The following is a 143,730-nucleotide window of genomic DNA, read 5'->3' as shown; positions in this document are numbered from 1 at the left end:
GGTCAGGAAAAATCCTGCCCAGGAACCAAAATGTTTTTTGAAGCCAAATTTTTTTTTTGAAACCAAATACAAAAACGGACACCAGGATGAGTTTCAGGATGAAATTCCATGTCTAAAAATGGTGTTGCTTCAACTTTTTAAAAATCAAGCCTTTTTGGTGCCAGGAGAAGAAAAGGCTTTACTCCACGGTCAGGAAAAATCCTGCCCAGGAACCAAAATGTTTTTTGAAGCCAAATTTTTTTTTTGAAACCAAATACAAAAACGGACACCAGGATGAGTTTCCTGATGAAATTACATGTCTAAAAATGGTGTTGCTTCAACTTTTTAAAAATCAAGCCTTTTTGGTGCCAGGAGAAGAAAAGGCTTTACTCCACGGTCAGGAAAAATCCTGCCCAGGAACCAAAATGTTTTTTGAAGCCAAATTTCTTTTTTGAAACCAAATACAAAAACGGACACCAGGATGAGTTTCAGGATGAAATTCCATGTCTAAAAATGGTGTTGCTTCAACTTTTTAAAAATCAAGCCTTTTTGGTGCCAGGAGAAGAAAAGGCTTTACTCCATGGTCAGGAAAAATCCTGCCCAGGAACCAAAATGTTTTTTGAAGCCAAATTTTTTTTTTGAAACCAAATGCAAAAACGGACACCAGGATGAGTTTCAGGATGAAATTCCATGTCTAAAAATGGTGTTGCTTCAACTTTTTAAAAATCAAGCCTTTTTGGTGCCAGGAGAAGAAAAGGCTTTACTCCACGGTCAGGAAAAATCCTGCCCAGGAACCAAAATGTTTTTTGTTGAAACCAAATACAAAAACGGACACCAGGATGAGTTTCCTGATGAAATTCCATGTCTAAAAATGGTGTTGCTTCAACTTTTTAAAAATCAAGCCTTTTTGGTGCCAGGAGAAAAAAAGGCTTTACTCCACGGTCAGGAAAAATCCTGCCCAGGAACCAAAATGTTTTTTGAAGCCAAATTTTTTTTTTGAAACCAAATGCAAAAACGGACACCAGGATGAGTTTCAGGATGAAATTCCATGTCTAAAAATGGTGTTGCTTCAACTTTTTAAAAACCAAGCCTTTTTGGTGCCAGGAGAAGAAAAGGCTTTACTCCACGGTCAGGAAAAATCCTGCCCAGGAACCAAAATGTTTTTTGAAGCCAAATTTTTTTTTGAAACCAAATGCAAAAACGGACACCAGGATGAGTTTCCTGATGAAATTCCATGTCTAAAAATGGTGTTGCTTCAACTTTTTAAAAATCAAGCCTTTTTGGTGCCAGGAGAAGAAAAGGCTTTACTCCACGGTCAGGAAAAATCCTGCCCAGGAACCAAAATGTTTTTTGAAGCCAAATTTTTTTTTTGAAACCAAATGCAAAAACGAATACCAGGATGAGTTTCAGGATGAAATTCCATGTCTAAAAATCGTGTTGCTTCAACTTTTTAAAAATCAAGCCTTTTTGGTGCCAGGAGAAGAATAGGCTTTACTCCATGGTCAGGAAAAATCCTGCCCAGGAACCAAAATGTTTTTTGAAGCCAATTTTTTTTTTTGAAACCAAATGCAAAAACGGACACCAGGATGAGTTTAAGGATGAAATTCCATGTCTAAAAATGGTGTTGCTTCAACTTTTTAAAAATCAAGCCTTTTTGGTGCCAGGAGAAGAAAAGGCTTTACTCCACGGTCAGGAAAAATGCTGCCCAGGAACCAAAATGTTTTTTGAAGCCAAATTTTTTTTTTGAAACCAAATGCAAAAACGGACACCAGGATGAGTTTCAGGATGAAATTCCATGTCTAAAAATGGTGTTGCTTCAACTTTTTAAAAATCAAGCCTTTTTGGTGCCAGGAGAAGAAAAGGCTTTACTCCACGGTCAGGAAAAATCCTGCCCAGGAACCAAAATGTTTTTTGAAGCCAAATTTTTTTTTTGAAACCAAATGCAAAAACGGACACCAGGATGAGATTCAGGATGAAATTCCATGTCTAAAAATGGTGTTGCTTCAACTTTTTAAAAATCAAGCCTTTTTGGTGCCAGGAGAAGAAAAGGCTTTACTCCGCGGTCAGGAAAAATGCTGCCCAGGAACCAAAATGTTTTTTGAAGCCAAATTTTTTTTTTGAAACCAAATGCAAAAACGGACACCAGGATGAGTTTCCTGATGAAATTCCATGTCTAAAAATGGTGTTGCTTCAACTTTTTAAAAATCAAGCCTTTTTGGTGCCAGGAGAAGGCTTTACTCCACGGTCAGGAAAAATCCTGCCCAGGAACCAAAATGTTTTTTGAAGCCAAATTTTTTTTTGAAACCAAATGCAAAAACGGACACCAGGATGAGTTTCCTGATGAAATTCCATGTCTAAAAATGGTGTTGCTTCAACTTTTTAAAAATCAAGCCTTTTTGGTGCCAGGAGAAGAAAAGGCTTTACTCCACGGTCAGGAAAAATCCTGCCCAGGAACCAAAATGTTTTTTGAAGCCAAATTTTTTTTTTGAAACCAAATGCAAAAACGGACACCAGGATGAGATTCAGGATGAAATTCCATGTCTAAAAATGGTGTTGCTTCAACTTTTTAAAAATCAAGCCTTTTTGGTGCCAGGAGAAGAAAAGGCTTTACTCCGCGGTCAGGAAAAATGCTGCCCAGGAACCAAAATGTTTTTTGAAGCCAAATTTTTTTTTTGAAACCAAATGCAAAAACGGACACCAGGATGAGTTTCCTGATGAAATTCCATGTCTAAAAATGGTGTTGCTTCAACTTTTTAAAAATCAAGCCTTTTTGGTGCCAGGAGAAGGCTTTACTCCACGGTCAGGAAAAATCCTGCCCAGGAACCAAAATGTTTTTTGAAGCCAAATTTTTTTTTTGAAACCAAATACAAAAACGGACACCAGGATGAGTTTCCTGATGAAATTCCATGTCTAAAAATGGTGTTGCTTCAACTTTTTAAAAATCAAGCCTTTTTGGTGCCAGGAGAAGAAAAGGCTTTACTCCACGGTCAGGAAAAATCCTGCCCAGGAACCAAAATGTTTTTTGAAGCCAAATTTTTTTTTTGAAACCAAATGCAAAAACGGACACCAGGATGAGTTTCCTGATGAAACTCCATGTCTAAAAATGGTGTTGCTTCAACTTTTTAAAAATCAAGCCTTTTTGGTGCCAGGAGAAGAAAAGGCTTTACTCCGCGGTCAGGAAAAATGCTGCCCAGGAACCAAAATGTTTTTTGAAGCCAAATTTTTTTTTTGAAACCAAATGCAAAAACGGACACCAGGATGAGTTTCCTGATGAAATTCCATGTCTAAAAATGGTGTTGCTTCAACTTTTTAAAAATCAAGCCTTTTTGGTGCCAGGAGAAGGCTTTACTCCACGGTCAGGAAAAATCCTGCCCAGGAACCAAAATGTTTTTTGAAGCCAAATTTTTTTTTTGAAACCAAATACAAAAACGGACACCAGGATGAGTTTCCTGATGAAATTCCATGTCTAAAAATGGTGTTGCTTCAACTTTTTAAAAATCAAGCCTTTTTGGTGCCAGGAGAAGAAAAGGCTTTACTCCACGGTCAGGAAAAATCCTGCCCAGGAACCAAAATGTTTTTTGAAGCCAAATTTTTTTTTTGAAACCAAATGCAAAAACGGACACCAGGATGAGTTTCCTGATGAAACTCCATGTCTAAAAATGGTGTTGCTTCAACTTTTTAAAAATCAAGCCTTTTTGGTGCCAGGAGAAGAAAAGGCTTTACTCCACGGTCAGGAAAAATCCTGCCCAGGAACCAAAATGTTTTTTGAAGCCAAATTTTTTTTTTGAAACCAAATGCAAAAACGGACACCAGGATGAGTTTCCTGATGAAATTCCATGTCTAAAAATGGTGTTGCTTCAACTTTTTAAAAATCAAGCCTTTTTGGTGCCAGGAGAAGAAAAGGCTTTACTCCACGGTCAGGAAAAATCCTGCCCAGGAACCAAAATGTTTTTTGAAGCCAAATTTTTTTTTTGAAACCAAATGCAAAAACGAATACCAGGATGAGTTTCAGGATGAAATTCCATGTCTAAAAATCGTGTTGCTTCAACTTTTTAAAAATCAAGCCTTTTTGGTGCCAGGAGAAGAATAGGCTTTACTCCATGGTCAGGAAAAATCCTGCCCAGGAACCAAAATGTTTTTTGAAGCCAATTTTTTTTTTTGAAACCAAATGCAAAAACGGACACCAGGATGAGTTTAAGGATGAAATTCCATGTCTAAAAATGGTGTTGCTTCAACTTTTTAAAAATCAAGCCTTTTTGGTGCCAGGAGAAGAAAAGGCTTTACTCCACGGTCAGGAAAAATGCTGCCCAGGAACCAAAATGTTTTTTGAAGCCAAATTTTTTTTTTGAAACCAAATGCAAAAACGGACACCAGGATGAGTTTCCTGATGAAATTCCATGTCTAAAAATGGTGTTGCTTCAACTTTTTAAAAATCAAGCCTTTTTGGTGCCAGGAGAAGGCTTTACTCCACGGTCAGGAAAAATCCTGCCCAGGAACCAAAATGTTTTTTGAAGCCAAATTTTTTTTTTGAAACCAAATACAAAAACGGACACCAGGATGAGTTTCCTGATGAAATTCCATGTCTAAAAATGGTGTTGCTTCAACTTTTTAAAAATCAAGCCTTTTTGGTGCCAGGAGAAGAAAAGGCTTTACTCCACGGTCAGGAAAAATCCTGCCCAGGAACCAAAATGTTTTTTGAAGCCAAATTTTTTTTTTGAAACCAAATGCAAAAACGGACACCAGGATGAGTTTCCTGATGAAACTCCATGTCTAAAAATGGTGTTGCTTCAACTTTTTAAAAATCAAGCCTTTTTGGTGCCAGGAGAAGAAAAGGCTTTACTCCACGGTCAGGAAAAATCCTGCCCAGGAACCAAAATGTTTTTTGAAGCCAAATTTTTTTTTTGAAACCAAATGCAAAAACGGACACCAGGATGAGTTTCAGGATGAAATTCCATGTCTAAAAATGGTGTTGCTTCAACTTTTTAAAAATCAAGCCTTTTTGGTGCCAGGAGAAGAAAAGGCTTTACTCCGCGGTCAGGAAAAATGCTGCCCAGGAACCAAAATGTTTTTTGAAGCCAAATTTTTTTTTTGAAACCAAATGCAAAAACGGACACCAGGATGAGTTTCAGGATGAAATTCCATGTCTAAAAATGGTGTTGCTTCAACTTTTTAAAAATCAAGCCTTTTTGGTGCCAGGAGAAGAAAAGGCTTTAATCCACGGTCAGGAAAAATGCTGCCCAGGAACCAAAATGTTTTTTGAAGCCAAATTTTTTTTTTGAAACCAAATGCAAAAACGGACACCAGGATGAGTTTCAGGATGAAATTCCATGTCTAAAAATGGTGTTGCTTCAACTTTTTAAAAATCAAGCCTTTTTGGTGCCAGGAGAAGAAAAGGCTTTACTCCACGGTCAGGAAAAATCCTTCCCAGGAACCAAAAGGTTTTTTGAAGCCAAATTTTTTTTTTGAAACCAAATGCAAAAACGGACACCAGGATGAGTTTCCTGATGAAATTCCATGTCTAAAAATGGTGTTGCTTCAACTTTTTAAAAATCAAGCCTTTTTGGTGCCAGGAGAAGAAAAGGCTTTACTCCACGGTCAGGAAAAATCCTGCCCAGGAACCAAAATGTTTTTTGAAGCCAAATTTTTTTTTTGAAACCAAATGCAAAAACGGACACCAGGATGAGTTTCAGGATGAAATTCCATGTCTAAAAATGGTGTTGCTTCAACTTTTTAAAAATCAAGCCTTTTTGGTGCCAGGAGAAGAAAAGGCTTTACTCCACGGTCAGGAAAAATCCTTCCCAGGAACTAAAATGTTTTTTGTAGCCAAATTTTTTTTTTTGAAACCAAATGCAAAAACGGACACCAGGATGAGTTTCCTGATGAAATTCCATGTCTAAAAATGGTGTTGCTTCAACATATTAAAAATCAAGCCTTTTTGGTGCCAGGAGAAGAAAAGGCTTTACTCCACGGTCAGGAAAAATCCTGCCCAGGAACCAAAATGTTTTTTGAAGCCAAATTTTTTTTTTTGAAACCAAATGCAAAAACGGACACCAGGATGAGTTTCAGGATGAAATTCCATGTCTAAAAATGGTGTTGCTTCAACTTTTTAAAAATCAAGCCTTTTTGGTGCCAGGAGAAGAAAAGGCTTTACTCCACGGTCAGGAAAAATGCTGCCCAGGAACCAAAATGTTTTTTGAAGCCAAATTTTTTTTTTGAAACCAAATGCAAAAACGGACACCAGGATGAGTTTCAGGATGAAATTCCATGTCTAAAAATGGTGTTGCTTCAACTTTTTAAAAATCAAGCCTTTTTGGTGCCAGGAGAAGAAAAGGCTTTACTCCACGGTCAGGAAAAATCCTGCCCAGGAACCAAAATGTTTTTTGAAGCCAAATTTTTTTTTGAAACCAAATACAAAAACGGACACCAGGATGAGTTTCCTGATGAAATTCCATGTCTAAAAATGGTGTTGCTTCAACTTTTTAAAAATCAAGCCTTTTTGGTGCCAGGAGAAGAAAAGGCTTTACTCCACGGTAAGGAAAAATCCTGCCCAGGAACCAAAATGTTTTTTGAAGCCAAATTTTTTTTTTGAAACCAAATGCAAAAACGGACACCAGGATGAGTTTCAGGATGAAATTCCATGTCTAAAAATGGTGTTGCTTCAACTTTTTAAAAATCAAGCCTTTTTGGTGCCAGGAGAAGAAAAGGCTTTACTCCACGGTCAGGAAAAATCCTGCCCAGGAACCAAAATGTTTTTTGAAGCCAAATTTTTTTTTTGAAACCAAATGCAAAAACGGACACCAGGATGAGTTTCCTGATGAAACTCCATGTCTAAAAATGGTGTTGCTTCAACTTTTTAAAAATCAAGCCTTTTTGGTGCCAGGAGAAGAAAAGGCTTTACTCCACGGTCAGGAAAAATCCTGCCCAGGAACCAAAATGTTTTTTGAAGCCAAATTTTTTTTTTGAAACCAAATGCAAAAACGGACACCAGGATGAGTTTCAGGATGAAATTCCATGTCTAAAAATGGTGTTGCTTCACTTTTTAAAAATCAAGCCTTTTTGGTGCCAGGAGAAGAAAAGGCTTTACTCCGCGGTCAGGAAAAATGCTGCCCAGGAACCAAAATGTTTTTTGAAGCCAAATTTTTTTTTTGAAACCAAATGCAAAAACGGACACCAGGATGAGTTTCCTGATGAAATTCCATGTCTAAAAATGGTGTTGCTTCAACTTTTTAAAAACCAAGCCTTTTTGGTGCCAGGAGAAGAAAAGGCTTTACTCCACGGTCAGGAAAAATCCTGCCCAGGAACCAAAATGTTTTTTGAAGCCAAATTTTTTTTTTGAAACCAAATGCAAAAACGGACACCAGGATGAGTTTCAGGATGAAATTCCATGTCTAAAAATGGTGTTGCTTCAATTTTTTCAAAATCAAGCCTTTTTGGTGCCAGGAGAAGAAAAGGCTTTACTCCACGGTCAGGAAAAATCCTTCCCAGGAACCAAAATGTTTTTTGAAGCCAAATTTTTTTTTTGAAACCAAATGCAAAAACGGACACCAGGATGAGTTTCCTGATGAAATTCCATGTCTAAAAATGGTGTTGCTTCAACATATTAAAAATCAAGCCTTTTTGGTGCCAGGAGAAGAAAAGGCTTTACTCCACGGTCAGGAAAAATCCTGCCCAGGAACCAAAATGTTTTTTGAAGCCAAATTTTTTTTTTTGAAACCAAATGCAAAAACGGACACCAGGATGAGTTTCAGGATGAAATTCCATGTCTAAAAATGGTGTTGCTTCAACTTTTTAAAAATCAAGCCTTTTTGGTGCCAGGAGAAGAAAAGGCTTTACTCCACGGTCAGGAAAAATCCTGCCCAGGAACCAAAATGTTTTTTGAAGCCAAATTTTTTTTTTGAAACCAAATGCAAAAACGGACACCAGGATGAGTTTCAGGATGAAATTCCATGTCTAAAAATGGTGTTGCTTCAACTTTTTAAAAATCAAGCCTTTTTGGTGCCAGGAGAAGAAAAGGCTTTACTCCACGGTCAGGAAAAATCCTGCCCAGGAACCAAAATGTTTTTTGAAGCCAAATTTTTTTTTGAAACCAAATACAAAAACGGACACCAGGATGAGTTTCCTGATGAAATTCCATGTCTAAAAATGGTGTTGCTTCAACTTTTTAAAAATCAAGCCTTTTTGGTGCCAGGAGAAGAAAAGGCTTTACTCCACGGTCAGGAAAAATGCTGCCCAGGAACCAAAATGTTTTTTGAAGCCAAATTTTTTTTTTGAAACCAAATGCAAAAACGGACACCAGGATGAGTTTCAGGATGAAATTCCATGTCTAAAAATGGTGTTGCTTCAACTTTTTAAAAATCAAGCCTTTTTGGTGCCAGGAGAAGAAAAGGCTTTACTCCACGGTCAGGAAAAATCCTGCCCAGGAACCAAAATGTTTTTTGAAGCCAAATTTTTTTTTGAAACCAAATGCAAAAACGGACACCAGGATGAGTTTCCTGATGAAATTCCATGTCTAAAAATGGTGTTGCTTCAACTTTTTAAAAATCAAGCCTTTTTGGTGCCAGGAGAAGAAAAGGCTTTACTCCACGGTCAGGAAAAATCCTGCCCAGGAACCAAAATGTTTTTTGAAGCCAAATTTTTTTTTTGAAACCAAATACAAAAACGGACACCAGGATGAGTTTCCTGATGAAATTCCATGTCTAAAAATGGTGTTGCTTCAACTTTTTAAAAATCAAGCCTTTTTGGTGCCAGGAGAAGAAAAGGCTTTACTCCACGGTCAGGAAAAATCCTGCCCAGGAACCAAAATGTTTTTTGAAGCCAAATTTTTTTTTTGAAACCAAATGCAAAAACGGACACCAGGATGAGTTTCAGGATGAAATTCCATGTCTAAAAATGGTGTTGCTTCAACTTTTTAAAAATCAAGCCTTTTTGGTGCCAGGAGAAGAAAAGGCTTTACTCCACGGTCAGGAAAAATCCTGCCCAGGAACCAAAATGTTTTTTGAAGGCAAAATTTGTTTCTTTAAACCAAATGTAAAAACAGACACCAGGATGAGTTTCACGATGAAATTCCATGTGTAAAAATGGTGTTGCTTCTACTTTTTAAAAATCAAGCCTTTTTGGTGCCAGGAGAAGAAAAGGCTTAACTCCGCGGTCAGGAAAAATGCTGCCCAGGAACCAAAATGTTTTTTGAAGCCAAAATTTGTTTCTTTAAACCAAATGCAAAAACGGACACCAGGATGAGTTTCAGGATGAAATTCCATGTCTAAAAATGGTGTTGCTTCAACTTTTTAAAAATCAAGCCTTTTTGGTGCCAGGAGAAGAAAAGGCTTTACTCCACGGTCAGGAAAAATCCTGCCCAGGAACCAAAATGTTTTTTGAAGCCAAATTTTTTTTTTGAAACCAAATGCAAAAACGGACACCAGGATGAGTTTCAGGATGAAATTCCATGTCTAAAAATGGTGTTGCTTCAACTTTTTAAAAATCAAGCCTTTTTGGTGCCAGGAGAAGAAAAGGCTTTACTCCACGGTCAGGAAAAATCCTTCCCAGGAACCAAAAGGTTTTTTGAAGCCAAATTTTTTTTTTGAAACCAAATGCAAAAACGGACACCAGGATGAGTTTCCTGATGAAATTCCATGTCTAAAAATGGTGTTGCTTCAACTTTTTAAAAATCAAGCCTTTTTGGTGCCAGGAGAAGAAAAGGCTTTACTCCACGGTCAGGAAAAATCCTGCCCAGGAACCAAAATGTTTTTTGTAGCCAAATTTTTTTTTTTGAAACCAAATGCAAAAACGGACACCAGGATGAGTTTCCTGATGAAATTCCATGTCTAAAAATGGTGTTGCTTCAACATATTAAAAATCAAGCCTTTTTGGTGCCAGGAGAAGAAAAGGCTTTACTCCACGGTCAGGAAAAATCCTGCCCAGGAACCAAAATGTTTTTTGAAGCCAAATTTTTTTTTTTGAAACCAAATGCAAAAACGGACACCAGGATGAGTTTCAGGATGAAATTCCATGTCTAAAAATGGTGTTGCTTCAACTTTTTAAAAATCAAGCCTTTTTGGTGCCAGGAGAAGAAAAGGCTTTACTCCACGGTCAGGAAAAATGCTGCCCAGGAACCAAAATGTTTTTTGAAGCCAAATTTTTTTTTTGAAACCAAATGCAAAAACGGACACCAGGATGAGTTTCAGGATGAAATTCCATGTCTAAAAATGGTGTTGCTTCAACTTTTTAAAAATCAAGCCTTTTTGGTGCCAGGAGAAGAAAAGGCTTTACTCCACGGTCAGGAAAAATCCTGCCCAGGAACCAAAATGTTTTTTGAAGCCAAATTTTTTTTTGAAACCAAATACAAAAACGGACACCAGGATGAGTTTCCTGATGAAATTCCATGTCTAAAAATGGTGTTGCTTCAACTTTTTAAAAATCAAGCCTTTTTGGTGCCAGGAGAAGAAAAGGCTTTACTCCACGGTAAGGAAAAATCCTGCCCAGGAACCAAAATGTTTTTTGAAGCCAAATTTTTTTTTTGAAACCAAATGCAAAAACGGACACCAGGATGAGTTTCAGGATGAAATTCCATGTCTAAAAATGGTGTTGCTTCAACTTTTTAAAAATCAAGCCTTTTTGGTGCCAGGAGAAGAAAAGGCTTTACTCCACGGTCAGGAAAAATCCTGCCCAGGAACCAAAATGTTTTTTGAAGCCAAATTTTTTTTTTGAAACCAAATGCAAAAACGGACACCAGGATGAGTTTCCTGATGAAACTCCATGTCTAAAAATGGTGTTGCTTCAACTTTTTAAAAATCAAGCCTTTTTGGTGCCAGGAGAAGAAAAGGCTTTACTCCACGGTCAGGAAAAATCCTGCCCAGGAACCAAAATGTTTTTTGAAGCCAAATTTTTTTTTTGAAACCAAATGCAAAAACGGACACCAGGATGAGTTTCAGGATGAAATTCCATGTCTAAAAATGGTGTTGCTTCACTTTTTAAAAATCAAGCCTTTTTGGTGCCAGGAGAAGAAAAGGCTTTACTCCGCGGTCAGGAAAAATGCTGCCCAGGAACCAAAATGTTTTTTGAAGCCAAATTTTTTTTTTGAAACCAAATGCAAAAACGGACACCAGGATGAGTTTCCTGATGAAATTCCATGTCTAAAAATGGTGTTGCTTCAACTTTTTAAAAACCAAGCCTTTTTGGTGCCAGGAGAAGAAAAGGCTTTACTCCACGGTCAGGAAAAATCCTGCCCAGGAACCAAAATGTTTTTTGAAGCCAAATTTTTTTTTTGAAACCAAATGCAAAAACGGACACCAGGATGAGTTTCAGGATGAAATTCCATGTCTAAAAATGGTGTTGCTTCAATTTTTTCAAAATCAAGCCTTTTTGGTGCCAGGAGAAGAAAAGGCTTTACTCCACGGTCAGGAAAAATCCTTCCCAGGAACCAAAATGTTTTTTGAAGCCAAATTTTTTTTTTGAAACCAAATGCAAAAACGGACACCAGGATGAGTTTCCTGATGAAATTCCATGTCTAAAAATGGTGTTGCTTCAACATATTAAAAATCAAGCCTTTTTGGTGCCAGGAGAAGAAAAGGCTTTACTCCACGGTCAGGAAAAATCCTGCCCAGGAACCAAAATGTTTTTTGAAGCCAAATTTTTTTTTTTGAAACCAAATGCAAAAACGGACACCAGGATGAGTTTCAGGATGAAATTCCATGTCTAAAAATGGTGTTGCTTCAACTTTTTAAAAATCAAGCCTTTTTGGTGCCAGGAGAAGAAAAGGCTTTACTCCACGGTCAGGAAAAATCCTGCCCAGGAACCAAAATGTTTTTTGAAGCCAAATTTTTTTTTTGAAACCAAATGCAAAAACGGACACCAGGATGAGTTTCAGGATGAAATTCCATGTCTAAAAATGGTGTTGCTTCAACTTTTTAAAAATCAAGCCTTTTTGGTGCCAGGAGAAGAAAAGGCTTTACTCCACGGTCAGGAAAAATCCTGCCCAGGAACCAAAATGTTTTTTGAAGCCAAATTTTTTTTTGAAACCAAATACAAAAACGGACACCAGGATGAGTTTCCTGATGAAATTCCATGTCTAAAAATGGTGTTGCTTCAACTTTTTAAAAATCAAGCCTTTTTGGTGCCAGGAGAAGAAAAGGCTTTACTCCACGGTCAGGAAAAATGCTGCCCAGGAACCAAAATGTTTTTTGAAGCCAAATTTTTTTTTTGAAACCAAATGCAAAAACGGACACCAGGATGAGTTTCAGGATGAAATTCCATGTCTAAAAATGGTGTTGCTTCAACTTTTTAAAAATCAAGCCTTTTTGGTGCCAGGAGAAGAAAAGGCTTTACTCCACGGTCAGGAAAAATCCTGCCCAGGAACCAAAATGTTTTTTGAAGCCAAATTTTTTTTTGAAACCAAATGCAAAAACGGACACCAGGATGAGTTTCCTGATGAAATTCCATGTCTAAAAATGGTGTTGCTTCAACTTTTTAAAAATCAAGCCTTTTTGGTGCCAGGAGAAGAAAAGGCTTTACTCCACGGTCAGGAAAAATCCTGCCCAGGAACCAAAATGTTTTTTGAAGCCAAATTTTTTTTTTGAAACCAAATACAAAAACGGACACCAGGATGAGTTTCCTGATGAAATTCCATGTCTAAAAATGGTGTTGCTTCAACTTTTTAAAAATCAAGCCTTTTTGGTGCCAGGAGAAGAAAAGGCTTTACTCCACGGTCAGGAAAAATCCTGCCCAGGAACCAAAATGTTTTTTGAAGCCAAATTTTTTTTTTGAAACCAAATGCAAAAACGGACACCAGGATGAGTTTCAGGATGAAATTCCATGTCTAAAAATGGTGTTGCTTCAACTTTTTAAAAATCAAGCCTTTTTGGTGCCAGGAGAAGAAAAGGCTTTACTCCACGGTCAGGAAAAATCCTGCCCAGGAACCAAAATGTTTTTTGAAGGCAAAATTTGTTTCTTTAAACCAAATGTAAAAACAGACACCAGGATGAGTTTCACGATGAAATTCCATGTGTAAAAATGGTGTTGCTTCTACTTTTTAAAAATCAAGCCTTTTTGGTGCCAGGAGAAGAAAAGGCTTAACTCCGCGGTCAGGAAAAATGCTGCCCAGGAACCAAAATGTTTTTTGAAGCCAAAATTTGTTTCTTTAAACCAAATGCAAAAACGGACACCAGGATGAGTTTCAGGATGAAATTCCATGTCTAAAAATGGTGTTGCTTCAACTTTTTAAAAATCAAGCCTTTTTGGTGCCAGGAGAAGAAAAGGCTTTACTCCACGGTCAGGAAAAATCCTGCCCAGGAACCAAAATGTTTTTTGAAGCCAAATTTTTTTTTTGAAACCAAATGCAAAAACGGACACCAGGATGAGTTTCAGGATGAAATTCCATGTCTAAAAATGGTGTTGCTTCAACTTTTTAAAAATCAAGCCTTTTTGGTGCCAGGAGAAGAAAAGGCTTTACTCCACGGTCAGGAAAAATCCTTCCCAGGAACCAAAATGTTTTTTGAAGCCAAAATTTGTTTCTTTAAACCAAATGCAAAAACGGACACCAGGATGAGTTTCAGGATGAAATTCCATGTCTAAAAATGGTGTTGCTTCAACTTTTTAAAAATCAAGCCTTTTTGGTGCCAGGAGAAGAAAAGGCTTAACTCCGCGGTCAGGAAAAATGCTGCCCAGGAACCAAAATGTTTTTTGAAGCCAAAATTTGTTTCTTTAAACCAAATGCAAAAACGGACACCAGGATGAGTTTCAGGATGAAATTCCATGTCTAAAAATGGTGTTGCTTCAACTTTTTAAAAATCAAGCCTTTTTGGTGCCAGGAGAAGAAAAGGCTTTACTCCACGGTCAGGAAAAATCCTGCCCAGGAACCAAAATGTTTTTTGAAGCCAAATTTTTTTTTTGAAACCAAATGCAAAAACGGACACCAGGATGAGTTTCAGGATGAAATTCCATGTCTAAAAATGGTGTTGCTTCAACTTTTTAAAAATCAAGCCTTTTTGGTGCCAGGAGAAGAAAAGGCTTTACTCCACGGTCAGGAAAAATCCTTCCCAGGAACCAAAATGTTTTTTGAAGCCAAATTTTTTTTTTGAAACCAAATGCAAAAACGGACACCAGGATGAGTTTCCTGATGAAATTCCATGTCTAAAAATGGTGTTGCTTCAACTTTTTAAAAATCAAGCCTTTTTGGTGCCAGGAGAAGAAAAGGCTTTACTCCGCGGTCAGGAAAAATGCTGCCCAGGAACCAAAATGTTTTTTGAAGCCAAATTTTTTTTTTGAAACCAAATGCAAAAACGGACACCAGGATGAGTTTCCTGATGAAATTCCATGTCTAAAAATGGTGTTGCTTCAACTTTTTAAAAATCAAGCCTTTTTGGTGCCAGGAGAAGAAAAGGCTTTACTCCACGGTCAGGAAAAATCCTGCCCAGGAACCAAAATGTTTTTTGAAGCCAAATTTCTTTTTTGAAACCAAATACAAAAACGGACACCAGGATGAGTTTCCTGATGAAATTCCATGTCTAAAAATGGTGTTGCTTCAACTTTTTAAAAATCAAGCCTTTTTGGTGCCAGGAGAAGAAAAGGCTTTACTCCACGGTCAGGAAAAATCATGCCCAGGAACCAAAATATTTTTTGAAGCCAAATTTTTTTTTTGAAACCAAATGCAAAAACGGACACCAGGATGAGTTTCAGGATGAAATTCCATGTCTAAAAATGGTGTTGCTTCAACTTTTTAAAAATCAAGCCTTTTTGGTGCCAGGAGAAGAAAAGGCTTTACTCCACGGTCAGGAAAAATGCTGCCCAGGAACCAAAATGTTTTTTGAAGCCAAATTTTTTTTTTGAAACCAAATGCAAAAACGGACACCAGGATGAGTTTCAGGATGAAATTCCATGTCTAAAAATGGTGTTGCTTCAACTTTTTAAAAATCAAGCCTTTTTGGTGCCAGGAGAAGAAAAGGCTTTACTCCACGGTCAGGAAAAATCCTGCCCAGGAACCAAAATGTTTTTTGAAGCCAAATTTTTTTTTGAAACCAAATACAAAAACGGACACCAGGATGAGTTTCCTGATGAAATTCCATGTCTAAAAATGGTGTTGCTTCAACTTTTTAAAAATCAAGCCTTTTTGGTGCCAGGAGAAGAAAAGGCTTTACTCCACGGTCAGGAAAAATGCTGCCCAGGAACCAAAATGTTTTTGAAGCCAAATTTTTTTTTTGAAACCAAATGCAAAAACGGACACCAGGATGAGTTTCAGGATGAAATTCCATGTCTAAAAATGGTGTTGCTTCAACTTTTTAAAAATCAAGCCTTTTTGGTGCCAGGAGAAGAAAAGGCTTTACTCCACGGTCAGGAAAAATCCTGCCCAGGAACCAAAATGTTTTTTGAAGCCAAATTTTTTTTTTGAAACCAAATACAAAAACGGACACCAGGATGAGTTTCCTGATGAAATTCCATGTCTAAAAATGGTGTTGCTTCAACTTTTTAAAAATCAAGCCTTTTTGGTGCCAGGAGAAGAAAAGGCTTTACTCCACGGTCAGGAAAAATCCTGCCCAGGAACCAAAATGTTTTTTGAAGCCAAATTTTTTTTTTGAAACCAAATGCAAAAACGGACACCAGGATGAGTTTCAGGATGAAATTCCATGTCTAAAAATGGTGTTGCTTCAACTTTTTTAAAATCAAGCCTTTTTGGTGCCAGGAGAAGAAAAGGCTTTACTCCACGGTCAGGAAAAATCCTGCCCAGGAACCAAAATGTTTTTTGAAGCCAAATTTTTTTTTTGAAACCAAATGCAAAAACGGACACCAGGATGAGTTTCCTGATGAAACTCCATGTCTAAAAATGGTGTTGCTTCAACTTTTTAAAAATCAAGCCTTTTTGGTGCCAGGAGAAGAAAAGGCTTTACTCCACGGTCAGGAAAAATCCTGCCCAGGAACCAAAATGTTTTTTGAAGCCAAATTTTTTTTTTGAAACCAAATGCAAAAACGGACACCAGGATGAGTTTCAGGATGAAATTCCATGTCTAAAAATGGTGTTGCTTCAATTTTTTAAAAATCAAGCCTTTTTGGTGCCAGGAGAAGAAAAGGCTTTACTCCGCGGTCAGGAAAAATGCTGCCCAGGAACCAAAATGTTTTTTGAAGCCAAATTTTTTTTTTGAAACCAAATGCAAAAACGGACACCAGGATGAGTTTCCTGATGAAATTCCATGTCTAAAAATGGTGTTGCTTCAACTTTTTAAAAATCAAGCCTTTTTGGTGCCAGGAGAAGAAAAGGCTTTACTCCACGGTCAGGAAAAATCCTGCCCAGGAACCAAAAGGTTTTTTGAAGCCAATTTTTTTTTTTGAAACCAAATACAAAAACGGACACCAGGATTAGTTTCCTGATGAAATTCCATGTCTAAAAATGGTGTTGCTTCAACTTTTTAAAAATCAAGCCTTTTTGGTGCAAGGAGAAGAAAAGGCTTTACTACACGGTCAGGAAAAATCCTGCCCAGGAACCAAAATATTTTTTGAAGCCAAATTTTTTTTTTGAAACCAAATGCAAAAACGGACACCAGGATGAGTTTCAGGATGAAATTCCATGTCTAAAAATGGTGTTGCTTCAACTTTTTAAAAATCAAGCCTTTTTGGTGCCAGGAGAAGAAAAGGCTTTACTCCACGGTCAGGAAAAATCCTGCCCAGGAACCAAAATGTTTTTTGAAGCCAAATTTTTTTTTTGAAACCAAATGCAAAAACGGACACCAGGATGAGTTTCAGGATGAAATTCCATGTCTAAAAATGGTGTTGCTTCAACTTTTTAAAAATCAAGCCTTTTTGGTGCCAGGAGAAGAAAAGGCTTTACTCCACGGTCAGGAAAAATCCTGCCCAGGAACCAAAATGTTTTTTGAAGGCAAAATTTGTTTCTTTAAACCAAATGTAAAAACAGACACCAGGATGAGTTTCACGATGAAATTCCATGTGTAAAAATGGTGTTGCTTCTACTTTTTAAAAATCAAGCCTTTTTGGTGCCAGGAGAAGAAAAGGCTTAACTCCGCGGTCAGGAAAAATGCTGCCCAGGAACCAAAATGTTTTTTGAAGCCAAAATTTGTTTCTTTAAACCAAATGCAAAAACGGACACCAGGATGAGTTTCAGGATGAAATTCCATGTCTAAAAATGGTGTTGCTTCAACTTTTTAAAAATCAAGCCTTTTTGGTGCCAGGAGAAGAAAAGGCTTTACTCCACGGTCAGGAAAAATCCTGCCCAGGAACCAAAATGTTTTTTGAAGCCAAATTTTTTTTTTGAAACCAAATGCAAAAACGGACACCAGGATGAGTTTCAGGATGAAATTCCATGTCTAAAAATGGTGTTGCTTCAACTTTTTAAAAATCAAGCCTTTTTGGTGCCAGGAGAAGAAAAGGCTTTACTCCACGGTCAGGAAAAATCCTTCCCAGGAACCAAAATGTTTTTTGAAGCCAAATTTTTTTTTTGAAACCAAATGCAAAAACGGACACCAGGATGAGTTTCAGGATGAAATTCCATGTCTAAAAATGGTGTTGCTTCAACTTTTTAAAAATCAAGCCTTTTTGGTGCCAGGAGAAGAAAAGGCTTTACTCCGCGGTCAGGAAAAATGCTGCCCAGGAACCAAAATGTTTTTTGAAGCCAAATTTTTTTTTTGAAACCAAATGCAAAAACGGACACCAGGATGAGTTTCCTGATGAAATTCCATGTCTAAAAATGGTGTTGCTTCAACTTTTTAAAAATCAAGCCTTTTTGGTGCCAGGAGAAGAAAAGGCTTTACTCCACGGTCAGGAAAAATCCTGCCCAGGAACCAAAATGTTTTTTGAAGCCAAATTTTTTTTTTGAAACCAAATGCAAAAACGGACACCAGGATGAGTTTCAGGATGAAATTCCATGTCTAAAAATGGTGTTGCTTCAACTTTTTAAAAATCAAGCCTTTTTGGTGCCAGGAGAAGAAAAGGCTTTACTCCACGGTCAGGAAAAATCCTGCCCAGGAACCAAAATGTTTTTTGAAGCCAAATTTCTTTTTTGAAACCAAATACAAAAACGGACACCAGGATGAGTTTCCTGATGAAATTCCATGTCTAAAAATGGTGTTGCTTCAACTTTTTAAAAATCAAGCCTTTTTGGTGCCAGGAGAAGAAAAGGCTTTACTCCACGGTCAGGAAAAATCATGCCCAGGAACCAAAATATTTTTTGAAGCCAAATTTTTTTTTTGAAACCAAATGCAAAAACGGACACCAGGATGAGTTTCAGGATGAAATTCCATGTCTAAAAATGGTGTTGCTTCAACTTTTTAAAAATCAAGCCTTTTTGGTGCCAGGAGAAGAAAAGGCTTTACTCCACGGTCAGGAAAAATGCTGCCCAGGAACCAAAATGTTTTTTGAAGCCAAATTTTTTTTTTGAAACCAAATGCAAAAACGGACACCAGGATGAGTTTCCTGATGAAATTCCATGTCTAAAAATGGTGTTGCTTCAACTTTTTAAAAATCAAGCCTTTTTGGTGCCAGGAGAAGAAAAGGCTTTACTCCACGGTCAGGAAAAATCCTGCCCAGGAACCAAAATGTTTTTTGAAGCCAAATTTTTTTTTGAAACCAAATACAAAAACGGACACCAGGATGAGTTTCCTGATGAAATTCCATGTCTAAAAATGGTGTTGCTTCAACTTTTTAAAAATCAAGCCTTTTTGGTGCCAGGAGAAGAAAAGGCTTTACTCCACGGTCAGGAAAAATGCTGCCCAGGAACCAAAATGTTTTTGAAGCCAAATTTTTTTTTTGAAACCAAATGCAAAAACGGACACCAGGATGAGTTTCAGGATGAAATTCCATGTCTAAAAATGGTGTTGCTTCAACTTTTTAAAAATCAAGCCTTTTTGGTGCCAGGAGAAGAAAAGGCTTTACTCCACGGTCAGGAAAAATCCTGCCCAGGAACCAAAATGTTTTTTGAAGCCAAATTTTTTTTTTGAAACCAAATACAAAAACGGACACCAGGATGAGTTTCCTGATGAAATTCCATGTCTAAAAATGGTGTTGCTTCAACTTTTTAAAAATCAAGCCTTTTTGGTGCCAGGAGAAGAAAAGGCTTTACTCCACGGTCAGGAAAAATCCTGCCCAGGAACCAAAATGTTTTTTGAAGCCAAATTTTTTTTTTGAAACCAAATGCAAAAACGGACACCAGGATGAGTTTCAGGATGAAATTCCATGTCTAAAAATGGTGTTGCTTCAACTTTTTTAAAATCAAGCCTTTTTGGTGCCAGGAGAAGAAAAGGCTTTACTCCACGGTCAGGAAAAATCCTGCCCAGGAACCAAAATGTTTTTTGAAGCCAAATTTTTTTTTTGAAACCAAATGCAAAAACGGACACCAGGATGAGTTTCCTGATGAAACTCCATGTCTAAAAATGGTGTTGCTTCAACTTTTTAAAAATCAAGCCTTTTTGGTGCCAGGAGAAGAAAAGGCTTTACTCCACGGTCAGGAAAAATCCTGCCCAGGAACCAAAATGTTTTTTGAAGCCAAATTTTTTTTTTGAAACCAAATGCAAAAACGGACACCAGGATGAGTTTCAGGATGAAATTCCATGTCTAAAAATGGTGTTGCTTCAACTTTTTAAAAATCAAGCCTTTTTGGTGCCAGGAGAAGAAAAGGCTTTACTCCGCGGTCAGGAAAAATGCTGCCCAGGAACCAAAATGTTTTTTGAAGCCAAATTTTTTTTTTGAAACCAAATGCAAAAACGGACACCAGGATGAGTTTCAGGATGAAATTCCATGTCTAAAAATGGTGTTGCTTCAACTTTTTAAAAATCAAGCCTTTTTGGTGCCAGGAGAAGAAAAGGCTTTACTCCACGGTCAGGAAAAATCCTGCCCAGGAACCAAAATGTTTTTTGAAGCCAAATTTTTTTTTGAAACCAAATACAAAAACGGACACCAGGATGAGTTTCCTGATGAAATTCCATGTCTAAAAATGGTGTTGCTTCAACTTTTTAAAAATCAAGCCTTTTTGGTGCCAGGAGAAGAAAAGGCTTAACTCCACGGTCAGGAAAAATCCTGCCCAGGAACCAAAATGTTTTTTGAAGCCAAAATTTGTTTCTTTAAACCAAATGCAAAAACGGACACCAGGATGAGTTTCAGGATGAAATTCCATGTCTAAAAATGGTGTTGCTTCAACTTTTTAAAAATCAAGCCTTTTTGGTGCCAGGAGAAGAAAAGGCTTTACTCCACGGTCAGGAAAAATCCTGCCCAGGAACCAAAATGTTTTTTGAAGCCAAATTTTTTTTTTGAAACCAAATGCAAAAACGGACACCAGGATGAGTTTCAGGATGAAATTCCATGTCTAAAAATGGTGTTGCTTCAACTTTTTAAAAATCAAGCCTTTTTGGTGCCAGGAGAAGAAAAGGCTTTACTCCACGGTCAGGAAAAATCCTTCCCAGGAACCAAAATGTTTTTTGAAGCCAAATTTTTTTTTTGAAACCAAATGCAAAAACGGACACCAGGATGAGTTTCCTGATGAAATTCCATGTCTAAAAATGGTGTTGCTTCAACTTTTTAAAAATCAAGCCTTTTTGGTGCCAGGAGAAGAAAAGGCTTTACTCCGCGGTCAGGAAAAATGCTGCCCAGGAACCAAAATGTTTTTTGAAGCCAAATTTTTTTTTTGAAACCAAATGCAAAAACGGACACCAGGATGAGTTTCCTGATGAAATTCCATGTCTAAAAATGGTGTTGCTTCAACTTTTTAAAAATCAAGCCTTTTTGGTGCCAGGAGAAGAAAAGGCTTTACTCCACGGTCAGGAAAAATCCTGCCCAGGAACCAAAATGTTTTTTGAAGCCAAATTTTTTTTTTGAAACCAAATACAAAAAGGGACACCAGGATGAGTTTCCTGATGAAATTCCATGTCTAAAAATGGTGTTGCTTCAACTTTTTAAAAATCAAGCCTTTTTGGTGCCAGGAGAAGAAAAGGCTTTACTCCACGGTCAGGAAAAATCCTGCCCAGGAACCAAAATGTTTTTTGAAGCCAAATTTCTTTTTTGAAACCAAATACAAAAACGGACACCAGGATGAGTTTCCTGATGAAATTCCATGTCTAAAAATGGTGTTGCTTCAACTTTTTAAAAATCAAGCCTTTTTGGTGCCAGGAGAAGAAAAGGCTTTATTCCACGGTCAGGAAAAATCATGCCCAGGAACCAAAATATTTTTTGAAGCCAAATTTTTTTTTTGAAACCAAATGCAAAAACGGACACCAGGATGAGTTTCAGGATGAAATTCCATGTCTAAAAATGGTGTTGCTTCAACTTTTTAAAAATCAAGCCTTTTTGGTGCCAGGAGAAGAAAAGGCTTTACTCCACGGTCAGGAAAAATGCTGCCCAGGAACCAAAATGTTTTTTGAAGCCAAATTTTTTTTTTGAAACCAAATGCAAAAACGGACACCAGGATGAGTTTCAGGATGAAATTCCATGTCTAAAAATGGTGTTGCTTCAACTTTTTAAAAATCAAGCCTTTTTGGTGCCAGGAGAAGAAAAGGCTTTACTCCACGGTCAGGAAAAATGCTGCCCAGGAACCAAAATGTTTTTTGAAGCCAAATTTTTTTTTTGAAACCAAATGCAAAAACGGACACCAGGATGAGTTTCAGGATGAAATTCCATGTCTAAAAATGGTGTTGCTTCAACTTTTTAAAAATCAAGCCTTTTTGGTGCCAGGAGAAGAAAAGGCTTTACTCCACGGTCAGGAAAAATCCTGCCCAGGAACCAAAATGTTTTTTGAAGCCAAATTTTTTTTTGAAACCAAATGCAAAAACGAACACCAGGATGAGTTTCCTGATGAAATTCCATGTCTAAAAATGGTGTTGCTTCAACTTTTTAAAAATCAAGCCTTTTTGGTGCCAGGAGAAGAAAAGGCTTTACTCCACGGTCAGGAAAAATGCTGCCCAGGAACTAAAATATTTTTTGAAGCCAAATTTTTTTTTTGAAACCAAATGCAAAAACGGACACCAGGATGAGTTTCAGGATGAAATTCCATGTCTAAAAATGGTGTTGCTTCAACTTTTTAAAAATCAAGCCTTTTTGGTGCCAGGAGAAGAAAAGGCTTTACTCCACGGTCAGGAAAAATCCTGCCCAGGAACCAAAATGTTTTTTGAAGCCAAATTTTTTTTTTGAAACCAAATACAAAAACGGACACCAGGATGAGTTTCCTGATGAAATTCCATGTCTAAAAATGGTGTTGCTTCAACTTTTTAAAAATCAAGCTTTTTTGGTGCCAGGAGAAGAAAAGGCTTTACTCCACGGTCAGGAAAAATCCTGCCCAGGAACCAAAATGTTTTTTGAAGCCAAATTTTTTTTTTGAAACCAAATGCAAAAACGGACACCAGGATGAGTTTCAGGATGAAATTCCATGTCTAAAAATGGTGTTGCTTCAACTTTTTAAAAATCAAGCCTTTTTGGTGCCAGGAGAAGAAAAGGCTTTACTCCACGGTCAGGAAAAATCCTGCCCAGGAACCAAAATGTTTTTTGAAGCCAAATTTTTTTTTTGAAACCAAATGCAAAAACGGACACCAGGATGAGTTTCCTGATGAAACTCCATGTCTAAAAATGGTGTTGCTTCAACTTTTTAAAAATCAAGCCTTTTTGGTGCCAGGAGAAGAAAATGCTTTACTCCACGGTCAGGAAAAATCCTGCCCAGGAACCAAAAGGTTTTTTGAAGCCAAATTTTTTTTTTGAAACCAAATGCAAAAACGGACACCAGGATGAGTTTCCTGATGAAATTCCATGTCTAAAAATGGTGTTGCTTCAACTTTTTAAAAATCAAGCCTTTTTGGTGCCAGGAGAAGAAAAGGCTTTACTCCACGGTCAGGAAAAATCCTGCCCAGGAACCAAAAGGTTTTTTGAAGCCAAATTTTTTTTTTGAAACCAAATACAAAAACGGACACCAGGATTAGTTTCCTGATGAAATTCCATGTCTAAAAATGGTGTTGCTTCAACTTTTTAAAAATCAAGCCTTTTTGGTGCCAGGAGAAGAAAAGGCTTTACTACACGGTCAGGAAAAATCCTGCCCAGGAACCAAAATATTTTTTGAAGCCAAATTTTTTTTTTGAAACCAAATGCAAAAACGGACACCAGGATGAGTTTCAGGATGAAATTCCATGTCTAAAAATGGTGTTGCTTCAACTTTTTAAAAATCAAGCCTTTTTGGTGCCAGGAGAAGAAAAGGCTTTACTCCACGGTCAGGAAAAATGCTGCCCAGGAACCAAAATGTTTTTTGAAGCCAATTTTTTTTTTTTAAACCAAATGCAAAAACGGACACCAGGATGAGTTTCCTGATGAAATTCCATGTCTAAAAATGGTGTTGCTTCAACTTTTTAAAAACCAAGCCTTTTTGGTGCCAGGAGAAGAAAAGGCTTTACTCCACGGTCAGGAAAAATCCTGCCCAGGAACCAAAATGTTTTTTGAAGCCAAATTTTTTTTTTGAAACCAAATGCAAAAACGGACACCAGGATGAGTTTCAGGATGAAATTCCATGTCTAAAAATGGTGTTGCTTCAACTTTTTAAAAATCAAGCCTTTTTGGTGCCAGGAGAAGAAAAGGCTTTACTCCACGGTCAGGAAAAATCCTTCCCAGGAACCAAAATGTTTTTTGAAGCCAAATTTTTTTTTTGAAACCAAATGCAAAAACGGACACCAGGATGAGTTTCCTGATGAAATTCCATGTCTAAAAATGGTGTTGGTTCAACATATTAAAAATAAAGCCTTTTTGGTGCCAGGAGAAGAAAAGGCTTTACTCCACGGTCAGGAAAAATCCTGCCCAGGAACCAAAATGTTTTTTGAAGCCAAATTTTTTTTTTTGAAACCAAATGCAAAAACGGACACCAGGATGAGTTTCAGGATGAAATTCCATGTCTAAAAATGGTGTTGCTTCAACTTTTTAAAAATCAAGCCTTTTTGGTGCCAGGAGAAGAAAAGGCTTTACTCCACGGTCAGGAAAAATCCTGCCCAGGAACCAAAATGTTTTTTGAAGCCAAATTTTTTTTTTGAAACCAAATGCAAAAACGGACACCAGGATGAGTTTCAGGATGAAATTCCATGTCTAAAAATGGTGTTGCTTCAACTTTTTAAAAATCAAGCCTTTTTGGTGCCAGGAGAAGAAAAGGCTTTACTCCACGGTCAGGAAAAATCCTGCCCAGGAACCAAAATGTTTTTTGAAGCCAAATTTTTTTTTGAAACCAAATACAAAAACGGACACCAGGATGAGTTTCCTGATGAAATTCCATGTCTAAAAATGGTGTTGCTTCAACTTTTTAAAAATCAAGCCTTTTTGGTGCCAGGAGAAGAAAAGGCTTTACTCCACGGTCAGGAAAAATGCTGCCCAGGAACCAAAATGTTTTTTGAAGCCAAATTTTTTTTTTGAAACCAAATGCAAAAACGGACACCAGGATGAGTTTCAGGATGAAATTCCATGTCTAAAAATGGTGTTGCTTCAACTTTTTAAAAATCAAGCCTTTTTGGTGCCAGGAGAAGAAAAGGCTTTACTCCACGGTCAGGAAAAATCCTGCCCAGGAACCAAAATGTTTTTTGAAGCCAAATTTTTTTTTGAAACCAAATGCAAAAACGGACACCAGGATGAGTTTCAGGATGAAATTCCATGTCTAAAAATGGTGTTGCTTCAACTTTTTAAAAATCAAGCCTTTTTGGTGCCAGGAGAAGAAAAGGCTTTACTCCACGGTCAGGAAAAATCATGCCCAGGAACCAAAATATTTTTTGAAGCCAAATTTTTTTTTTGAAACCAAATGCAAAAACGGACACCAGGATGAGTTTCAGGATGAAATTCCATGTCTAAAAATGGTGTTGCTTCAACTTTTTAAAAATCAAGCCTTTTTGGTGCCAGGAGAAGAAAAGGCTTTACTCCACGGTCAGGAAAAATGCTGCCCAGGAACCAAAATGTTTTTTGAAGCCAAATTTTTTTTTTGAAACCAAATACAAAAACGGACACCAGGATGAGTTTCCTGATGAAATTCCATGTCTAAAAATGGTGTTGCTTCAACTTTTTAAAAATCAAGCTTTTTTGGTGCCAGGAGAAGAAAAGGCTTTACTCCACGGTCAGGAAAAATCCTGCCCAGGAACCAAAATGTTTTTTGAAGCCAAATTTTTTTTTTGAAACCAAATGCAAAAACGGACACCAGGATGAGTTTCAGGATGAAATTCCATGTCTAAAAATGGTGTTGCTTCAACTTTTTAAAAATCAAGCCTTTTTGGTGCCAGGAGAAGAAAAGGCTTTACTCCACGGTCAGGAAAAATCCTGCCCAGGAACCAAAATGTTTTTTGAAGCCAAATTTTTTTTTTGAAACCAAATGCAAAAACGGACACCAGGATGAGTTTCCTGATGAAACTCCATGTCTAAAAATGGTGTTGCTTCAACTTTTTAAAAATCAAGCCTTTTTGGTGCCAGGAGAAGAAAAGGCTTTACTCCACGGTCAGGAAAAATCCTGCCCAGGAACCAAAAGGTTTTTTGAAGCCAAATTTTTTTTTTGAAACCAAATGCAAAAACGGACACCAGGATGAGTTTCCTGATGAAATTCCATGTCTAAAAATGGTGTTGCTTCAACTTTTTAAAAATCAAGCCTTTTTGGTGCCAGGAGAAGAAAAGGCTTTACTCCACGGTCAGGAAAAATCCTGCCCAGGAACCAAAAGGTTTTTTGAAGCCAAATTTTTTTTTTGAAACCAAATACAAAAACGGACACCAGGATTAGTTTCCTGATGAAATTCCATGTCTAAAAATGGTGTTGCTTCAACTTTTTAAAAATCAAGCCTTTTTGGTGCCAGGAGAAGAAAAGGCTTTACTACACGGTCAGGAAAAATCCTGCCCAGGAACCAAAATATTTTTTGAAGCCAAATTTTTTTTTTGAAACCAAATGCAAAAACGGACACCAGGATGAGTTTCAGGATGAAATTCCATGTCTAAAAATGGTGTTGCTTCAACTTTTTAAAAATCAAGCCTTTTTGGTGCCAGGAGAAGAAAAGGCTTTACTCCACGGTCAGGAAAAATGCTGCCCAGGAACCAAAATGTTTTTTGAAGCCAATTTTTTTTTTTTTAAACCAAATGCAAAAACGGACACCAGGATGAGTTTCCTGATGAAATTCCATGTCTAAAAATGGTGTTGCTTCAACTTTTTAAAAACCAAGCCTTTTTGGTGCCAGGAGAAGAAAAGGCTTTACTCCACGGTCAGGAAAAATCCTGCCCAGGAACCAAAATGTTTTTTGAAGCCAAATTTTTTTTTTGAAACCAAATGCAAAAACGGACACCAGGATGAGTTTCAGGATGAAATTCCATGTCTAAAAATGGTGTTGCTTCAACTTTTTAAAAATCAAGCCTTTTTGGTGCCAGGAGAAGAAAAGGCTTTACTCCACGGTCAGGAAAAATCCTTCCCAGGAACCAAAATGTTTTTTGAAGCCAAATTTTTTTTTTGAAACCAAATGCAAAAACGGACACCAGGATGAGTTTCCTGATGAAATTCCATGTCTAAAAATGGTGTTGGTTCAACATATTAAAAATAAAGCCTTTTTGGTGCCAGGAGAAGAAAAGGCTTTACTCCACGGTCAGGAAAAATCCTGCCCAGGAACCAAAATGTTTTTTGAAGCCAAATTTTTTTTTTTGAAACCAAATGCAAAAACGGACACCAGGATGAGTTTCAGGATGAAATTCCATGTCTAAAAATGGTGTTGCTTCAACTTTTTAAAAATCAAGCCTTTTTGGTGCCAGGAGAAGAAAAGGCTTTACTCCACGGTCAGGAAAAATCCTGCCCAGGAACCAAAATGTTTTTTGAAGCCAAATTTTTTTTTTGAAACCAAATGCAAAAACGGACACCAGGATGAGTTTCAGGATGAAATTCCATGTCTAAAAATGGTGTTGCTTCAACTTTTTAAAAATCAAGCCTTTTTGGTGCCAGGAGAAGAAAAGGCTTTACTCCACGGTCAGGAAAAATCCTGCCCAGGAACCAAAATGTTTTTTGAAGCCAAATTTTTTTTTGAAACCAAATACAAAAACGGACACCAGGATGAGTTTCCTGATGAAATTCCATGTCTAAAAATGGTGTTGCTTCAACTTTTTAAAAATCAAGCCTTTTTGGTGCCAGGAGAAGAAAAGGCTTTACTCCACGGTCAGGAAAAATGCTGCCCAGGAACCAAAATGTTTTTTGAAGCCAAATTTTTTTTTTGAAACCAAATGCAAAAACGGACACCAGGATGAGTTTCAGGATGAAATTCCATGTCTAAAAATGGTGTTGCTTCAACTTTTTAAAAATCAAGCCTTTTTGGTGCCAGGAGAAGAAAAGGCTTTACTCCACGGTCAGGAAAAATCCTGCCCAGGAACCAAAATGTTTTTTGAAGCCAAATTTTTTTTTGAAACCAAATGCAAAAACGGACACCAGGATGAGTTTCAGGATGAAATTCCATGTCTAAAAATGGTGTTGCTTCAACTTTTTAAAAATCAAGCCTTTTTGGTGCCAGGAGAAGAAAAGGCTTTACTCCACGGTCAGGAAAAATCATGCCCAGGAACCAAAATATTTTTTGAAGCCAAATTTTTTTTTTGAAACCAAATGCAAAAACGGACACCAGGATGAGTTTCAGGATGAAATTCCATGTCTAAAAATGGTGTTGCTTCAACTTTTTAAAAATCAAGCCTTTTTGGTGCCAGGAGAAGAAAAGGCTTTACTCCACGGTCAGGAAAAATGCTGCCCACGAACCAAAATGTTTTTTGAAGCCAAATTTTTTTTTTGAAACCAAATGCAAAAACGGACACCAGGATGAGTTTCAGGATGAAATTCCATGTCTAAAAATGGTGTTGCTTCAACTTTTTAAAAATCAAGCCTTTTTGGTGCCAGGAGAAGAAAAGGCTTTACTCCACGGTCAGGAAAAATCCTGCCCAGGAACCAAAATGTTTTTTGAAGCCAAATTTTTTTTTGAAACCAAATGCAAAAACGGACACCAGGATGAGTTTCCTGATGAAATTCCATGTCTAAAAATGGTGTTGCTTCAACTTTTTAAAAATCAAGCCTTTTTGGTGCCAGGAGAAGAAAAGGCTTTACTCCACGGTCAGGAAAAATGCTGCCCAGGAACTGAAATATTTTTTGAAGCCAAATTTTTTTTTTGAAACCAAATGCAAAAACGGACACCAGGATGAGTTTCAGGATGAAATTCCATGTCTAAAAATGGTGTTGCTTCAACTTTTTAAAAATCAAGCCTTTTTGGTGCCAGGAGAAGAAAAGGCTTTACTCCACGGTCAGGAAAAATCCTGCCCAGGAACCAAAATGTTTTTTGAAGCCAAATTTTTTTTTTGAAACCAAATACAAAAACGGACACCAGGATGAGTTTCCTGATGAAATTCCATGTCTAAAAATGGTGTTGCTTCAACTTTTTAAAAATCAAGCCTTTTTGGTGCCAGGAGAAGAAAAGGCTTTACTCCACGGTCAGGAAAAATCCTGCCCAGGAACCAAAATGTTTTTTGAAGCCAAATTTTTTTTTTGAAACCAAATGCAAAAACGGACACCAGGATGAGTTTCAGGATGAAATTCCATGTCTAAAAATGGTGTTGCTTCAACTTTTTAAAAATCAAGCCTTTTTGGTGCCAGGAGAAGAAAAGGCTTTACTCCACGGTCAGGAAAAATCCTGCCCAGGAACCAAAATGTTTTTTGAAGCCAAATTTTTTTTTTGAAACCAAATGCAAAAACGGACACCAGGATGAGTTTCCTGATGAAACTCCATGTCTAAAAATGGTGTTGCTTCAACTTTTTAAAAATCAAGCCTTTTTGGTGCCAGGAGAAGAAAAGGCTTTACTCCACGGTCAGGAAAAATCCTGCCCAGGAACCAAAATGTTTTTTGAAGCCAAATTTTTTTTTTGAAACCAAATGCAAAAACGGACACCAGGATGAGTTTCAGGATGAAATTCCATGTCTAAAAATGGTGTTGCTTCAACTTTTTAAAAATCAAGCCTTTTTGGTGCCAGGAGAAGAAAAGGCTTTACTCCGCGGTCAGGAAAAATGCTGCCCAGGAACCAAAATGTTTTTTGAAGCCAAATTTTTTTTTTGAAACCAAATGCAAAAACGGACACCAGGATGAGTTTCCTGATGAAATTCCATGTCTAAAAATGGTGTTGCTTCAACTTTTTAAAAATCAAGCCTTTTTGGTGCCAGGAGAAGAAAAGGCTTTACTCCACGGTCAGGAAAAATCCTGCCCAGGAACCAAAAGGTTTTTTGAAGCCAAATTTTTTTTTTGAAACCAAATACAAAAACGGACACCAGGATTAGTTTCCTGATGAAATTCCATGTCTAAAAATGGTGTTGCTTCAACTTTTTAAAAATCAAGCCTTTTTGGTGCAAGGAGAAGAAAAGGCTTTACTACACGGTCAGGAAAAATCCTGCCCAGGAACCAAAATATTTTTTGAAGCCAAATTTTTTTTTTGAAACCAAATGCAAAAACGGACACCAGGATGAGTTTCAGGATGAAATTCCATGTCTAAAAATGGTGTTGCTTCAACTTTTTAAAAATCAAGCCTTTTTGGTGCCAGGAGAAGAAAAGGCTTTACTCCACGGTCAGGAAAAATGCTGCCCAGGATCCAAAATGTTTTTTGAAGCCAATTTTTTTTTTTTAAACCAAATGCAAAAACGGACACCAGGATGAGTTTCCTGATGAAATTCCATGTCTAAAAATGGTGTTGCTTCAACTTTTTAAAAACCAAGCCTTTTTGGTGCCAGGAGAAGAAAAGGCTTTACTCCACGGTCAGGAAAAATCCTGCCCAGGAACCAAAATGTTTTTTGAAGCCAAATTTTTTTTTTGAAACCAAATGCAAAAACGGACACCAGGATGAGTTTCAGGATGAAATTCCATGTCTAAAAATGGTGTTGCTTCAACTTTTTCAAAATCAAGCCTTTTTGGTGCCAGGAGAAGAAAAGGCTTTACTCCACGGTCAGGAAAAATCCTTCCCAGGAACCAAAATGTTTTTTGAAGCCAAATTTTTTTTTTGAAACCAAATGCAAAAACGGACACCAGGATGAGTTTCAGGATGAAATTCCATGTCTAAAAATGGTGTTGCTTCAACTTTTTAAAAATCAAGCCTTTTTGGTGCCAGGAGAAGAAAAGGCTTTACTCCACGGTCAGGAAAAATCCTGCCCAGGAACCAAAATGTTTTTTGAAGCCAAATTTTTTTTTGAAACCAAATACAAAAACGGACACCAGGATGAGTTTCCTGATGAAATTCCATGTCTAAAAATGGTGTTGCTTCAACTTTTTAAAAATCAAGCCTTTTTGGTGCCAGGAGAAGAAAAGGCTTTACTCCACGGTCAGGAAAAATGCTGCCCAGGAACCAAAATGTTTTTTGAAGCCAAATTTTTTTTTTGAAACCAAATGCAAAAACGGACACCAGGATGAGTTTCAGGATGAAATTCCATGTCTAAAAATGGTGTTGCTTCAACTTTTTAAAAATCAAGCCTTTTTGGTGCCAGGAGAAGAAAAGGCTTTACTCCACGGTCAGGAAAAATCCTGCCCAGGAACCAAAATGTTTTTTGAAGCCAAATTTTTTTTTGAAACCAAATGCAAAAACGGACACCAGGATGAGTTTCCTGATGAAATTCCATGTCTAAAAATTGTGTTGCTTCAACTTTTTAAAAATCAAGCCTTTTTGGCGCCAGGAGAAGAAAAGGCTTTACTCCACGGTCAGGAAAAATCCTGCCCAGGAACCAAAATGTTTTTTGAAGCCAAATTTTTTTTTTTGAAACCAAATACAAAAACGGACACCAGGATGAGTTTCCTGATGAAATTCCATGTCTAAAAATGGTGTTGCTTCAACTTTTTAAAAATCAAGCCTTTTTGGTGCCAGGAGAAGAAAAGGCTTTACTCCACGGTCAGGAAAAATCCTGCCCAGGAACCAAAATGTTTTTTGAAGCCAAATTTTTTTTTTGAAACCAAATGCAAAAACGGACACCAGGATGAGTTTCAGGATGAAATTCCATGTCTAAAAATGGTGTTGCTTCAACTTTTTAAAAATCAAGCCTTTTTGGTGCCAGGAGAAGAAAAGGCTTTACTCCACGGTCAGGAAAAATCCTGCCCAGGAACCAAAATGTTTTTTGAAGGCAAAATTTGTTTCTTTAAACCAAATGTAAAAACAGACACCAGGATGAGTTTCACGATGAAATTCCATGTGTAAAAATGGTGTTGCTTCTACTTTTTAAAAATCAAGCCTTTTTGGTGCCAGGAGAAGAAAAGGCTTAACTCCACGGTCAGGAAAAATCCTGCCCAGGAACCAAAATGTTTTTTGAAGCCAAAATTTGTTTCTTTAAACCAAATGCAAAAACGGACACCAGGATGAGTTTCAGGATGAAATTCCATGTCTAAAAATGGTGTTGCTTCAACTTTTTAAAAATCAAGCCTTTTTGGTGCCAGGAGAAGAAAAGGCTTTACTCCACGGTCAGGAAAAATCCTGCCCAGGAACCAAAATGTTTTTTGAAGCCAAATTTTTTTTTTGAAACCAAATGCAAAAACGGACACCAGGATGAGTTTCAGGATGAAATTCCATGTCTAAAAATGGTGTTGCTTCAACTTTTTAAAAATCAAGCCTTTTTGGTGCCAGGAGAAGAAAAGGCTTTACTCCACGGTCAGGAAAAATCCTTCCCAGGAACCAAAATGTTTTTTGAAGCCAAATTTTTTTTTTGAAACCAAATGCAAAAACGGACACCAGGATGAGTTTCCTGATGAAATTCCATGTCTAAAACTGGTGTTGCTTCAACTTTTTAAAAATCAAGCCTTTTTGGTGCCAGGAGAAGAAAAGGCTTTACTCCGCGGTCAGGAAAAATGCTGCCCAGGAACCAAAATGTTTTTTGAAGCCAAATTTTTTTTTTGAAACCAAATGCAAAAACGGACACCAGGATGAGTTTCCTGATGAAATTCCATGTCTAAAAATGGTGTTGCTTCAACTTTTTAAAAATCAAGCCTTTTTGGTGCCAGGAGAAGAAAAGGCTTTACTCCACGGTCAGGAAAAATCCTGCCCAGGAACCAAAATGTTTTTTGAAGCCAAATTTTTTTTTTGAAACCAAATACAAAAACAGACACCAGGATGAGTTTCCTGATGAAATTCCATGTCTAAAAATGGTGTTGCTTCAACTTTTTAAAAATCAAGCCTTTTTGGTGCCAGGAGAAGAAAAGGCTTTACTCCACGGTCAGGAAAAATCCTGCCCAGGAACCAAAATGTTTTTTGAAGCCAAATTTTTTTTGAAACCAAATGCAAAAAGGGACACCAGGATGAGTTTCCTGATGAAATTCCATGTCTAAAAATGGTGTTGCTTCAACTTTTTAAAAATCAAGCCTTTTTGGTGCCAGGAGAAGAAAAGGCTTTACTCCACGGTCAGGAAAAATCCTGCCCAGGAACCAAAATGTTTTTTGAAGCCAAATTTCTTTTTTGAAACCAAATACAAAAACGGACACCAGGATGAGTTTCCTGATGGAATTCCATGTCTAAAAATGGTGTTGCTTCAACTTTTTAAAAATCAAGCCTTTTTGGTGCCAGGAGAAGAAAAGGCTTTACTCCACGGTCAGGAAAAATCATGCCCAGGAACCAAAATATTTTTTGAAGCCAAATTTTTTTTGTGAAACCAAATGCAAAAACGGACACCAGGATGAGTTTCAGGATGAAATTCCATGTCTAAAAATGGTGTTGCTTCAACTTTTTAAAAATCAAGCCTTTTTGGTGCCAGGAGAAGAAAAGGCTTTACTCCACGGTCAGGAAAAATGCTGCCCAGGAACCAAAATGTTTTTTGAAGCCAAATTTTTTTTTTGAAACCAAATGCAAAAACGGACACCAGGATGAGTTTCAGGATGAAATTCCATGTCTAAAAATGGTGTTGCTTCAACTTTTTAAAAATCAAGCCTTTTTGGTGCCAGGAGAAGAAAAGGCTTTACTCCACGGTCAGGAAAAATCCTGCCCAGGAACCAAAATGTTTTTTGAAGCCAAATTTTTTTTTGAAACCAAATACAAAAACGGACACCAGGATGAGTTTCCTGATGAAATTCCATGTCTAAAAATGGTGTTGCTTCAACTTTTTAAAAATCAAGCCTTTTTGGTGCCAGGAGAAGAAAAGGCTTTACTCCACGGTCAGGAAAAATGCTGCCCAGGAACCAAAATGTTTTTTGAAGCCAAATTTTTTTTTTGAAACCAAATGCAAAAACGGACACCAGGATGAGTTTCAGGATGAAATTCCATGTCTAAAAATGGTGTTGCTTCAACTTTTTAAAAATCAAGCCTTTTTGGTGCCAGGAGAAGAAAAGGCTTTACTCCACGGTCAGGAAAAATCCTGCCCAGGAACCAAAATGTTTTTTGAAGCCAAATTTTTTTTTGAAACCAAATGCAAAAACGGACACCAGGATGAGTTTCCTGATGAAATTCCATGTCTAAAAATGGTGTTGCTTCAACTTTTTAAAAATCAAGCCTTTTTGGTGCCAGGAGAAGAAAAGGCTTTACTCCACGGTCAGGAAAAATGCTGCCCAGGAACTAAAATATTTTTTGAAGCCAAATTTTTTTTTTGAAACCAAATGCAAAAACGGACACCAGGATGAGTTTCAGGATGAAATTCCATGTCTAAAAATGGTGTTGCTTCAACTTTTTAAAAATCAAGCCTTTTTGGTGCCAGGAGAAGAAAAGGCTTTACTCCACGGTCAGGAAAAATCCTGCCCAGGAACCAAAATGTTTTTTGAAGCCAAATTTTTTTTTTGAAACCAAATGCAAAAACGGACACCAGGATGAGTTTCCTGATGAAACTCCATGTCTAAAAATGGTGTTGCTTCAACTTTTTAAAAATCAAGCCTTTTTGGTGCCAGGAGAAGAAAAGGCTTTACTCCACGGTCAGGAAAAATCCTGCCCAGGAACCAAAATGTTTTTTGAAGCCAAATTTTTTTTTTGAAACCAAATGCAAAAACGGACACCAGGATGAGTTTCAGGATGAAATTCCATGTCTAAAAATGGTGTTGCTTCAACTTTTTAAAAATCAAGCCTTTTTGGTGCCAGGAGAAGAAAAGGCTTTACTCCGCGGTCAGGAAAAATCCTGCCCAGGAACCAAAAGGTTTTTTGAAGCCAAATTTTTTTTTTGAAACCAAATGCAAAAACGGACACCAGGATGAGTTTCAGGATGAAATTCCATGTCTAAAAATGGTGTTGCTTCAACTTTTTAAAAATCAAGCCTTTTTGGTGCCAGGAGAAGAAAAGGCTTTACTCCACGGTCAGGAAAAATGCTGCCCAGGAACCAAAATGTTTTTTGAAGCCAATTTTTTTTTTTAAACCAAATGCAAAAACGGACACCAGGATGAGTTTCCTGATGAAATTCCATGTCTAAAAATGGTGTTGCTTCAACTTTTTAAAAACCAAGCCTTTTTGGTGCCAGGAGAAGAAAAGGCTTTACTCCACGGTCAGGAAAAATCCTGCCCAGGAACCAAAATGTTTTTTGAAGCCAAATTTTTTTTTTGAAACCAAATGCAAAAACGGACACCAGGATGAGTTTCACGATGAAATTCCATGTCTAAAAATGGTGTTGCTTCAACTTTTTAAAAATCAAGCCTTTTTGGTGCCAGGAGAAGAAAAGGCTTTACTCCACGGTCAGGAAAAATCCTTCCCAGGAACCAAAATGTTTTTTGAAGCCAAATTTTTTTTTTGAAACCAAATGCAAAAACGGACACCAGGATGAGTTTCAGGATGAAATTCCATGTCTAAAAATGGTGTTGCTTCAACTTTTTAAAAATCAAGCCTTTTTGGTGCCAGGAGAAGAAAAGGCTTTACTCCACGGTCAGGAAAAATCCTGCCCAGGAACCAAAATGTTTTTTGAAGCCAAATTTTTTTTTTGAAACCAAATGCAAAAACGGACACCAGGATGAGTTTCAGGATGAAATTCCATGTCTAAAAATGGTGTTGCTTCAACTTTTTAAAAATCAAGCCTTTTTGGTGCCAGGAGAAGAAAAGGCTTTACTCCACGGTCAGGAAAAATCCTGCCCAGGAACCAAAATGTTTTTTGAAGCCAAATTTTTTTTTGAAACCAAATACAAAAACGGACACCAGGATGAGTTTCCTGATGAAATTCCATGTCTAAAAATGGTGTTGCTTCAACTTTTTAAAAATCAAGCCTTTTTGGTGCCAGGAGAAGAAAAGGCTTTACTCCACGGTCAGGAAAAATGCTGCCCAGGAACCAAAATGTTTTTTGAAGCCAAATTTTTTTTTGAAACCAAATGCAAAAACGGACACCAGGATGAGTTTCAGGATGAAATTCCATGTCTAAAAATGGTGTTGCTTCAACTTTTTAAAAATCAAGCCTTTTTGGTGCCAGGAGAAGAAAAGGCTTTACTCCACGGTCAGGAAAAATCCTGCCCAGGAACCAAAATGTTTTTTGAAGCCAAATTTTTTTTTGAAACCAAATGCAAAAACGGACACCAGGATGAGTTTCCTGATGAAATTCCATGTCTAAAAATGGTGTTGCTTCAACTTTTTAAAAATCAAGCCTTTTTGGTGCCAGGAGAAGAAAAGGCTTTACTCCACGGTCAGGAAAAATCCTGCCCAGGAACCAAAATGTTTTTTGAAGCCAAATTTTTTTTTTGAAACCAAATACAAAAACGGACACCAGGATGAGTTTCCTGATGAAATTCCATGTCTAAAAATGGTGTTGCTTCAACTTTTTAAAAATCAAGCCTTTTTGGTGCCAGGAGAAGAAAAGGCTTTACTCCACGGTCAGGAAAAATCCTGCCCAGGAACCAAAAGGTTTTTTGAAGCCAAATTTTTTTTTTGAAACCAAATGCAAAAACGGACACCAGGATGAGTTTCAGGATGAAATTCCATGTCTAAAAATGGTGTTGCTTCAACTTTTTAAAAATCAAGCCTTTTTGGTGCCAGGAGAAGAAAAGGCTTTACTCGACGGTCAGGAAAAATCCTGCCCAGGAACCAAAATGTTTTTTGAAGGCAAAATTTGTTTCTTTAAACCAAATGTAAAAACAGACACCAGGATGAGTTTCACGATGAAATTCCATGTGTAAAAATGGTGTTGCTTCTACTTTTTAAAAATCAAGCCTTTTTGGTGCCAGGAGAAGAAAAGGCTTAACTCCGCGGTCAGGAAAAATGCTGCCCAGGAACCAAAATGTTTTTTGAAGCCAAAATTTGTTTCTTTAAACCAAATGCAAAAACGGACACCAGGATGAGTTTCAGGATGAAATTCCATGTCTAAAAATGGTGTTGCTTCAACTTTTTAAAAATCAAGCCTTTTTGGTGCCAGGAGAAGAAAAGGCTTTACTCCACGGTCAGGAAAAATCCTGCCCAGGAACCAAAATGTTTTTTGAAGCCAAATTTTTTTTTTGAAACCAAATGCAAAAACGGACACCAGGATGAGTTTCAGGATGAAATTCCATGTCTAAAAATGGTGTTGCTTCAACTTTTTAAAAATCAAGCCTTTTTGGTGCCAGGAGAAGAAAAGGCTTTACTCCACGGTCAGGAAAAATCCTTCCCAGGAACCAAAATGTTTTTTGAAGCCAAATTTTTTTTTTGAAACCAAATGCAAAAACGGACACCAGGATGAATTTCCTGATGAAATTCCATGTCTAAAAATGGTGTTGCTTCAACTTTTTAAAAATCAAGCCTTTTTGGTGCCAGGAGAAGAAAAGGCTTTACTCCGCGGTCAGGAAAAATGCTGCCCAGGAACCAAAATGTTTTTTGAAGCCAAATTTTTTTTTTGAAACCAAATGCAAAAACGGACACCAGGATGAGTTTCCTGATGAAATTCCATGTCTAAAAATGGTGTTGCTTCAACTTTTTAAAAATCAAGCCTTTTTGGTGCCAGGAGAAGAAAAGGCTTTACTCCACGGTCAGGAAAAATCCTGCCCAGGAACCAAAATGTTTTTTGAAGCCAAATTTTTTTTTTGAAACGAAATACAAAAACGGACACCAGGATGAGTTTCCTGATGAAATTCCATGTCTAAAAATGGTGTTGCTTCAACTTTTTAAAAATCAAGCCTTTTTGGTGCCAGGAGAAGAAAAGGCTTTACTCCACGGTCAGGAAAAATCCTTCCCAGGAACCAAAATGTTTTTTGAAGCCAAATTTTTTTTTTGAAACCAAATGCAAAAACAGACACCAGGATGAGTTTCCTGATGAAATTCCATGTCTAAAAATGGTGTTGCTTCAACATATTAAAAATCAAGCCTTTTTGGTGCCAGGAGAAGAAAAGGCTTTACTCCACGGTCAGGAAAAATCCTGCCCAGGAACCAAAATGTTTTTTGAAGCCAAATTTTTTTTTTTTGAAACCAAATGCAAAAACGGACACCAGGATGAGTTTCCTGATGAAATTCCATGTCTAAAAATGGTGTTGCTTCAACTTTTTAAAAATCAAGCCTTTTTGGTGCCAGGAGAAGAAAAGGCTTTACTCCACGGTCAGGAAAAATCCTGCCCAGGAACCAAAATGTTTTTTGAAGCCAAATTTTTTTTTTGAAACCAAATGCAAAAACGGACACCAGGATGAGTTTCAGGATGAAATTCCATGTCTAAAAATGGTGTTGCTTCAACTTTTTAAAAATCAAGCCTTTTTGGTGCCAGGAGAAGAAAAGGCTTTACTCCACGGTCAGGAAAAATCCTTCCCAGGAACCAAAATGTTTTTTGAAGGCAAAATTTGTTTCTTTAAACCAAATGTAAAAACAGACACCAGGATGAGTTTCACGATGAAATTCCATGTGTAAAAATGGTGTTGCTTCTACTTTTTAAAAATCAAGCCTTTTTGGTGCCAGGAGAAGAAAAGGCTTAACTCCGCGGTCAGGAAAAATGCTGCCCAGGAACCAAAATGTTTTTTGAAGCCAAAATTTGTTTCTTTAAACCAAATGCAAAAACGGACACCAGGATGAGTTTCAGGATGAAATTCCATGTCTAAAAATGGTGTTGCTTCAACTTTTTAAAAATCAAGCCTCTTTGGTGCCAGGAGAAGAAAACGCCTGACTCCGCGGTCAGGAAAAATGCCGCCCATGAACCAAAAATGTTTTTTAAAGAGATTTTTTTTTTTGAAACCAAATGCAAAAACGGACACCAGGATGAGTTTCAGGATGAAATTCCATGTCTAAAAATGGTGTTGCTTCCACTTTTTAAAAATCGAGCCTTTTTGGTGCCAGGAGAAGAAAACGCTGTACTCCGCGGTCAGGAAAAATCCTGCCCAGGAACCAAAATATTTTTTGAAGGCAAAATTTGTTTCTTTAAACCAAATGTAAAAACAGACACCAGGATGAGTTTCACGATGAAATTCCATGTGTAAAAATGGTGTTGCTTCTACTTTTTAAAAATCAAGCCTTTTTGGTGCCAGGAGAAGAAAACTCTTTACTCCGCGGTCAGGAAAACTGCTGCCCAGGAACCAAAATGTTTTTTGAAGCCAAAATTTGTTTCTTTAAACCAAATGTAAAAACAGACACCAGGATGAGTTTCACGATGAAATTCCATGTGTAAAAATGGTGTTGCTTCTACTTTTTAAAAATCAAGCCTTTTTGGTGCCAGGAGAAGAAAACGCCTTACTCCGCGGTCAGGAAAAATGCCGCCCAGGAACCAAAAATGTTTTTTAAAGAGATCTTTTTTTTTTTAAACCAAATGCAAAAACGGACACCAGGATGAGTTTCAGGATGAAATTCCATGTCTAAAAATGGTGTTGCTTCAACTTTTTAAAAATCAAGCCTTTTTGGTGCCAGGAGAAGAAAAGGCTTTACTCCACGGTCAGGAAAAATCCTTCCCAGGAACCAAAATGTTTTTTGAAGCCAAATTTTTTTTTTGAAACCAAATGCAAAAACGGACACCAGGATGAATTTCCTGATGAAATTCCATGTCTAAAAATGGTGTTGCTTCAACTTTTTAAAAATCAAGCCTTTTTGGTGCCAGGAGAAGAAAAGGCTTTACTCCGCGGTCAGGAAAAATGCTGCCCAGGAACCAAAATGTTTTTTGAAGCCAAATTTTTTTTTTGAAACCAAATGCAAAAACGGACACCAGGATGAGTTTCCTGATGAAATTCCATGTCTAAAAATGGTGTTGCTTCAACTTTTTAAAAATCAAGCCTTTTTGGTGCCAGGAGAAGAAAAGGCTTTACTCCACGGTCAGGAAAAATCCTGCCCAGGAACCAAAATGTTTTTTGAAGCCAAATTTTTTTTTTGAAACGAAATACAAAAACGGACACCAGGATGAGTTTCCTGATGAAATTCCATGTCTAAAAATGGTGTTGCTTCAACTTTTTAAAAATCAAGCCTTTTTGGTGCCAGGAGAAGAAAAGGCTTTACTCCACGGTCAGGAAAAATCCTTCCCAGGAACCAAAATGTTTTTTGAAGCCAAATTTTTTTTTTGAAACCAAATGCAAAAACAGACACCAGGATGAGTTTCCTGATGAAATTCCATGTCTAAAAATGGTGTTGCTTCAACATATTAAAAATCAAGCCTTTTTGGTGCCAGGAGAAGAAAAGGCTTTACTCCACGGTCAGGAAAAATCCTGCCCAGGAACCAAAATGTTTTTTGAAGCCAAATTTTTTTTTTTTGAAACCAAATGCAAAAACGGACACCAGGATGAGTTTCCTGATGAAATTCCATGTCTAAAAATGGTGTTGCTTCAACTTTTTAAAAATCAAGCCTTTTTGGTGCCAGGAGAAGAAAAGGCTTTACTCCACGGTCAGGAAAAATCCTGCCCAGGAACCAAAATGTTTTTTGAAGCCAAATTTTTTTTTTGAAACCAAATGCAAAAACGGACACCAGGATGAGTTTCAGGATGAAATTCCATGTCTAAAAATGGTGTTGCTTCAACTTTTTAAAAATCAAGCCTTTTTGGTGCCAGGAGAAGAAAAGGCTTTACTCCACGGTCAGGAAAAATCCTTCCCAGGAACCAAAATGTTTTTTGAAGGCAAAATTTGTTTCTTTAAACCAAATGTAAAAACAGACACCAGGATGAGTTTCACGATGAAATTCCATGTGTAAAAATGGTGTTGCTTCTACTTTTTAAAAATCAAGCCTTTTTGGTGCCAGGAGAAGAAAAGGCTTAACTCCGCGGTCAGGAAAAATGCTGCCCAGGAACCAAAATGTTTTTTGAAGCCAAAATTTGTTTCTTTAAACCAAATGCAAAAACGGACACCAGGATGAGTTTCAGGATGAAATTCCATGTCTAAAAATGGTGTTGCTTCAACTTTTTAAAAATCAAGCCTCTTTGGTGCCAGGAGAAGAAAACGCCTGACTCCGCGGTCAGGAAAAATGCCGCCCATGAACCAAAAATGTTTTTTAAAGAGATTTTTTTTTTTGAAACCAAATGCAAAAACGGACACCAGGATGAGTTTCAGGATGAAATTCCATGTCTAAAAATGGTGTTGCTTCCACTTTTTAAAAATCGAGCCTTTTTGGTGCCAGGAGAAGAAAACGCTGTACTCCGCGGTCAGGAAAAATCCTGCCCAGGAACCAAAATATTTTTTGAAGGCAAAATTTGTTTCTTTAAACCAAATGTAAAAACAGACACCAGGATGAGTTTCACGATGAAATTCCATGTGTAAAAATGGTGTTGCTTCTACTTTTTAAAAATCAAGCCTTTTTGGTGCCAGGAGAAGAAAACTCTTTACTCCGCGGTCAGGAAAACTGCTGCCCAGGAACCAAAATGTTTTTTGAAGCCAAAATTTGTTTCTTTAAACCAAATGTAAAAACAGACACCAGGATGAGTTTCACGATGAAATTCCATGTGTAAAAATGGTGTTGCTTCTACTTTTTAAAAATCAAGCCTTTTTGGTGCCAGGAGAAGAAAACGCCTTACTCCGCGGTCAGGAAAAATGCCGCCCAGGAACCAAAAATGTTTTTTAAAGAGATCTTTTTTTTTTTAAACCAAATGCAAAAACGGACACCAGGATGAGTTTCAGGATGAAATTCCATGTCTAAAAATGGTGTTGCTTCAACTTTTTAAAAATCAAGCCTTTTTGGTGCCAGGAGAAGAAAACGCCTTACTCCGCGGTCAGGAAAAATGCCGCCCAGGAACCAAAAATGTTTTTTAAAGAGATTTTTTTTTTTGAAACCAAATGCAAAAACGGACACCAGGATGAGTTTCAGGATGAAATTCCATGTCTAAAAATGGTGTTGCTTCAACTTTTTAAAAATCAAGCCTTTTTGGTTCCAGGAGAAGAAAAGGCTTAACTCCACGGTCAGGAAAAATCCTGCCCAGGAACCAAAATGTTTTTTGAAGCCAAATTTTTTTTTTGAAACCAAATGCAAAAACGGACACAAGGATGAGTTTCAGGATGAAATTCCATGTCTAAAAATGGTGTTGCTTCAACTTTTTAAAAATCAAGCCTTTTTGGTGCCAGGAGAAGAAAAGGCTTTACTCCACGGTCAGGAAAAATCCTGCCCAGGAACCAAAATGTTTTTTGAAGCGAAAATTTTTTTTTGAAACCAAATGCAAAAACGGACACCAGGATGAGTTTCAGGATGAAATTCCATGTCTAAAAATGGTGTTGCTTCAACTTTTTAAAAATCAAGCCTTTTTGGTGCCAGGAGAAGAAAAGGCTTTACTCCACGGTCAGGAAAAATCCTGCCCAGGAACCAAAATGTTTTTTGAAGGCAAAATTTGTTTCTTTAAACCAAATGTAAAAACAGACACCAGGATGAGTTTCACGATGAAATTCCATGTGTAAAAATGGTGTTGCTTCTACTTTTTAAAAATCAAGCCTTTTTGGTGCCAGGAGAAGAAAAGGCTTAACTCCGCGGTCAGGAAAAATGCTGCCCAGGAACCAAAATGTTTTTTGAAGCCAAAATTTGTTTCTTTAAACCAAATGCAAAAACGGACACCAGGATGAGTTTCAGGATGAAATTCCATGTCTAAAAATGGTGTTGCTTCAACTTTTTAAAAATCAAGCCTTTTTGGTGCCAGGAGAAGAAAAGGCTTTACTCCACGGTCAGGAAAAATCCTGCCCAGGAACCAAAATGTTTTTTGAAGCCAAATTTTTTTTTTGAAACCAAATGCAAAAACGGACACCAGGATGAGTTTCAGGATGAAATTCCATGTCTAAAAATGGTGTTGCTTCAACTTTTTAAAAATCAAGCCTTTTTGGTGCCAGGAGAAGAAAAGGCTTTACTCCACGGTCAGGAAAAATCCTTCCCAGGAACCAAAATGTTTTTTGAAGCCAAATTTTTTTTTTGAAACCAAATGCAAAAACGGACACCAGGATGAGTTTCCTGATGAAATTCCATGTCTAAAAATGGTGTTGCTTCAACTTTTTAAAAATCAAGCCTTTTTGGTGCCAGGAGAAGAAAAGGCTTTACTCCACGGTCAGGAAAAATGCTGCCCAGGAACCAAAATGTTTTTTGAAGCCAAATTTTTTTTTTGAAACCAAATGCAAAAACGGACACCAGGATGAGTTTCCTGATGAAATTCCATGTCTAAAAATGGTGTTGCTTCAACTTTTTAAAAATCAAGCCTTTTTGGTGCCAGGAGAAGAAAAGGCTTTACTCCACGGTCAGGAAAAATCCTGCCCAGGAACCAAAATGTTTTTTGAAGCCAAATTTTTTTTTTGAAACCAAATACAAAAACGGACACCAGGATGAGTTTCCTGATGAAATTCCATGTCTAAAAATGGTGTTGCTTCAACTTTTTAAAAATCAAGCCTTTTTGGTGCCAGGAGAAGAAAAGGCTTTACTCCACGGTCAGGAAAAATCCTTCCCAGGAACCAAAATGTTTTTTGAAGCCAAATTTTTTTTTTGAAACCAAATGCAAAAACAGACACCAGGATGAGTTTCCTGATGAAATTCCATGTCTAAAAATGGTGTTGCTTCAACATATTAAAAATCAAGCCTTTTTGGTGCCAGGAGAAGAAAAGGCTTTACTCCACGGTCAGGAAAAATCCTGCCCAGGAACCAAAATGTTTTTTGAAGCCAAATTTTTTTTTTGAAACCAAATGCAAAAACGGACACCAGGATGAGTTTCAGGATGAAATTCCATGTCTAAAAATGGTGTTGCTTCAACTTTTTAAAAATCAAGCCTTTTTGGTGCCAGGAGAAGAAAAGGCTTAACTCCGCGGTCAGGAAAAATGCTGCCCAGGAACCAAAATGTTTTTTGAAGCCAAAATTTGTTTCTTTAAACCAAATGCAAAAACGGACACCAGGATGAGTTTCAGGATGAAATTCCATGTCTAAAAATGGTGTTGCTTCCACTTTTTAAAAATCGAGCCTTTTTGGTGCCAGGAGAAGAAAACGCTGTACTCCGCGGTCAGGAAAAATCCTGCCCAGGAACCAAAATATTTTTTGAAGGCAAAATTTGTTTCTTTAAACCAAATGTAAAAACAGACACCAGGATGAGTTTCACGATGAAATTCCATGTGTAAAAATGGTGTTGCTTCTACTTTTTAAAAATCAAGCCTTTTTGGTGCCAGGAGAAGAAAACGCCTTACTCCGCGGTCAGGAAAAATGCCGCCCAGGAACCAAAAATGTTTTTTAAAGAGATCTTTTTTTTTTTAAACCAAATGCAAAAACGGACACCAGGATGAGTTTCAGGATGAAATTCCATGTCTAAAAATGGTGTTGCTTCAACTTTTTAAAAATCAAGCCTTTTTGGTGCCAGGAGAAGAAAACGCCTTACTCCGCGGTCAGGAAAAATGCCGCCCAGGAACCAAAAATGTTTTTTAAAGAGATTTTTTTTTTTGAAACCAAATGCAAAAACGGACACCAGGATGAGTTTCAGGATGAAATTCCATGTCTAAAAATGGTGTTGCTTCAACTTTTTAAAAATCAAGCCTTTTTGGTGCCAGGAGAAGAAAAGGCTTTACTCCACGGTCAGGAAAAATCCTGCCCAGGAACCAAAATGTTTTTTGAAGCCAAATTTTTTTTTTGAAACCAAATACAAAAACGGACACCAGGATGAGTTTCCTGATGAAATTCCATGTCTAAAAATGGTGTTGCTTCAACTTTTTAAAAATCAAGCCTTTTTGGTGCCAGGAGAAGAAAAGGCTTTACTCCACGGTCAGGAAAAATCCTTCCCAGGAACCAAAATGTTTTTTGAAGCCAAATTTTTTTTTTGAAACCAAATGCAAAAACAGACACCAGGATGAGTTTCCTGATGAAATTCCATGTCTAAAAATGGTGTTGCTTCAACATATTAAAAATCAAGCCTTTTTGGTGCCAGGAGAAGAAAAGGCTTTACTCCACGGTCAGGAAAAATCCTGCCCAGGAACCAAAATGTTTTTTGAAGCCAAATTTTTTTTTTGAAACCAAATGCAAAAACGGACACCAGGATGAGTTTCAGGATGAAATTCCATGTCTAAAAATGGTGTTGCTTCAACTTTTTAAAAATCAAGCCTTTTTGGTGCCAGGAGAAGAAAAGGCTTAACTCCGCGGTCAGGAAAAATGCTGCCCAGGAACCAAAATGTTTTTTGAAGCCAAAATTTGTTTCTTTAAACCAAATGCAAAAACGGACACCAGGATGAGTTTCAGGATGAAATTCCATGTCTAAAAATGGTGTTGCTTCCACTTTTTAAAAATCGAGCCTTTTTGGTGCCAGGAGAAGAAAACGCTGTACTCCGCGGTCAGGAAAAATCCTGCCCAGGAACCAAAATATTTTTTGAAGGCAAAATTTGTTTCTTTAAACCAAATGTAAAAACAGACACCAGGATGAGTTTCACGATGAAATTCCATGTGTAAAAATGGTGTTGCTTCTACTTTTTAAAAATCAAGCCTTTTTGGTGCCAGGAGAAGAAAACGCCTTACTCCGCGGTCAGGAAAAATGCCGCCCAGGAACCAAAAATGTTTTTTAAAGAGATCTTTTTTTTTTTAAACCAAATGCAAAAACGGACACCAGGATGAGTTTCAGGATGAAATTCCATGTCTAAAAATGGTGTTGCTTCAACTTTTTAAAAATCAAGCCTTTTTGGTGCCAGGAGAAGAAAACGCCTTACTCCGCGGTCAGGAAAAATGCCGCCCAGGAACCAAAAATGTTTTTTAAAGAGATTTTTTTTTTTGAAACCAAATGCAAAAACGGACACCAGGATGAGTTTCAGGATGAAATTCCATGTCTAAAAATGGTGTTGCTTCAACTTTTTAAAAATCAAGCCTTTTTGGTTCCAGGAGAAGAAAAGGCTTAACTCCACGGTCAGGAAAAATCCTGCCCAGGAACCAAAATGTTTTTTGAAGCCAAATTTTTTTTTTTAAACCAAATGCAAAAACGGACACAAGGATGAGTTTCAGGATGAAATTCCATGTCTAAAAATGGTGTTGCTTCAACTTTTTAAAAATCAAGCCTTTTTGGTGCCAGGAGAAGAAAAGGCTTTACTCCACGGTCAGGAAAAATCCTGCCCAGGAACCAAAATGTTTTTTGAAGCGAAATTTTTTTTTTGAAACCAAATGCAAAAACGGACACCAGGATGAGTTTCAGGATGAAATTCCATGTCTAAAAATGGTGTTGCTTCAACTTTTTAAAAATCAAGCCTTTTTGGTGCCAGGAGAAGAAAAGGCTTTACTCCACGGTCAGGAAAAATCCTGCCCAGGAACCAAAAATGTTTTTTGAAGCCAAATTTTTTTTTTGAAACCAAATGCAAAAACGGACACCAGGATGAGTTTCAGGATGAAATTCCATGTCTAAAAATGGTGTTGCTTCCACTTTTTAAAAATCGAGCCTTTTTGGTGCCAGGAGAAGAAAACGCTGTACTCCGCGGTCAGGAAAAATGCTGCCCAGGAACCAAAATATTTTTTGAAGGCAAAATTTGTTTCTTTAAACCAAATGTAAAAACAGACACCAGGATGAGTTTCACGATGAAATTCCATGTGTAAAAATGGTGTTGCTTCTACTTTTTAAAAATCAAGCCTTTTTGGTGCCAGGAGAAGAAAAGGCTTAACTCCGCGGTCAGGAAAAATGCTGCCCAGGAACCAAAATGTTTTTTGAAGCCAAAATTTGTTTCTTTAAACCAAATGCAAAAACGGACACCAGGATGAGTTTCAGGATGAAATTCCATGTCTAAAAATGGTGTTGCTTAAACTTTTTAAAAATCAAGCCTTTTTGGTGCCAGGAGAAGAAAACGCCTTACTCCGCGGTCAGGAAAAATGCCGCCCAGGAACCAAAAATGTTTTTTAAAGAGATTTTTTTTTTTGAAACCAAATGCAAAAACGGACACCAGGATGAGTTTCAGGATGAAATTCCATGTCTAAAAATGGTGTTGCTTCAACTTTTTAAAAATCAAGCCTTTTTGGTTCCAGGAGAAGAAAAGGCTTAACTCCACGGTCAGGAAAAATCCTGCCCAGGAACCAAAATGTTTTTTGAAGCCAAATTTTTTTTTTGAAACCAAATGCAAAAACGGACACAAGGATGAGTTTCAGGATGAAATTCCATGTCTAAAAATGGTGTTGCTTCAACTTTTTAAAAATCAAGCCTTTTTGGTGCCAGGAGAAGAAAAGGCTTTACTCCACGGTCAGGAAAAATCCTGCCCAGGAACCAAAATGTTTTTTGAAGCGAAATTTTTTTTTTGAAACCAAATGCAAAAACGGACACCAGGATGAGTTTCAGGATGAAATTCCATGTCTAAAAATGGTGTTGCTTCAACTTTTTAAAAATCAAGCCTTTTTGGTGCCAGGAGAAGAAAAGGCTTTACTCCACGGTCAGGAAAAATCCTGCCCAGGAACCAAAAATGTTTTTTGAAGCCAAATTTTTTTTTTGAAACCAAATGCAAAAACGGACACCAGGATGAGTTTCAGGATGAAATTCCATGTCTAAAAATGGTGTTGCTTCCACTTTTTAAAAATCGAGCCTTTTTGGTGCCAGGAGAAGAAAACGCTGTACTCCGCGGTCAGGAAAAATGCTGCCCAGGAACCAAAATATTTTTTGAAGGCAAAATTTGTTTCTTTAAACCAAATGTAAAAACAGACACCAGGATGAGTTTCACGATGAAATTCCATGTGTAAAAATGGTGTTGCTTCTACTTTTTAAAAATCAAGCCTTTTTTGTGCCAGGAGAAGAAAAGGCTTAACTCCGCGGTCAGGAAAAATGCTGCCCAGGAACCAAAATGTTTTTTGAAGCCAAAATTTGTTTCTTTAAACCAAATGCAAAAACGGACACCAGGATGAGTTTCAGGATGAAATTCCATGTCTAAAAATGGTGTTGCTTAAACTTTTTAAAAATCAAGCCTCTTTGGTGCCAGGAGAAGAAAACGCCTGACTCCGCGGTTAGGAAAAATGCCGCCCATGAACCAAAAATGTTTTTTAAAGAGATTTTTTTTTTTGAAACCAAATGCAAAAACGGACACCAGGATGAGTTTCAGGATGAAATTCCATGTCTAAAAATGGTGTTGCTTCCACTTTTTAAAAATCGAGCCTTTTTGGTGCCAGGAGAAGAAAACGCTGTACTCCGCGGTCAGGAAAAATGCTGCCCAGGAACCAAAATATTTTTTGAAGGCAAAATTTGTTTCTTTAAACCAAATGTAAAAACAGACACCAGGATGAGTTTCACGATGAAATTCCATGTGTAAAAATGGTGTTGCTTCTACTTTTTAAAAATCAAGCCTTTTTGGTGCCAGGAGAAGAAAACTCTTTACTCCGCGGTCAGGAAAACTGCTGCCCAGGAACCAAAATGTTTTTTGAAGCCAAAATTTGTTTCTTTAAACCAAATGTAAAAACAGACACCAGGATGAGTTTCACGATGAAATTCCATGTGTAAAAATGGTGTTGCTTCTACTTTTTAAAAATCAAGCCTTTTTGGTGCCAGGAGAAGAAAACGCCTTACTCCGCGGTCAGGAAAAATGCCGCCCAGGAACCAAAAATGTTTTTTAAAGAGATCTTTTTTTTTTAAAACCAAATGCAAAAACGGACACCAGGATGAGTTTCAGGATGAAATTCCATGTCTAAAAATGGTGTTGCTTCAACTTTTTAAAAATCAAGCCTTTTTGGTGCCAGGAGAAGAAAACGCCTTACTCCGCGGTCAGGAAAAATGCCGCCCAGGAACCAAAAATGTTTTTTAAAGAGATTTTTTTTTTGAAACCAAATGCAAAAACGGACACCAGGATGAGTTTCAGGATGAAATTCCATGTCTAAAAATGGTGTTGCTTCAACTTTTTAAAAATCAAGCCTTTTTGGTGCCAGGAGAAGAAAAGGCTTTACTCCACGGTCAGGAAAAATCCTGCCCAGGAACCAAAATGTTTTTTGAAGCGAAATTTTTTTTTTGAAACCAAATGCAAAAACGGACACAAGGATGAGTTTCAGGATGAAATTCCATGTCTAAAAATGGTGTTGCTTCAACTTTTTAAAAATCAAGCCTTTTTGGTGCCAGGAGAAGAAAAGGCTTTACTCCACGGTCAGGAAAAATCCTGCCCAGGAACCAAAAATGTTTTTTGAAGCCAAATTTTTTTTTGAAACCAAATGCAAAAACGGACACCAGGATGAGTTTCAGGATGAAATTCCATGTCTAAAAATGGTGTTGCTTCCACTTTTTAAAAATCGAGCCTTTTTGGTGCCAGGAGAAGAAAACGCTGTACTCCGCGGTCAGGAAAAATGCTGCCCAGGAACCAAAATATTTTTTGAAGGCAAAATTTGTTTCTTTAAACCAAATGTAAAAACAGACACCAGGATGAGTTTCACGATGAAATTCCATGTGTAAAAATGGTGTTGCTTCTACTTTTTAAAAATCAAGCCTTTTTGGTGCCTGGAGAAGAAAACTCTTTACTCCGCGGTCAGGAAAACTGCTGCCCAGGAACCAAAAGGTTTTTTGAAGCCAAAATTTGTTTCTTTAAACCAAATGCAAAAACGGACACCAGGATGAGTTTCAGGATGAAATTCCATGTCTAAAAATGGTGTTGCTTCAACTTTTTAAAAATCAAGCCTCTTTGGTGCCAGGAGAAGAAAAGGCCTGACTCCGCGGTCAGGAAAAATGCCGCCCAGGAACCAAAAATGTTTTTTAAAGAGATTTTTTTTTTTTGAAACCAAATGCAAAAACGGACACCAGGATGAGTTTCAGGATAAAATTCCATGTCTAAAAATGGTGTTGCTTCAACTTTTTAAAAATCAAGCCTTTTTGGTGCCAGGAGAAGAAAACTCCTGACTCCGCGGTCAGGAAAAATGCCGCCCAGGAACCAAAAATGTTTTTTAAACAGTTTTTTTTTTTGAAACCAAATGCAAAAACGGACACCAGGATGAGTTTCAGGATGAAATTCCATGTCTAAAAATGGTGTTGCTTCAACTTTTTAAAAATCAAGCCTCTTTGGTGCCAGGAGAAGAAAACGCCTGACTCCGCGGTCAGGAAAAATGCCGCCCATGAACCAAAAATGTTTTTTAAAGAGATTTTTTTTTTTGAAACCAAATGCAAAAACGGACACCAGGATGAGTTTCAGGATGAAATTCCATGTCTAAAAATGGTGTTGCTTCCACTTTTTAAAAATCGAGCCTTTTTGGTGCCAGGAGAAGAAAACGCTGTACTCCGCGGTCAGGAAAAATGCTGCCCAGGAACCAAAATATTTTTTGAAGGCAAAATTTGTTTCTTTAAACCAAATGTAAAAACAGACACCAGGATGAGTTTCACGATGAAATTCCATGTGTAAAAATGGTGTTGCTTCTACTTTTTAAAAATCAAGCCTTTTTGGTGCCAGGAGAAGAAAACTCTTTACTCCGCGGTCAGGAAAACTGCTGCCCAGGAACCAAAATGTTTTTTGAAGCCAAAATTTGTTTCTTTAAACCAAATGCAAAAACGGACACCAGGATGAGTTTCAGGATGAAATTCCATGTCTAAAAATGGTGTTGCTTCAACTTTTTAAAAATCAAGCCTTTTTGGTGCCAGGAGAAGAAAAGGCTTTACTCCGCGGTCAGGAAAAATGCTGCCCAGGAACCAAAATGTTTTTTAAAGAGTTTTTTTTTTTGAAACCAAATGCAAAAACGGACACCAGGATGAGTTTCAGGATGAAATTCCATGTCTAAAAATGGTGTTGCTTCAACTTTTTAAAAATCAAGCCTTTTTGGTGCCAGGAGAAGAAAAGGCTTTACTCCACGGTCAGGAAAAATCCTGCCCAGGAACCAAAATGTTTTTTGAAGCGAAATTTTTTTTTTGAAACCAAATGCAAAAACGGACACCAGGATGAGTTTCAGGATGAAATTCCATGTCTAAAAATGGTGTTGCTTCAACTTTTTAAAAATCAAGCCTTTTTGGTGCCAGGAGAAGAAAAGGCTTTACTCCACGGTCAGGAAAAATCCTGCCCAGGAACCAAAAATGTTTTTTGAAGCCAAATTTTTTTTTGAAACCAAATGCAAAAACGGACACCAGGATGAGTTTCAGGATGAAATTCCATGTCTAAAAATGGTGTGGCTTCCACTTTTTAAAAATCGAGCCTTTTTGGTGCCAGGAGAAGAAAACGCTGTACTCCGCGGTCAGGAAAAATGCTGCCCAGGAACCAAAATATTTTTTGAAGGCAAAATTTGTTTCTTTAAACCAAATGTAAAAACAGACACCAGGATGAGTTTCACGATGAAATTCCATGTGTAAAAATGGTGTTGCTTCTACTTTTTAAAAATCAAGCCTTTTTGGTGCCAGGAGAAGAAAACTCTTTACTCCGCGGTCAGGAAAACTGCTGCCCAGGAACCAAAATGTTTTTTGAAGCCAAAATTTGTTTCTTTAAACCAAATGTAAAAACAGACACCAGGATGAGTTTCACGATGAAATTCCATGTGTAAAAATGGTGTTGCTTCTACTTTTTAAAAATCAAGCCTTTTTGGTGCCAGGAGAAGAAAACGCCTTACTCCGCGGTCAGGAAAAATGCCGCCCAGGAACCAAAAATGTTTTTTAAAGAGATTTTTTTTTTTTGAAACCAAATGCAAAAACGGACACCAGGATGAGTTTCAGGATAAAATTCCATGTCTAAAAATGGTGTTGCTTCAACTTTTTAAAAATCAAGCCTTTTTGGTGCCAGGAGAAGAAAACGCCTGACTCCGCGGTCAGGAAAAATGCCGCCCAGGAACCAAAAATGTTTTTTAAACAGTTTTTTTTTTTGAAACCAAATGCAAAAACGGACACCAGGATGAGTTTCAGGATGAAATTCCATGTCTAAAAATGGTGTTGCTTCAACTTTTTAAAAATCAAGCCTCTTTGGTGCCAGGAGAAGAAAACGCCTGACTCCGCGGTCAGGAAAAATGCCGCCCATGAACCAAAAATGTTTTTTAAAGAGATTTTTTTTTTTGAAACCAAATGCAAAAACGGACACCAGGATGAGTTTCAGGATGAAATTCCATGTCTAAAAATGGTGTTGCTTCCACTTTTTAAAAATCGAGCCTTTTTGGTGCCAGGAGAAGAAAACGCTGTACTCCGCGGTCAGGAAAAATGCTGCCCAGGAACCAAAATATTTTTTGAAGGCAAAATTTGTTTCTTTAAACCAAATGTAAAAACAGACACCAGGATGAGTTTCACGATGAAATTCCATGTCTAAAAATGGTGTTGCTTCTACTTTTTAAAAATCAAGCCTTTTTGGTGCCAGGAGAAGAAAACGCCTTACTCCGCGGTCAGGAAAAATGCCGCCCAGGAACCAAAAATGTTTTTTAAAGAGATTTTTTTTTTTTGAAACCAAATGCAAAAACGGACACCAGGATGAGTTTCAGGATAAAATTCCATGTCTAAAAATGGTGTTGCTTCAACTTTTTAAAAATCAAGCCTTTTTGGTGCCAGGAGAAGAAAACGCCTGACTCCGCGGTCAGGAAAAATGCCGCCCATGAACCAAAAATGTTTTTTAAAGAGATTTTTTTTTTTGAAACCAAATGCAAAAACGGACACCAGGATGAGTTTCAGGATGAAATTCCATGTCTAAAAATGGTGTTGCTTCCACTTTTTAAAAATCGAGCCTTTTTGGTGCCAGGAGAAGAAAACGCTGTACTCCGCGGTCAGGAAACATGCTGCCCAGGAACCAAAATATTTTTTGAAGGCAAAATTTGTTTCTTTAAACCAAATGTAAAAACAGACACCAGGATGAGTTTCACGATGAAATTCCATGTGTAAAAATGGTGTTGCTTCTACTTTTTAAAAATCAAGCCTTTTTGGTGCCAGGAGAAGAAAACTCTTTACTCCGCGGTCAGGAAAACTGCTGCCCAGGAACCAAAATGTTTTTTGAAGCCAAAATTTGTTTCTTTAAACCAAATGCAAAAACGGACACCAGGATGAGTTTCAGGATGAAATTCCATGTCTAAAAATGGTGTTGCTTCAACTTTTTAAAAATCAAGCCTTTTTGGTGCCAGGAGAAGAAAAGGCTTTACTCCGCGGTCAGGAAAAATGCTGCCCAGGAACCAAAATGTTTTTTAAAGAGTTTTTTTTTTTGAAACCAAATGCAAAAACGGACACCAGGATGAGTTTCAGGATGAAATTCCATGTCTAAAAATGGTGTTGCTTCTACTTTTTAAAAATCAAGCCTTTTTGGTGCCAGGAGAAGAAAACGCCTTACTCCGCGGTCAGGAAAAATGCCGCCCAGGAACCAAAAATGTTTTTTAAGGAGATTTTTTTTTTAAACCAAATGCAGAAACGGACACCAGGATGAGTTTCATGATGAAATTCCATGTCTAAAAATGGTGTTGCTTCCACTTTTTAAAAATCGAGCCTTTTTGGTGCCAGGAGAAGAAAACGCTTTACTCCGCGGTCAGGAAAAATGCTGTCGAGGAATCAAAATGTTTTTTGAAGCCAAATTTTTTTTTTGAAACCAAATGCAAAAACGGACACCAGGATGAGTTTCAGGATGAAATTCCATGTCTAAAAATGGTGTGGCTTCCACTTTTTAAAAATCGAGCCTTTTTGGTGCCAGGAGAAGAAAAGGCAAGGAAATTTCTTCACTGGAACATTAGCTGACGTATGTCACGCTTGCAATAATGCATTGGCCAAAAGCTCATTTTCTTCACTTCCAGGGGCCGAAAAAATAAAATAAAAGTCTTCAAATAATTTTCCCCTTTCTCCAAAACTGTTCTGACATAAAAGGTAAAGGTTTCCCTCGCACATACGTGCTAGTCGTTCCCGACTCTAGGGGGCGCTGCTCATCTCCGTTTCAAAGCCAAAGAGCCAGCGCTGTCCGAAGACGTCTCCGTGGTCATGTGGCTGGCTTGACTCAACACCAAAAGGCGCACGGAACGCTGTTCCCTTCCCACCAAAGGGGGTCCCTATTTTTCTACTTGCATTTTTTTTACGCGCTTTCGAACTGCTAGGTTGGCAGAAGCTGGGACAAGTCACGGGAGCTCACCCCGTTACACGGCACTAGGGATTCGAACCGCTGAACTGCCGATCTTTTGATCGAAAAGCTCAGCGTCTTAGCCACTGCGTCCATTATTCTGACGTAGGCCTCCCCAAAAAGCACAAAGCAGAATCCTGGTCCCGACAAAACCTTTTTTATTAAATGAATGTGAATTCCTCTCATTTACCTTCAGCAAAGGCCTGGCAAACAGTCTTTCAAAGGTGAACTTATGACCACCGACCTTATCTAGTTTGGAAAGCTGCCATGTAAATATTTTCCAAACATAGGAAAGACTTGGCACAGAGTCTCTGAGATTCATGGACAGATCTTCGCACTCCTGAACGACCAAATTATTTCCTGCAAACTCCACTCCCCTTTCGCTCCTCTTTTTTCCCTCTGGGAGGGGCCATTCACCATCCACCTGTGGTCTTACTCCCAAGTCGACCCTTGTTCTTTAGCTCTTCCCTTCGTCTGGCAACTCTGCACATGCGCAAACTGGGAACAGGCTCCAGCTGTTCGTCTGCCTCACTGATGTTTGACTCCAAAGGCAGCTGATAACTGTCAGACGGCCCTGGCCCCCTCTCTGCCTCCGACGCAGAGCCCTCCTCAGAGCCTTCCACAGACTCCAGGACTGGCTCATGTTCCTCCCCAACCTCCTCACTGTCTGAATCTGCTGCCAGCTCCAATGGCCACTGGCGGGCCACAACAAAAACAACTGTTCTGGCGATACCCACTCAGTCCAAGTTTTCTCCTTGCGGGGATTGTAGACGTGATGTGTTAACTGTCATTTAAAGCTGCGGCTGTGTTCTTGTGGGTTATTTTCGCTCGTATGTTAACAGGAGGGGTTCAGCCGTGGATTTTTTGATACACTGACTGCGTGTGTTATTTCAGTTTTAGGAATATCCGGGGCTAAATTTCTGGGCGGAGCTGGGAGCCTCACACACACACACACACACACACACACACACACACAGAGAGAGAGAGAGAGAGAGAGAGAGAGAGAGAGAGAGAGAGAGAGAGAGAGAGAGAGAGAGTGGTGAGTGCACCCAGGTCCTTTTGCGCTGCTGGCCTCCACCCGTCTCTAAATCACGCTGCATGTTTAAATAATAGATAAGGTTAGAAACTCGCACCCTTAATATTCTTCCTACGTCTTCTCTTATTAAACTAATATTTCAAGAAGCATAACAGACATGGGCATGGCTGTGTTTCTGTGTGGATTTGGTGGCCAGGTCACTTTTAATGGAGGTGGGGAGATTATGGGTTGCAGGGATGGGGGGGTGGGGAAATGATGCATCCTAAAGACATTGTTGGAAGCAACGATTGGAGAAAATCGATAGTTTATCCACTAAGAAAGAGAATATGATATGTATGTATGTATGTATGTATGTATGTATGTATGTATGTATATGTTTTTCTTTTAGCCAGGTTTTTCCTACGTAGCCAAGATTTTTCTACAGCCCTAGCTCAGTGGAGTCACATCCACTCGATTCTGGGCTTTTTTCTTCTGACAGCCAGCAGGCCCTATGCTGCCCTATGCTGCTTGGTGAGAGACTTATATAGATCTATTTCTGGCTTGTTAGCCATCATCAGTAAGCCACACCCACATCTCATGTATCCTCCCTGTATGTGTGTGTGTGTGTGTGTGTGTGTGTGTGTGTATAATATTCTCTTTCTTAGTGGATATATATAGGCAGGGAAAGGTGATATACAGGGATTCCTCGGGTTGCGACCACCGTGGAGCCCAACACTGATGTTGCTAAGTGAAACAATTGTTAAGGGACTTTGTTCCGTGCCGCATGCGCCCAGCAACAAAAATACGGCAGTTATATGGGATGCAATAGTGCCGGGGCAAGTGAGTGGGCCCAGCTGCTGCTTGGAACTACCGGTTCGTGCAAACCGGTCCAAACCAGCAGCAACCCACCACTGGGTCATGTGATCCCCTTTTGCGACTTTAAAAACCTTCGGTCATAACAAAGAACTACCTTTCCCTGGGCTTTCCTAAAAAAGTTCGAGATAGTTGGATAAAATCGGAGGATGGAGGCTTCCATTAGTTAGTGGGGTTCTAGATTGGAAAGTGAGACCGTGGCATAACCATCCCGTGTTCAGGGGCACTCGTTCAGCAGCTCGTCAGACTCCTCTGAAATGTCTACAAGCAAGTACGGCGAGGAAGGAAGCTGGGGATAATTATGCTAGTCCAAAGTAGGGATAAATATGATACATCAAAATTTACGGTGAATTAAAAAATCCCTAACATCTGCGAGACCAAGCACAGAGCTGGCGGCCTGATTTGATTGGCAAGGGAGTCCCCAGAATATTAAATCTTGGCTTGGAGTTTTATTAGCTTACCGTGACTTATATATCCTTTTTTTTTTTTTTTTAGAACACAACCGTTGGAGGAAGGCAGAAGAAGCTGGATATTGGGAGTGAGACGTTAGGGGTAGCCTCGAACGAGCATTTTAGTATCCCTGTGCAAATGGTGGCGCAGTTGGCAGAATGCAGGATTGCAGGATGACTTGCTGCCCACTGCCAGCAGTTCGATCCTGATGGGCTCAAGGTTGACTCAGCCTTCCGTCCTTTCCAAGGTTGGTCAAATGAGGACCCAGATTGTTGGGGGTGATATGCTGAGTCTGTAAAGCGCTTAGAGAGGGCCATAAAGCACTGTGAAGCAGTATATAAGTCTAAGGGCTATTGCTATCCCTCCTCCTTCTCTTTCTCTTTCTCTTCCTCCTCCTCCTCTTTCTCTTCCTCTCTGCAATCCCCACTTCCATCTAGCACTGAGGATGTTACCTAGTTGGGCAATGAAACATCTGCAAGAAAACATCTAAGCTCCTCCTCCTCCTCCTCCTCCTCCTCCTCCTCCTCCTCCTCCATCTCCTTCTCCTTCTCCTTCTTCTTCTCCTCTTCCTTTTCCATTTCCTTCTCCTCCTCGTCCTAATTCTCCATCATCATCATCATCATCATCATCATCATCATCATCATCATCCATAATGGAGCAGTGGTTAGAATGCAGCATTGCAGGCTAACTCTGCCCATAGCCTGGAGTTTGATCCTGGATGGGCTCAAGGTTGACTCCACCTTCTGTCCTTCCGAGGTGGGTCAAATGAGAACCCAGATTGTTGGGGGCAAGAGGCTGACTCTGTAAACCGCTTAGAGAGGGCTGTAAAGCACCGTGAAGTGGTATATAAGTCTAAGGGTATGGCTATTGCTATCTCCTTCTTCTCAGTCATGTGGGCAGCGATCACTTCCAAACTGTACATTGTCCTCAGTTGGATTGTAGTTTCATTGTTGGTGATGTCAACAGTTAGAAAAAGTTCGACCTGTCCCCTCCGCTGTTCTTCCCTTCTTTTAATGAACTTAGCTCCCTCATGGCTTTTGAATGAACCAAGCCTTTCCTCTTAAGTAGTTAAGAGGAGATTGTGCCCGTTGACACAATTTGAGATCCTGTTGGGCGCGGGGCTTAGGGTGCTGAACGAGAAGCTGAAGACCGTGAATTCCAGTCTTCCCTTTGGTTTGACATTTGTTGGGTACCTATCTGGGTTTAAAATGGAGATCCTCAACCCAACGAGCAGTCACAGCGTGCAAAGAACGTTCTGTCATAATAGAGTCTAACATCCGAGCCAGAAATGGGTCCATTAAAAGTGGTTTAGAGATGTATCCTTTTCCCGTTACTGATTAGCTGGATAAATAGACACTAATATTCAGATTTCTCTGAATAATTCAAGTAGGACGCTTTCACAAACAGGAAGGTAATTGTCAGCACCTGGTAGTTAAGCTCTGTCGGAGCAAGATAAGGGTGTAAAATATACTAAGGAGGTCAATTATTCGATAATCTTAATTTTCTTGAGCGTCCTGGTGGTTAGGGAGAGTCAACCCCAATTAAAACTCTTCATCCATTAGGGAGCAGAAATTTCCTCCCATTACTAAATTTATATGAGTTCTATTTACTTTCCCCACCTTTCCTTTCCTTCCTTCCTTCCTTCCTTCCTTCCTTCCTTCCTTCCTTCCTTCCTTCCTTCCTTCCTTCCTTCCTTCATTTTTCTCCTCAATTGTAATTGGATTAAATTAACCATTTCAGAATCTATCTGCTGTTTGTGGCCTAGGTGAAATGGAAGGGATGCAGTGAAGGATTTAATTAGTTCAAAATTAATAAGACAATAGAAGAGACTATTTAAGACCTTAGCAAAAAAAAAGACGACAAACCAAGAAAACAGAGAAGAGGACAGTTGGAGGAGAGTGCTACTCTCCATCTCCTTCTCCCCTTCTCCTCTTCCATTTCACCTTCTCTTTCTTCTTCTCCCTCTCCCTCTCTCCTTTTTCTTCTCCTTCGCTTCCTTTTCCTCCTCCTCCTGCATTCCACAAACCCTTTTCCCTCCTAGCACTGATGAGGTTACCTAGTTGGGTCATGAAACGTCTGCAAGAAAACAGCCAAGCTCAGAGAGCTCCAAGGACCCCACAGTCCTCATCCTCATCCTCCTCATCCTCCTTGTCCTCCTCCTCATCCTCGTCCTCATCCTCCTGCACTCCACAAACCCTATTCCCTCGTAGCACTGATGATGTTCCCTAGTTGGGTCATGAAACTTCTGCAAGAAAACAGCCAAGCTCAAAGAGCTCCAAGGACCCCACAGCTCTCTTCCTCCTCCTCCTCCTCCTCCTCCTCCTCCTCCTCCTCCTCCTCCTCCTCCTCCTCCTCCTCCTCCTCCTCCTCCTCCTCCTCCTCCATGGCCTACCACAGTCTTCTACCTTTTAATCTTTTTTTTTCCTTCTTCCTTTGCTCGATCCTCGCGGTATTTGCTGTCTGTGGCCACGACAAGGGAACCATCCTTTATGTAAATACCTTGTAAGAGGAGTCCCTCGTTATTAACGCAGACAGTTTCGAAGAGGAAGGCAAACAGCATTTGGCAGCCAAGCTTTTTAATGAGCGTGTTGTTAAGCCTCTGAACCCACCCTGTGATTCTCTCAAGCCCTCCCTCCAACCCCCCTCCTCTCTTCTTGTCCGCCAAACATAAAAAACACGGCTTGTGTTTTTTTTTTCTACTTCAAAAAAGCTGGACAGTCGCCTTCTTTCCTTCCCACTTCTTGTGTGTGTGTGTGTGTGTGTGTGTGTGTGTGTGTGTGTATTTTTTTTAATTAACCAATTTATTAGCAGGACACGTGTGCAGACGTCGGCTGCTCTGGAGTGCTGACTTTTGACCCTCGGTGACGGATATATATATATATATATATATATATATATATATATATATATATATGTAGGTCTTTGGTTATTCGGGTCTTCTCCCACGTAAAATTGGAAGTGTCTTGGCGACGTTTCGACGAAGTCTCATTCGTCATCTTCAGGCTGGTGTTCTCGGCTTCGTGCTTCCAGGAGCAATGTGAGATCGCAGCTGTCTCTTCCTTTTAACTGCTAGTGGGGGTGTGAGCTGATTGGGTGGGAACTTGGCTGTGTTCTGATTGGGTGGAGGTGTGTTCTGATTGGTTAGGGGCTTGGCTGTGCTCTGATTGGCTGGGGTTGTGTTCTGTTTGGGGCTTGGTTGTGCTCAGCTTAGTCTGAGTTGCAGGGGGATTTGAGCTGGTGAGCTGCGTTGTTGTTGTTTGGCTTCGTGTTTGTGGCCGTGCGAGCTCTTCATGGTGGGTGTCAGTCTGCTTCATGTATGGATTGGAGGGGTTTAAAGTGGCTAATGATGCAGCTGCGGTCTGGCTTCTGGTCCTTGGTCGTGGCTCATTATCAGTGTGGGTTTGAGTCTGCTTTCTGCGTGGATGTGTGGTGGTGACATCAGGTGTGGCACTCGTGAGTGTGGGTCTGGTGTCATTCGTCGTGTTAGGGACTCGTTTGTCAATAAGGGCGGGTTTCCAAATGGCTGGTAGGCGGGAGGTATCGTCTCGTTTGTTCATGCTGTGTGGGCGTTTTTCTATCTCAATGGCTTCTCTGATTATTCTGTTGTTAAAGTGTTCAGTTTTGGCGATAGTTCTGGTCTTTTTAAAGTCAATATCATGTCCTGTGGCTTTAAGGTGTTGGACCAGGGAAGAAGTTGGTTCCTCTTTTCTGACTGAGTTCTTGTGTTCTTCTATGCGTGCACTTATTCGTCTGTTGGTTTGTCCGATGTATGTGGTGGGGCAGGCGGTGCATGGGATTTCATATACTCCTTGATTTTCTAACTCAATTTTGTCTTTGGGGTTCCTTAGGATGGTGGATATTTTTCGGTTTGTGCAGAATGCTGTCTTGATGTTATGTTTGTGGAGGATTTTGCTTATTCTGTCTGTGGTGCCTTTTATGTATGGGAGGAGGGCCTTGCCGTTTTCTTGTTCTCTGTCTTGGATTTTAGTGGGGGTTTCTTTTTGGATTAGGTTGGTGATCTTATTTCTTTGGAATCCATTGGATGTGAGTACGTTAGTGAGGGTGTGTAGTTCGGTTTTTAGGTGTTGTTCGTCAGCTAAGCGTTTTGTTCTGGAAATGAGTGTCTTGGCTACAGAGTTGATCTGGGCAGGGTGGTGGTGTGAGAGTGCGTGCAGATAGCGGTTTGTGTGTGTTTTCTTCTGGTATATAGTGTGTCCTAGGGAGCCATTGGATTTTCTGTAGACTAAGACATCCAGGAAGGGAAGTTGGTTGTTCACTTCTGTTTCCATGGTGAACTGTATTTTGGGGTGTAGGCTGTTGAGGTGTGTGAGGAAGTTGTCCAGTTTTTCTTTCCCATGTGGCCAGATTATGAAGGTGTCGTCCACATATCTGAGCCAGAGTTTGGGTTTGTGATCGGATTTTTCTAGAGCTTGGGTTTCAAAGTATTCCATATAGAGGTTGGCAATGACAGGTGAGAGGGGTGATCCCATGGGTGCTCCTTCTATTTGTTTGTATTTCTGTCCATTATAGATGGATGACACCAGACCCACACTCACGAGTGCCACACCTGATGTCACCACCACACATCCACGCAGAAAGCAGACTCAAACCCACACTGATAATGAGCCACGACCAAGGACCAGAAGCCAGACCGCAGCTGCATCATTAGCCACTTTAAACCCCTCCAATCCATACATGAAGCAGACTGACACCCACCATGAAGAGCTCGCACGGCCACAAACACGAAGCCAAACAACAACAACGCAGCTCACCAGCTCAAATCCCCCTGCAACTCAGACTAAGCTGAGCACAACCAAGCCCCCACCCAAACAGAACACAACCCCAGCCAATCAGAGCACAGCCAAGCCCCTAACCAATCAGAACACACCTCCACCCAATCAGAACACAGCCAAGTTCCCACCCAATCAGCTCACACCCCCACTAGCAGTTAAAAGGAAGAGACAGCTGCGATCTCACATTGCTCCTGGAAGCACGAAGCCGAGAACACCAGCCTGAAGATGACGAATGAGACTTCGTCGAAACGTCGCCAAGACACTTCCAATTTTACGTGGGAGAAGACCCGAATAACCAAAGACCTACATACAAACACCCGCGAAAACCTGAGAAAACATATATATATATATATATATATATATATCTCCTTTTTGCTGTGAAATATGCAACCGACCTCATTATTTATAGCATTCAGACACCAGGCTCGTGATCACTCTGGTTTTCTCCCGTCACGGAGGCTGGCATGCTGGATGGAATCAGGAGGTAGGGCTGTGCATTGTGGGTGCCAGGCGTTCTTTGGACGGCTGGCAGATCTTTGCCTGCCCTGACCAACATTTCCTCCCTACGGTGGAAGAAAGTATTTGTAGCTCAGGGTTGAATTGTGGGGTCCCTGTTGCTCTCTGAGCGTGGTGGTTTCTTGCAGATGTTTCAGAAACCATAAACATCTGCAAGAAAATGACCGAGCTCAGAAAGCACCAAAGACCCCATAGTCTTCTTCCTCCTCCTTCTCCTCCTCTCTGCAATCCCACTTCTGTCTAGCACTGATGATGATGTTACCTAGTTGGGCAATGAAACATCTGCAAGAAAACAACCAAGCTCAGAGAGCACCAGGGACCCCATGCTCCTCTTCCTCCTCCTCCTCTTCTTCCTCCTCCTCCTCCTCTCCGCACATTCCACTCTTTCTCTTCCTCTCTGCAATCCCCACTTCTGTCTAGCCCTGAGGATGTTACCTAGTTGGGCAATGAAACATCTGCAAGAAAATAACTAAACTACTAGTACTACTACTACTACTACTACTACTTCTCCTCTGTCTCCTCCTCCTCTCCGCACACCCCACTCTTTCTCTTGCTCTCTGCAATCCCCACTGCCATCTAGCACTGAGGATGTTACCTAGTTGGGCAATGAAACATCTGCAAGAAAATAACTAAACTACTAGTACTACTACTACTACTACTACTACTACTACTACTACTACTTCTCCTCCGTCTCCTCCTCCTCTCCGCACACCCCACTCTTTCTCTTGCTCTCTGCAATCCCCACTTCCATCTAGCACTGAGGATGTTGCCTAGTTGGGCAATGAAACATCTGCAAGAAAACAATTAAACTTCTTCTTCTTCTTCTTCTTCTTCTTCTTCTTCTTCTTCTTCTTCTTCTTCTTCTTCTTCTTCTTCTTCTTCTTCTTCTTCTTCTTCTTCTCCTCCTCCTCCTCCTCCTCCTCCTCTTCTTCTTTCTCCTTCTCCTCCTCCTCCTCCTCCTCCTCCTCCTCCTCCTCCTCCTCCTCCTCCTTCTACTTCTCCTCCTCCTCCTCCTCCTCCTCCTCCTCCTCCTCCTCCTCCTCCTCCTCCTCCTCCTCCTCCTCCTCCTTCTTCTACTTCTACTCCTCCTCCTCCTCCTCCTCCTCTTCCTCCTCCTCCTCCTTTTCTTCTTCTTTTCCTTTTTCCTCCTCACTCCCCTTCTCCTTCCTTATACCTCCTAGGATTTTGTAGTGGTCTCCTCTCCATATACTGTTTAGAATGGTTTGGTTTTTTTTGTTTTCTTTTTTTAAGTCTTCCTCTTAAATGAGGTATTTACTAGATTCCAGCAAGACTATTAATCAGGCTGCATCCAAGAGAGATGATCAATAACAGATCCAACCCTTCAGCTCTGCTAAAAGACCAGCTCATCTAGGCACTCTTCTCCTCACTGAAGTTTAATAAATCAGTGTCTGGCAATTAAGAACTAGTATTCAGCTTTAGGAATCAATGCCAAGACTGCCTTTTTAAACATTTTTCTCTCTTCTTTCTTCTCTCATCCTTCCTTTTCTTCTTCTTGTCTCCTGGCCAGCAGGAGATGTTTTCTTCTTTTGTTGGCACATCAACCTCCCAGGGAGCCTTTGAAAGTGAAGGGATTTCTACAGAATCCTTTCCTACATCAGCTGAGCCAACTGGATTTCAGCTAGCCCTATAAAGCTTCTTTAGGGCACTGGGCTTATCCCATATTTTCTTCAGCCGGAGGCTAAATAACTTTCCCTTCTTCCAAAACCCTCCGTGGGCACCATCTCTGAAGCACCGTCTCCTCCCTGTGTTAGCTAATCTGACATCTTAATGCATCTGGACCCTTTCTGTGGGCTTCAGAAGGTTAGTTCAGAATGACGGTGGAAGGTTTCTCTCCGTGGCTACGTTCCCTTGCCTTCACATCTTACACCGAACAACGGTTGTTGCTATTCCCTCATGGACTTCCTCGTCTCCATCAGAAGACCATCGGCTCTCTTTTCTTTTACCAATTCTTGTCAGATTGTGCCTTCTGGCTTAGTTGGCCGTCAGTGTTGCGGAGGCGAAGTTTCTGTAATCAATAATGCAGGCCAGGCAGGCTTTTCCGTCAAGACAAATCGGATCTCATCTCAACCACAAAACATTTCAGCAAGCAAGTCAACCCAAGCTTTCCCAGGACCGGCGAAGATCTTTAATGAAGTGGTTGGCAGCACGCAACGCGGACACTCAAGGTCCAGCTTTTGGGTTGGGATCAGAGGCGGAATTCAGCCGGTTCGGATTGGTTCAGACGAACCGGTAGCTCCGACGATCAGCTGGCCCTGCCCTATCCTGCCCTTTATTTCCTGCTTTCTAGCTCATCTCAATTATGCGGCACAGCTGATTCCACAACTCCCGTTCACTGTTCTCCTTACCGTTGCTGACAGGGAAGGTAAGCAGCTGAACTTTTAAATGCTCCATTTTCAGCACGGAGTGCGCGCTCATCAAACCAGTTGTTAAACCGGCAGCATTCCACCACTAGTTAGGATGATCACATCTTTGGAAAGATAGGTATCTCACATAGAGGCTGTGTTTACACAGCACCTTCAACCACGTTTAAGTCACTGATCACTGTCTGGACAAGTGCGTCTGGTTTTCTTGGCAAGATTTCAGAAGTGGTTTGTCGTTGCCTCCTTCCTAGGGCTGAGAAAGAGTGACTGGCCCAAGGTTACCCATCTGATAGAAATCACCGTCTCCTGGTTTCTAGCTTGATGCCTTCATCACGGCACCCAACTGGCTCTCCCCCTTCTGAGTAGCCAAGTAGAACCAAGGAAGATCCTTTAGCTTACCTCCCCACTAATGGATTGGGGGAAAGCAATAGGAGAGACCCCTTAAATGCAGAAATGAAATAATAAACCACGGTTTCCCTTCTGCTGCCTTGAATTTTGTGAGCTATCATGTTGAGATAGATAGATAGATAGATAGATAGATAGATAGATAGATAGATAGATACCCTGTTTTCCCCAAAATAAGGCTTCCCCAATCGGGCTTTTGAGCGCATGGTAATAAGGTCAAGTGCTTATTTCAGCGTTCAAAAAAATATAAGACAGGGTCTTATTTTTGGGGAAACCTGATAGATAGATAGAGGGATAGATGATAGAGAGAGAGAGAGAGGGAGGGAGGGAGGGAGGGAGGGAGGGAGGGACAGAAATATTAAAAAGACTAGATGGATGGATGGATGGATGGATGGATGGATGGATGGATAGATAGATAGATAGATCAATAGATGGAGGGATGGAGGGATGGACAGACATATAAACAAGTAGTGGATGGATGGATGGATGGATGGATGGCTAGATAGATAGATAGATAGATAGATAGATAGATAGATAGACATGATAAAGAAGTAGATGATGGATGGATGGATGGATGGATGGATGGATGGATGGATGGATGGATGGATAGAGGGATAGACAGACATGATGAAGAAGACTGGATAGAGAGAAAGAAAGAGAGTGAGTTGCAGGGATGGATGGACAGACACGATAAAGAAGACCGGATGGATGGATGGATAGATAGATAGATAGATAGATAGATAGATAGATAGATAGATAGAGATTCATTCAGGAGATTTTTCAAAGAGTGTAAAATTAACTCTCTTGGGTTGAGATCTTGCAAAGAATGAACCGTCTCCACCAAGATCAGGTAAATTGTTTCCACATGTTTAGGTCAGTGTGGAAGCCCTTTTAGAGACATTTTGTGCCTTTACTCCAATAGGGCTTTGAACCTTAATTAGTTGAGCTCATCCCCTGGAGAAGCTGAAATCTCTTGGCTACTGTTGTGTTGTAAGAAGCAACCAAACCAAACTCATGAGCAGGCAATCAAAACACACATAGAACGTAGAATAATAGGGTGGGATGGGACCTTGGAGACTCTCTGGTCCAACCCCCTGCTCAACGGCAGACCTAGATGAAATACCTGGTGAAACTCCCTGTTCCTCTCTCTTTGGTATCCAGAGTTGCCACTAGATTAAAAACGTGGCACTAACTAATATCATTTGTGACTGGCTTTGCTTCTTGCATTGTAACCTTTAAATTCTGCTGGTGGTTTAAACTGTCCTTGTTACCGTTACCCCACCTTCCTGTCTCACCTATATTTAATTTTTTGAATTCTTGCAGGAGCCCTGGATGCTTGTGTGAGGTACCAACAGCTCCATCGTGTGGGAGAAGAGCTGAATGGCTTCGTTTCCAACGAATTGTGCAAGTTTTGAGTACCAAAGTGGGCAGGGGAAAAAAAAACAGAATACAGATAGAAGAGAATATTTGTAGCTCAGGGTTGAAATGTGAGGGGGGGTCCTTGGTGCTCTCTGAGCTTGGTGGTTTTCTTGCAGAGGTTTCGGGACCCCAACTAAGTAACGTGATCAATACTCCACATCTGCAAGAAAACATCCAAGCTTAGAGAGCCCCAAGGAACACTCAACCAGAATGTAGAAGGAATCTTGGAGTTGAGTCTTTGAGTCCAACTCCTTGACCCTCTACCGGGGGTCTCTCCAAACTTGGGAACTTTAAGACTTGTGGACTTCAAGCCCCCAGAGTTCTCCAGCCAGCAGGAAACCTGGGAGTTGAGGTCCATCCGTCTTAAAGTTGCCAACTTTGGAGAGTCCTGCCTGCCTTATACCAATCCGGGCAAATAGTGGTCTCTTAAAAACATCCGGTGATGGAGCAGTCACAAATTCTGTTCCACTGATTAATTGTTCTCCCTGTCGGGAAATTTCTCCTTAATTCTAGGTTGGATCTCTCTTGATAAGCTTCCATCCCTTACTTCTTCTTTTTTTTCTTATTAAAAGTTTTTTTTTATTTTTTAAGCAAACAAACATTTAATACATCAGTCATTCCTTCCGTGTGACATCTCGGTGTTGTCTCCAATCGTTCTTCTTTTTGTTATTTCTTCTGTCTTCATTCTCATCCAATCAATTACAGCAATTCATCACTAACAAAATATTCTGATTATAGCATTTTTATACATAGCTATTAATTTACTTATTCGTATCTCATTTCTAACCAATAGTAGAATTGATTCCATCTCTTAAAGTATTCTGAATCTTCTCTTTCTTTAATCATCAAAGTCAATCTATTCATTTCTGCACAATCTATTTTTTTTAATTACTTCTCCTTCCAAAGTTATTTTCTCTGCTTTCTAATGTAGTGAATAAAAAATCCTTGCAGCTGTTATTACATGTATAATCAAATAAATATTTTCTTTGCTAATTTTTTCTGACAGGATATCCAGTAGGAACAGCTCTGGTTTTAAATCAATATGTTGTTGTATCAATTCTTCCAGTCATATCTTAATTTTATTCCAATAGTTTTTAGCTTCTGGACATGTCCACCACATTTCCATCCCTTACTTCTTGTCCTGTCATTCCTGACCCCTTTCTTCTCTGTGACAGCCCCTCAAGTCCTGGAAGACGGCTATCAGTATCACCCCTAGTCTTTTGGTATTTCTGAACCGTTCAGCGAGACTTTCTTCCTTCAAATTAATTGGGGATGTTTTTGCTATAACAAATTCCTTCCATGCAACCCTTTGGAGATCAGCTCTGTGTTCAGCAAGCAATGAAGGAAGCCACTCCTGTTTCTTTCTTCTCTCTTTGGCAAAGCAAATAGCATCTCGCTAGACATGACACCTCTGAAATACCGTAAAAACACATACATATTCATTTCCGTTCCGTTCACACCTAGAAGGTGGGAGATGGAGGGTAATGCTTGTTTGCAATTTGTTGAAAACATTCATTCTGTCCCAGTTGGGCGCCACTGGAGAAGGCATTTTGTCAATGGGTTGATTTACATCCGGAGATGTTCCTTTCTTTGCTATTAACAGCGCGAACAGCCCAGCTCCCAAACAAAGAGAACTGGTTCGGTGACATCATATCATCACCGCTACCGGTTCGGCTGAACCGGGCTGAACCGGGAGGAACCCACCACTGTTTGGATCCCTTCTCCCAGAGCTTGAAAGCTTCTACTTGCATGGTGGCAGGATGTCAGCTGGCAAAAGCAGACCCAACATTCGAACCCCACTCCGCTGACTTGATTGTTGTCCTAACCCCCCACCCCCTCTCATCTCCCTTGAATAAGCCTGGCCTTCTTGATACGACCTTTCTTTAGGCCCCCAAGGGGTCAACGGGGACTAACACAGGGCAGCCCTCACCGCTTCTGCCGTTCCCCTGACGGCTTTCTTGAATGGCAGCCGGCAAGCCCGTGCCGGGTAGAGGAGGTGCAACGAGGCCAGTTGTGACAAACACTCGCAGGGAAATAATAAAGTGGCAAACTAATTTTGCATCGGACACACTCACCGGAGCATAAAGAGCCTCTGAAAGGGATACATCTTGAGCCATCTATCTTCCTTAAACACCCAAGCTGTGACAAAGTGGAAAGCAAAATTATGATGAATGATGGGAGAGGCTTGCAGTGGTACCTGGGTACTTTAACCGGGCAGGATGGACGCTAATGGAAAACAGAACTTCTATCGGCAGGAGAGTTATGGGGGGGGGGGAGAGGAGGGGGGGAGAAGGTGATCTTAAGGCCTGCACACACGTGGAGAGGGGGGAGAAAGAGAGAGAGACAGAGAGAGACAGAGAGACAGAGAGATGGAGAAAGAGAGAGACACAGAGAGAGAGAAACAGAGAGGGGGGAGAAGAGAGAGAGAGAGAGACGGAGAAATGGAGAAAGAGAGAGACACAGACAGAGAGATGGAGAAAGAGAGAGAGAGAGAGAGACAGACAAAGAGAGAGACAGAGAGACGGGGAGAAGAGAGAGACAGAGAGATGGAGAAAGAGAGAGACAGAGAGAGAGAGATGTAGAAAGAGAGAGAGACGGAAAAAGAGACAGAGACAGAGAGAAAGAAAGAGACAGGGAGGAGAGACAGAGAGACAGAGAGAGGGGGAGAAGAGAGACAGAGAAGGAGAAAGAGAGAGACAGAGAGAGACAGACAGAGAGAGAGATGGAGAAAGAGAGAGAGACGGAGAAAGAAAGAGAATCAGAAAGAAAGAGCGACAGAGAGGGGGAGAAGAGAGAGACAGAGAGAAGAGAGAGAGACACACGGAGAGAGAGGGGGGAGAAGATGGAGAAAGAGAGAGACAGAGACAGAGAGAGAGATGGAGAGAGAGAGAGACAGAGGGAGAGAGGGAGAAAGAGAGGGAGAGAAATAGAGAAAGAAAGAGAGATGGAGAAAAAAACAGAGAGAGGGGGAGAAGAGAAAGATGGAGAAAGAGAGAGACAGAGAGAGAGAGGGAGGGAGGGAGGGAGGGAGAGAGAGAGATATATTCTTTATGATAAACCACAGCTTCCTTTTCATCAGAAGCACATAATGAAGGCACATCTCGTGACATAAATTAAAACCAGCAAGGGATAGGTCAGCCCAGCGCTGCGTTGTGTGAAGACAAATAGTCCACGATCCCTTGACAAGAGCTGTATCTCATTTACCATTTCTCCTTTTTTCCCCCTCCCCTCTCTCTCTCTCTCTCTCTTTAGTACATTTCGCAATGGCAAAAAAAAAAAAAACAGCAACAATAACAACAACAACAAAAAGGTTTTGTTCGTCAAAGACGTCGGCGTCATTTATTTTACTGCCTCATTTGAATATGATGAATACGGAAGACGTTTATTTGTTCACCGCCGCCAAAATAATTGTAGATCCGCTAGTTTCGCGGCAATTAATCACCAAGATGGGGCTCAGCCCCCCCCTTCTCTCCCCCCCACAAACAATTCCTTTCCTCCTACAATTGGCTACAAACATGACATTGAACAATAAAAAACATTAACCTTTGCTTTGCGGCAACAAACACACACACACACACACACACACACACACACACACACACACACATAATGCATGCGTATATTTGACGATTAAAACTACTGTTGCTTTGCAGAGGCCACGTCTCCAATTTATCATTGACTTCGTTAGTTGTAGCTGGGGGGGGGGCTCTATTTCTGCCAGCAGCTGGTGCTGAAAATTCAGCCCACAGGACCCACTGGGCGGGGGAGGGGGAGCAGTGGTGGATTACTACCGGTTCGCCCCGGTTCGGGGGAACCGGTAATGGCAGCGGCAGTGGGAGGCTCCGCCCACCCAGCTGGATGTCATCATGGATGCCCAGCGCATGCCCAGAAGCGCCGCCCATGCGAGCACGCTCACAGTTCTGAACCGGTAGCGAAGGTAAGTGGAACTGACTACTGCGGGCAGGGTGGGGGGCGGAATGAAAATAAGTTTACATCTGTGGAACAAAATTCCTCGATTTGAATGGTGGAGGTTTCGGGAGTGTGAAATTGCGCAGTTTATTTATTTATTTATTTATTTTGAATTTGTATACCGCCCTTCTCCCTGAGGACTCAGGGCGGTGAACAGCCAAGTAAAAACATCAAGTACAAATATTAAAATACAGTTAAAATATACATATATAAATTTGGCCCCATTAATTAAAAACAATAAACAAAACACTTAAAAACACTTAAAAAAAATGTTGAAGTGAAATGAGTGGTTCTGCCCAGTGGTGGGTTGCTCCCGGTTCGCACCGGTTTGCAAGAACCGGTAGTAAAAATTTGTAGTAGTTCCGAGAACCGGTAACAACATTGGCTGGCCACGCCCCCAAACTGGTCCCCGGCCCGGTCGCTGCTCACTTACCCCGCCCACCTCATCAGAGGCTTTTTTTAAAAAAAACTTTTAAAAGCATTTTTTCTACTACCTCTTCGGCCGAAAAAATGCTTTTAAAAGTTTTTTAAAAAAAGCCTCTGATGATTCCTCGGCTCAGCTGGGATCGTCAGAGGCTTTTCAAAGCATTTTTTCCTGCAACCTCTTAAGGTTGTAGAAAAAAATGCTTTTAAAAGTAAAAAAAGAGGAGGAGGAGGAGGAGGAGGAGGTGGAGGAGGAGGAAGACGATGACTGTGGGGTCCTTGATGCTTTCTGAGCTTGGTGGTTTTCTTGCAGATGTTTCATTACCAGCATCATTGGTCCATGCCTGCTTGTGAGTAAGTAGGATTATAGCTACAAAAGGAACGGGCATATATTTATAGCATGTTATCCCATTAAGGTTTTGGCCAAAGCTCTCAGATATCTGAGTCAGCATCGCTTGAATCCGTTTTAATTCCTTGGTCAGTGTAAGGTTCTCTGGCATTTGACATAGCAAATTGTTAATTCTCTTTATTGCCTGCCAGGATGAAGACTGCCCAAAGCAATCAATTGCTCTTTATTAACACAAAGGTGCAATTTCTTTTTTATAACCAACCTAGTTTAATTCTAGGTCCTCTTTTTCCTGGCTGGTTGTGCGTTTGGTGACTTAACGGACATTTTTTTCCTGCCCTTAGAAAGCCTGACTTTCAACTCCAGATTTGAAAGGGGTGAGTAGCTGAACAAGACTTACAAAGGGTTTACGGGAGACTCAGGAAGAAGCTGGGGAAAAGTTTTCATTTATTTTTTTTCTCTCCAAGCGAGTTTCTGTTTGTGTTTACAGGCCACACATCTGGCTCTGCGAAGCAACTCTGGAGTGGTACAGAATGAAAATATTTATCTGTTTGCTTCTTTTCTGTTATCCTTAGAATGCTTGGAAAATTCTTTCCAAATTTCTCCCGGTGATAGCAATAGCACTTCGACTTATATATACCGAGTCTACAGAGTTGGCAGCATCTTTGCCCCTAAACTATCTGGGTCCCCGTTTTACCAACCTCGGAAGGATGGAAAACTGAGTCAGGATCGAACTGCTGGCAGTCGGCAGAATTAGCCTGCAATACTGCATTCTAACCACTGCACCACCATGGCTCTTTTCTGGTGGCTCTTTTCTGGTGGCGTTTTTCGATCCGAAAGGGATGGGTGAAAATTATGGACGATGAGACCGTTTCATTTGATTTTACTGTCTCCTTCAAGTTTCCATGGTGTCCAGGTTCCAGGGGTGTCCAGGTTTCCCAATCTAAAAAAAGAGGTCCCCACTAAATGCCCTATCAAATTTCTCACTTCTATGGGTGTCTTCGCTCAATTGCTGTTTTACGCTTTAGCATGTCATCAGCATACATGTAGAGATCTAGTCAGGGGTGGGCTTCAAATATTTTAGCAAGGGGTTCTCTGACCGGTTGCTGGGTGGGCGTGGCCTAGTCAGTCTCCTGCAACACGGTGGGGGAGGGGGTGTTTTTGCCCTCCCCAGGTTCCAGAGGCTTTCCTTGAGCCTTTGAGAGGGCGAAAATTGCCTCCCCAGACACTGGAGGCCCTCTGACCTTCATGAACTTCCAGTAGGCCTGTTTTTCACCCTCCCCGAGCCTCCACATGTGCCCTGCACTTACCTGCATCCAAAATGGGCCATGTGGGAGGGGAGGGGTGGGGTGGGCGGGGCCAGCCAGGAGTGGGATTTGGGGGTTCTCTGAACTGCACAGAATCTTAGCTAGAGGTTCTCCTGAACCTCTGTGAACCCTCAGCAGCTCACCCCTGGTTCTAGTTAGAAATGAGAGCATCTACCACACCCCCAGATTTGGGGATAAAACAAACAGACTTTATTAGAACAGCTGAGAATTAACTCATTCTCAGCGTAGTCCAAACTAAATTAAAACAAACTCTTCATAACACAAATTCTTCAGTCTAATCACCAACCTTGGTATAATTAGGCAAACTGCCAAAGGCTTCTCTTGGCAAAAGTCGAAAAGCAGAAGACGCCGACAAGAGATAAGTACAGCAAGACTGTCAACGTTGTTTTCCGACAAAGAGCCCAAGAGCCGTTGCTGGTCTTTTAAGCCTTATGGGAGGGGCCAATCATCTCTTGGCCTTACTCCCGAGTCGTCCTTTTTTCTTGAGCTGCTCTTGCCTTCTGGCAGCTCTTCTCATACATGCACTAGGAACAGGCTCCTCTTGTTCCTCTGCCTTTCTACTGTCAGCTTCTGGAGGCTCCGGAGTCCGCACATCACTCCCTGATGGCCCAGGCCCCATCTCTGCCTCTGACACAGAGCCCTCATCCGGGCCTTCCCCAGCCTCCAGGACTGGCCCATGTTCTTCCTCAGCCTCATCGCTGTCCGACTCCGCTGCCAGCTCCACAGGCTGCTGGCGGACCACAACAATGATGACGATGATGATGATGAACAGCAGCAAGGTGCAAGGACTCAAATAAAGCAGCAAAAGAATTACCATGGGAAGACCTGAAGGACCAAGAAGAAGACATCTAGGAGAAGGTCTATCTAAAGCGGCTACCAAAGGCAATCCTGACTTCATGGCACATAGTCAATCTCTAGATCCTTTTGTTTCCTTCCTTTCTTCTCCCACCTTGCCTTTATTTTCCAGGCCAACGGCGACGAAGGCTCCAGCTGCCGGGGCCTCACTGCCCTTGTGCAGTTGCCTGCCAGTTGTGCGCTGCCGATCGCAACGGATGCCACCATCTGCCGTGCCACGTGGACATCATCATCTCCCCTTAATTACATTAGCCGTGCAATCAGTTACTGCATTACAAGGCCGGCGATGAGCTTTTAAATCTTGGTGGAAATCATAAATAATTTCAGTAAGTGCCAGGCGCCAGATGCGTGCGCCAACTCCGCTTGTGTTAGATAAATAGTAACCTTACGCCACGGACGTCGGAGTTAACCTTACGAGGCAGCGCACGGCCACTTCTGCATTTTGGTTCCCTTTAGGCCCGCTTCAAAGGGGATTGAAGGGATGTGAGAAGAGAATTCGAGATTAGCCAAGCGTCGGTTAAAAACGGAGGAGCCGGCTTTAAAACCAAATCTCTTGTTTGGTACCAGGCTGCGAAAGAATGGCGAAAGCCAGTCTTCCTTTGTGTTCACGTTGGCATCCTTTCCAGATTCTTGAGAATGGCATAGCGGGCTTAAAAAACCCGAGGTGTCAGCCGCAAAAAGGAGGCAGGGGATCAAAATTGGCAATTAAGTTCTAATTGATGGCCCCGCAGCCATTAATGAACAGGTTTCGATCATTAATCCAAGCTGCGAAGAGAGTTTTTTGTTTTGTTTTGTTTTTTACAAAGCAAAGCAGAATTTTTCTTTTGTGGCTTCCTCGTTATTGTGGAATGATAGACTCGGGCAAGGCCCTTTCGGTCATCCCAGCCCAAAACTGCCACTGTGGTTATTGAGGATGATGGAAACAATATCAATATAAGTCATAAGGATACAAGCAACAAAATTACAATCATACAGTCATAAGTGGAAGGAGGTGGCTAGTATGCAGTGGTGCAGAATAATTCTGCCGACTGCCAGCAGTTCAATTTCCTTAGCATCAGAGCATGTGAATATAATACTGTATATGAAATAATAATTTAATGAGCCTTGGTAGTACAGTGGTCTAAAGCACCCTGTTATTAAGACCAGCTGCCTGAAATTATTGCAGGTTCGAATCTCTCCAAGGCTCAAGGTTGACTCAGCCTTCCATCCTTTCTAAGGTAGGTAAATTGAAGACCCAGTTTGTGGGGGCAATAAGCTGACTTTGTATAAATATACAAAAGGATGAAGGCTATTGCTTAGCACATTGTAAGCCGCCCTGAGTCTCCGGAGAAGGGCGGCATATAAATCAAATTAAAAAAAATAATAATAATGATCTGATGGTCATTTCGAAAAATCCTTTCTTAGTGAGCACCTAGAAGCTAAGAGGAATATACGTGGCAAATTTCAAGTTTGTAGGCTTTATGGTTCTGGAGATTTCGTGATGATGCGTGAGTGGTTTTCGCTTTTATATATATATATATATATTCTATATGTACCCCGAGAGCATATACACCAAAGACAAATTCATTGTGTGTCCAATCACACAAGAATTCTATGGCACATCAATTTTTTTTTTTGGGGTATTTTTTTAAAATTTGACATCTCTTTGCATCTGAGTGCAGTACACCGACCAGCCCACAAAATTGGGTAGGTCTGAAAAACAGGCTAAATTCCATATAATTATGGGAAAGAGTAGAAATTAAGTCAGATTCTGGCAATGATAAACTGGGAGCTGTCCATTCCTGAAGGCTAGAGACCTGTGTCACAACATATTTTCTGATCTTTGCAAAAGTTTTTATCCCTTGTGGACCACGGTTCTGTTTTACAACCTCATTCTCACGACGTTTGAGATTTCCTTTCAAATATTTATTTTTGCCTGTCTTTGGGACTGGAGGCATGTACTTGATTCTGTTTTTCTCTCCTTTCCGACAACCATTTGTCTAACATGGTATAGGGCCAGTGATGGCTAATCACCAGGGCCTGGTGGCTCAGCAGACTAAAAAAGCATTGTGATTAACACCAGCTGTCTGCAATTACTGTAAGTTCGAATCTCACCAGGCTCAAGGTTGACTCAGCCTTCCATCCTTTCTAAGGTAGGTAAAATGAGGACCCGGATTGTGGGGGCAATAAGCTGACTTTGTATAAATATATAGTATGAAGGCTATTGCTTAATGCACTGTAAGCCACCCTGAGTCTCCAGAGAAGGGCGGCATATAAATCAAATAAAAATAAATAAATAAATCTTTTCCGGACCGAGTACCCAAAGTGCAAGCCTGCGTGAACCCCCAAAATGCAATGTGTGCGCAGCTCCGCGCATGTGCCGCACCCCTCCATTTGTGTGCCCCCTGCACATGCACGCATGGCCCCCTGCACGCTCCCGATGCATGTATGTGTGGCCCCCACATGTGCCCCCCCCATGGATGCCTGGCAGAGATGGTTGTAACTTAGCACTGTGTATTTATCCTTCTTATTTGTTGAAAATACCGTATTTTTCGGACTATACATTTCGGGGGTGAAAATGTCTGTGCGTCTTATAGACCGAATATTGTCGAAGCCCTGCCCACCATTTTTTGGCCTTCGCACGCCCTGATTTTGGGCCTTTATTTGGCCTTTTTCAGGCCTTTTTTTCGCCCATTTTAGAGGCTTTTTTTGGCCTGTTTTCTAGGCTATTTTTGGCCTGCTTTTGAGGCTCTTTGGGCCCATTTTTGAGGCTTTATCAACCCATTTTTTTGGGGGGGAAAAACAGGGCTCAAAAATACCCCGTTTCTCCCAAAATAAGACATCCTCTGATAATAAGCCCAATCGGGCTTTTGAGTGCATGGCAATAAGGCCAAGCGCTTATTTCAGGGTTCAAAAAAAATATAAGATGGGGTCTTATTTTTGGGGAAACATGGTAGATAGATGATATATAGATAAATAGATAGATAGATAGATAGATAGATAGATAGATAATAAATGATAAATAGCTAGCTAGCTAGTTAAATGGAAGATAGATGATAGATGATAGATAGATGATAGATAGTAGATAGATAATAGATGATAGATACCGATAGCTAGTTAAATGGAAGATAGATAGATGATAGATAGATAGATAGATACCGATAGATAGCTAGTTAAATGGAAGATAGATATATGATAGATAGATAGATAATAGATGATAGATACCGATAGATAGATAGCTAAATGGAAGATAGATAGATGATAGATAGATAATAGATGATAGATACCGATAGATAACTAATTAAATGCAAGATAGATAGATGATAGATAGATAGATAATAGATGATAGATACCGATAGCTAATTAAATGGAAGATAGATAGATGATAGATAGATAATAGATGATAGATACCGATAGATAGCTAGTTAAATGGAAGATAGATAGATGATAGATAGATAGATAATAGATGATAGATACCGATAGCTAGCTAGCTAAATGGAAGATAGATAGATGATAGATATTACCGATATAGAAAATGTTATTACACTAAGGGGAGGTGAAGAAATATATAACAAGCAGAATGTTACTTTGAAACAACGCTTAAGAAGGAAACATAATTTCTTTTGTTTATATGTTGCATAAATGTTTGTTGTGTGTATGTTATGTTATGTTTTTTTAATATTTATACTCTACTAAAAATTTATTTTAAACGAGATAGATGATAGATAGATAGATAGATAGATAGATAGATAGATAATCACCTCGAATATTCAGTGTGCAAAGGCCAAATAAACAAACATAAGGCCAAATACTGAAACTCCTTGCCAAAGAAGATGCAGCTAGAAAAGAGGGGCACCCAAAAGAGCGGGGATCCAAGCCCCTCCACCGACCTCCCCCCAGTCCTTCTCCTCCTGGCAGGCGACCTAAGCCGGTGGGAAGGCAGGCTCGGGTTGGAGCGCGCCCTCCTCGGCCCTCCCCCGGGGAGCCCTCTCCTTCCTTCGCGCAGCCCGGCCGGTGCGTTCCGGGGCGCGCTTTTGGAGAGGTTTTGGGGAGGTGGTTTGTGCGCCCTGGGCGCACGGCAAGGGCTTTGCCACGGCTGGCCGCGCCGCTTCTGCCTGGGGCCGGTGGGCGGCGAGAGGTGGTGGCGGAGAGGGGGGGGAAGGCCGTGCGAGGCAGCGGCAGTGCGGGCTCCGGGAGGCAGGGGGCTCTGTGGCTGGAGCGCGGCAGCGGCGTCGGCTCGTCGGAGACAGCGCCCGGATGGGTTTGGGGAGGCGGTGTTAGCCCGCCTCGGCTGCCCGTTTTTTTTTTTTTTTTCCCTCCGCCCTCGCTCGGGCTGTTTGGACGGGGCTGCTCCGCTTAGGATCTGGCCGGGGCTGGGGGGCTTCGCCTTTGCACGCCCGGTAAGGACCGTCGCCTCCTGCGGGCCCCGCCGGGCCTCCTCCTCCTCCTCCTTTTCCTCTTCTTCCTCCCTCCCACCGCTTCTTCTTCTTCTTCTTCTTCTTCTTTTCCTCCTCCTCCTCTTCTTCTTCTTCCTCCTCCTCTTCTTCCTCCGCTCCGCCGGGCAATGAAAAGCTGCTTCTGCCTGAAACGGGGGAGCCGCCACCAGCCGCCATCAGCAGCACCCCGGGCAACAGTTAAGTGTCTCTCCCCTTACCCACCCACCCCACTTTCAATGAGGCCTGGCTGCGCCCCCCCCTCTTCCCTCCCCATCATTGCTCCCCTATTGAATTCCCGAAAGCTGCGTCCCCTTCTCCTTTGCGCTCCTGGCTCCCTCTTCCCTTCCCGCCCCCCATGCACCTTTTGGGGGTGCAATTGAGGGGGGGGACCCTTCTCCTACCCACCCACCCACCCACCCCATCCTAAACCTGGGGAAAGAAGCGCGGAGGCCTTGCAAAGCGCGTTTGTGCATATTGTGTATGTGTGTTTGTATATATATGTGTGTGTGGGGGGGGTAACTCTCCCCTTTCCTTAAATGGGGAGGGGGGGAGGAAAGCCCTCTCCCTTGTTTCAGGGGCTAGAGATTGGGAGGGGAGGTTGGGGGGGGAAGGGGGGAGGGGGAGAGACCCTGCAAAGAACAAGGGGCTGGCTTTGTCTTGTGCCCCCTCCCCTCTTCTCTCCCCTCCCTCTTTTTTTTTTCCCCCAATACAAGGCAAGCAAAATCTCTGCCAGCCAATCAAAGACCACAACCTGGAGGAGGCAGGCCTGCTCTTTTGAATTGCGATAGCTTCAATCCTGCCCAGTTTCCTTGATGCTGTTTTGGGTTTCCTGTGTTCTTTTTTTGGGGGGGGTGGGATGCCTGGAAAGCCCCTTGTGTTTGGGAGCAGTCCCCCCCCTCTGTTGCATTAAAGGGCCTTTCTAACGCTTTAAGGTGGGCACTTCCCTTGCATGACCCCAGTTTCTTTGCACGCCCAGGCTGGGCTGCCCACCCACCCACCCCCTGGAATGGCACCTAGGTCTTCAGGTTTGAAGCCCCCACCCCCTGGTATTGTCTCTCTGCTTTCTTAGTTCCGATCTTGCAAAGGATCCCAATCTCTGGAGCTGCCGCGCTTTAAACATTTTCCAGTGGGAAGAGACCCCCCCCTTTGAAAAAGCAGGGAAGGGGGTCCCAGCGGGTGGAACAAGGAAGGGACCCTTTAAATGAGGATGGGGGGGGGAAATGAGCTTTTTCCCCAGCGTGTCCCCTTGAAATTGCATTACGGACGTGCTGCATTGGGATTCCTGAAAGCTCAACAACAGGAACATAATATCTTAACTGGCTTTGTTTATTTTATTTTATTCATTCATTTATTTATTTTTAAAAACTGCTACTGTTAGGTTAACAAGAGCTAATCAGAGTTCATCCCCCACCTCCAAAGAAAAGTTGAAGGGAAGCCAGGAAGGGCTACAGGATAAGGAAGTGTGGCAGTTTTGGGACGAGTTAGCAATATATTGGAAATATTCAATGGGTTGACTGTAGATTGCTACAGGCTTGTTCAGTCAAACCTGCTAAGCCATCATATAGTTTCCTTGTTTGTTGACAGGGAGTGCTGTCTTTGTAAACTAGTATGGAGTGATGAAAGTAAACCTTGCTAAATGCCAGTATAGCAAGTTGTAATGTATACAATTCAGCCAGTTAGTTGTATATTCGGTGTAACAACAGTGAAGTGTACTTGATGTGCGGCTTATCAGTTTACGCCTTGATATTCGGGATATCTCTCGAAGCTATCTTTAATCTAGGTTTTAAGGTAGCTGATTGGGGGTGGAGAAACGAGGTTAGTGTCTGGGGTGAACTAAGTCATTATAAATTTGTTCACCGCGGTTTGTGAATTCGCGATGTGAGAATCGAGCCAGTTGTGCACGGAGCAAGCCGTGTTTTGCAAACTTTAACATGTGAAGCGCATCGAGGCATTAACGGTGCACGGTCTTTTCAGGGTGGTGTAGCTACTCTTAGGTTTTCCCACCAGGTGCAGCGCGCTTCGAAGTGGATTCTTGCAACAGTATTAAATAGTGCTGCTCAGTTTTGGGAAAATTTTGCAGGTGAGATTTGGAGGCCCTCTTGGACTACTATACAGGTAGTCCTCGGCGTATGACCGCCATTCAACTCATCTGATGCTAAGTGAGACATTTGTTAAGTGAATTTTGCCCCATCTTACAACTTTTGTTGCCGCGGTTGTTAAGTGAGTAACATGGTTGTTAAATGAAACTGACGTTTCCCACTGACGTTGCGTGTCAGAAAGTTGGAAAAGGGACACTACCTCCTTCGTAAATACGAGTCCGTTGCCAAGTGTCTGAATTTTGATGACGGGGATGCTGCAACGGTCGGTGATAAGTCAACTTTTTTCAGTGCCGTTGTAACTTCGAACTGGCGAACTAATCGAGCTGTTGAAAGTCAAGGACTATTTGTGTTTGTAGTTCAGGGTTGAACTTTAGTGTCTTTGCTGCTCCCTGAGCTTGGTGTAGACGTTTCATTACCAAACTAGGTAACATCATCAGTGCCAGCAGGGGAAGAGGACATCCCACTCCTTTCTACTACCTATGATGTTTCCTAGTTTGATAATGAAATGTCTGCAAGAAAACCACCAGTCTCGGAGAGACCCTATAAACCACCTTCTCCGCTCCACAAACCCCACTCCCTTGTAGCACTGAGGACGTTACCTAGTTGGGTCATGAAACTTCTGTAAGAAAACCGTCCGGCTCAGAGAGAGAGAGACCCAAGGACCCCCATGGTATACCCTACAGAAACTCCTTAGGATCCCTGCCATCCTACATACCTTGAAGAGGGAGTAACTTTGGGGAAAGAAATCTCAAGGCAAAATGCAGCCTCCTCCCAAGGCAGGAAAACTATCACAAAGGAGTTGCAAAATAATAATAATAATAAAGTCATACTTGCTTGTGTGGTTTGTGTGGGTGGCCATCTCCAGATGCCTGGGGCGGGAGAGACCCTTTCTAGGAATGTAGACGTACCTTTATGAGTCTGTTGTTATGTATCTAGAAAAATAGGTGGAAGGCCGTTACAATATACAAGGACAGAGGTTGGTGTGAATGCAGTCGGAAGCTCAGTGGTGGCATAAGTATTTTAAACAGACCAGGATCCTGAAACCATGTTTCTTTCCTTCCTTCCTTCCTTCCTTCCTTCCTTTCTTCCTTCCTTCCTACTTCCTCCCTCCCTCCCTCCCTCCCTCCCTCCCTCCCTCCCTCCCGTCTTCCTTCCTTCCTTTCTTCCTTCCTTCCTTCCTTCCTCCCGTCTTCCTTCCTTCCTTCCTTCCTTCCTTCCTTCCTTCCTTCCTTCCTTCCTTCCTTCCTCCCTCCCTCCCTCCCTCCCTCCCTCCCTCCCTCCCTCCTTTCCTTCCCTCCTTCCTGCAGAAAGCTAATTGGGAGAAGTTAAATTTCCGTTTGTGCCGCAAAATGACGTATTTCCTGTTCACTAACAATACCAGTCTTGGCTGGGGAAGAAATAATCTTATTTTAGTACCCCTTCGTTCCAGGTTTAAGCCCCTCCAGCCATCTAGCCTTCTACCTGGACCAGAATAACGTAATTGGACTCTACAATTCTAGAAAAAAAAAAGAACTAGAGCTCTAGAAAGATTCCAGAATAATATAAATACAACCCAAAATTCTAGAGGGGCCGGAACTCTAGAATTCCAGAATTATAGAAAATAAGCTAGAATTCTAGAAGACTAGCTGGGCCTCTAGAGGGATTCCAGAACAATATAAGTCAACTCTAGAATTCTAGAAGATGAACTAGAACTCTAGAAGGATTCCAGAATAATACAATTCAACTCTAGAAGATGGATGTCTCTGGAAGCTCTTGATGGTTCTGCAGTTTTAGGTCCCTCCCCCTTTAAACTTCCGTTTTTTCTGTTCCAATGCTTGAAGGCTGAATTTCGAGATGGAAACGGCAATTTCTCAGCAATTTAGGAATATAAGCACCGATGCAGTCTTTTTCTCCCTTGAATGGACGTTTTAAAAAGCACGGCATGGAAGGAAAGTGGGATGGGAAGGGAAAAGGAACAAAGTAGTAAACTCAGGCATCAGCTCTTCACGCTTCAGTCCTTTTCCACGTGGCTGCGAGTTCAAACCACTTTCGGGGCGACCTCAAAGCAGATGAGATTTGAGTCGAAGCAACTCGAGTCGGTATATTTGCAGGCCGCTTAGAGCAGGGGTCAGCAACCTGCGGCTCTGGAGCCGCATGTGGCTCTTTCGCCCTTCTGCTGCGGCTCCCTGTCACTCAAAATATGCGTCACAACCGCCAATGTGCGACACCTGCCGGTACGCGATTTATTGAGCTTTTCAACCCCCGGTAGGCCCCCATGGATAAATCCAAGAAAAGAAAAGTTTCAGAAGAAAACAGAACGTTGAATTCAACTACATAGGCTAGTTTTGTGGCCGCTCAAGAAATAGTCAGGCACGGGAAGGATTTTGTGGCTCCTGGTGTTTTCTTTTCTGTGGGAAACGGGTCCAAATGGCTCTTTGAGTGTTTAAGGTTGCCGACTCCTGGCCGAGAGCCACCGAAAGTGAGTGGGCGGCCGTATAAATTCCCTAAATAAATAAATAAAATACTACTTTTAGTTCTGGAAAATTAAAATATTGGAACGGAAAGGCTGCCTTGATGCTTAGAAATCCTTTTTTTTTTTTTTTTTTGGTCTTCTGCTTGAATTTATTTATTTATTTATTTATTTTGGCTGGGACCATTGATTGAAAAAATCAATCTTTTTTCTCATTGAGATGATGCCCTGTGTGTGTTCTCTTCCAAGCACTTGTTTAAACGTTTTGCAAATTCTCTGGAAAGGTAGCCCTTATCTGATGAGAACGCAAACTTCTCAGAATAGCAAGCCGGAACAAGTGAGCCCTTAAACGGGGATTGGTCGACAAGCACCCATCCCGGTTCAGGCAATTTCTTACGATGCATCTAATCCCTAAAATTTGCATTGTGACCTGTTTCTGCCTCTGGATTCTTCTTGTCTTCCAGGATCCGTCCACCATGCCCGAGGTTAGAGAGCTCACCGATGCTTTGGCCAACGTGCCTATGGATCCCATCACCGGCGTTGGCGTCGTAGCCTCCCGGAGCCGAGCACCAACCAATTACGACGTGGTGAGTATGAGATCCGGAATGGTTTCCTTTATGTTTGTACAGGGGTGGATTGGATTTAAATCAAGTCGATTTAAAGCACGATTTAAACCGTGATTTAAATCGCTACTAAAAAGGCTTGATTTCTCTCGTTCTTGCAGACGTTTCATTACCAAAGTAGGTAACATCATCAGGGCTAGTAAGGAGCGGGATCTGCTCTCATTTTATATTCTAGTGGCTTGCCCTCTCAGTGTTGGTTCAACCCTGAGCTACAAATACTGGCTGTGAATCTCACTAAAGATTAACTAATAATAATAATAATAATAATAATAATAATAATAATAATAATAATAATAATAATAATAATGGAATAGAAATTAAAAACAGTGCATGCACATTGCTAAGTTCAGTTTTTTAAAAAAGGAAAGTTGTACAGTTGATTCGTCATTCTTGCAAACAGCGTGCCGAGGCAGATGTCACTGGATTCTTTTCACAACCTCAAGAGGACTAGCAACTTTAAAAAAAAACAAACAAATTTATTCATAGGGAAATGTACTTCGATGACACCGTATTTTATTTTCAATTCTACCCCTGCTTTTTTTTTTTTTTTTTTTTTGCCACAGGCTGTTTTCCAAGGCTGTTTCTATAAATCTGGCTTAACCGCTTGTTTGTTTTTGTAATCTCTTTCTTTGCAATCCAACACTAGCACTGGATTTTGTGGGGGAATTTTTTTTTTTTTTTTGCCCTGAGCCCTTAGCTGCATAGTTTGCAAAAATGCAGGTTTTCGAGGCCTTCTTGAGGATTGTTGCTGTGATCCTATCCTATCGCCGATCTGGTTGTCTTAGCCAAACCAGCACCTTCCTAGTTAACGATATTGTTTGGGAGAACTTGCAATATATATATATTGCAATATATATATATTTAAAGAGAAAACTAAATAAAGGAGAGGTTCAAAGAACCCGTTGGTGTTTCAGTCCCAGGAAAGACCAGCCAAAAAAAAAAAAAAAAAAGAATTTTGCAAAATCACCTGTCTGGAATCTCAAACAGGAGCTTTCCATCCGTAGCTACTGTATTTCCTCATACTTGAGGACTGATAAGGGAGCGTTGAATTCACCACTTCAAATTCCAAGAAGGATGGTTTATTTGTTTTATTTCCCCCCCCCCGCCCCCAACCTTCCACTCAAAGTGAGAATCGAGAACTGGCTTTTGAATTGTTTTGCAAGAAGGAAAAGAAGAATTCGGTCGATTTATCAAGAGTACGTTCCCGGATGTAGCAGGAGGCTGGATTAGAAGACCTCTAAAAGTCCCTTCTAACTCCCATTATACCCAAGGTGTCTGTAGCCATCACTAAGTCTAATCAGCATAGGAACTGGGCAATATTGATGACACGTTACTGAACCAGATAGCAAAAGGGATGTAAATCTCACTTTCTTAATTCCAGTTGGCTGGAAAGTTTTATTGGGCCTACAGTAGTGGTCTAAATGGAGGCAGTCACTTGATATATGACCACAGTTGAGCCCCAAATCCCTGTTGCTAAGCGAGACATTGCTTCGGTGAGTTTTGCCCCCATTTTACCACCTTTCCTGCCACTGTCGTTAAATGAATTCGCAGGCAGTTGTGTTAATCACATGGTTGTTCAGTGAATCAGTGGCTTCCCCACTGACTTGGCTTGTCGCAAAAGGGGATCACGTTAGACTGCAGGACCCTGCAACCGTCATAAATAGGAGTCAGTTGCCAAGCATCTTGTTGCCAATTCATATGATCGAGACAGCCGTCGTAACTGAGAAAAACGGTTGTAAGTCACTTTTTTCGGCGCCGTCGTAATTTTGAACGGTCACTAAGTGAATCATCGTATGTCGAGGACTATTTGTAGTTACTATTTAGGTTTTTGGATGGTGGTTAGAGCAGATGAGTCATAATTCTGCCCTGCAAACCTCGCCCAATTCCTTATAACTCCACCGAGTTGATCCAGTTAGGATGTTTGCTTTTCCTTGGCATATTAACTATAAATGTCGTAATACAATAATCTATATTAGTCAACGCACTGCATTTATATTACATGCGTTGCATTAATATTAATCAACGTACTACATTCATTTATATTAATGCATTACCTTTATGTTAACGCGTTACATTTATTTTAATCAATGCATTCCGTTCCATTCATCCGTGTATTGCATTTATATGCCACCCAACCCGACGCCCAGCAAAGGTGACCCTTTTCCCATATGGTCAGATATTCCCAGTTTTGGAAACTGGCGCGACATGATTTCGCCAACATGGAGGGCGTGTTTGGAATGAAAGAGGCCAAGTTGCTAGTCCTCAGGATTCCAATAGGAACCTTTCAAGGGCAAGGAGAATAGAATAGAGTTCTTTATTGGCCAAGTGTGATTGGACACACAAGGAATTTGTCTTGGTGCATACGCTCTTGGAGTACATAAAAAGAAAAGATACATTCGTCAGGAATTATAAGGTACAACACTTAATGATAGTCATAGGGAAACAGTCAATATAAATCTTAAGGATACCAGCAACAAGATTACAGTCATACAGTCGTAAGTGGGAGGAGATGGGTGATAGGAACGATGAGAAGATTAATAGTAGTGCAGACTTAGTGAATAGTTTGACAGTGTTGAGGGAATTATTTGTTGAGCAGAGTGATGGCGTTCGGGGAAAAACTGTCCTTGTGTCTACTTGTTCTGGTGTGCTCTATAGCTTCGTTTTGAGGGTAGGAGTTGAAACAGTTTATGTCCACGATGCGAGGGGTCTGTAAATATTTTCCCAGCCCTCTTTTTGACTCATGCAGTATACAGGACCTCCATGGAAGGCAGGTTGGTAGCCATGGTTTTTTCTGCAGTTCTAATTCTCCGTTTAAGTCTGTGTCTGTCTTGTTGGGTTGCAGAGCCAAACCCGACAGTTATGGAGGTGCAGATGACAGACTCAATAGTTCCTCTGTAGAACTGGATCAGCAGAGGATCAACCTGCCAGAAGTCTAAGCTGACGATATTTACCTGATAGGGAGGGGTTCATTAGAACTCCACTTCCTCACCCATCCCTGTTGTAAGGAGCGCGCACGAATCCCAGAGTTGGCACATTTGCCCCGTTGGCACAAAGTTATGCTGGATTTTAAATGTTTAGGTTTTTGTTTTGCATCGGGCAGAGATGAGTGAATTGTGCCTTTGGCATTCCGCAGGGAAAGAGGCAGAGAATGTCCTTGGAGGCTAAAATGTTCAAACATGTGCAGGCTGGCAGCCCAGATTTTGACAGCTTTCCAAGAAGGAAGTTTTGGGATAACAAGGAGAGGTAGCTGTAGGTTTTTTGAGGTCTTAAGATTATGCTGAAGGCAGTTGCTTTCAGGCCGCGATTTCTGATGTTCTTAGAAGAACAAGCTGGGAATATAGATGGAAATAGATAATAGATGGATGGATGGATGGATGGTCTCACTGATTCGCTCTGTTTGCTTTCATTTCGCCGCTTCCTTATGGCTCAGCCTTGCCGATCTGTTCGGAGTCTCTCTCTTACTTATACTTCCGTCACTGTATGTATGTACCTTTCACAGTCTTATTCTTTGTTGATTTGGTGATGTCTTTATTCAATCTTCGCTTCCATTTCTGAGACGGCAGTCAGCGTTCCGGCCAGCTCAGAAAGGGCTGGGTTTTTTTCGGTCGGAATTAAGGGATTTTCCCTGCCACCTCCGAGGTCCTCGGGAATTTCCCCTTTAATCTATTGACCTCTTCGTGGTCAATAGTGCCAAAAAAGTGGCTCCCAGATCGAAAATTGGAACTTAGGGAACGGAGCGCAGTCCCCTTGGTCCCTGACACGCTGACGTCACCGCCGCAAGTCCTAAAACCCCTTTTATTTAATTTACAGTGAATTCCTCTCCAGCAAAGTCTTTCTTCTCCCACAGTCTTTCAAGATAGTTCACAATTACTGAGGCAATAATTGTCTCCTGCAGACTCCCCTTTCGCTCCTCTTTTGTTCCCTCTGGGAGGGGCCATTCACCATCCACCTGTGGCCTTACTCCCAAGTCGACCCTTGTTCTTTAGCTCTTCCCTTCGTCTGGCAACTCTGCGCATGCGCATACTGGGAACAGGCTCCAGCTGTTCATCTGCCTCACTGATGTCTGATTCCAAAGGCAGCTGATAACTGTCAGACGGCCCTGGCCCCCTCTCTGCCTCCGACGCAGAGCCCTCCTCAGAGCCTTCCACAGACTTCAGGACTGGCCCAGGTTCCTCCCCAACCTCCTCACTGTCCGAATCTGCTGCCAAGATCCGCTGGCGGGCCACACTGTGCAGAGTTACAATGGAACTGGAAAATGTGTTTTATGACTGTTTTTCAGACTTATGACCATTGCAGCATCCCCAGGGTCACATCCTCAAAATTCAGATGCTTGGCAACTGACTCATATTTATGATGGTGGCAGTGGCCTGGGGGGGGGGTCATGCATTTACTTTTTGAGACCTTCTGGACAAGCAAAGTCCATGGGGAAGTCACTTAACAACCCATGTTGCTAACTTCACAAACGCAGTGATTCGCATGGCAAGAAAAAGTCGTAAAATGGGACAAAACTCACTGAACGAATGTTCCCGCTTAGCACACAGAAAGTTTGGCGTCCGTTGTGGTCGTAAGGCGAGGACTACCTGTACACTAGAGGAAGTGTAAAGTGTAAGTGTAAAGAGGAAGAGAAAAATACCAAGAGAGGTTTCATATTCCCAGCCACATCTTGCTCCCTTTTCTTAATCTGCATTAATTTTCAAAGCTCTTTTCTTAAAGTGTGATAAAGGGATCTTTTCTTCCCAATTTAAAAAAGCTGCATTCTGTAATGGAAAAAAGGCAAAAAAAAGAGAGAAAGAAACAAAGAAAGAAAGACTTATTTGGTTCTGGAAGGCCAGGCTCAGTTCTTCTTCTGTTGGAAGTTTCAACTGTTTTCCACTGTTTTTGTGGTTGCCCATTTCTTCTCCTAGTTAGTAGATTCCCTCATGCTTGAATTTCCCAGGCTTTGGGTCTGGCACGCTGCTCTCTTTTTTTTACTTCTGGCACATCCCAAAAAGCTTTTGCTTTTTTTGGGTGGTGGTGGTGGGAGATTGAAATAAAATCGCATTGTCGACATTCCACCACTGCACACATTTTGTGGCAAATGTTTTGTCGTCAGAATGCTCGAGGCAGGGAGGAAATTACCCCTGAGATGAAATCACTTCTTTGAAGTTTCTTCTTTTCAAACTCCCCCAACCTCGCTTTTTTAAAAATAATAATAATGATAATAATAATAATGGAATGCTGGGTTTATTGGCTTGCTGTTATAAACAATGTTGAAAAACAACAATTGCATGCCAAGGTTCTTAAATCTGGCTGAAAACAGCACAGCATTTAATCACTCAGAATTTCATCTTTTTCAGGGTTTTTCGCTTATCTTTACATGCGGAAAACATCATAAGGCAAAGTAAAATTTACTAGAAAGAACAGATTTTGAGAGAGAGAGAGAGATAGAAGATTGATGGAAGATAGATGATAGATAGATAGATAGATAGATAGATAGATAGATAGATAGATAGATAGATGATAGATAGATAAATAGAAAAATAGAGACAGATTTGAGAAATAGATGAGATTAGAGGTAGGTAGGTAGAGAGAGAGAAAGATAGATGATAGAGATAGATAGATGATAGATAGATTGATAGATAGATAGATAGATAGATAGATAGATTAGAGAAATAGATGAGATTAGAGGTAGGTAGGTAGGTAGGTAGGTAGGTAGGTAAAGAGATAGAAAAATAGAGAGATTAGAGAATAGATGAGATTAGAGGTAGGTGGAGAGATAGAAAAATAGATAGATGATAGATGATAGATACAGATGATAGATAGAGATTGATTGATTGATTTGAGAAATAGATGAGATTAGAGGGAGGGAGGGAGGGGGAGAGAGAGATGATAGGGAGAATAGATAAGTAGGAAGGAAGGAAGAGAAAGAAAGAAAGAAGAAAGAAAGAAGAAAGAAAGAAAGAAAGAAAGAAAAGCTAATTTAGACATCAACTCCTAAGAGATGTAGACACCTCAACTAGGAATTGGTCCAGAGGTTATATCCTGTCTTACTTCTCAAAGAGAAATCTGAACAGCTTTTCATACATGGCCAAATTCCTTTTATCAGGAAAAATTTTCATCTGCTAAGGCTGAGATTGTCCTGTCTCTAGCAAAGTCCTGATTGGATTAGCTATCGTTAATTCAAGAAGCTGTGGAAATCCAGGTTGGATCAATCAGTCTGTCGATCTCACAGTGTCTGTGAACTCAGATTCGGGGTTAGAGTGCGTCACACACAAGCCCAGAATGTATGTAAGGGAAAGGGAGAGACAAACAAGGAATGTCCCGTAAAACATCTTGCAGAAAATAAGATTTAGCGCATCCTGAGAAGCATGTCCCAGTAATTAGAATGGGCTCGGAGCCCAAAAATCTGCCGATCGTTCCAACAATGGCATTCCTTTCCTGAAAGCACTTGGATTAAAAGCGCAGACGGAAATAAACACGTCCCTTGTTTTTTCAGTGTTGTTATTATCCACTGGGGAGGTTTGAAGATGGCCTCCTCTGTGGTTGAACCAAATTGCAAACTGGTTTTGAAGATGCATTGATGACTTTCTTGCACAAGCTTGTCCACTTGCCAAGAGTTGTGTTAAAAAATAAAAAACACCTTTGCGGGTATTTGCTGTGGATTCCCATTTTGGCTTGATGGTCTCCTTGGATTGTGGGTCAGTTTGTGTTATTTTTTTCAGTCTGCCTTTGACCGCCAAGTCTCCCACATCTCTAAAATAAGCTTAGGATCTTTACTTTGGATTGTGGTACTATTTATTTCTTTGCCACATTTGTAGAGGCTGGTTGGACGCAACTTAATGAAAAGGGATGGAGAAGAATGTTTTATCACCAGAAAGGTTGGATAAATACAAGATAGTCTTTTGGACTTTCTGAAAAAGGGAACAGACTAGACCAGTGATGGCTAACCCTTTTGCCATTGCGTACCAAAAGCGGGGAAATTCTGTGCACCCCGATCCCCGTGCTACCCCTGCTTTTGGCACATGATGGCCCGGTAGGCCCATTTTTCGCCCTCCCCAGGCTCCAGAGCCTTTCTAGGAGCCTGGGGAGGGCGAAAATGGCCTCCCTCCCCCTTCCGAGGCCCTCCGGAGGCTGGAAACAGCCTGTTTCCCAACTTCCATGGTCCTGAAAATCAGCTGGCCCATGGAGCTGAGCTCACGTGCCCTCCGATATGGCTCCACGTGCCACCTGTGGCACGCATGCCATAGATTCGCCATCATGGGACTAGACAATCCTCAGAGAAAATATCCTTTACGGAAGCCACTCCAGAAAAGGTCCCGTCTCTTGGGTATGACCATCACAACAGGTCGGCCAACACTGGGTGTGTACTGTACCGTGGCTTGTTTTAAATGTGGTTTATTAAATGCATCAGAGGTTGTGGGGTCCTTGGTGCTCTCTTGAGCTTGGTGGATTTCTTGCAGACATTTCATGACCCAACTAGGTAACATCATCAGTGCCAGAAGGGGATAGTGTTAGTGGAGTGGAGGAGGAGGGGGAGGACAGTGGGAGTCTTTGGTGCTTCCTGAGCTTGGTTCTTTTCTTGCAGAAATTTCATTACCCAATTAAGTAACATCAAGATGTGAATACCCAACACTGATGATGTTCCCTAGTTACAGACACAACTTCCCTTTCTCTCTCCCCCCCCCCAGGTTGCACAAACAGCAGATGGCTTAGATGCTGATCTTTGGAAAGACGGCTTGTTCAAATCCAAGGTCACACGATATTTGTGCTTCACGCGGACTTTCTCCAAAGAGAACGTAAGTATACATACATACTTGTATAGTATGTATAGCATATATACATACAATACATACAAACTTCAAGTGAACTGCTCCAAACTCGATTGCAGAAAATATGACTTCAGCAACAGAGTGGTCAACACCTGGAAGGCACTACCTGACTCTGTGGTTTCATCCCAAAACCCCCCAAATTTTAACCTTAGACTGTCTACTGTTGACCTCACCCCTTTCCTAAGAGGTCTGTAAGGGGCGTGCATAAGCGCACCAGCGTGCCTACCATCCCTGTCCTAATGTTCCCTTTAATTGTATTCATTTTATGTATTCAGTTCGTGCTTATACTTATATATATTATCTAACACGTACTCGACAAATAAATAAATAAAATAAATAAAAGAAGCAGGAGACTACGAGCCAGGAGATTCTGGTTTTAGATTAGAGGCCATGAATTCTATTCTTGCTGTAGGCACCAAAGCCAACTGCCTGATTTTGGGTTGGTCCCTGTCTCTCAGCCCAAGAGCCAGATGTAAATAATGTTGAAGGTTGTACCCCACTCAGCCATGGAAATTCCCTGGTGGGAGGCAGGGCTAGTCCTCCCTCAACCCTAGGAAGCCCTTCCCTTCCAAAAGATGTTGCCAAGAAAGCTGTACGGTCTTGTCTGTGAGTTGCCAGAAGTTGAGGCTGACTTGAAGGCAGACACATAACAAAATTGTTGGTTCCTAGTCAGGATTGTTCCCCATTTATTCACATTCTCTTTGGTCTCCTGTGCCAAGATTCTTGCGGTGGGGGTGGGTGGGTGGAAAATGTATCTTGATTATGCAGGGTGCAAAATCCATATCTCCCCTCCCATTTGCCCCCAAGCCCCAGAAGGCTTATGCTGACACAGGACGATGGGCCTCAACTTGTATGGCTGTCGAAACAAGGGAGATCCCAGATACGGGGTTTCTGATGGAAATGTTTCGAAAAGGGAGCGTAACGTCTTTGCTGTAGGACGTGGTTTTCTTCTCCAGCCCTTAATTAATAAGGGACGGCGTTTGCTTGGATTCCAAGCAGGTTTCCTGGTTCCAACTTGGCCTGGAGGAAACATCTCTCTCTCTCTCTCTTTTTTTTTTTTCAATTTTGCTTTGCTTACTGGACTTGTTGGGCAAAAGCTTCGAAAAGGAAGCTGATTAGCAAAATGGATGGATGTCTTTTCTGCCCAGATAAGGAGGTTCCCTGTCTGTGTATTTTTTTTTTTTCTACGGTTGTGTTGTCATAAAACTGGAGCTGTTTCCATGCTTTGTAATTTTGGGAAGAACTTCTGGAAAGATGCTCCTTCTGGTGGTATGTCATCAGCATCTCTCGAAATAAGGACATTTTAAGCAAATCTGATTTATGCTGGTCTATAACTATAATCTTAGAAAACCATAATCTTAGTCTATAACCATAATCTTAGTCTATAACCATAGTCTATAACCATAATCTTAGAAATGTAAGAACATGGCATCCGGCCCTCTCAATTCCTGGCAAATAGATGGGGAAGAAATGGAGTTAGTGACAGATTTTATTTTCCTGGGCTCCAAGATCACCTCAGATGGGGACTTCAAGCGTCCACAAGACACTTGCTCCTGGGGAGGAAAGCTATGACAAATCTAGACAGCCTACTAAAAAGCAGAGACATCACCCGGCCAACAAAAGTGTGTATAGCCAAGGCTATGGTTTTCCCAGTTGCAAGGTATGGCTGTAAAAGTTGGACCATAAGGAAGGCTGAGTGCCAAAGAATGGAGGCCTTTGAACTCTGGTGCTGGAGAAGACTCCTGTGAGTCCCTTGGATTGCAAGGCAATCCAACCGGTCAGTCCTAGAGGAGATCAACCCTGACTGCTCTTTAGAAGGCCAGATCCTGAAGAGGAAGCTCAAATACTTTGGCCACCTAATGAAAAGGAAGGACTCACTGGAGAAGAGTCTAATGCTGGGAACGATGGAGGGCAAAAGAAGAAGGGGACGACAGAGAACGAGGTGGCTGGATGGAGTCACCGAAGCAGTCGGCGTGAGCTTAAATGGACTCCAGAGGATGGTAGAGGACAGGATGGCCTGGAGGAATGTGGTCCATGGGATCGCGATAGGTCAGACATGACTTCACAATTAAGAACAACATAACCATAATACAGATTGGATTGATTGATTGATTGATTGAATGTTTACAATCATTCCAGTCTGTTTGCCAATGCTCAAATAATGGTCTTATCCAAGATTTAATCTTCCAAAGCAATCCTTCTTGATTCAGCACCCAAACTTAAGCTGAAGCTCAAATGAGCAGGGACTGTGTGTGTGAGAAAGTCTGATACATGGATTGTGTTTACACAATAATCTTATTGACTGGATGAATGGAGTCATCATATTAACGGTCTTGTGGAAACATAGTTTATGTTTATTGGGGGTGGTTTAGCTTTGGCTGAATTCTCCATTATTTGCCAGTCATTGAGTCTTCTGCCTCTCTTCCAACAGAGTCATTTAGGTAATGTCTTGGTTGACATGAAACTCATAGACGTAAAAGATACTTTGCCCGTCGGCTTCATCCCGATTCAAGAAACTATGGATACACGTAAGTAGAGTTAGTCGCCTTCACTGTGATCAGATCCTCTCTAGATTCAACCCGGGAGAGGATTCTCTTGACACACCAGCTATGGATTGAGTTGAATCCTATCTGCATCCCTACCGTTGGGTTGCAGTTGAAGATCAACCCATCAAAATCCAGACTAGACAAGAGAAGAGGAGGTTAAAGACTGAGGTTCAAGGCAGTGGTGGGTTTCTAAATTTTTTACTACCAGTTCTGTGGATGTGGCTTGGTGGGCGTGGCATGGCTTGGTGGGCATGGCATGGCTTGGTGGGCATGGCAAGGGAAGGATACCGTAAAATCTCCATTCCCACCCCAGTCCAGGGGAAGGATACTGTAAAATCTCCATTCCCTCCCGATCAGCTGGGACTTGGGAGGCAGAGAATAGATGGGGGTGGGGCCAGTCAGAATTTTTACTACCGGTTCTCCAAACTCAAAATTTCTGCTACCAGTTCTCCAGAACTGCTCAGAAGCTGTTGAAATCCACCTCTGGTTCAAGGGGGAAAGAAAGCTAAAAAAAATTCCTGAACTATAGAAACATCTTGGTCAACATTCTGCCATCAGGAATGGTGCCTTCTGAGAAGTTCTGGATGAAATTTCCCTCACACATAATAAGGAACCACCGTAACTGGCGCCAGTGTGAGCTTCATCCAATGTAGCTGGACGTCCCAGTGTCGTCATCCTGCCCTCTCCTCCCTCAGATAGCATTTTTCTTTAGGATTGACGCTGTACATGAAGTCCACAATTGGCACTTCCCTTCAGCAGAAGTTCCACCAAGTTTTAAAAGTCCAGATATTTGCGTCTCTCCGCATGATCCAGGGATAAAATTTCTCTACAACTTGACCAGAAAGCTTGGCGATGGAAAGGCACGAGGCGGGTGGGAAGGAGAAATTGGAATAGTTGAGAATAATCATCGTTCGCTTTCTTTTTCTTCTTCAACTACTCGCAAAGAGAAGAGATTCTTTAAACTTGTCTTGTCTTTTTTTCAGAAGAAACTGCTTTTCGGAAAAAGAGATTGTGCATTAAATTTATACCCCGGGATTCTACAGAGGCCGCCATTTGTGATATCCGGATCCTTGGCCGAGGCAAACAAACTCTTCCACAGTATACGTACATTGGGTATGGAGATAATTTTCATTTTTCTCTGAAATCAGGACCTTTCCTTGGCTTTTTTCAGATGAGGCCAGGTTTCCCTTCCAGTAGGACCTCTGGCTCATTTCTAAACTATTCCTAAGGGCCTTTGTTGTGTCTTCTACCAACTCAATAAAGCATACAATGAATAATTGAGGGAACTAGGTATGTCTAGTGTAACAAAGAGAAGGACTATGGGTGTCATCATAGCAGTTTTCCAATATTTGAGGGGCTGTCACAAAGAAAAGGAGATCATTCAGTTTTGGTCACCACAATATAAAAAAAGATGTGGAGACTCTAGAAAGAGTGCAGAGAAGAGCAACCAAGATGATTAGGGACTGAAGGCTAAAACATATGAATAACAGTTGCAGGAACTGGGTATGCCTAGTTTGATGAAAAGATGGACTAAGGGAGACAGGATAGCAGTGTTCCAATATCTCAGGGGCTGCCCCAAAGAAGAGGCAGTCAAGCTATTCTCCAAAGCACCTGAGAGCAGGACAAGAAGCAATGGGTGGAAACTCATCAAGGAGAGAAGCAACTTAGAACTAAGGAGGAATTTCCTGACAGTGAGAACAATTAATCATTGGAACAACTTGCCTCCAGAAGTTGTAAATGCTCCAACACTGGAAGTTTTTAAGAAGATGTTGGATAACCATTTGTCTGAAGTGGTGTAGGGTTTCCTGCCTAAGCAGGGGGTTGGACTAGATGACCTCCAAGGTCCCTTCCAACTCTGTTATTCTATTCTATTCTATTCTGTTCTGTTCTGTTCTATTCTATTCTATTCTATTCTATTCTATTCTATTCTAATTCTCTCCTCTCCTCTCCTCTCCTCTCCTCTCCTCTCCTCTCCTCTCCTCTCCTCTCCTCTCCTCTCCTCTCCCTATTCCTATTCCTATTCCTATTTCATTCTATTCTATCAACCTATTCTCCTAAGCACCAGAGGGCAGGACAAGAAGTAACAGATAGAAACTTATCAAGGAGAAATCAAACCGAGAATTAAGGAGAAATTTCCTGACAGTGAGAACAATCCATGGAACAGACTTTGTGGCTGCTCCATTTCTGGAGGTTTTCAAGAAGAGATTGTACAGCCATTCATCTGGAATGGCATAGGGTTTCCTGCTTGAGCACGAGGGGGTTGGACTAGGAGATCTCTAAGGTCCTTTCAAACCCTATTATTTTATGTTTTACGTTGAATGGATCTCAGTTCTTTTCTCTCTTTGCTGAAAAGGGAATTGAACAACATGGGGATCTGGTATCGGATGGGGAAGGTCCCTCGAAACCATGAATCATCTCAGCCTACCACACCTTCTCCGCAAGCACCAGCCACAACACCAGCTGCCAACCTTCCCAGGTGAGATGTGGACTCTTTAAATTCTTCCTTGCCAACGATGGTTTCCAGATGAACCTACGTCGAAAACTAAGGGCTTTTGAAGCGTCATTCCTCGAGATGGACCTACACTTGACTCAGTGGTGAAATCCAAATTTTTTCACTACCGGTTCTGTAGGTGTTGCTTGGTGGGCGTGGTGTTGCTTGATGGGCGTGGCTTGGTGGGTGTGGCAGGGGAAGGATACTGCAAAACCTCCATTCCCACCCCACTCGGGGGCCAGTCAGATGTGGTATTTGTCAGTTCTCCAAACTGCTCAAAATTTCTGCTACCGGTTCTCCAGAACCTGTCAGAACCTGCTGGATTTCACCCCTGGCTTGACTGCTATCTGTGGCCACTTTAAGTTTCCAGATTAAATTTCCAAATTCAGAAACAGCCAGTTGCAAGATCCCCTCACAACATCTTACACTCCGGGTTCTACGTCTGACCTATTTATTGTCCATCTGTGTCTGTATTTGTGTTCCTTTCTCAGCTGTAGTAACAGCTATGATATTATTAAAAAAAATTTTTTTTTTGAATGGGCAGTATCGATCAATGACAGGCAGGCTGGGAACTTTAAAAGGGGGGATAGTTTTGTCCTACCGAACGTTAATTTTGGGATCCTGTTACTGTGACACACATTTTTTTCTCTTTTTCCTCCTCCTCCTCTTCTCCTTATCTTCTCCTCCTCCTCTTCCTCTTCTCCTCCTCCTCCTCCTCCTCCTCCTCCTCCTCCTCCTCCTCCTCTTCCCCCTTCTCTTCCTCCTCCTCCCCTTCTCTTTTCTCCTCTTTTCCACTATTCCTTCTCCCTCTCTTTCTCCTTCTCTTCTTCCTCCGCATTTCTTCTCCTTAATTTTTCTTCTTTTTCTCATTATTTTCTTCCTCCTCCTCTTCTCCTCCTCCTCTTCCTCTCCTCCTCCTCCTCCTCCTCTTCCCCTTCTCTTCCTCCTCCTCCCCTTCTCTTTTCTCCTCTTTTCCACTATTCCTTCTCCCTCTCTTTCTCCTTCTCTTCTTCCTCCTCCTCCTCTTCACCCCACCCACCCCCAAACCTCCAACTCTTTAAGCAGGAGAGTTGACTGGTGAACGATTTATTGGTAGCCAAAAGAGAATAAGTTGACATTGGTATTCCGCTCACACCGAATGGTAGACAAGCAGCGGAACCCAAAGATCGGTCAGGCTTCCATTTTGTCTTGGAAGGAACCAGAAGCCGTGCGAGACCGTTCCCCTCTTTGTCATCCCTTTACCCTGCTCTCCAAGGCTGGTTTATTTATTTATTTATTTATTTATTTTTCTTCCCAATTCATGGAGGGGAGAGGAGAACATCCCACCCCCTTGCACAGACACACACAACCTACACACAAATATAGAGACCCACACCCACACAGGCGTTATTTCTCTTCTTCCTGTTCGATCAACCCCCTTCCCGTGCTGTCATTTGAACGCTGACGGGGGAGTGGGGCAAAGGGGGGCGAGTGCATTGCTCGTTTTGTCTGCCGCCGGTGGGGAGAATTAATTGGCATTTGCTCATATTAATGAGCTGCCCCTCCTGTTCCACCACCCCCCTCCCTCCCCACCCGAGATTCTCTCCCAAGTCCTAGTAATTAATTGTTAATATCTTTTCAGGGTTAACTTTGCCTACTCGCTCGAGTAGGGCAGGAGGGAATAGCCGGCTGCCGATCTGCCACGCATTGCAAGTGGCAGCAGCGGCGGGGGTGAAGGGGGCAGTCCTCCGCCATGCTTTTCCCCCCCATCCCCTCTTCTCCCCCCCTCCGGTTCAGCGTGCAGCGGGCGGAGTCGTCATGCATCGCCGGCACATTCGGCAACTGTGTCAAAACACAACTTCAATTAATTCCCTCTAATTATGGCTCCAGAGAGACTGGCTTTTTATTGTTCCTCGTTAAAAGGCATCGCCTTTTTCCTTTTTTTAAAAAAAATATATTTTTTTTAAATACCTGCTTTTAAAAAAAAAAAAACTTTCCTTCAAATCTGCCCCCACCCCTTCCAGCCCACCCCAAAAAATCTTCTTTCGGTGCCCCAAAGGCAGCAAGAAATCCAGAAAGCTCTTCAGATGAAAGGAAGGGAAGTTGAGGCTGGATTTGGTGCATGATATGTCCAAAGAAAGGTTTTTTTTTTTAAAAAAAAATAGGTAGTTCTTCGACTTATGACCGGTTGCTTAGCAACCGTTTGAACGATCCTGATTTCATGGTTGGTTTTTAAAATTTGATATTGATTTTAATTGAAATGTTTTAAATTATGGGCCAAATTTTATTTAATTATTTTAAATCTATTTTAACTTTTGTGTACATATGTTTTATTTTGGCTGTTCACCGCCCTGAGTCCGAAAGGAGAAGGGCGGTATAGAAATCTGAAATAAATAAATAAATAAATAAATAAATAAATAAATAAATAAATAAATAAATAAATAAGTAAGTAAGTAAGTAAGTAAGTAAGTAAGTAAGTAAGTAAGATTCAGATTTTTATCTAATTTGACAAAAATGGTACGATTGGTTAGAGAAAAGGAAGATGAAACAAGGAAATACCACCTAAGGACACACAAATGAGGAAATAAAATGAAACACTGTTACATAAATATCATTATATAACGAAAGATTTATACAGATACAGATACATAGATACATAAATTACCGAAGTAGCTCTATTCTCAAAGCTCAAGCTGTATGACTTGATTTTAATGTATAGTTAGTATATGTATAGTTTATAAACAAACTATACATATACTAACTCTACATTAAAATCAAGTCATACAGCTTGAGCTTTGAGAATAGAGCTACTTTGGTAATTTATGTATCTATAAACACATATAAACATGTGTATGTTTGTATATGTATTTTTTGTTTTTTTTAATTTGATTTATATGCCGCCCTTCTCCGGAGACTCAGGGCGGCTTACAATGCGTTAAGCAATAGCCTTCATACTTTTGTATATTTTTATACAAAGTCAGTTTATTGCCCCCACAAACTGGGTCCTCATTTCACCTACCTTAGAAAGGATGGAAGGCTGAGTCAACCTTGAGCCTTGGAGAGATTCGAACCAGCAGAAATTGCAGGCAGCTGTGTTAATAACAGGGTGCACTAAACCCCTGTACTATCAAGGCTCTTATGTATGTTTGTTTATTAAAATAAATTAAATAAATAAATAAATAAACAAACTTCCTGAGGGACTTGGGACCAACTGCCACCGCCCCTCCCCCCACTGGTCACAGGAATCCATGTTGGATGCTCGTTAGCCACCTCACATTTAGTTGGCAGTATCCCAGGCTCACTTGGCCACATTTTACCTCAGTGGTGAAATTTGTTTGTGGAAAAACCAGCATGTTGTTTTGTTTGTTTTTTGGCAAAACCAGCCCATAGTGAACAATTAACCTCAGTGGTGAAATTTTTTTATGGAAAAACCAGCATGTTTTTTTTTTTTTTTTTGGCAAAACCAGCCCATAGTGAACAATTACCTCAGTGGTGAAATTTTTTTATGGAAAAACCAGCATGTTTTTTTTTTTTGGCAAAACCAGCCCATAGTGAACAATTACCTCAGTGGTGAAATTTTTTTATGGAAAAACCAGCATGGTTTTTTTTTTTGGCAAAACCAGCTCATAGTGAACAATTGATTCACTTTAACAACTGCCACCAAAAAAAAAAAAAAAGGCATAAAATTAGGTTGGTCATACACTTCTGTACTATTATTATCTGGAGTTTATTGGTTATGTCTGTCTATTTATCTACCCTGTTTTCCTCAAAATAAGATATCCCTTGATAATAAGTCCAATTGGGCTTTTGAGCTCATGGCAATAAGGCCAAGCATTTATTTCAGGGTTCAAAAATATATATATATATATAAGACAGGGTCTTATTTTCGGGGAAACATGGTATCTATCTGTCTGTCTGTCTGTCTGTCTATCTATCATCTATCTATCTATCTACTGTCTATCTTCTATCTATCTATCTATCTATCTATCTATCTATCTATCTATCTATCTATCTTATCTATCTCTATCTATCTATCTACTGTCTATCTTCTATCTATCTATCTATATCTATCTATCTATCTATCTATCTTATCTATCTATCTCTATCTATCTATCTATCTATCTATCTACTGTCTATCATCTATCTATCTATCTATCTATCTATCTACTGTCTATCTTCTATCTATCTATCTATCTATCTATCTATATCTATCTTATCTATCTATCTATATCTATCTATCTATCTACTGTCTATCATCTATCTATCTATCTATCTACTGTCTATCTTCTATCTATCTATCTATCTATCTATCTATCTATCTATCTATCTATCTTATCTATCTATCTATATCTATCTATCTATCTATCTATCTATCTATCTATCTATCTATCTACTGTCTATCATCTATCTATCTATCTATCTATCTATCTATCTATCTATCTATCTATCTATCTATCTGCCCTGTTTCCCCCAAAATAAGACATCCCCTGATAATAAGCCCAACCGGGCTTTTGAGCACATGGCAATAAGGCCAAGCGCTTATTTACAGGTTCAAAAAAATATAATGATTAATTATATTCCAAATTCTAGAAGCCTCCGTTCAGCTCGTCTGTGTTATCGTTTCCCTCTTGTTCACCATTTCTTTCTCTCTTCCCTCTTCTCCATTTTTGTTCAGGGGCTGTTATTTATTTATTTTATTTTATTTTTTTAAAAAAAATGCGCATGTGTGAATGTGAGTTTCAAAATTGAAAGTAGTAATTGATTTGCCATATGCTGCCAAGCTGTTGGAGTTTAACAGTGTGCGTTCAAGGAACTTGGGGGTTATATTAATCTTTTGCCTCCCGATAAATTAGGTTGTTTGAGGTTTCTGAGTGGCACATTTATGTACATGTACAAGAGGGAGGAGGGGTGAAGTTCCCTGTTTATCGTTTAAAATGCTTATAAAATGTGGTTTTTTAAATATATATATATATATATATACCAGCAGGAAACATAGTTGTGGTTTTGGCTGGCAGCAATAATAAGTTTAGGATCCGTATCTGGCTGATGTTTGTATTGGTATAAAGTCAATTCATGCCAGCAATTAGGGTTTGTTTGTTTGTTTGTTTATTTGTGAGTCGCGTTTCTTATTTTTACAAATAACTTAAGATGGCAAACACATCCGACATGCCTTCCTCCTCTTATTTTCCCCACAACAACAACTCTGTGAGGTGGGTTGGGATGAGAAAGAGGGCCTGGCCCAAAGTTACCCAGCTGGCCCTCATGCCTAAAGTGGGACTAGAACTCACAGTCACCCAGCCAGCTTTCATACACAACAGAGGACTAGAACTCACCATCTCCTGGTGATTGGCCCAAAGACACCCAGCCAACTCTCATGCCTAAAGTGGAAGATAGAACTCACCGTCACCCAGCCAGCTTTCATATCTAAGACAGGATTAGAACTCACCATCTCCTGGTGATTGGCTCCAAATCATCCAGCTAGCATTCATGCCTAAGGCAGGACTAGAACTCACAGTCTCCCACTTTCTTGTCTGGTGCCAACGACTAGACCAAACTGGTTCTATTATGGTCAGGTCAAGTCATATTTTGTTAAGCTCTTGATAAACCAACTTTGCCACTGTTTTTTCTTCTTCTTCTTCCATTCACTGGTGTTTGATTCTCGGGTGCTGCCTGGACTCCTGCAGTTTTCTTGGCAACATTTTGGTTTGCCATTGCTTCCTTCCTAGGGCAGAAAGAGAGTGGCTGGCCCAAGCTAGGCAAGACGATCTGTCGAAACCTATCTCCATGAGCATCCCTGCCTCCTTAATTTGGGTTGTTCTTGAAATTCAAATATGCTCTTTTGTCTCTTCTCTTTAGACATATATCCTTGACGCTTCCCGCCAGTTTCCGAGGGAAGGGGCACGGCACTCGGCCAGATTTTGAATATCAGCACTCCAATTTATATGCCATTTCAGGTAAGTGACAGATCTCCTTGCTTAATAAGTGATTTTTCTCTACATAGCTCCCTCACTTTGGGTCAGGAAGAACTGATAGACCTTTACAACCATAGCTCAATTTGCTATAATTACATGTTGTTGCTATAGGCGATTACAGGTAGCCCTGAACTTACGACCACAAGATTTCCGTTGCTAAGCAAGACAGTCATTCAGCGAGCTTTGGCCCATTTTACGACCTTACCACAGTTGCTCAGCGAATCACTTCAGTCGTTCAGTTAGTTAGCATGGTTTTGTTAAGTGAACCTGCCTTCCCTGTGGACTTTGCTTGTCAGAAGTTCACAAAGGGGATGGAATCACATGATACTGAAACCATCATAAGTACATGCCAGTTGCCAAGCCTTTGGATTTTGATCACATGACCATGGAGATGCTGCAACCGTTGTAAGGATGGAATATGGACATAAGTCACTTTTTTCAGTGCCGTTGTAACTTTGAACAGTCCCTAAACAAATGGTTGTAAGCCAAGGACTGACTTACCTGTTACAGTTTTGTAGGCATTGGGAGAAAGATGGCATGGCCACACTGTAAAGAGATGTGGTGCTTCTGAGGACTGATGTTTGATGGTCCGTTAAGTAGTCCTTCTCAACAACAGTCCACCCTCAGACTGAATTCTTGACAATGGGACAGGGCAAGGTTCTCAGGAGGATCCAGTAATCTTTCGACCTGCTGATCTTCGAGTTCATGAGAAAGAACTCCTCAATCTATACCTTTCGTGACTTCTTCTGAAGGGTGGCATTGAGTCAGAAGGTCAGAATCCCAAGAGCAACCAGAGAGAAAGTCTGAAGTGATGTAGAGTTAATAATAATAATAACTTTATTGTCATTGTACGTGTATACGCAGTATACCCATACAACGAAATTCACTTAACATCCAAAGACCAGGTCCAACACACATAACAATCCCCAAACACCCTCCCACCCACCAACTTCCCCACCCCTAAACCACCCAAACATCCACACAACAGACCAAGTAATGCTGTCCAACAGCTCACTGATGGTGGCCCTTTAGTTCATTGTTGAGTGCCATTATAGCTCTGGGATAAAAACGATTCAGAAAACGTGTGGTCCGAGTTTTAATTGTTCCGTATCTTCTGCCAGAAGGCAACAGTCCAAAAAGATTGTAAGCAGGATGGGAAGAGTCTCTGAGAACATTATGCAACTTTCTCAAACAGTGAGATTCGAAGATGTCGTCCAGGGCTGGTAGCTGGAGCCCAATGATATTCTGGGCAGTTTTAATGATTCTCTGTAGAGCTTTTTTGTCCGCTACAGAGCTGCTCCCATACCATGCAAGAATGCCGTATGTCAGGACACTCTCAATGGTGCTGCGATAGTAGGTTTCCTGCCTAGGCAGAGGGTTGGACTGGAAGACCTCCAAGGTCCCTTCCAACTCTGTTATTCTGTTAAGGTCCAAGAAGGAGAACACAAGGCAGGAATGATTTTTATCCCCAGGACCCAAGAAAAGGGTTGGACTAGAAGACCTCCAAGGTCCCTTACCAACTCTTATCCTTGATAACATCCCTAAAGCACAGAAGGAGAGCAGGCTGTTGCAAGGAAGGAGGAGGAGATGATTTCTAATAACGGAAGTCAGGAAGGAGGAATAAGTCACTTTAAGGAGGCATAAATTGTTGACGGTGGTGCCATCGTTCTCCGCCGTCTGTCCCTGCCAATAACAGGGGACGGTGCTGAAATAAAGGAGAATCTCATCGGGGAGAGGGAAGGGGAAGGGGGACAAAGCTTGTATCTCGGATCCTTGTGTAAAAGGTTAGTGGCTAACAGGTGGTGAGGTTTTCCCACCGCATAAAGCCATGTGCAGGCTGTCAGATTCACACAGTCTGCCTGGTTTCATGTGATGGATGGCCTGTTTTCTTGATTAAACCTTCCGTCACTTAAGGAACAATAAGCTGCAGCACCGAGGTGTCGAGATGCCTCGTGTGTGTGTGTGTGTGTGTGTGTGTGTGTGTGTGTGTTTGTGTGTGTATGTGTGTGTGTGTTTCTGCTTTCCATTTTTGCAGATGGCGGGCGCAGCGCGCAGCATGTATTATTAAAACGAACCTGGCATCTCTAGCATCTTTATTTCCTTCGCAAGAAAAGTGACCCTTAAATTTTGCCCTCGTAATAGGATGGGACAGAGCTGGCCCTTTCATCAGTGTAAATTGGTTAGATTAATCAACTTAAACTTAAAATATTTTTTTTAAAAAAATACATAACCGTGTTTCCCTGAAAATAAGACCCTGTCTTATATTTTTCTGAACCCTGAAATAAGCATTTGGCCTTATTGCCATGTGCTCAAAAGCCCGGTTGGGCTTATTATCAGGGGATGTCTTATTTGGGGGGAAACAGGGTATCTGTCTGTCTGTCTGTCTATCTCTCTGTCTCTCTCTCTCTCTCTCTCTCTCTCTCTGTCTCTGTCTCTCTCTCTCTCCTCTATCTATCTACCGTGTTTCCCCCAAAATAAGACCCTGTCTTATATTTTTTTGAACCCTGAAATAAGTGCTTGGCCTTATTGCCATGTGCTCAAAAGCCCGATTGGGCTTATTAACAGGGGATGTCTTATTTTTGGGCAAAACGGTATTTATATTCCTCAGGTTTTGTTTTGTTTTTAAATCATCTCTTGTCTTTGAAGTTTTCTGTGATTTTGTCAAGGTACAACAATATACAAGTAGAAATGTATTTTTTCCCCTCCCCTTTCAAGGATAAATAGCTTTTTTTCCCCTCACCCTTATTATATAAGCCATCTTGTCCTTGTGTTAGTGTCTTAAGCAGACACACCGGAGATTTGGGAAACATGGGGAGTGTTTTATATTTATTGAATTAATTGCTGCTTGCACCTTTGTGATTGTTTTTTTTTTAATTGCTGTTTTTGTTTTTTTGGCTTCCTTGTGAGATTTCTAGGATGGTTGGATATAAGATAGACAGCCCTAACAGCTTTATAAAGAGTAGAGTAGAGTAGAGTAGAGTAGAGTAGAGTAGAGTAGAGTAGAGTAGAATAGAATAGAATAGAATAGAATAGAATAGAATAGAATAGAATAGAATAGAATAGAATAGAATAGAATAGAATAGAATAGAATAGAATAGAATAGAATAGAAAATATGTCGGATATTGTTGGGCAGGTGTCGGACATTGGTGATTGTGATGCATATTTTGAGTGACGGAGCCGCAGCAGAGGGATGAAAGAGCCACATGCGGCTCCAGAGCCGCAGGTTGCTGACCCCTGGCCCAGTCCCTTCCTAGAAACCTCCAGTGATGGAGCACCTACTTCTGGAGGCAAGCTATTCCACTGATCAATTATTCTCTCTGCCAGGAAATTTCTCCTTAGTTCCAGGTTGGATATCTCTTTAATGTTCATCTCAAAACATCAACCCTTCTAGAACCTTAACAGTGTGGTCTAAATATTCGAATTCTGTGGATATTTCTCATCGTTCAAGAATACTAGAACAATCTTTCTTTCTTTAATAGTCTTTTTAAAAATCCTTTTTTTAAATCAGAGCTTTTTTTTTAAAGAATGTTATTCACATTGAAGGTGTAAATAAAAAATCTGGTTGAAAGAGAGCAAAATAGTTTCCTTATTTGTGAAGATGATGGAACCTGAATTGTGTTCTGTCCATTCCCATTTATTATTAAGTAAGGGATGGAGAAAATCATAACGCCCTTTAATATTCATTTACAAGCATGCTACACAATCAACAAGATTTATTGAGAGTTAAATCAATGACTTTCCGGTTCATTTCAATGGGCACAAATCTAGACATTGGGTATTTCCTCCCTTTGATATCAGTAGGATGTAGAAAGTATCTAAATTTCCTCGGCATACTCTTGTGTGTTTATCAGTTCAGTCTCTTTCAAATTAAACACGAGTAAAATAATGGGATTTGTCATTAACCTCGTCTTTAAGCTTACTTTCCCCTGCCGTATTTACTTCAGTGGGTCTTGCATTGTTGCGCTACTAAATCCCAGACCTTCATATAGGCATGTCAGTTTGAGGAGTGCAGATACTCCATCAAAAGTTTCAGACTAAATGGATGAGCTTTTTAATACCTTGGCAGCTTTGGGGGGGTTGAAGTTAATAAACAGCGCGTTCCAAGACAATATGTTAATGGCTCCCGGAGGGAGAAAAGTTGGATTTGCTTCCAAAACCCCAAAACAAAAGAAGGAGAAGGAGGGGGGGAAAATGCTTTGGCTTGAAATGCTTGGGCGGCACAAGATGTTTCATCTATCCACAAAAGGCTTTGGTAAGACTTATGGGTAAATCGTACGTTACCGTAGCGGAGTTGAAACTCTTCATTGTTTTATTTGCGAGAGGTTTTGGCAAGGCTGTCCCAATTCGTCTTTTCTTTTCTTCTCGTTGGCTCAGTTCTTTCCTTCGTTCCTGGCCAGTGCAAATTCCAGTGCAATTCAAATTGTAAATTATACCAAGAATCGCCCTTCCTTCCCAATGCAGGATCCACTTAAAAGACACCTAGGCTCTCTGGTTGGTTGGGATCATCAGGGCTAGTAATTCAAGAAAGGAGCTTAGGTGTAAGTGTACTCAGCAATGGAGGAAAGCATTAGAGAAACCTCTGTCCACCTCCGTTACAAGGCTGACTTCCAGTATTTTCAGGTGAGGGAGAATCTAGTGTCTTCAGGTTTGTATTTGTAGAAGCCGTTGTAGAATCTTGCATAATAAAACGGTAGCAGGTGTTGGATTTCATCAGATAAGCAAGCTGTTGCTTGTATCTGATCTCCAGAGCTATTTCTCTCTCACGTGCTTGGCCAATCATCAGACTTGATAGGTATGGCGACATCCTTAATTTATGTGGATCATGTGTTTTGGGTTTCTCAGTGCCCAAGATTCGGAGCAGGTAGAAGATGTGGGTCCTTGGTGCTCTCTGAGCTTGGTGATTTTCTTGCAGACGTTTCATTACCCTACTAGGTAATATCATCAGGGCTAGAAAAAAAAAAAACCAAGCTTAGGCAGCAGCAAAGAACCAGAAGGCAACGAATATTTTCGTCTTTTCCTGCTGGGGAACATAAAATGAACCAGAAAAAAAAAAAATCCTTTCAAAACTGTTTGAGGAAATCATAACATAATCCACCAAAGGTCTTCTATATATTTTCAAGGTTGTCTGATTATTTACAAGTGGTTTTTCCTAGCTAGTAACCCCACTCCCTTGTAGCACTGATGCAAGAAAGCATGGGTCCTTGACTGGTCTCCCTCATCTGGACAGTTGCGTGTCTCCAGAGGTGCATTTGCACTTCAAAAAAAAAAGGGAACGAACAGGAAGCCAAAGTTTAACAGTGTAAGCTGCCTTGCCTATAAAGAACACGAGCCCCCCCCCATAGATTAGCCCAACAAAGAAAGAATCTGTCAGTTTGCTGCAAAGGAGCTAATTATTCGGGAGATTTCTCTCACTGTTGTCTATAAGACAATGAGCCATGCCAATCTGAGCTCTTTTGTTCGCTAGCGTGAACTGCTTCTTGTTCCTTTTCCCTTCCCTCCTTCCCTCTTGCTTGCCACCTTCCGATGTTTTATGGCATTAAGGGGCTTAGCTCTCTGCTGACTGTGCAGCTGTGTTTCAGGATTGCTGGCTTCCGACGGCAAGATCCGAAGGGATCTGTGAGGTCAGGTAGCCCAGCCCTCTCCTTCAGACCATGCTGCTTGGAGAGGCTGAGATTTTAGCCGTGATTTGCACAACGAGCTTAACCAAGAAAGTCACAAGCTGAGCATTTGCGTTCACTCTGGTTGAACAAGCACAGGAAATCAGGAGCCAAGGTGGTTCAAATGAATAGGACACGCTAATGCTTTCTACAAGAACCTGAACTACTAACAGTCAAAGCAAATTGGCGGTAGATAACACTCAGTGGAATTCAAGATGGGCTGGACTTAGTTAGATCTCTTGTGGGTGCCAAAGGACTCAAGACTGATGACATGTTTGACCCCTCCCTTTAGGCTCAGCCTGGTCATCTCCTACAACCATGATGGCGAACCTATGGCACGCATGCCACAGGTGGCACGTGGAGACATATCTGTGGGCACGCAAGTCTTGCCCTAGCTCAGCTCCAGTGCACATGCGCACGCCAACCAGCTAATTTTCGGGCCTTCCAGGCCCACCAGAAGTCGGGAAACGGGCTGTTTCCGACCTCCGGAGGGCCTCCAGGGGGTGTGGGGAAGGCCGTTTTTGCCTTCCCCAGGCTCCTAGAAAGGCTCTGGAGCCTGGGGAGGGTTTTACGTCTTTTAGGTTTTTATGTCTTCTAATTGTACATTTTGTCAGCTGGCCAAAGTCTACTGGAGTGGCTGCCCATAACAAAGTTAATGAAACATATAAATTAATGTTCTCACTGGAGGATTTCAAATTGCCCATTTATGAATGTAAAAAGCATTGTGCAATTTTTTTAAAAAAAATTGGGTAAAACTTGGAGGTGGCTTGTGTACTTTGGGAAGAGACTCTTAAGTCTTCTGCTAGTCTCTAAAGCTTCCTTGACCGATGGTTGATGAATTCCTGTAATACAGTAGTGGCCAAAATTGTGGAAACCTTTTGGGAAAAGTGTATTTTCTAAAACTAGCTAATAGCACCATTTTTTTGGGGGGGGAGTAGTACCCTAAAATTATATATCAATGGAAAGATAATTTAATCAAGAATGTAATGCAATAACTTTTATGAAGGATTTGCTATTAGAATAGCCGCTACAGTATAAAGAAGATGAGTGAAACACGTAAAAAAACCGAGATTATACAAAAATGATCACCATGTCAGTGAATCCTTAGTTGGGTAGCCTTTAGCATGAATTACGGCCTTACAAAGTCTTCCCATGGAGTGAACCAAGTTTTTTAATTCCGCAGCTGTTATCATGTGAAACCAAGATTGAATTATAGCTTCTATTAACTGGGTTTTATTGCTGGGTCGCTTCTGACTAACCAGTTTCTTGAGTCGGCTCCATAGATTTTCAATTGAGTTAAGGTCTGGGCTATTCCCAGTCCATTCCAGCAGTGGAATAGGATTATCTTGAAACTCAAAAAAAAAAAAAAAGAGGTGTTATTAGCCATCAAACCTCAAAAATAACACTTTCCCCAAAAGGTTTCCACAATTTTGGCCACTACTGTACATTCCTATAAAGAGGTCTCACCAGTGGTGAAATCCATTTTTTTTTTACTACCGGTTGTGTGGGCATGGTATGGCTTGGTGGGCGTGGCAGGGGAAGCATACTGCAAAATCCCCATTCCCTCCCCATTCCTGGGGGAAGGATATTGCAAAATTTCCATTCCCACTCCACCAGCCAGAAGTGGTATTTGCCGGTTCTCCTAGCTACTCAAAATTTCCGCTACCAGTTCTCTGAATTGCTCAAACTTTCCACTACCAGTTCTCCAGAACCTGCTGGATTTCACCCTTGGGTCTCACCTCTTCCTTGTGGAGTGGACACAAGATCTTCGTTTTCAATGTTTGGGCAGTAGAGTTAGTTCAACAAACAGTGACGAAACTCAACCATGTTTGATCTCTTCATGGACTTCCAAGCTGTTATGAAGTAATCGGGTAGCTGGCATTTTTATATGTCTCTCTTAAATGGTGTAAACTCAAACTCAAACTTTGGGAAAGACTGACCAGGCCAAACGTTAATAATAATAAATAAAAAGTAAAGTCCAAATTCCAAGATAGCTTTTGGCATGGAAAATCCAACATCCAGCTGATGTTTTGAGCAATAGCTTTTTCCAACTCTTGAGTCTATAGAAATACGTTGGCATTGATTAATGAGCTAAGGTGGCACTCTGAATGGGATGGCTTCCCTTGAAAAGGGGGAATGCCAAAATTCCTTGATTCTCTTTCCATCCCTATTGTGCTATTTTTTTCTTCTTGTGTTGGCCTCCCCCGCCAAACAGCCATATGCTTCCTGCCACGATATTACGTGGACTTCAATTGCTTCTGGTTTCTTTTTTTTTTTTAATAAACCTTTTATCTGCCTTCGATGGGGAAGACAATTTAATCAACGCTTAGTCATGTCTTTTCATCCCAAAACTATTGTTTTGATTCATTATCCACCCCTCACAGACCATTCACTTTTCAAAGATAATTAAATAGTTCATACAGCCCAGTAAACTACCTTTATTAACATGGATGATTTTGGAATGGGGGGGAATGCTGCAAAATAATTCCCTTTAGCTTCGCTAGGGAAGACAGTTTTTTCCTTCTTATGATCGGGTTGCGATGTTCATTGCTGAATTCATCTTTTACCGTATACAAAGCAAAAGAACCGAAGTCTTCATTAGCCCCAAGAACTCATAGCATTGATTAGCAAGGTGTCTTGTCTTCTTCTAGTGGAAATCTTCTTGGGGGCCCAATCTTTGGAGGAGATGGAGAAGGTTCTCAGGGAGCCATGCAAAAGAACTTGGCGGTGAAGAAAGAACTTTATCCCAGAATTGATCCATTGGGTTGAACCATTTCCTTCTCCCACACAAACAAAGCAGTCCTTGCTGCTCTCTGAGCTTGGTGGTTTCCATGCAGATGTTTCATTACCAAATTAGGTAACATCATCCGTGTTGTCCCTTCCTTCCTTCCTTCCTTCCTTCCTTCCTTCCTTCCTTCCTCCCCTCCTCCCTCTCTCCCTCCCTCCCTCCCTCCCTTCCTTCCTTCCTTCTTTCCTTCCTTCCTATATTCTCCATATCTTCCTCCCTCCTTCCTTCCTTCCTTCCTTCCTTCCTTCTTTCCTTCCTTCCTATATTCTCCATATCTTCCTCCCTCCTTCCTTCCTTCCTTCCTTCCTTCCTTCCTTCCTTCCTTCCTTCCTTTCTTCCTATCTTGCTTCCAATATTCTCCATATCTTTCTCCCACCCTTTCGCCTCCTTCCTTCCCTCCTTCCTTCCTTCTTTCCTTCCTTCCTTCCTATATTCTCCATATCTTTCTCCCACCCTTTCGCCTCCTTCCTTCCTATATTCTCCATATCTTTCTCCCACCCTTTCTCCTCCTTCCTTCCTTCCTTCCTTCCTCCCTCCCTCTTCCCCTTCTCCTCCTCTCCACAAACCCCAGTCCCTTCTAGCACTGATGATGTTACCCAGTTTGATAATGAAACATCTTCAAGAAAACAGCCAAGCTCAAGGAGCACCAAGGACCCCTAATTTCAGCTCTGAGCCACAAATATTTTCCTTTAATGTATTCCATTGTTTTATGCAGCCACTTGACTTGGCATCTAAGTAGCTCTCAGATAGTGCAAATTTTGTACTAAAGATTTTTATATGGAGCCTAAGAGTTCTTTTTTTAAAAAAAAATGCTTCATCCTTTGTTTGCATGGAAGAAGGAAATAGTTCAACCGAACTGATCAATTCTGGAATAAAGTTCTTTCTTCACACACACGCAAACCCCAATCTGCAATTCCGTGCTTGGTTAATTATCCCCATGGGTGTGAATATCATGTTCCAGATGTAGCAAAATGTCTTATTAGGAATGTGACTTTGCTTCTGCTCAGCTGGCTGTTTTCTTTCTCTGTTCTTTTATGAATAGGATGCTCCTATGCCAGTTGGATATTTAAACAGTTATTAACAGGATGACAATTAACAGATTGCTGGGACTGATTTTTTTTTCTTTTTCCCAAAGAAAGAAGAAGGGGGGAAGGTAACATGCCGACAACCTCCTTCAAAATGGAGAACACTTTGTAAAAAGTATTGCAACGCCACAATGGCAGTGAATTTTGATTTCCCGGAACTGATATTAGACTCCTTATTAAACTATGTACATCTGCTTTTAATTTAGTCCAAATAATTGGAAAATGCAATGAAGCTTTCCAATTAAAACAGGGGCTTTATGCTGTTTAATAATACCCCCATAATATTATAGCTTATGAAATGACAGGTGAGTTGCGCGGAAGGATGAATAAAACATAAATGCAGCAAAATAAGGACAGGGGAAAAAAAAAAACCCGAGACAGTTGCTCGGGATTGTAAATGCTCGATGTAATTTGCATATATTAATCTTTTTTTTTTTCCTCAGCCTTAATCGTGCATTCTTCAGCATCTGAAGTTAAAACAGCGTTGACAGGCGAGAGCACATGTAGTTTTTTCGAGGATTTATGACTTGTATAATTTCTGATCTTTAATAAGCAGATATGACTGATCCTCATAGTTCTATAGAAATCGTTTAATTGTTCCAGATGGCATGTACTGATTATGCAAAATTACTTTTCACACAATTCTCTCTTTCCCTTTCCCCCAACCCCCCCTTCTCCTTCCTCCTTTTTTTTTTCTAAGGCTTGTATACGATGTGCTTGATGGAGTTCAGAGTAAAATTAAAAAAACAAGTTTTATAGAGCCTTTATTGCCCGGTTTTATGGCGTGTTAAAGCACACACGTGTGTGAGGAGCTGAATTTAATCTCTTCCGTTAACGTTGACCAACATTTGGTGCGGCATAACAGAATTTGTGTCTTCATCTTTTCCTTCTTTTTCTTTTGTCCCTGACGGTGTCACTAATGCTTTTTTTTTTTTTTAAAAAAGGAGGATAAAGAGGATTTAAAAAAAAAAAAAAAGACTGCTGAAAAATAATAGGGTACCTAATTTGTACTCTGAGTTAAATATGCAGAGGAAATGTTCACACATCTTACGTTGATACTTGTGCTTGTGGCATAAATGAAAACAAAGCTGCTTGTGATAGTTTTCCCCCTTGTCAAGAAGGATTTTCTTTTAATAACTGGAAAGAGGCGTGAAAGTTGGGTTTTAAGGCTGCTTTATGTTTTTCGCTCAGAAGTCCGGGGCTGATGACAGGGGAAGTCCTTCTGCTGGCTTTCTTTTCAGAATTTTCAGAATTGAACAGGCCTTTTTGTAAAAACGTCTGGTTCAGATTGCTGGATCTGTCCAAAAAAAATTATTTTTTTTTGCTTCTTGGCTGTTCAATCTGGGTATTTCTCCCACCTCTACCCACTTCCACTGCCTAATTCCTAAAATTTCTGCCCAGGCCCCTATCTCCCTTTCAAACATCCAAAATCTTTTTTTGGTGAGGTAGTTACCCCTCCAGAGAAATATTTCTAAATATGCATTCAACTAGCTTGGAAGGCAATTCTCATTCCAGTGAGATGATGATGATTTCTTCTCCTTCTCCTTCTCCTTCTCCTTCTCCTTCTCCTTCTCCTTCTCCTTCTCCTTCTCCTTCTCCTTCTCCTCCTTCTCCTTCTCCTTCTCCTTCTCCTTCCTGCAGGTTGGAGAAGGAGGATAGAGCTGATTTGCTAGAATTTCTTTCTTTCTTTCTTTCTTTCTTTCTTTCTTTCTTTCTTTCTTTCTTTCTTTCTTTCTTTCTTTCTTTCTTTCTTCTTCTTCTTCTTCTTCTTCTTCTTCTTCTTCTTCTTCTTCTTCTTCTTCTTCTTCTTCTTCTTCTTCTCCTCCTCCTCCTCCTCCTCCTCCTCCTCCTCCTCCTCCTCCTCCCCCTTCCCCTTCCTCCTTTCCCTTCCTCCAGGTTGGAGAAGGAGGATAGAGCTGATTTGCTAGAATTTCTTTCTTAATAATAATTTCTCCTCCTCCTCCTCCTCCTCCTCTTCCTCCTCCTCCTCCTCCTTCCTTCCTTCCTTCATTCATTCCTTCCTTCCTTTAAAATGTTTTTTATTTTGTTCAAAAAAAATTAAAAATACAAAACTCCACAAAATGTAAGAACAGAAAAAGCAAACACAAAAGAACACAAAAACAAGCAAGACTTTTAAAAAGTGCATTGAAAATGAAAAAAATAAACCTAACACTTATACAAATATCCCCCCCCACAGTTCAATACTGTTTAATATGTTACTACAAAATTAATTTCTCCCCCCTGCCCCCACCATTGCAAAACAGGCCCAAAAGATTTTAAACCACCAAATCCATTTGCAAATTACTAACCTGTCATCTGTACACTATATTAATGACAACATAGTTAACAGGAAGAACAATAATAATAAAGACAAGATTTAAATTTCAGAACTCTCTGTTAACAAACACTGAACAACTTGTAGAAAATTTTCCGTGGCCTCTTATTTATCCCATATCACCTCAAAGGTTAACATTAATTCATCCTCGATCAAATATCCATGTTTGTTTCTTAATGTGTCAATGAAGACTTTTTTTTTAAATGCCTTGCTTTCTTTGTGCTCTTTTTATTTATTTATTTTTCTATTCTTAATTTTTTAAAAAAGTTTTGTTTCTTAATGCCATTTCTGATGGGCTTGTTTCACTAATCTGATTGGATCTACTGTATTTTTTGAGCTAACAACTGGATTGTAACCACTCGCTTTTCCAAACGTTTTGATTATTATTATTTGGCCAAGTCAAGTGAAATGGAAAGATTTGGCATGGCCCACTACGGAGGACTGGTTAGTGAAATGGAGAGAACTTGTAGAATTTCCTGAGGTGGATAAGATGACTTCTCGAATTAGGGAAAGGGCAAGTATATCTGCATTTATTGGTGATTAGAAATCCCTTATGGATTTTCTTTTGTGAAAAATGAAGCGGTGATTTATGGTTTTGATGATTAGATGGGATAGATTATAGAAAGAAGAGAGTTGTGATGTAACTTCAGAGAGACAGGTTAAAATATAATTGTGCTTATAATTGCTGTGAAGAATATCGGAAGTGACTTCTTTTTGCTGTTATATCTTCCTGTATATCTTGTTCTTTTTTTTTTTTACTTTCTTCTATTTTCTTATTGTATTATAGCTTTCCTTCCTTCCTTCCTTCCTTTCTCTCTCTCTCCTTCCTTCCTTCCTTCCTTTCTCTCTCTCTCCTTCCCTCCTCCCTCCCTCTCCCTCCCTCTTTCTTTCTTTCTTTCTTTCTTTCTTTCTTTCTTTCTTTCTCCTTCTTTCCCTCCCTCCTTCCTTCTTTCCCTCTCTCCATTCATTCATTCATTCCCTCCTTCCCTCTTTCTTTCTTTCTTTTTTTCTCTCCTTCCTTCCCTCCCTCCTTCCTTCTTTCCCTCTCTTCATTCATTCATTCATTCATTCCCTCCTTCCTTCCCTCCCTCTCTCCCTCCCTCAAAGCAGCCAGAGTAAAACACCTTTTTCACAAACTCCATTCACACAACATGTCTAACAAGATCAGCTACAGACGTTGCAACTATATTAACGCAACGTGCAAAATCTGATTAGGGTTCAGTTGGCTGGTGAGAACCCAAACTGAGAAAGTTTCCTGAGAAAGGCCAGGTAGAAAATGTATCCCAGGGTCTTGGGGATGTGAAAGGTGAGCTTGCCTAGTTTGACACATGAGTAATCACTGCACAGTAGAGCAGAGCAGATGGGACAATGACTGTTGGAAGCAAAAATCTGTTGGCAAAGTGGGTCTCCAGATACAAACACAGACTTCCCCGGCCTTCCGGTTAGCACAGGAGTCGGCAACCTTAAACCCTCAAAGAGCCATTTGGACCCATTTCCCACAGAAAAGAAAACACCAGGAGCCACAAAACCCTTTTGACATCTAAAATGAAGATAGCACTCCATATATCGTTTTTTACCTTTGTGCTATATATATATATATATATATATAAAAACTATAGCGTGTTGCATTTATGAAATCAATGAACTGCTACAGAGAAAACAAATTTTTATTTCTGCATGCCACAAAAACATTTTGAACTCCAAAAAAAAAAAAAAAAAAAAAAGATGGGTCGAAAAGCTCAATAAATCACCTGCACAGGGTGTCACACATTGGCAGTTGTGACACGTATTTTGAGCAATAGGGAGCCGCAGCAGAAGGATGAAAGAGCCTCATGCAGCTCCAGAGCCGCAGGTTGCTGACACCTGGGTTAGTGCCTGACTGCAACTCCCCACCTTCCCAGTTGCTTATGATCACCTGAAACTTAGTGAAATTGCATTCGAAAGCAGCAGGCCGGGGCTTATGGAACCAGGATGCTGTGGTTCTTGTAGTCTAGAATAAATCCTCTCCAACCGAACCTTCTTTTCAAGAGAGAGGAAAATAAAACAGGCTGGGCGAGAGAGAGGGAGACGCCACCCTACGTTCTTTCGTAGAAAGGCAGGGGGGGATTAAAATAATAATAATAATAATTTGATGTTGAAAAGTGGGGTGCTGTTCTATTATGTTATCTCTGAGCTCGTCGATTAATCAAGAGTAAATTGGCTCGGGATGGATGCATTCATCTGGAACCGCGCTAGTTGCGAAGGCCTGTTATTGCCACCGTTTCTGTATTAAGCAACGTTTCAGAAACCAAATCAAACACCCAATCCCGAGCCAACCTCTTTTTCCCTTTCAGCGGAGAGGGTGAATAGCCTTCATTTTGCACCAGCAAAAAAGAAAGGGGCTAATAATTACATCGCTAATTGGCATCTGGGAAAAAAAAAACAAAAAAACAAAATGAGGAGGCTCTTAATTATAAAGTGCTATTCCCCTAATAGCTACAAGAGCTGGGCATTTGATCTATATGGAAATTGCTGGCTATTATTAGCTAATTAGCAATTACGTTGATGGGGGCATCATGTTTTGGAAGAATTTGTATGGGCAAATAAAACATACCACAAGGAAAATACGTTGCTGTCCCAATGTATTTCTCAGTGGTTTCTCTTCTTATGGTCCTCTTCTCTTCTCTTCTCTTCTCTTCTCTTCTCTTCTCTTCTCTTCTCTTCTCTTCTCTTCTCTTCTCTCCTCTCCTCTCCTCTCCTCTCCTCTCCTCTTCCCTCCCCTTCCTCTTCCTCTCTCTCTTTCTCTCTCTTTCTCTCTCCCTCCCTTCCTCCCTTTTCTCTCTGATCTCCTCCCCACCCCTCCTGTTATTCCCTCTCCCTAAATCCCTCTTCTCTTCCCTTCCCTTCCCTTCCCTTCCCTTCCCTTCCCTTCCTCTCTTTCTCTCTCTCTCTCTCTCTCTCTCTCTCTCTCTCTCTCTCTCTTTCTTTCTCTTTCTCTCTCCCTCCCTTCCTTTTCTCTCTGCTCCCCTCCCCACCCCTCCTGTTCTTCCCTCTCCCCAAATCCCTCTTCTCTTCTTTCCTCTGTGTCAGGGTTCCAAGTAATAAGTCCCATTCCATAAGAATTCAAAGGCAGGCAATTTCCTCAAAGAACATCTTATTAGGACATATCAAATTGGCAACTTCCTGGTGGAAAGCCGGCTCTAATTTGGCGGCAGTTTCCCCCCCTTAATTAAAAGTAAAACTTCCATCATTTCCCCTCCCAGAGTCTCAGCCCCATGATCCAACCAGCATACAGTCCAGTCACAGGATGACCTCAGCCTCTGCCCTGCAGACACCTGCAGGAACCGTCCTTGATTCCCAGGGGAAAGAATTTTGTTTAGACTACAGCGCCCTAGCTAATCTCTACCAATCCCCTCCTTAGCCCCTTCACGCCAGGCTGAGTCAGCCCTGAAGCCACGGGAAAAGAAACCTATCTAGGAACTTACACAAAAACAAAACGGCCACAGTTCGGCCAACTTCGGGGCTGACGCTCTGTTTGAAAACAACTGCTCATGGTCAACATTCAGAAGGACTTTTTTCCACCTAATGTGGCTTAAGAAGACATGTTGAATCAAACTAAAAGCATCTCGGTTAGAGTTTGGGTGGTTTTTAGACTAGGAAGACCTTAGAACAAGGAACTGGGTGGTGATGATCATTTAGTTTTACCTCTAAAATTAAGTAGCAGTAAGGTTTCAAAGGAAGAGGACGCGATGGCTCAGCAGCTAAGATGCTGAGCTTGTCGATCGAAAGGTCGGCAGTTCAGCGGTTCGAATCCCTAGCGCCGCAGAATGGGATGAGCTCCCATGACTTCTGCCAACCTAGCAGTTCGAAAGCACGTAAAAAAAATGCAAGTAGAAAAATAGGGACCACCTTTGGTGGGAAGGGAACAGCGTTCCGTGCACCTTTGGTGTTGAGTCATGCCGGCCACATGACCACGGAGACGTCTTCGGCTTTGAAATGGAGATGAGCATCGCCCCCTAGAGTCGGGAACGACTAGCATGTATGTGCAAGGGAAACCTTTCCCTTTCCCTTTAAGGTTTCAAAGAAGGGTTAGAAGCCACCAAGAAGAGACACGTTGCCGTCCTCTGTTTTGGAGCTTGTACAAAGTCCTGTTTTGATTTGCAGGAAAAGGGACAACAGAGACAGAAGGGTGCTCTTGTTATTCCTCTCGCTGATAATATATTTTCCTTGCCACATTGGGCTGTGTGATTGCTCCTTCCTTACAACCGTTTATCCCCTTCCACACTTTTTCCTTTAAGAAAGCCACACGTCCCTCCTCTCCTTCAGCTTCTCCTTGTGGTTAGCCTCTCCGTGTTCATCTACATCAGGACTCCTTCGGGCAGGCGCGAGTGAAGGATGACCGTCTGGGTTTAAAGATTCCCAGGGCCAGCTTGACTTTGGCTAATCTGGTTAGAGCAGGCTGCCAAGGCAAGCTCCGTTGGTACACAGCAGATGGCAAGAGCCCAGCCCCAAAATAAACGGCACTATATCTTTGCCATCCCTTCCGACGATCCATCAAAGAGGCTCTCTTAGGCTTGGGGATTAAATCTTTTCGCTACGTTTTTACTTTCCTGCCACCTTCTGTTTAGGCGTCCCGAATTTCTAGTAAACTAATGATAGTTTATGGCAGAGAGAGAAAAAGAGACAGAAGGAGACCTGGAAGGGGAGGGGGAAAAAGGGGGGGAATATATCAACTTTCCCTTCCATGTTTCCCCACACCTGTTGAAGGGAAACTTCCAGGAGCTGAGCATTATGGAGTCTGGAGTCCGATGCATTTGGACAGTAATGGTTGTCAAGATGCAAATTTAGGCTTAGTTAAAGTGGAATTTGCTGCCATCAGAAATGGGAATGACTTCAATGTCAACGACTTCAAAAAAGTCGTTGGAGTCTTGGAGGATCTGGCTATCAGTGGCTACTAGTTGGATGTTACTTCTAGATTTGCACATAGTTTTCCTTAAACTACCAGGAACCATCTTCTTTTAATGACCCCATAATCCCTTGTGGGGTGGAGTCTGGGCAACTGAACGGAGCTGAGTGTTTACTGGCCCACTGCCCTTCCTGTCGCCAATGTGGAGTTTTTTTTTTCCAGCAGATATATTCTCGTTGTGCCCAGAGAGAGAAATAACTGCCTCTACCTAGGATTGAACTCACAACCTCCTCATTGTGAGGTGAGAGCTCCACCTCTAGGCCACTGCAGCATTCCTTAAACTACCAGGAATGACTCCACAGATCCTGGAGCCATTCCAGAACCTCTGTGTGATCCATGGAAACCGGTGTTGGGTTTCAACTGGTGTTACCACCTGTTCGCTTTGTTCGTGGTTCGCCCGAATCAGTAGTAAAAAAATGCTTCAAAAAGTAAAAAAAAAAAGTTCCGACGATCGCGCGGCATAACTGATCCTCGGAACTTTTTTTAAAAACTTTTGTTTAGCATTTTTCTACTACCGGTTCGGGCAATAGGTAGTAAAAAAAATGCTTTAAAACCCCCTGCATAGGCAGGAAACCCTACACCATTTCAGACAAATGGTTATCCAACATCTTCCAGTGTTGGAGCATTTACAACTTCTGGAGGCAAGACGTTCCATTTAGATTAATTGTTCTCACTGTCAGGAAATTCCTCCTTAGTTCTAAGTTGCTTCTCTCCTTGATTAGTTTCCATCAGTTGCTTCTTGTTCTACCTTCAGGTGCTTTGGAGAATAGGTTGACCCTCTTCTTTGTGGCAGCCCCTAAGATATTGGAAGACTGCCTCCCCCCCAAAAAAGGATGATCCTGGCTTCGACTGGCATCCTGAGTTATGGTTAGCCAAGTTTGCAGTCCTTTTCTGAAGCACCGGCCGTGTTGATCAGGATGAGGCCCCACGGTTTGGCAGCCCCCTCGTCCCCCCCAAAAAAGCTTCCAGCAAGCACTTGGCAGGAACCCTAACGCTCCCTGACAGCCATATTTAAAACCTCTCTGTCTCCCTTCATTTCTTCGGTGGGAGAACTTGTCTCGAGCATGCGCAGAAAGTTCTTTTTCGTTCTATTATTGGCCTTGATGGGAAGACACCACCTGATATTTCAATGAGTCAGAAAGAACAATGGGGTGTGTTTTCCATAAGCCCCGGGAGATGCTATTGTGAAGGAAGAGAATAACGGCAATTAGTACTTAGATTTCCACTTGTTTCTGACGCCCATTGTTTTCTGCCTTCAAAGAAACAAGTAGTGATTATGCTGGGAGAATGTTTTTCTGCTCCGTTTCAAATTCTCGGTCCTCCTGCAACTGATTTCTATTTAGACGGCACCTTGGAGGAGGAGGAGAATTCACCCGTGGTGGTTAAATTCAGGGCTTTATTTGCTACCCCGGAGAGCTGGATGGGGAGACTCAAGAAGCCACTTCAGATGTTGGAGTTTAATACGGGGGGTGGGTGGGTGGGCACTCATGGCAGAAGATTCTGTTCATCTCCTGTGCCGTTTTGCAGAGGAAGATTGACAGGGGAAGGCGGGAGCTGGGTTCGCGCCACCTGGTTGATTGATTAGGCACCATCAAGATTGACAAGGGAAGATGAAAAGCTGGGTTTACACAACCTGATTGATTGATTAGGCACCCTCAAGTCGGCATTGAGCCTTAGCAACCACACAGATGGATTTTTATCCATGGTGGTCTGTCCTTCGCCTGGCCCTTCAGGTATACTCATCACTGAGTTGTTATTGTTATTGTTGTGGATGGTTGACCTCTTCTCCTTCTTCCACCTAGGTTTATGGCAGGGGTGAAATCCCTACTGGTTTGGAAGTACGCACTCTGCCTGCACGATTTTGGACCCTTTTTGGTGCATGCGCAGAGGTTCAAAAGCAGGTTACTTCCTGGTTAAAACCAGGAAGTAATGACGTCTGGGCGGGTGGGCGGAGCTTCGTGCTGCCGCCGCTATCAGTTCACCGAACAACACATCGCCACCCGCTACCAGTTCGCCGAAACCGGTGCGAACCGGTAGCATTTCACCCCTGGTTTATGGATTTCTTTAGGTACTCTATGGCCTTCTTGAATAGAAAGTTGATTATGTGCTCTTAGCAACCAGATTGCTAGATCTTCTTCTGGAGGATCTGTTCCTCACCTGATCCTTTGGGCCTGTTCTGACCTAGGCGTCCCCAGCAGCACGAAGCTGAGTCCTCGTCCCGATAAAACCCTTTTATTTACAGTAATTTATAGTGAATTCTTCTCCAGCAAAGTCTTTCCTCTCCCACAGCCTTTCAAGATAGTTCACAATTACCGACCTTTATTGGGCTTGGAAAGTGACCAGGCCGATATCTTTCAGACTCCACAATACTTGGCAAGAATGCAGGAACAGATCTTCACCCAAATGAACTAATTGTCTCCTGCAAACTCCCCTCCCCTTCACTCCTCTTTATTCCCTATGGGAGGGTCCATTCATCGTCCACCTGTGGCTTTACTCCTGAGTCGACCCTTGTTCCTTAGCTGTTCCCTTCTCCTGGCAGCTCTGCGCATGCACACACTGGGAACAGGCTCCAGCTGTTCTTCTGCCCCACTGATGTCCGACTCCAAAGGCAGCTGACAGCTGTCAGACAGCCCTGACCAAATCTCTGCCTCTGACACAGAGCGCTCATCAGAACCTTCCCCCAGACTCCAGGACTGGCCTATGTTCCTCCCCAACCTCCTCACTGTCTGAATCTGCTGCCTGCTCTGCTGGTGGGCCACAACAGGGCCTTCCAACATTGCGCCAATTGCCACTGTGACTGAGACCCTCCACCTTTCAGTCATCCTTTTTCCTTCCACCTTTCCCAGGTTAGAACCTTCCCCCTGAGAGAGAAGGGCTTCGCATAGCACGATGAGACTACATTAAACCGTGTTATGGCTGAAAAGTAGGATCAATCTGCAATTGTGGCCTCCCATCCATGGTTTATAGTTGGCTAGGCCATGCAAAGAGCTAACCTTGATGCATTTTTTTTAGCTGATGTGGACTTGCAGAGCATTCGTGTGAGGAATAGAATAGAATAGAATAGAATAGAATAGAATAGAATAGAATAGAATAGAATAGAATAGTTGGAAGGGACCTTGGAGGTCTTCTAGTCCAACCCCCTTCCCAGGCAGGAAACCACATGCCATTTGAGATGAATAGTTGTCCAATCTCCTCTTAAAAACCTTCAGTGATGGAGCACCCACCACTTCAATCAGAATAGATCTGGTAGGAACCTTGGAGGTCATCTAGTCCAACCCCCTGCTTAGGCAGGAAACCCTACATCACTTAAGACAAGTGGCTATCCAACATCTTCTTAAAAACCTCCAGTGTTGGAGCATTCACAACTTCTGGAGGCAGGTTGTTCCACTGATTTATTGTTCCAACTGTCAGGAAATTTCTCCTTAGTTCTAAGTTGCTTCTCTCCTTGATTAGTTTCCACCCATTGCTTCTTGTCCTGCCTTCAGGTGCTTTGGAGAACAGCTTGACTCCCTCTTCTTTGGGGCAGCCCCTGGGATTTAGTTTGATCTAGGTGTTCTAAGAGATGAGTAGTTTTCTCATCTCTGTGGGTGGAAGAGAAGAACACACTTCCCATCTTCGACCAAGGAAAAACAGACGCTGGAATTCCGCAGTTGGAATCCAACTTTGGAGCCAAATGTGATTACGACTCGTCTTGACAGGCTGCTTAGGCTGGGGGCACCTCTGTCCCTCTAAACCTCTCCATCCTTCCCTGCCCGATCTCCCTTCCCTCTAGTCTAGCCCGCCCGTTCAGATGCTCCCCACGAACCGGTTTTATAAATAATCTCGTTGCGACAGCCCTGGATGGGGGCGCTGAATCTCACAGCCCGCGTGCTCGCGTCTCGTTGGCATTAATAACAGACTCCATTGTGTGCTGTTCTGCCGTTTTTTTTTTTTTAAAGTGCAATCATTCTGAGAAAAGGGCATCTCCTTAATTACAGGTCTGCTTAATTACAGCTCTGTGGAAGCTCGTTTGCTCCAAGGAGCCCACATGGCAGCATTGAAGCATTTGGACAGATTGCTCGCTTTCCAGCTGCTGCGCGTTTGTTCCCAATCTTGGTGGCTCCTCAGTTTTTGAGGATCAAGACATTCCTTGCAGAAACGTAGGACTTTGTGGCCTGGTCTTTTCTCCTTTAGAGCCCAGTTGGGTAAACAAAGCTGAGACAGAAGGAGAAAAAGTCATATAAAGATTTAATGAGTATACTATTCACAACCAAGTTCATTATTTTAGTGGATGAACCTCAGTAAAGGTTTCTTTGTCTGGTCGTGTCCGACACTAAGGCGCAGGGCTCATCTCTGTTTCTTGGCCAAGGGAGCTGTCATTGAAGACATTTTCCATCCATGGTCATGTGGCTGCATGCCAAAGGCACATAAAACACTCTTACTTTCCTGCCAAAGTGGTATCTACTTATCTACTTTCATTTTTGTGCTTTTGAAACTACTAGCTGGGCAGGAGCTGGAGCAAGGAATGGGAGCTCAGCCCATTATGCAGCTCCCGGGTCTCCAACACGGGCTGCCAGCTTTCCAACTGACAAGCTCAGCATCTTTAACTGCTGAGCCATCGTGCCCCCTACTTTGGGGACTGTAGAGATGAAAGACACCCCAATAATCTTAACCTCCGTTCTTTCTCTTTTGTTTGCAGCGATGGAAGGTGTGCCTTTTATGATCTCAGAGAAGTTTGCCTGTGCTTCCGAAGGGGTGAGTTTTCAAATACTTATTCATTTCTCCATGTAGTAGTCCTCTGGAGTTACATACTTAAACTCCTGGCCCTTAACTATTGAAGAACATCACATTTCAAATATGCCAAAATCCATAGTTGCAATGATGATCTGATCCATTGCTTCAAGTCTCCTGTGTTTCCTTGCCCTCCAAAAGCTCTTCAGAAAATTTCATCTTGAAATTTTGGAAAGTCATCCAGTTGAACACCTTGGGATGGGTGAGCTCAACCTTCCTCGACTGTCACATTTTATTCTCTGTACCGTCTTCATCCACCCCTCCTTGTTCAAGAGAATCTTCTTGAAAAGAATATCTAGTTCTTACGATGTTCGTCACTTCCCAAGCTGAGATGCGGGCTTGATGCCTCTCCTTGCTCCAATTTATCATAAGATGCATGATTATATTTTGCTTCCCTCGCCTGCCTGCTTCCCTTTATTGAAGCCATACTTTTATCTCCAAGCAATGGACCGTATCTCTCTTCCTGTTGTGACCTAGGCTTGCTGAGTCATTACAGGACACAATTAGTCCCAAACAAACCTATTTTATTATAACAGCTGAGAATTACATTCATTCCCAGCTGAGTCCCAATTAGTTGCAAAACAAGTCCTTTGGAAGAAGTCCTTCGGGATAATCACCAACCTTTATCTTCTTTGACACCCTGCCAAAGGCCTTACTTGGCAAAGCCCTACGAAGTTCAGAAACAAACAAGAGATGCTGACTGGAAACAGATTTAGCAATGTTGCTTTCCCTCAAAGAGCCCAAAAGCCTTTGCTGCTCTTTTAAGCCTTATGGGAGAGGCCAATCATCTCCTGGCCTTACTCCCGAGTTATCCCTTTTGCTTTAGCTGCTCTTGCCTTCTGGCTGCTCTGCGTATGCGTGCACTAGGAACAGGCTCCTCCTGTTCCTCTGCCTCTCTGCTGTCCGACTCTCGGGGCTCTGGAGTCCACGCATCACTCCCAGATGGCCCTGGCCCCATCTCTGCCTCCGACGCAGAGCCCTCGTCGGAGCCTTCCCCAGACTGCAGGACTGGCCCATGTTCCTCCCCAGCCTCCTCACTGTCCGACTCGGCTGCCAGCTCCGCAGGCTTCTGGCAGACCATAACACTTCCACTGGGTAACATACTGCCTCCTGATACTGGACTACCATTCCCATAACCTTGCTGACTTGGAGAGGGGAAGATGGGAGCATTAGTCCAGCCGAACATCCCGACAGGAAAGGCTGGGTTGAATTCTTAAGATTTGAATGGCACATTTCTTTTTTTTTTCCTTGTTTAGATGCAGCCTGTTGACCTCCTGGGAATCACAATTAAATCTTTGGCTGAAATTGAGAAAGAGGTGAGTTTTTTTTTTTCTTCTGACATGCTTTAGTCACCCGATGCTCTGTTTCCCTCCGCAATCAACACTGCTCATGTGTTCCCATTTATTATTATGGTTCGTCACAGTCAATCAAATGTTTAGACTGGATTTGGCATTTTTGTCTTACCTGTTGAATCCTTTCCCAAGGACCTGGGATAGGCAGATGTTCGATGGTGTTGAAGGTAGCCTCACCAGATGCCAGCTGTTCCAAGCAAAGCTGTCTTTTGCAATTGACTAAAGGGGATTGATTGTGAGGAATTCACACTTCCTTTAAACACACAGCCTAAAACTGAATTCATTTAAGAAACGTAATAGCACTTATATACTGCTTCATAGAGCTTTTACAGCCCTCTCTAAGTGGTTTACAGAGTCAGATAGATAGATGATAGATAGATAGATAGATAGATAGATAGATAGATAGATAGATGATAGATAGATAGATAGATAGATGATAGAGAGATGATAGATAGAGAGATAGAGAGATAGATAGATAGATAGATAGATAGATAGATGATAGAGAGATGATAGAGAGATAGATAGATAGATAGATAGATAGATAGATAGATGGATGATAGGTAGATAGAAGATAGATAGATAGATAGATAGATAGATAGATAGATAGATAACGCTTCATACTGCTTTTACAGCCCTCTCTAAGCGGTTTACAGAGTCAGCCTCTTGCCCCCAACAATCTGGGTCCTCATTTTACCCACCTTTGAAGGAGGGAAGGCTTGAGGCTGATGGGATTCGATCTGCTGAACTGCAACTAGCGGTCAGCAGAAGTAGCCTGCAGTACTGCATTCCAACCACTGTGTCACTATGGCTGATGATAGATAGATAGATAGATAGATAGATAGATAGATAGATAGATAGATGATAGATAGATAGATAGATGATAGATAGATAGATAGATAGATAGATAGATAGATAGATAGATAGATAGATAGATAGGATAGATACCGTGTTTCCCCAATAATAATACCACTTAATAATAATGGCGACTTTTGCAGGGGAAAAAAATAATAATCTTAGAGCCTGAATTAGTTGGATAGATCCCATCCTAGAACTAAGGAGAATTTTCCTGACGGTGAGAACAATTAATCAGTGGAACAACTTGCTTCCAGAAGTTGTAAATGCTCCATCGCTGGAGGCTTTTAAGATGAGACTGGACGTCCGACATGGGATAAAGTCTCCTGCTTGAGCAGGGGGTTGGACTAGAAGATCTCTGAGGTCCCTTCCAGGACTAGGATTCTGTGTTCTACATAATTTGATTCAGATCTTCTGGGATTGCTGTGTGTTGATTTCCAAAATCCCTTCCACCACTTTTCTCCTTTTCAGCAGGCAACCCTCTAGAGCGTAGTCCTACATAATGGTTTTTAAGTGAAATATATTTGCTAACTGGCAACATTTCAGAAGGGTTTTCCCCCCCCTCTCTCGCTCTGTCTCTCTCTCTCTCTCTCTCTCTCAATATCTTTTGAGTTGAGAGTTTGGGTTATCTTCCCCTCCCCCCTTCTTTCCAGCTCCCCGCCCCCAACAACTGAAGAGATCGGTCTTGATTATAATTGCTCTTCCCCGCGCATATCTAATTTGTGTCTTTTTAAGTGTTAATTAGTAAACAGTTTGAGCTGACATCTTTATGCCTTGGCGTGTTTGAAAAATAGCTCGCGGGGGTTTTCCATTCGCTCTGGGCACTTGCCACGGGCTTCTCAACGTTGGCATGAAATTAACAGAGACGTGGTGGCCCGGGTCGATTTTCTAAAAGGTCTTACGAAGGATTTTGAAAGAAGTCCCTCCTGATTTTTAATTCTTGGGGAGAAGGGGCTGGCCCCCCCCACAGTCCTTCCTGTATGGGGATCTTTGCAAAGCAGTTTGCAAAGGGGACTCTGATTTCCTTGATAAATTTAGCAGCAAACAACCCCACGTTTGGATGGAGCCTTAAAAAAAAGAAATTCCACCTCTTCTCTTCGGCTGCCCTCTGTCTTTCTTTTGTTTCAGGGATATAACTGGGTATTATTCATAATTTTCTTTCGAAGTATAAGGAGGGAGGGGGAAATAAGAATCCTTAGCAGTCATTTATGATTGCACAGTGCCATCTAGTAGTCTTATCAACGATTGCACCAGGAGGAGAGAAAAAACATTGGTGTAGGGAAGAGGGAGGGAGGGAGGAAAGGAAGGAAGGAAGGAAAAGAGAGATTAGATGGGTAAGGGAAAAGAAAGTAAAGATAGATGAGGAAAAAAAGGCAAGGAAAACCTTCTATAATTAAGGATTTTTGAGGTTCGATGGTTGCTTTAAGGTACCCCTGAGTAAATGAGAAGACAGAATTTAAACGCCCTCCACTCTACCCTGATGCTTAACATGGTTTAGTTTAGCTTACTTTATTGTCATTGCACATGGTACAACAAAATTAAATGCCGTCTTCAGTGTACATTAGAACTATAAAAATAAAAACACAAACATGCATCCTTTACATTCTATATAATTGAAATTGAAAACCCAATATTGCACTATACTGTAGAATTCAATATGGTTATTGCCCTGGGATAGAAACTGTTTTTCAGCCTATTTGTCCTTGTTTTTATTGACCTGTACCATCTGCCAGATGGTAATAGTTCAAAAAAAGGGTGCCTAGGATGAGATGGATCTTTAAGAATGTTTTGAACTTTCTTAAGGCAGCGGGAGCTATAAATACCTTCCAAAGAGGGGAGTGGGCAAATAATAATAATAATAATAATAATAATAATAATAATAATAATAATAACAACAACAACAACAACAACAACAACAACAACTTTATTGTCATTGTACGTGTATACGCAGTATACCCATACAATGAAATTCACTTAACACCCAAAGACCAGGTCCAACACACACAACAATCCCCAAACCCACTCCCACCCACCACAAATTCCCCACCCCTAAACCACCCAAACATCCACACAACAGACCAAGTAATGCTGTCCAACAGCTCACCGATGGTGGCCCTTTAGTTCATTTGTTGAGTGCCATTATAGCTCTGGGATAAAAACGATTCAGAAAATGTGCGGTCTGAGTTTTAATTGCTCTGTATCTTCTGCCAGAAGGCAACAGTCCAAAAAGATTGTGAGCAGGATGGGAAGAGTCTCTCAGAACGTTATGCAACTTTCTCAAACAGTGAGATTCGAAGATGTCGTCCAGGGCTGGTAGCTGGAGCCCAATGATATTCTGGGCAATTTTAATGATTCTCTGTAGAGCTTTTTTGTCCGCTGCACAGCTGCTCCCATACCATGCAAGAATGCCGTATGTCAGGACACTCTCAATGGTGCTGCGATAATAGGACAGAAGGAGATGCTGAGATAGATTTATCTTCCTGAGCATTCTCAGGAAGTACAGCCTCTTCTGATGATCCTCTGGGCAATGACGTTGACCCTCTGGAGCGCTGTCCTATCTGCCACTGTGCAATTGGCAAACCATTCACAGATGCAGTAAGTTAAAATACTCTCTATGGTGCAGCGGTAGAAGATCCCCAGCAGTTTTCCATTCCATTCAGTTGTTGTTTCCTGAGAAGTCTCAGGTAGTATAATCTCTGCTGGGCCACTTTTGACCAGTGCTGCAATGTGAGTGCAGTATTAAGGAGTGGAGTGGAGTGGAGTGGAGTGGAGTGGAGTGGAGTGGAGTGGAGTGGAGTAGAGTAGAGTAGAGTAGAGTAGAGTAGAGTAGAGTAGAGTAGAGTAGAGTAGAGTAGAGTAGAGTAGAGTAGAGTAGAGTAGAGTAGAGTAGAGTAGAGTAGAGTAGAGTAGAGTGTCAGCGTTCCAAATTAGGCTTTCTTCCAGCGCTGACATAACAAGTTGAAGCAGAAAGAGCGGAAGCTTGATTTATTGCTGAGATGAACTTTTACCTAGTTCTGTATATACAGATAGGGTTTCCTGGGAGACGAGGGTGGGGGCGGCATTCCTGTGAAAAGAACGTGCCGGGATGTAGAGATGGATCTGTATGATGGCCAATGGGACGTTGGGGCTGGAGAGCGGAAGAGGAGGGGGTTGGAAGGAGGGGCCAGTTTGGCTGCAAATTGAGTCAGAAATGTCGGAGTCTGCTATGCTTAAAAATAAAATGTTTCATTAGACAGCCTGCGCTTGAGAATGAAGTTTATTCAAGATAGCACCGAAACCTGACATAGAGTAGAGTAGAGTAGAGTAGAAGAATAGAATAGAATAGAATAGAATAGAATAGAATAGAATAGAATAGAATAGAATAGAATAGAATAGAATAGAAGAGAAGAGAAGTTTTTATTGGCCAAGTGTAATTAGACACACAAGGAATTTGTCTTGGTGCCTATGCTCTCGGAGTACATAAAAGATACGTTCATTAAGAATCATAAGGTACAACACTTAATGATAGTCATAGGGTACAAATAAGCAATCAGGAAACAGGAAGGGAAAATTAAGTTACAGGAGGGGAAAAAGAATAAGAGAATGGATAACATCAGTCAATCATTTCATCCTTTTGGGCTGATAATTCCGAGACATTAAAATGTATTTATTGCACGATCGCCTACGGTTGTTTGTTCTATGCAGGCATGTTATTTTTGATTGGTCTGCTTCTGCAGTTCGACCATTAGGTGGCAGCATTGCCACGTACATGTTGCCTTTTCACCTTTAAGGAAAAGTTTGCAAGTGGGCAAGCCACATCCTGGACTTCTCCTGGCATGACCACAGGGAAGACTTTCCTTGATGGGTTGGTTGGTTGGTTGGTTATGTTCCATTGAGCTGGAATACGACTATAGGTTATTATGATCATGTGCCATCAAGTTAGAATTCTTTATAGAATTCTTTATTGGCCAAGTGTGATTGGACACACAAGGAATTTGTCTTTGGTGCATTAGCTCTCTGTGTACATAAGGAGAATAAAATACATTCATCAAGAATAAAAAGATACAACACTTAGTGATAGTCATAGGTCACTAATAAGCTATCAAATCATACTAGGAAACTAAATAAAACAATATAAATCGCAAAGGTACAGGAAACAAGGTTATAGTTATTAAGTGGGAGGAGATGGGTGATGGGAGCGATGAGAAGATTAATAGTAGTGCAGACTTAGTGAATCATTCGACAGTGTTGAGGAAATTGTTTGTTGAGCAGAGTGATGGCGTTCGGGGGAAAAACTGTCCTTGTGTCTCGTCTTTCTGGTGTGCAGTGCTCTATAGCGTCGTTTTGAAGGTAGGAGTTGAAACAGTTTATGTCTAGGATACGAGGGGTCTGTAAATATTTTCACAGTCCTCTTTTTGACTCGGGCAGTATACAGGTCCTCCATGGAAGGCAGGTTGGTAGCCATTGTTTTTTCTGCAGTTCTAATGATCCTCTGAAGTCTGTGTCTGTCTTGGTGGGTTGCAGAACCAAACCAGATAGTAATGGAGCTGCATGTGCGTGCCGGAACCCGGAAGTTCAACGGGTGACATCCATTGCTTCTTTTCCTGCCCTCAGGTGCTTTGGAGAGTAGCTTGACTCCTTCTTCTTTGGGGCAGCCCCTCAGATATTTCAAGGGCTGCCACAAAGAAGATGCAGCGGTCAACCTATTTGAACCAGTGGAGAACTCTGGATTGATGGATTCAATGATGCATTGGTTGGTTTTCTTGGCTGTCCAATCGTTCACATCTGGCATTTTGTCTCCTGCAGTATGACTACAGCTTCCGGACAGAACAGAGTGCTGCGGCCAGACTGCCTCCCAGCCCTACAAGGTGCCAGCAGTATCCACCCTCCTGAAGTATCTCAACTCCTTGGAGTATAACGCACACACATACTACTGAGAAGCAAAAGGATTTTCTTCTTCTTCTTCTTCTTCTTCCTCCTCCTCCTCCTCCTCCTCCTCCTCCCCTCCTCTACTTCTTCTCCTCCTCCTTCTCCTTCTCCTTCCCCTCCTCCTCTATCATCATAGTCTTCTTCTCCTTCTTCTCTTTCTCCTCCTCCTCCTTCTCCTCCTCCTCTATCATCATAGTCATCTTCTCCTCCTCCTCCTCCTTCTCCTCCTTTTCCTCCTCCTCCTCCTCTATCCATAGTCTCCTTCTCCTTCTCCTCCTCCTCCTCCTCTTCCTCCTCCTCCTCCTGCTCTACCTCCTCCTCCTCACTTTGTAACCTTCCCCCCCCAACCCTTCCCGTCCTTGACAAGCAGTATTAATGGAGGCCCTTCCAGCAAAAGACACACGAAGCCTTGATTTTTTTTTTTGTTCTTCCCCCTCTGCCATTGCTTTCCCCCCTCCTTCCTTTATTCAAAATAACTGGATAGCATTTCTTTCCCTCTCTCTCTCTCTTTTTTTAAAAAAAATTTTTTTATACCAACTTGTCCTTGCTGGTTTGCAAGTCTTGACTCAGCTCCTCGAGTCTGTTCGGACAACAGCCCTAACTCTGAAGATTCCCCCCCCCCCGGATCAACCCCCCCCCCCCCCGCCTCGTGACTGAAGAGACCTAGATTTCCGTGGGGGACTTTCTGTCTGTCCGCGTTTTATTTATTGTGGGTTTTGTGGCTGAGGTTTGATCGTTGATTCCGTCTGAAGAGCTGCTCCAACTCAGCTGAAGTGTCTTCTACTAAATACTCTGGTCGATTTTTCTTAAAACCAGAAGCATATCCTTTTTAAGGTGTTGTTTGTCACACCCGACTGGCTTTATCTGGCGTTCCCCAGAGCTATGAAGAGCCATCCTGTATCTCACCACCGGTGTCACTTTTCTTCAGCACTGATTTCTAAAAGGGTTTCCGTGTTGCTTTTACCATGCAACGCACCCCTTTCCTTGTGGTTAGAAGCAGCTTCAAATGTATTGCCTGAACTGGACGTCTGTTGGTTTGTTTTTTTGGGGGGAAATTCTCTTCCCCGAATCCTTTCCCTGAGTTGATGATCAAAGCGATCTTTTTCATCAATGGGCAACTTCATTTCTGAGCCTTTAAAAACAACAACAAAAAAACGTGATTTATAACCTGATCTTTTTTTTGCAAAAGGTCTGGAAGGTCTAAGAAATATCCAGTGGCTTTTCTGCACAAGTTTTGAATCCTTTCTTCTGTTATAAACTGTTCGATTTAGCAAAAGAAGGAGCTGTCCATCTAACCTGCTTACGGTGAAACAGACCATGATATGTTCTTCTTGAAGCAAGAGCTTGGGAAAAAAAGAAACCCAACATTGATTCGTAATGAGGCCAGTCTAATGTAAGCCGCAGCCCATGACTGCAGAATATACACCCTGGTGCAACTTGTCACTGAAGCTTAAATTATTTGGGGAAACCTGTGTGAATGTCCGTGCTGCTTTGTGTGTGTGTGTGTGTGTGTGTGTGTGATTTTGGTGCCAGAGAACAAATGCTGTGTTATACAGACAAAAAAAAGAGAACAAATCATTTCTTCCCCTTTTCAATGATTTCTTTGATTTAAAAAAAAACAAACAACAGGTGGAAAGGTTCCAGTATGTCACGTGTAAATAAATACTAATTTCTCTAATGGTATTAAAATGCAATTGCTCTGGTTATATGGACCTGTAACTGCTCCTGAGGTTAGTTTAGCTTATTCTGGAGTAGTCTATTCATAGCAAAGAGGGGTAGTTGTACCGCATAAGATGGATATGCCTTCCCAATCCTTCCCCCACCCATCCAGAAGTTTATAAATTGCATTTTTCAAGAAAAGGCAAACCTAGATGTCTGTCAAATTGTTTGGATGGTGACTCTGTCGGCAGCTGTTCAACCTTTCTACCTTTCTCTTAGCAACGTATGCCTCGATTTCTTTACCATCTTTTTTTTTGGTTTTGCCAAAGCTTTTCTGTTCTCACAGTCCGTTGTGGCCAACCACCAAACTGCCTTTCTCTGCCCCCCCCCCCCCAAAAAGCAGAGGAAATTCATGAAGGCATTCAATAGGTAAGAGGCCCCTGCTTTAGGCAGCTCCTGAAGGTATTTTGGAAACCAATACTGAGACAATGACTTGATCTTGAATTAAGTCTTGAAGCAAGGCGTTAGGAAAGCATCTCAAGAAAAACAGATCTGAGATTAAAACAGTGTTAAAAAGTGTTTTCCAACAGAATGGAAAGACAGCTAATTATTTGATGACCGGAGTGTGTGAGCTGGATCTGGTTGAGGAATGCCACCAAGTTCGAAAAGTCAGGCCAAATGAAATTGATTTGGAAAACCTAGATCGTTAAAATGTCCTATCTTTGGATCCTGGAAGGTGCATGGAAACAGTTCAGGCCAGCCTAGTTTTTATCCTCTCACTCAGAACTTCTTAATTTCTGCTTTCTTCTGTGGCCTTCAAAACCTTGGGAAGGAGTTCTCTTCAAGAACCTCTTTTCAGAGTGATGCAGATATCCCACCTCTGCATCCGTCTTCTCAACAGCTGTGTGTGAAGAAGGGATCTTGGCCTAGTTCATTTCTTTTGCTGAATTATTCTGTCTCGCTAGATGGGTTTCCTTCCATAAGGTAGCAAAAGAGATTTCCCTGCCTCCAAATTTCAGAGAAGTACCGCCGGGTAAATTGAAACGAGCCTGAATTCATTCTCTTGGCTTTGGATTCAAAGCAATGCCCTGGGTGCTTAGAAAAGGAGAGGAAGTCACCATCAGCCATTGCATGGACTCCCAAGAGGAAAGTTGCCAGGGGTTCCTCTTCCTATAAGAGGGGGGGGGGGAAATTAACCCAACCAATGCACCAGGATGTAAAAGGAGCCAAAATGGCACCTTCTATTTTTCAATGCTCTGAAGATCCAGCAAAACAGCTTTGAATTCAAGGTTACAATTGTCCTTGTTTGCAATTGGTATCTTTCAATATTCTGATGCAGGTTTTGAATTCTTGCCCCCCCTCCCTTTAATCTGGTGAGAAGACACTAACAGACAATGCATGTTCTGTCAAGTTCTGATGAAGTTCTAAAGTTCCCGTCAGCTTCCATCCAACTTCTTGGACGGCTGCTTCTCCTCCCCACCTACTCATCCCATGGATAGAATGCAATTTAACTTTTTTTTTTTTAACAGAGGAATGCTTAAGTACAAAACGTCACCAGGGTTATCGCTGCATCCTCTTTAAAAAATATAAATATACAGACTGCCACTGATGATTCCCAGGCGTTACCATGAAACTTAATTCTTCCGTAACATCAGCCTTTTTTAACATGGTATTCGGCCTCCTGACAGTACTGATAGACAGGTATTTATTTCTGTGTTTGGGATGTATACATGTAATGCCAGTCCCGTAGTATTTTATGTTGTTCCCACCCCTTTTCCATATATTTCTCTTTAGATAAATGCAGATCCGAGCCTCTGATTTCCAGGCAGAGATTGATAGGATCAGACAGAACTGAAACCCAACTTCAGAGGAAAGTTTTCGTTCCCCTCTCTCCACCCTATGAAAGGAAGGCGAAGTTTTTACACGGGACCATTGCTTTTGCTCGCAGTCAGGAATGGTGGAAGGCAGGAAGCAGAATTGGTAGGTGTCAAGTTAACTAGGCCAAATTTGATTCTGAGTTCAGAGAAAAAAGAGAAGTGGGATTAGAGAACTCGTCCTTCTTCTCTTCATACTGGAAAAATTATCTATGAATGAGTCTACGCCTCTCTTTTTTTTTTATTCCCCCAATGTTGTCTTACAACAAGATGTCATCGGGAGTTTCTGTTGCTCTTAACAGCATTTTTGATGGATTTTGTTGACTTTCCATGTTTGTCTCTGTTGGACCCACTCTGTTTGTCCTTCCTTAGCCGTTGGCTAGAGTTGACGGAAGATGAAGAGTTTGAAGGCAATCAATGAGTGGGAAAAAACAGGTTTACTTCTACTCCCTCCTAGTAGAGGCTGGTGGTGTGATGTTGTTTTGGCAACCCAACACTGAAGAACTTTTCTTTCAAGCAGAGTAATCTTTCCTGGCATAGATTTTGTCCGGGACACAGCAGTTGTGCATCATAGATAACAGTTGCATGCGTAAGGATTTGTTTTTGTTGACTTCTCCACCCAATCCCATCGTATCGATGGATGCAACTTGTATACTCCATTATTCCATTTACCACCACTGAGGGGAGACAAAGGATTCGTAGATCTTTTCTTGGAAACCTGATTGCCTCTTTTGTGCAGCTTTTGTCGGGTTTTATATTCACACAGATGGAATATATTGTGAAAACACATACACACACACACAAGGTTGGGAATCTACGTTGCACAAATGAAACACGGGGGTGTTATTTTCTGTCCCTTCTCTCAAAAAAAGAACAAAAACAGTGTTAACGATGGGGGGTAAATCCGTGAGACTCCCTAAAACGGGTGTTTTAAGAGTGGTTAATGGGACGACACAAACCCTCGGACAAATTTAGGGCAGCTGGTTGGTTCAAAATAGGTTAAATTTGTGGTGTATTTTTGTGTGAGCGTGTGCGTGTGTGAGGTGGATTAAGTATTTGTTGTGTGAAATTATATTTTGAAAGAGTGGGTTGTTTAGGTTACAGGCCCTGTAGGTTTTGCCTTTTAAGGAAATGAATAAATGGGCTCCTTTGAGGTCACAGAAAATGACACTTATGCAACATCCTATGAAATGCATGGATTAAAACATCCCTTTCTGAGCTATTGGCTTCAAAAAAGACCAAGAGTGTTGTTAAGCAGCTAGGCTTTTTTCCTTTTTTTTAAAACTGTTTGCGTGCGTGTGTAGGTATGAATGTAATATTCTTTTTCTTAAAGATGCTATGCATTTTCTTCGTGATGGGACATTGAAAGTGGATTAAAGGTGTTCATTAATCCTATTAATATTACCCTTTTTCATATTTATTTTAGATGGCCTATTTTGTGTTTTACAAAGGGAAGCTCCCGTCTTTGAGAATTTAGTCTGTATTCTTAATATAATTTGTTGAATAAAAAAAATTTTAACCAGTCCCTTTTATTCTTTTCTTTGAAGGCTGTGGGTGTCCTTTGTCATATGTTGAATTTGCCTTTTGTCATATGTTGAATATGTCAGTGAAAATATTATATATTGTAGGAGTTTGATGCTTCTCTGCATGTGTCTGGAAATCCAGAGACATCTTCTAAGCCAACAGCATAGTTCTTGAATCCATCCATCCATCCATCCATCCATCCATCCATCCATCCATCCACCCACCCACCCACCCACCCACCCACCCACCCATCCATCCATCCATCCATCCATCCATCCATCCATCCATCTATCTATCTATCTATCTATCTATCTATCTATCTATCTATCTATCTATCTATCATCTATCTATCTATCTATCTCTACCGTATGTTTGTATGTACTATCTATCTTTCTTTTTCTTTCTTTTTTTCTCCATCCATCCATAAGGATCTGCCTCGGTCTGTCTATCACCCATCCATCCATCTCAAAGTCTATCCATCCATCCTTTTAAAAGACCATCCATCTATCTCTAATATATCTTCCCTCCCTCCCTTCCTTTAATGTATCTTCTCTGTCTCTAATCTATATTCTCTAATCTATCTTCTATATCTATGTTTCTTTCTATCTATCTAACCAGCCAGCCAGCCATCTATCCATCTAATTTGTATACCCTGTTTCCCCCAAAATAAGACATCCCCTCATAATAAGCCCAATCAGGCTTTTGAGTGCATGGCAATAAGGCCAAGCGCTTATTTCAGGGTTAAAAAAATATATATAAGACAGGGTCTTATTTTCGGGGAAACACGGGTAGCTACCCATCCCACAAGCAAGTGACTCTTGAGTGGTGTACAACATAACCAGAGACTGGCTCATTCTTTTTGGTGGCTGCTATTGAGTGGAGGTTCTCTCATCTATGTCCTCAGCTTCCCTGTTGGCCATATCACAAGCATCTTCCAACTATGTTCTTCAGTTCCTACTTTTTGGAGCTGATGGGAAATGTATACACCAGCAGTCAGCAACCTGCAGCTCTGGAGCCACATGTGGCTCTTTCACCCCTCTGCTGCGGCTCCCTGTCATTCAAAATATGTGTCACAACCACCAATGTGCGACATCCGCCGGCATGTGATTTATTGAGCTTTTCAACTCCTGGTAGGCCAACCATGGATAAATCCAAGAAGAGAAAAGTTTCAGAAGAAAACCGAACGTTTCATTCAACTCCATATGCTAGTTTTGTGGCCGCTCAAGAAATAGTCAGGCACGGGAAGGTTTTTGTGGCTCCCGGTGTTTTCTTTTCTGTGAGAAATAGGTCCAAATGGCTCTTTGAGTGTTTAAGGTTGCAGACCTCTGGGTTACACAATGGTCCATACCTCCGTTTGGAAAACTAGCTCTTCTATCTGAAGAATCTCTCCCTTCCTTGCTTGCTTTCCATCTCCACCCATAATCTTGTTCCTCCTCCTTCCAACTTAAGGAGATTAATCCCTGCGGTTGAGACACTCTGTCTGTTTGTAACCTCCAAAGGAACCGCACTTGTCCTGAGGGAGGGAGGGAGTTTGGATGCGTGCAAGTATTGTGGGACTTGGCAGTGACTAGATCAACAGATGAATAGGAACAGGGGTGTCCTTCAAATTGTGCAATGTATATGCATTTTGCAATTCAGAGCTTGGTCTTAGAGGCATACATATTTCTTCTCTGAAAAAAGACAAATGTTCACTTCCAGACAAGATTGTTTAATCGCCTCCACAAACTTTAAGCAAAAAAAAAAAGGATGGACCAAGATGGAAATATTTGATGGAGCAATTAAAAACAGGCCTAAATTACTGGAAAGTACTATATAGGTTGGAACTGAGAAAGGAGAATCCTTGTAGCTCAGGGATGGAAGGTGGGGTCCTTGGTGCTCTCTGAGCTTGTTTTCTTGCAGACATTTCACGACCTGACTAGGTAGCATCATCAGTGTTAGAAGGAGGCATGGAGTAGAGGAGGAAGAAGGAGGTATTTTGTGCTATCTGTACTTGGTTGCTTTCTTGCTTTAATTACCAAACTAGGTAACATCATGGGTGATCTTCCTTCCTTCCTTCCTTCCTTCCTTCCTTCCTTCCTTCCTTCCTTCCTTCCTTCCTTCCTTCCTTTCCTTCTCTGATCATGGTTATTTTCTTGCAGACCTTTAATTACCAAACTAGTTAACATTATCAGTACACGATCAGTTTCTCTATTTCTTATATATATATATATATATATAGTCCCATCCTCCCCCCCCCCACAACTGGGGGATAGATTCAGGAATGGAATCATCACTCTTGGAGGCTTATTAAGGGAAGAAAAACTAAGTTTAAGTGAAATCATTTCTCATCTTCCACTTGGAAAGGCAAGAGGTACTACCTTCAATGCATTTACCTACTGACAATCCCACATGTTGTCTTAATACACGGCCTGACATATTACAAGGCAGAAACATGGCTTGTTTTGAAGTTCCCATCCTTCTCAGAAAATGACAAGCTGATGTCAGCTCTCCAGAAGTTACAGCTAACATAATCCATCTTGACATTTGAATTACAGTCTGGAAGAGTTCGGTGGTGTTGAAGTTTTTTCTCCCCCCCCCTTTTTTTTTTTAATTTACATGATGGGTTTCTTCAGAAGCGGGAGGAGGAATCTCAAGGGGGCAAGTGAAAAAGCTGATCGCATCTGGCAAGAGAGAAAAGCATCTAATCTAGTATCATTCTCTAAGAAAATAAGATATTTAACAGCCACAGAGACCTCCAGTAGTAATCCAGGAGGAACTTCTGCGGAAGTCAATGGAAATCCTCCCTCCCTGCTTCCAAATGGAAGAAGCAAATAATTTAAGGCTGGGATGACTGAGATTAAATAATAAGAGAGACCTTCAAGTTACTGAAATGAGCCCAAAGAAAATAAAACGCCCAACAATTGATTGCAAAAAGAATTCTGTTTGCAACCTTGGAAGGAGAAGTTCATTTAACCAGAATGGCACCATTCATGTAATGGAAGGTTTGCTCTGTGTATAAAGGAAAAGTTTGCCATATGCCTCCTTCCTCCCCACCCCCAAACTTGGGGCGGGGATGAGCACCCAAGAAAGGATCCTAGAATTTTTGGGAAATCTGTGTATGTGTGAGAGAGAGAGAAAGAGAGAGAGAAAGAGAAGAAGAAAACAAAAGGAAGGAAGGAAAGAGAAAGAAAGAAAGGAAAGAGAGAGGAAAAAAGAGAAAAGAAAAAGAAGAGGAAAGAAAAAAAGAAGAGGAAAGAAAGAAGAAAAAGAAAAAAAAAGGAAAAAAGAGAAAAAGAAAGAAAAATGTATATTACTAAATTCTTGGCCAAAGTTTGAGGTTTCGCTGGTAGTTTGAGGTTTTCCAACACAACCAAGAAGCTACAGCTGAATATGTTTATTTATATTTACCACCATCTAATAAGTCACGGTTTCCCTGGGCAGGGAGGAAGGGGGGAAAAAAGTCTTTACTCTCTGTGTGTTTTATGTTTATATGGTGGTTGGTTTTGTTTTATTTTTTTATTTTTGTTTTGGGAAGACGGTATTTCTATCCACCTCAGGATTCCCACAAACTTGTTACGACATTGAAAAGTTAATGCAGGTGCTACCCTGGAGGAAAATAACTTTTTTTTTAAGGGTTCCTGACTATAAACCGAAACTGTTTGAAATAAATCACAAGAGATTAAAGATTTGGTTTTTATTTGGCTTCCACGACAGAAAACCAGGGCCCATTTGAATGCCTAAACCATTTTAAAAGAAATCCAGAGATCAGATTGTAACGAGTTGGGGCCATATTCTTTTGACTAATTGGGAAGTGGAATTTAGATATTAAATAATAATAATAAAGAGGGATTCTACCAACTATGTTTTTTTTTTTTTTGAGAAATAATGATGTAGGACACCCCAAGCACTGAGAGGAAGGTGGTACAATTCTAGCCAAATAAAAAGCAGTTTAGGATATCCACTTTGAAGACTATTTTTCCTCCACTTTATATTAATCTGTTCAGAAAGACTTAGTTCAGAATCTAATAGGCACAATATACAATATATTCATGTCAGGGAACAAGCCTTCAACTTCAACGGATAATTAGAACTGCAAGAAACACAACGGCTACCAATCTGCCTTCCATTGAGGATCTGTAGGGCTGTGAAAATATCTACAGACCCCTCACATCCTGGACATAAATTGTCTCAACTCCTAGATGCTGTAGAGCACTGCACACCAAAACAACTAGACACAAGGACAGTTTTTCCCCGAATGCCATCACTCTGCTAAACAACGAATTCCCACAACATTGTCAAATCATTTACTAAGACTGTATTACTATTATTCTTCTCATCGTTACTAGTATCTATCTGTTCCCATTTACTACTATAACCATGTTGCTTGCATCTTTCAATTATATTGTTTTTATTTGTTTCCTAGTACGATTTGATAGCTTATCACTCAGTGTTGTATCTTTTATTCTTGATGAACATATTTTATTCTCCTTATGTACACTGAGAGCATATACACCTAAGACAAATTCCTTGTGTGTCCAACCACACTTGGCCAATAAAGAATTCCTATTCTATTCTATTCTATTCTATTCTATTCTATTCTATTCTATTCTATTCTATTCTATTCTATTCTATTCTATTCTATTCTATTCTATTCTATTCTATTCTATTCTTATTGCTTATCCTATCCTATCCTATCCTATCCTATCCTATCCTATCCTATCCTATCCTATCCTATCCTATTCTAAAGCCGTAAAATTCCTCCAAAAGGTTATTTTATTTTATTTTTAAGCCGTACGGCCCCAACTTTGCAAATTGCGGATTTAATTATTGTGTCTAAGTGTTTGGCCAAATCTCATATGCAGCCGGTTAAGATAATGAGGCTAAGGTGGAATTAGGTGTGACTTGATTTTTCGAGAGGGGAATGGTCCTCGCCTCCACCCCTACCACCTTTCTTTTTATGAAGTTGGTTCTCCCCTCCTCCCCAAATACCTTAAGGGGTAGAAAAAAAGCTCCGTTCTGTATAAAGATCAAAGGTCTTTTCCCAGATTGCTTCAGACTTTGCGTCCTAATTATCTCTCCCCTTCTCAGTTCTCTTCCATTATCTGCCTTTCTACAAAGCCCCTATGTAGAATTCACCTCCACTCCTGTCTTCTCCTTCAAGTTGCTTTATTATTATTTTTTTTTTAAAATCATGTCTCTTTAATTCTTTTGCACGTTGGCCTCCCAATTCTTCACCCTTTTCTTTCCATATTTGACTATTCTTTCAATGATGTATGGAATGCATTCCTTGTTGGTCGTGTGTTTTTGGACAGCCAGCAGTCACCAGAGCCTTAAACCTAGGAATGTTGCAAATGAAGTTTCTGATTCAATCAGGTGCTAATTGTACAATAATTCAGTAAATTACAACCAAGAGCAGTTAGTCTTACTGTTTTTTAGGAGTTGGGGGGGATAGTCAGTGATGTTTTGTTTAAGGGGGTAAAAACTGGCCGGAGGGATAGATTGAGGAAGGGAAGGGAAGGGAAGGGAAGGAGGGAGGGAAGGAGGAAGGAAGGAAGGAAGGAAGGAAGGAAGGAAGGAAAAGAAAGGAGAGAGGGAAGATGAAAAGAATGGAGGGAGAGATGGAAGGAAGGAAGGAGATGTAAGAGGGAAGAAGGGAGGGAGGAGATGAAAAGCGGAGGAGAGGGAGGGAAGGAAGTAAGGAAATGAGATAGAAAGAGAAAGGAAAGAGGGATGTAGGGAAGGGAGAAGAGAAGGAGAGGGGAGGCAGGGAGAAAGGAGCTGAAAAGAGGGTGAGAAAGAGAAGGAAGGAGAGGGAGAGATGGAGGGAAGGGAGGAGAGGGAGTAGAGGGAAGGAAGGAAGGAAAAGAGAAAGGATGAAGAGAGGGAGGAAAGATGAAAGAATGGAGGGAGAGATGGAAGGAAGGAAGGAGATGGAAGGTGGAAGAAGGGAGGGAGGGAGGAGATGAAAGGCAGAGGAGAGGGAGGGAAGGAAGGAAATGAGATAGAAGGAGAAAGAGAAAGGAAAGAGGGATGTAGGGAAGGAAGGAGATGGAGAGAAGGGAGGGAGAGAAGAAGCAGGGAGAAAGGAACTGAAAAGAGGGACAGAGGAAGAGAAGGAAGGAAGGAGAGGGGGTAGAGAGAAGGAAGGAAGGAAAACAGAAAGGAGGGAGGGAAGGAAGATGAAAGAATGGAGGGAGAGATGGAAGGAAGGAGACGTAAGGAAGGAAGGAAGAAGGGAGGGAGGAAATGAAAAACGGAGGAGAGTGAGGAAAGGAAGGAAGGAAGATTAGTCAATTAATATACCTACAGCTTGATTTTCATTTTATAAAAAGAGTGATTGGAAAGCAGAAATGTGTATCAAGGCATGTACCTTGAAAGTACACCTCAATGATGCATCTTTGCAAAGCAAAAGTTTGCCAGCTTGGAAAGTAACCCTGAAATTTATACATCCACCAAACAAGTAAACAAACACCCCCCCACACTTTTTTTTTAAAAGATCTCCCTTTCCTTTACAAGGAACATTAATGATCTCCCCTGACCCAAGAAAAACAAAATAAATAAACCACCTGCCTGCTATTATAAAAGAGGAGCTCATTCCCCTGGTTTGGCCCTGGAGGGCAAGAAGATCTTCTCAGTGGACAGACGGAAGTTCTTAAGATGTTTCCTCTAGAGGATTAAAGTCTTGCAGCAGAACATTAATAAGTTGTGAAGTGATAAAACAGTGGTTGTATCGTGGGAATGGAGAGGCCCACCCTATGAGAAGTGTTGGTCTACTCTAGAGTGTCCGTGGCAACCTAATGAGGTTATTTAAATCATTTATTAAGCTGGTTGAATGATGTTTGAATTATTGTTGGATGGATGACAATGCAGTGATGAACAGATTAAGACAGATGAGATGAGATAAAAGATAGGATAGGGTTAGGTAGGGTAAGACAAAGAAAGGGATAGGACAGGAACAAGACAAGACGAGATTTCTTGTCATTCTTCCTGTATACCCAATGGCACATATTAAAATGAAATTCACACATTAAAATGATATGGCTCAGTGGCTAAGATGCTGAGCTTGTCGATCGAAAGGTTGGCAGTTCGGTGGTTCGAATCCCTAGTGCCGAGTAACGGGGTGAGCTCCCATTTACCTGTCCCAGCTTCTGCCAACCTAGCAGTTCGAAAGCACGTAAAAAAATGCAAGTAGAAAAATAGGGACCCCCTTTGATGGGAAGGTAACAGCGTTCCATGCGCCTTTGGCGTTGAGTCATGTCGGCCACATGACCATGGAGACATCTTCGGACAGCGCTGGCTCTTCGGCTTTGAAATGGAGATGAGCACCGCCCCCTAGAGTCAGGAACGACTAGCACAGATGTGCAAGGGGAACCTTTACCTTACTTAATTAATCCGAGGGGGGGCACTCACCACTGGAGGTGGCTGACGGGGTAAGAAGGCTTCACCCCTGTCCCATCCATCTCTTAGCTCTCTTGCCTTCAGTTTTAGTGCAGTTTTTTTAATATATATATATATATATATATATATATATATATATATATATATATATATATAATTCTGCGTAGTTTTAATATTTTAATTATTTTTACTGTCTGTAACCTTCCCAGAGTCACCTTTCAAGGGAGAGGGGCGATGAACAAATTTAATAAATAAATAAAATAAGTAAATAACTCGGGGAGAAATCAGGAAGCAGATTATCTTAATCTTTTTTGGGGGGAGGTAAAAGTAAAGGTTCCCCTCACACATAAGTGCTAGTCGTTCCCGACTCTAGGGGGCGGTGCTCACCTCCATTTCAAAGCCGAAGAGCCAGCGCTGTCCAAAGACGTCTCCGTGGTCATGTGGCTGGCATGATTCAACGCCAAAGGCGCATGGAATGCTGTTGCCTTGCCACCAAAGGCGGTCCTATTTTTCTACTTGCATTTTTTACCTGCTTTCGAACTGCTAGGTTGGCAGAAGCTGGGACAAGTCACGGGAGCTCACCCCATTATACGATACTAGGGATTCGAACCGCCGAAGTGCCGACCTTTCGATCGACAAGCTCAGCCTCTTAGCCACTGAGCAGCTGCGTTTTTGGATGGGAAGGGGAGGGAGGAAATGTGTCCAGAAGAGGAAAAAACCAAGGTCCTTCTTCCCCTTCTTGTCAATTTCTCCATTCTTTCCCAGATGCCACCTCATGGTCCCCAAGCAGGGGTGAAATCCAGCAGGTTTTGTCAGGTTCTGGAGAACCGGTAGCGGAAATTTTGAGCAGTTCGGAGAACCGGCAAGTACCACCTCTGGCTGGCCCCAGAGAGGGGTGGGGATGGAGATTTTGCAGTATCCTTCCCCTGCCACTCCCACCAAGCCACACCCACAGAACCGGTAGTTTAAAAATTTGGATTTCAATCCTGTCCTCAAGCCTGGAGATGATTGGAAGGGCTGGTGGGAGGCAGAAAGCTGCCATGCATGAAAAAGACTTTTAAATGCCTCCCTTTGCTCTCACACCGTATTAACAGGCGGCGGTCGGTCTGTGCTTCATTAGCAAGAGATGAAAGTGAAGGAACCAGCGCTTGTCCCCGAGAATGTGGCTTTCTAATTGAATTATACGAAGCTTTCAGAAACTTCATAGACGCTTTCAAAGGTGACTCAAGTCACGGCTAAATGGGGCCGGTTTCAACAGCTGTTGGGCAGGGGAGCACAGGTGGGCTGCCTTCATAACTTGATTTAAGCCGCTTCCTTCCTCCTGGATGGCCCATAAGTCATCTAATCACTCATTAGGAGGACCGACGAAGTCTGCTTTTCTTCTAATGATGCTGTCCAGACCCCAACTCTGCTGTCACAATATGGGTACAGGTTACTTGGTTCTTTTCTTTTTCTTTTTCTTTTTTTTTTTTTTGTTGCCCCTCCCTATCTTGACCGTGTCATGATGATTAGTTTTAGGGGAGTAGGACATCTTTTCCCATTTTTGAGTATGTCAAAACATCTGGTTCTACTTTTTTTCCAAAGAGGAGCAAAGGAGACGACCATGGTGTCCAAGTCTCACCTTTGGACCAAAGAGAACAAAGGCATTCAAGCATCATCTGGACCAGAGGACCATGGCATCCAAGAAGCATCCCCAGGTAACAATCAACTGTATGTTCTTTGTCTTGGCTATCAATCCAAAGAGGTCGCAACCAGGTCACTTCCAAATCTCATAAAACTTATCTTCCAAATCTCATAAAACCAAGTCAAGTGATTTCTTCTTCTTGCAAAGAATCATGGGGTCACAAAGAGCCCATATAGAGTAGAATAGAGGAGAGGAGGGGAGAGGAGAGGGTGGGGAGGGGAGGGGAGGGGAGGGGAGGGGAGGGGAGGAGTGGAATGGAATGGAATGGAATGGAATGGAATGGAATAGAATAGAATAGAATAGAATAGAATAGAATAGAATAGAATAGAATAGAATAGAATAGAATAGAATAGAATAGAATAGAATAGAGGAATGGAATGGAGAGGAATGGAATGGAATAGAATAGAATAGAATGGAATGGAATGGAATGGAATGGAATGGAATGGAATAGAATGGAATGGAATGGAATAGAATAGAATAGAATAGAATAGAATAGAATAGAATAGAATAGAATAGAATAGAATAGAATAGAATAGAATAGAATAGAATAGAACAGAACAGAACAGAACAGAACAGAACAGAACAGAATAGAATTCTTTATTGACCAAGTGAGATTGGACACCCAAGGAATTTGTCTTGGTGCATA

At 41.3% G+C, this 143,730-nt stretch overlaps 1 protein-coding gene across 1 annotated transcript; it reads left to right on the top strand.

Moving 5' to 3' along the window:
- The first annotated feature begins 81,324 nt into the window (after positions 1-81,324).
- On the top strand, positions 81,325-133,947 carry MVB12B (multivesicular body subunit 12B). Its single transcript, XM_070955713.1, has 9 exons — positions 81,325-81,441; positions 89,145-89,252; positions 91,717-91,813; positions 92,815-92,944; positions 94,185-94,307; positions 100,158-100,255; positions 121,763-121,818; positions 123,111-123,170; positions 128,844-133,947. Exons 1-9 carry the CDS (start codon positions 81,331-81,333, stop codon positions 128,928-128,930), a joined length of 870 nt encoding a protein of 289 aa, XP_070811814.1. The 5' UTR covers positions 81,325-81,330; the 3' UTR covers positions 128,931-133,947.
- The last annotated feature ends 9,783 nt before the right edge of the window (positions 133,948-143,730 follow it).

The sequence above is a fragment of the Pituophis catenifer genome, unplaced genomic scaffold, assembly GCF_029215685.1.
Source record: "Pituophis catenifer annectens isolate HBS135680 unplaced genomic scaffold, rPitCat1.0.hap2 SCAF_17, whole genome shotgun sequence".
NCBI lineage: Eukaryota > Metazoa > Chordata > Lepidosauria > Squamata > Colubridae > Pituophis > Pituophis catenifer.
The sequence above is the reverse complement of the archived record's forward strand: the minus strand, read 5'-3'. Positions and strand labels throughout refer to the sequence as shown.

What these genes read in the sequence shown, in the direction of transcription:
- MVB12B (XM_070955713.1), top strand. Translation starts at nt 81,331, where the DNA reads ATGCCCGAGGTTAGAGAGCTCACCGATGCTTTGGCCAACGTGCCTATG. An exon ending in TCAAGAAACTATGGATACAC is followed by an intron (nt 91,814 to 92,814) that starts GTAAGTAGAGTT and finishes TCTTTTTTTCAG; the next exon opens with AAGAAACTGCTTTTCGGAAA. An exon ending in CAATTTATATGCCATTTCAG is followed by an intron (nt 100,256 to 121,762) that starts GTAAGTGACAGA and finishes TTTTGTTTGCAG; the next exon opens with CGATGGAAGGTGTGCCTTTT.